The 144,179-nt window shown below is 39.8% G+C and overlaps 2 protein-coding genes across 3 annotated transcripts; one reads left to right on the top strand and one right to left on the bottom strand.

The window, feature by feature from the left end:
* Nucleotides 1–40,055: 40,055 nt before the first annotated feature.
* Nucleotides 40,056–122,141, top strand: EEPD1 (endonuclease/exonuclease/phosphatase family domain containing 1). 2 transcript variants are annotated; one of them, XM_081346498.1, is made up of 8 exons: nt 40,056–40,181; nt 41,151–42,129; nt 89,621–89,672; nt 94,141–94,251; nt 95,311–95,445; nt 95,795–95,927; nt 117,300–117,494; nt 118,064–122,141. In XM_081346498.1, the coding sequence occupies exons 2-8, from the start codon at nt 41,279–41,281 to the stop codon at nt 118,261–118,263; spliced, it is 1,677 nt and encodes a 558-aa protein (XP_081202624.1). In that variant the 5' UTR covers nt 40,056–40,181; nt 41,151–41,278; the 3' UTR covers nt 118,264–122,141. The 2 variants fall into 2 exon arrangements, with proteins under 2 accessions (XP_081202624.1, XP_081202625.1); XM_081346499.1 differs by lacking the exons at nt 40,056–40,181; nt 94,141–94,251 and having other exon boundaries at nt 40,437–42,129.
* A 2,664-nt stretch (nt 122,142–124,805) lies between these two features.
* Nucleotides 124,806–143,402, bottom strand: MATCAP2 (microtubule associated tyrosine carboxypeptidase 2). Its single transcript, XM_081343251.1, has 7 exons — nt 143,197–143,402; nt 137,967–138,640; nt 135,725–135,868; nt 134,914–135,046; nt 131,066–131,371; nt 130,166–130,263; nt 124,806–125,790 (listed from the first exon to the last, which is right to left on the bottom strand). Exons 1-7 carry the CDS (start codon nt 143,219–143,221, stop codon nt 125,629–125,631), a joined length of 1,542 nt encoding a protein of 513 aa, XP_081199377.1. The 5' UTR covers nt 143,222–143,402; the 3' UTR covers nt 124,806–125,628.
* Nucleotides 143,403–144,179: the final 777 nt, after the last annotated feature.

Below are 144,179 nucleotides of genomic sequence, written 5' to 3'. Positions count from 1 at the left end.
AACATGGGACCTGCTGCTTTTTCTCCACATCAAACAGCCTAACACTAATTGGCTGAAACAGCCTTCATAGTTAACTCAGAATGTTCCTTCAGTGCTTCATATCTACCTTCTCTGTTAGCTACAATATAAGGAAACTCAACTTTAATTTCACATCCAGGCAGTTCTTTCTCAATCTTAGCAAATGATTTTGATTAGAAGTTATTTTCAATTTAACTCTAGTGGACAGCTGCCTCAAAAAGCACAAAACAATCATGCTTACATGCTTTTCTTGGAGAAATCACAATCCTGTTTAGTGAGATCTGATAATCTGTCCAGAAAATGAGACAGCAGCAGTTAGGCCTTCCTCTCATTTATTAGTAGATATTCCAGTCTCCTGAATTCAATGAAGACAGGCAATTTGATCCCTGTACAATCAGCCATATAAGATGTTTGTGAACATAGGCATATACAATCTTAAGCACCTGCATTTTTTTTGGCAACTCAAGTTGCTTCCCTCTTTCTTTTTGCGATTTTCCTGCAAGCTTTGTGAAAAAAATATTCTGAAGTCATGTTATAATCATACTATTGTTGTATGAAAAAACTTCACTCCCTATAATACAATGTTCATCCAGAAAGGCATGTAAACTGTTTTTCTGCTTATTTACCAAAAACATTTTTAATTTGTTCTTCATGGTGGGTTTGTTGTTAGTTGCGAAGTCGTGTCCGACCCATCGCGACCCTATGGACAACGTTCCTCCAGGCCTTCCTGTCCTCTACCATCTTCTGGAGTCCATTTAAGCTCACGCCTACTGCTTCAGTGACTCCATCCAGCCACCTCATTCTCTGTCGTCCCCTTCTTCTATTGCCCTCAACCTTTCCCAGCATTAGGCTCTTCTCCAGTGAGTCCTTCCTTCTCATTAGGTGGCCAAAGTATTTGAGTTTTAGCTTCAGGATCTGGCCTTCTAAAGAGCAGTCAGGGTTGATCTCCTCTAGGACTGACCGGTTTGATCGCCTTGCAGTCCAAGGGACTCGCAGGAGTCTTCTCCAGCACCATAGTTCAAAGGCTTCAATTCTTTGGTGCTCAGCCTTTCTTATGGTCCAACTTTCACTGCCATACATTGAAACTGGGAAGACCATAGCCTTGACTATACACACTTTTGTTGACAGGGTGATGTCTCTGCTTTTTAGTGTGCTGTCTAGATTTGCCATTGCTTTCCTCCCGAGGAGCAAGCGTCTTTTAATTTCTTGGCTACAGTCCCCATCTGCAGTGATCTTGGAGCCCAGGAAAATAAAATCTGTCACTACCTCCATTTCTTCCCCATCTATTTGCCAGGAATTGAGAGGGCCAGATGCCATGATTTAATTTAATTTAATTTAATAATATTTCTATACCGCCCTTCTCCCGAAGGACTCAGGGCGGTGAACAGGGCAAGAATAAAAATGATCTTGGTTTTCTTAATGTTTAGTTTCAACCCAAGTTTTGCACTCTCCTTCTTCACTCGCAACAAGAGGCTCTTTAGTTCCTCTTCACTTTCTGCCATTAGAGTGGATTACTCTATGGTGGGCTACATATCAATAAAAACCAAACAGAGCTAGCCTTTAGGTACACAGTCCAAAAGAGAAGAAGCTAACAGAAATAGGGATGGGAAGGGAAGGGAGAAAGGAAGACAAATGTTTTCCCCAGCCCAGAGTAAACATTAGATGATGATACTGGGAAGGGTTGTTGGATATTAGTTTTAGAAAAGTACCGGTATGTTATTTTGAGATACTAAATATGGTTCTGACTTAAATGTCTTAAATGTTTACAATAATGACCAGTTATTTTAATAGCTGGGTGATATCCTGGAAAAATTTACATCCCGTGATTTCTGCCTAGCTTATATATAGTAGTTGAGTTTACAATGTTCTGCAACAGCAATATTTTGGAGTTGTTTTTATGAAAATTATAAAGGAGTATTGAGTTGCTTGGTTCCTGGAGCAGACATTATAGGTAGTCCTCCCTTACTGTCTGGCTCATTTAGCAATTGTTTGAAGTTACAGTGATGTAAAAAAATGTTTTTTAATCAATCCTAACATTTACAACTATCCTGATCACTATTTACATGCATCCCAATTGGCTTGTGATATCAGAGTTCATGAAGATATAAGTAAAACAGTAAGTTATGATCACACAATGTTTTTTTATCAACCAAATGGGAAGTGATGTTGTAAGTCTGTTGCAATCACATGATTTTCTGTTAGTGACCATGGCACTTAGTGATGGAATTGCCAATCCCAATTACCTGTATCCTACTAAGGCAGGGTTGTCAAACTGCCAACCCATGGGCCGGACATGTCATCCCAAAACTGCACGTGCCCACCCCATTGCCGGCAATGGAGAAAAAGCTCCGATATGTTGCATGATGTCACATGACATCACGAGTTTGACATGTCTGTACTAAGGGATAAGCTGATCACCGCTTTTCTCTAGCAACAGCCTGGGATGTGCAGAATCTGTATGTGTATGAGAAAGAGAAAAAGCTACTTAAATAGAAACTATAGACTCAAATTGTTCCAGTACATTATAAGTAGTCCTCAAAGTTACAAGAAGCACTGAAAAAAGTGAATTTTGATCATTTTTCACATGACTGTGACAGCATCCCTATGATCACATGATCAAAATCTGAGTACTTGGTAACTGGCAAGTATTTACGATTATTTGCAGTGTCCTGGGATCATGCAACCTTCTGACAAGCAAAGTCAATGGGGAAACACGATTCAATTAACAACCTTGTGCTAGTAACTTAACAATTACAGTGATACATTTGACAACTATGGCAAGAAAAGTCATAAAATGGGGTTAAAAACTCACTTAATAACTATCCTGCTAAGTAACAGAAATGCTGTGGTGAGAAGTCAAGGACTATTTGTACCTCCTGCTGTTGCACATTTCTGACTCTACTCTGTCCACAATGTCTTTAAAATGCAGCTTAAAATTAAATATGAAAAAAAGATTATAAAACCTCAATTCTCACTCTCTAAGAAGAAAATAAATTTGAAAGATTAGGAGAGGAAGAATTCTGTTAAGTAATAAAAATGGAGACTGTTCAGTCCCTATAATATCACATACTTTTCAGCAACCAAAATATTATTTACAGTATATGAACAAATTACACTTAAAAGAAAAGAAAATTACATTACATTTAGCGATAAAAATGTATACAAAAAAACAGGAATTAAGAGAGGAGAAATTACCAGCTAGGCTGCACATAGAGACAACAAAATAACAGTCTTAAATCATCAATTAACATGTAAAACAATCCATTCTTATTTTGGGTCTCTCTTTTTTAAAAAAAAGATTACAAAAAACAACTTGCAATTCAGTTGGCTGGAAAATCACATGGGTGGGATTGTTTACACTAATTTCAGTTAAAGCCATAATTGTACAAAACTCTTGATATTATTTTTCCGTTTCGTAAAAGCTACATATATCTGGTTGAAGTATCTGCTTCCCTTTTAGAGCCTTCAGGGAAATGCAAGGTTTGATGCCACAGTCAAGTCCAGGATCAGTGTCAAAGAAGATTGTTCTGTTAAGCTTCAGTGGGTCAGATGAATGATGAGAAAGAGACTATTCCTACCTGAATTATATAAGAACTTCCGTATGGAACTGAGTGGACAAGGCATCAACATGTTTACATTTCATTCCTCCATTCCTTTTGCAAGACAAAGTCCATTTGTTGTATCTCATACCAGAGGACAAAAAGACTTTTGTGCTTATGATCGTTCTCCTTAAACTGCATAACAGTGTGGGTCAAATTCATATTTTTGCAGTCTACCCCTGCTGCTAGTCTGATCTGACTGGAACTATACAATTCAGGCAGGACTCAAATTCCTATCCTGCCCTTCATTTGCTTCCCCTCCCCACACATTAAATGAAAAAAGGTTAGAATGCTGCACTGCCAATTGGCAGGCTCGCATTCAAGACCTGTTGCTGCCACAGAGCAGGGTGAGTTCCTATCACACACTCCAGCTCCTGCCAACCCAGCAGTTGAAACCAGACATTTGTGAGTAGATTATGGGGGTATATGCCTCCCCTGGGCAACCGTGCTGTCATTGGGAAATCCTCTCACCACCGAAAGACTTTGGTGCTTCCAACACACAACCCGCCCCCCATCCCTGCTTTAGGACTGATATAAAAAGCGCATGTCATGTGCTAAAACTCTACAATTTTCTTCACCCTGAGCATGGGAGTTGACCTTTAGTGTCATGCTGATTATTGCACTCCAAAAAGGGAAAAAATGGGACAAAAATTAAAATTAAAATTCAGTTATATGAGTGGTACAATTATTCTCCTATATTTAATATTTAGGTCTGCACTAACTGGGCACACTCCGCCTTGGTACTTTGTTGAAAGCCCTAGAAACAATCATTTCTACCACAGGGTCAAAATGAAATGCTGGATGTGACACGATGTACTTTGCAAATTCTAAAAGCCAGGGTTAATCTCTCTTGACTGGCAGCCTCACTTCAAATAGTTCTGTATATGTGTAGGAAATTACTGAAGGGGGTCAAGATAAAATGGTGTGACAGCTGCAAATTGGTAAGCATCAGTGCCAAGTCTTTGCAGATTTGTTTCACTAGGGTTATTCAGTCAAATAATATTTCCACATCTCTATTAAAAATGTTTCTTTTACACAAACTGAAATTTACAATTCAGTGGCAATTTTGAGAACTTCCTGGTATTGCATCCATGGCTTATGAAGGCTACATGTGTGGCCAAGAGATCTTAGGATGTGCTCCCTTGCCATATGGTCTTTTCTCCCTGTCCATCAATTCTTGCATGATGCGTTTTGAGAGAGCCAGAAGGCAATGATTGTTTTTTCTAGGAAAATTAAGAACAAGATATAAAGGAGTTTCTTAGCTTTGCTCCAATATAGCAAGGTAAACTTGACATTCAGGATGAAAACATGTGCCTGTCTCTTTCAGGATCTTATTTTGACAGGCAATGGTTTCTGGGATCTCAGAAATAGGCATTTTCTTGCATTTTAATAGCTCATGAATTAAAATCAGAATAATCTGCATTCATCTGCTCTATGGGGAATATAGCTCCTTCCCTATATATCAGCTTATTTGTCAATGTAATTAAGACCAGTTACGGTAGCTTTAGAAGGAACAACTCCATATCACGTGTGCCAACTAGTTCAGAAATCAAAAGGTATAGAGAAGCTTTCATATAATGTTTAGAATGATTGATTCCTCTTTTCTAATGTGGAGCAATATTTGGAATTAACCATCCTTGCTGAACTAACAATATCTTGTTTTATTTTCATACACTAATTCTCTTTTCATAACAAGTCAACTGATCTAAACTGTTATTAAAGTCATTGGCTAATATTCAGTCAAGATGGATAAGCCTTGAGCATTCTTTTCTATTCACATTCCTTTTCCTCTTACAGGAAATACTACTTTCTCAGATTTAATGTTACACAGTTCCATGAGAGGAAGTAGTGAAAATAACCTTGATTAGACTCCTCTCCCTCAAGGGATATCTCTTTACCTTCTGTAGCAAACTGCCCTGCTAATCCTATGAATATAGCTCTTTCTGCTCCAAAAATCTTAAATGATGGAAAAGTTAAAGAACAAATTTAAAGCATGGATTGGCAACCAGATTTGTGAATATTAGCCTTGAACTTCCTCCTTGTGGCTTCAGAGCCACTCTTTGATCACTGGCAGCTAAAAGCAAACCATATAACCTTTTGAAGAATGCAATCTACAGCAACAAATGTAAGCCCTTAAAAAGGACATTAAAAACCAAAGATTTTCAAATTCTTCTGCAATTCCCTTACATGTGGATGTAAACCACCCAGTCGTGATCTCCACACTTCAAATATGTTGTGTTATAAAGTGTCTCTTCTGGGAGCTTTAGTAATAGGTTCAACAAGAAGAGAAAGCAACATTAAAATCTTGAGAAGAGCACATAGGCCATTTCTCAACAAAATTGGTAAAAGCAGAACAAATAGCCTTCCTGAGCCTTTGCATTTTTGTTGTACCTTCTGACTCTGTGAGAAATAATTACAGACTTGCAATCAGAACATCAAAGTTTTGAAAACTCAATTACAGATAAACACTGTGGGAGTCTAGAAATGATGAAACTCTAGGTTTATTTATCCATTTCCTGAATTAACACTGCGTATCCATTCTGAAGGTCATTGACAAAGATTCTGAATGTATAACAACATTTTGTTCAGAACCACACCTTCATAACAATCAAGATGCATTCTCATTAAGTTAATTTAGTATTCTGGAAAAGAACATATTATGAAAGCATTGAATGCTTAGGAATTGCTGGAATTTAAAGCATTCAAGCACACTTTCCCAAAACCTTTTCCCAGATGTCTCAGTAAAAGAATTTGCCCTGAGTTAAGAAAGGCATGGTTCGCTTACATATGGGATTATTCATTCCAATGGCTTATGCTTCATGAAGGGAAAATGCTGCAGAAGAGTAATAAGAAGCATTAGACCTTTTTCCCCCAATACTTGATACTAAGCTTTTTCACATTTTTGAACAAACTCTGTGTAGCACAAAAAAACACATCATAAAGGCCACCCTAGTCCAAGATGAGGGAAATAGGAAAGTTTTTAAAGACTTCTGGAGCACCATTAGTGGGGGAGGCACATGGATCTCTGGGGGTGACCGTGACCTAGACAGAGCTCAGTTTGATGTTGTTTGCAATAGTTGTTTTTCCATCTCAATCCAGTATAATTGATATTTCCCAGCAGTTACATCACTTGCCTTAAAACCACTAATGCATACTTTCTTCTGTGTAGGTTTCTGTGCATTATTTATTAATTTTTCAGTTCTTCCATTTCTGATAGCTGGCTTAAAGGCTCTTTGCCAAATTGCTTTTTACTAATAATAGAATCCCTGTTCAGACAACATGGTCTATGATGAATTCAACATGGGAAGATCTGGGGACAGCTCACCACCCTCATTCTGTCTTTTCAGCAGAGGCATTCACATATATCAAGGAATTGCTTGAAAAACACTCCTATCTTAGCTGGATGGTAAAACAATGAAAAATTGTATTGCTGGATAGTTTAGCCAATCAAATTTATCTGAAAAGCTGATCTCTCAGAGGCCTTCTGTGACCAGACTAACCAAACAAGAAAACAGTGATTATCTAAAACAGGGCTTTTCAACCTTTTCGCCCGTTGTACCTCTTTTAGAATATGGCAACATCTGAGTACCACCAGTTGCCTAACTCCACCCATCTCTCGCTCAGGCTTGTGCAGTGCTGCCACCAGTTCAGCTGATTCCCCTCCCCCGCTACCACTTTTATAGGATGGTCGCATACTACCTGCCAGGTGCCAATGTACCACAGGTGGTACCCGTACCACTGGTTGAAAAGCCCTGATGTAAAAGTCTTAAGGATACAAAATTAATAGACCCAGATATATTTACCAATAAATACTGTAATGTATTGGGCCTTGTTTAACTGAGTGTACCATGTGGAGTTTGAATGCTGGAAGGTTGCTTAAGCAAGAAGCTGACTAACGGTCCGCAGCTACTCAGACAGCCCGTCTCCAACACTGGCGACAAGGGTGGGATCCTGCTCCTCCTGAACAGCTGAGAGTCACTAGGGAGTGAAGCGAGCCAAGTGCCTGGCAGGGAAGCGTTCCCCCCACCTCGGTCGGCCTAGCAAAGCCACGTTAGCAACCACAAACCCTGTGGACCAGTCCCTGGGCCTACGGAGGAGCAGGACAAGAAGATGACGAGCCCCAGCTGCGAAGACTTCCTGAGATGGCAAAGGTCGGAAAGCTGGAAGAATTTGATGTAACTCAACCAGAGAGATGGTCTTCATACATTTCCAGGGTTGAGAACTATCTCCGTGCCAACCAAGTCACCGAAGATGGCCTGAAGCCGCAACACTCCTGTGCATTTGTGGCCCAGCAACATTCGACATTGCGGAGAATTTGGTTGCACCAACACAGCTGGAGTCCGTAACGTTCACAGACCTGAAGAAACGGCTCAGCGACCATTTCCAGCCCAAGCTTTCGGTAATAGCTTGGAGGCACGCATTTGAACAGAGGGTTCAGCAGCCAGGTGAAACAGCTTCCGAATTCATTGTGGCTTTGGGGCAAGCTTCACACCTACGCCAGTTCACCGATTTAGAAGATAGGCTTCGAGACCGACTCATCTGTGGCCTTCGGAACAGAGAACTGCAACAGAAGCTCTTTGCCAAAGAGACTTTATCGCTCCCAGACGCGTTGAAGGAGATCATGGTGGACGAAGCTGCTGGCAGGGCTGTGAAAGCCATGTGGCCCGCCAAAAGCACGCAGCACGCGTATCCGGTCCCAGTCGTGAGCCACATCCTGGCATCACTGCAAGGGGGTACAGTTTTCGCAAAATTAGATTTGGCACAGGCCTATCAACAGCTACCTGTGGATGAAGCCACAGCCGCTGCACATACTATTGTAACACACAGGGGGACTTTTAAAGTAAAGTGCCTCCAATTCGGGGTTAGTGTAGCCCCTGACATTTTTCAAAGTGTTATGGAGCGTACACTCAAGGGCATTCCGGGGGTCTGTCCCCTACTTCGACGATGTGCTCATCACCGGTGAGTCCACTGAGGTGCTTGGAAGGAGGCTAAAGGCCATCCTTCAATGGTTCTGCGAAGCGGGCCTCAAACTTAAAAGGAATAAGTATAGCATAGGGGTCCCCTCTGAGTTCCTGGGTTTCTGTATCAATCACGATGGCATCCACCCTGCTGAGTCCAAGCTGAAGGCCATTCAGCTGGCACCTAGCCCAAGCAAAAGGAGAGCTTCAGGCATTCCTGGGCTTCCTAAATTTTTACCTTCTGTTCCTTCCTAACAAGGCCGCAGTGGCTGAGCCATTACACTGGATCTTGGATAAAAATACCCCATGGAAATGGACCAAGGTCCATGAAAGCAGTTTTAAGGCAATAAAGTCACTACTGTCCTCCAATCCAGTGCTCACTCACTTTAAAGAGTCATTGCTGGTGTGCCTTGTGTGTGACGCATCCCCTTATGGGGTTGAGGCTGTTTTAAGTCATTTGGAGAGTGATGGGACTAGTCCCAATTGCTTATTACTCTAGGACAGGCATGTCAAACTGAGCGCAATTACACGCAAATTGACAAAGAGGCCTTAGCCATTGTGGCCGGGGTGAAGAAATTCCATGATTACTTGTATGGTAGGGAATTCACGGTCTTCAGACCATAAGCCACTATTGGGGTTATTCACTACAGACAGGCAGACATCCCACACTTTATCCCCTAGAATGTTAAGATGGTCCATTTTCTTGTAAGCCTACAGCTTCAGGCTGGTTCACAAACCCGGCAGAGACATGGGCCATGCAGATGGCTTCAGCCGATTGCCATTGCCACAGATCAACCAGATCTGGCTCCAGCAGCTCACATTTTGTCCATTCAGGATTTGCCTGAGTTGCCCCTCCCTGCAGGGGCTGTGGCTGCATAAACTGCTGCAGACAAGGTTTTAAGTAGGGTGTTATTGGCTGGAAAACAGTCCTGGACCCGAGTTCCAGAGCTACTTCACACATAGACATGAGCTTTCAGCTCACAAGGGTTGTATTTTATGGAGTAGCAGGGTCATTGTCCCCACTTCATTAATAGACAGGGTACTGCAATCACTACATGAGGGACATCCGGGCATTGTCCGGATGAAGGCATTGGCACGAAGCTACCTATGGTGGCCTGGATTAGATAAGGCTATTGAGGCTCAAGTACATGGGTATTACACGTGTCAACAATCCAGGCCAGAAATGCCACACGCTCCTGTCCACAGTTGGGAGGAGACACACACTACTTGGTCGAGGATTCACATCGACTTCACTAGGCCCTTTTAGGGACAGCTATTTTTATAGTGGTCGACAGCCACTGTAAATGACTGGAAGTGACTACTGCTAGGACCATCCAGGTGCTTAGGAAGCTTTTTGCAACACACGGGCTGCCGGACGTCGTAGTGTCCGATAACAGGGTCCAGTTCACAGCGGCAGAGTTTCAAGCATGCTACATCGGCTCCCTTTCACCCTTCGAGTAATGGGCAGGCCAAACGGATGGTGTGCACTACAAAGGAGTCACTGAAGCGCATAGTGACTGGGGATTGGCACCACAGGCTGGCTGATTTTTTGCTTTGCCAGCATACTATGCCTTGCACAGCAACAGGCAAGAGCCCAACAGAGCTTCGATGGGGAAGAAGACTCATCATTAAACTGGACAGGCTGCACCCTGACCAGGTGGCAGCAGACGCCTCTCACCCAAGGCCTATGAGGGGGTTGCAAGTGGGTGATGGGGTGTGGGCCAGAAACTATGGGCATGGCAAAATCACTAAAATCTCGGGCCCTCTCTCATACGAAGTGACTCTGGATGGTGGGCAAGTCGTTCACCACATTGATCAACTGCGGAAGCGGTTCCCAGAACAGCCACAAAGCGAGAACCTCGCCACAGGTCCACTCCTAGAGCCAGAAACCGGCAGCCAAGCAGGACAATTCATATCCTCTGAGGACCTTAGCAGTCAGAGCAATGGGGAGGTGATCGTAGATGGGCAAAGCCCAGGAGTGCAACATGGGTCCCCCGACAGGGAAAGTCAACCCGACCAATACAGCTGCTGCACTAAGTCTGCTCCAACAATGGATTTTGGCTTGGGCTGACCTGGAATGGCCAGCCAGAGGGACTCGAGTCAGCCTGACTCTCATGGACTCAAGAGTCCTGGTCTACCCAGCCCAGCGAGCAAGCTGGTAGACCGGGCGTTGCCTGGGTTCCCCAGGTGATCTGCAAGGGTTCATAAGCCTACAGCTTATTTACAGGATTTCGTCCTTAAATAATTGTACTTTTGTAATGCTGTATGTTTACTGTAATTGCTGCCTGCTCAAGAAAGGTCTCTGTATTATTGAATACACTTGTAACTGCTATACATATGCATACTGCTATTTAATCCTATTGCAAATTCTGTAATTATTTTATTTTTATATTATTGTTTATTATAATGCGTGTACATTCTAGGGGGAGGGGTGTAATGTATTGGGCCTTGTTTAACTGAGTGTACCATGTGGGGTTTGAATGCTGGAAGGTTGCTTAAACAAGAAGCTGACTAATGGCCCCCAGCTACTCAGACAGCCCATCTCCAGGGATGCTATTGGTTGCCTCTAGGGCGGCAATAGGTTGCTTTAAACCTATTGGCTGCCACCTAGAGGCCAGGGTATAAATAGCTGCATTCGCAGCCCTGTTTCCTAGTTCAGTTCCTAATCTTCAATAAAAGCATGTTCTTGCCTGAACTCACTTGCCTCGTCTCTTCCTTCAAGAGAAGAATCCAGTACACAACAAATACTATAAACATGTTAAAGATTTCCTTATTTGAGAAGGGTATTTAACAGTAATTTCTTAGGGAGTGATGTCTTGGGAATCTGGTTATTAGGTTTGATAGATTTAGTAAACCTAAACTTGACGATGATAAATCAACAGTCTTAAAGGTAAAGGTTCCCCCACGCATGCGTGCTAGTCATTTCCAACTCTAGGGGCCGATGCTCATTTCTGTTTCAAAGCCGAAGAGCCAGCGTTTGTCCAAGGACGTCTCCGTGGTCATGTGGCCGGCATGACTAGACGCCAAAGGCGCACGGAACGCTGTTACCTTCCCACCGTAGTGATCCCTATTTTTCTACTTGCATTTTTACATGCTTTCGAACTGCTAGGTTGGCAGAAGCTGGGACGAGTAACAGGTGCTCACTCTGTTACGCGGCACTCGGGATTCGACCCGCCAAACTGCCGACCTTCTGATCGACAAGCTCAGCGTCCTAACCCACTGAGCCACCGTGTGCCTAATATTACAAAATAATAGCATTATTACATCTGAATTTTAAAGTATTCACAGCAATTCTTGTTCAAAAGGGTATTAACAATAAATAATTCAGCAATTGCCCATTTGGACTGGATTACTAGAAGTAGATTCAATCAGACAAGCATTTGATACTGTTAATTATTATAAATGCAATATTACCATCCTAAAGCATTTCTCTTTCTGACATGTACAAAATAAAGACAGCCTGAAATGATGTTATCATTTGAAAATATTTCAAGACAAGGGTTGAGGTGTTTATGGTACTTTGTAAGATGCAGTGGTGGGATTCAGCTGGTTCGCACCACTTTGGCAGAACCGGTAGCTAATTTTTTGTTGCCCAGGCCCAGAATGGACTTCAAGAAGTAGCATCCCCACAGAGAACCAGTAGTTCACATATTTGAATCCCACCACTGGTAAGATGGATATTTCAGTTTTGGAAGTGTCAAACATTCTAGATGGTAGTCAGTAATCTAATATTTTATAAAGAGCCACAAAGCAGGGTTGGTCTAATGTCTCTCCTCTTTGCAAAATGGCAACTGTAAGACTCTTACTGTCAGAATCCATTTATATCATATTCATAAATGGAATGTTTCAAACATTATTCCATGGATTCTGCCATCTCCCGAAGAGAAGAGCATAGATGTGTATTGAACCGGTATTAGGCATTTCAAAGGAAAGGAGAAGCCTTTAGAACTGGGGAAACAAAAGTGGGGGCTAGCATCTGGCTTTTGTCACAGAAGACAGCAATAAACATGAAGGGTCCTAAGTTCCTTTTTCCCACGAGATGGATGATATGAGAGAAAGGATGGGGGACTGACCAAATGGGGTTAAGGGGCGTTAAACTGGGAACTCTTTATAAGGGTTTACTTCGTGGGATAATATTAAGTCCTGTCTCATTTCCTACAACCAAGCATGTCATAGTAAAGATTCTTTTTGGAATAGATTTGACTCCAAGAATTTTGTCTTCCTAAGACGTGGTTTGGGGTGGGTCCTGACACTTACCAAAAACATCCAAAATCACAAAGTGTTTATTATATTAATTGCACTGAATGTAAGATTAATTTCAAACAAAATACTAAAATAAGACCTAGCCCTAATGAATAAAATTAAATGCATCATTTCCAGATTGTATAAACAAATTAAAAATTATGATTTTTCTTCACATTATTTATTATAGTCTATTATCTCCTGAAATGATACTCAAAATCCTCACACTTTCCAAGTTTTCAAATAACAGCATATTACTAAATATTCAGGAAAAATCCCATCTACGTTAACAAAGAAACTGTCACCCTTACAACATTATTCTTAAATTCTGGAAAATTTAGACAAACATTTTATGAGGTGTCCCATAAAATGCAGCAACTGCCCTCTGGAATGAGGTTCCCCATGAAACCCAACTGGTTTCCACCCAACTGGTGTCTTTTTCTTTGTTCCAATCTGGTTTTGTTATTTTGGGGGGATTTTGTTTGTTTGTGTGTGTTTGTCTGTGTCTCTGTGTGTTGTTTCCTTGTTTTCAAATAGTTTAACTATTTGTAATTTGTCCAGAGTTGCAGGGACTCAGGCAGCATACACATTTAATTTATAATAATTACAGTTATTATTATATATAAATATTTTGGCCATGTAAATTTATATTAGGGAAAAATAAACTGATTTACTTATAATTCAGCAATGTTAGATTGGGAAAATTGCCAATTTTAGATTACATATATCTGTATTTTTAAGTGCTTCAATGATCCATCAGGTAATAGGAACTCTAGCCTCATTGCGACTACAGTCTTACCATACCAGTTGTATGATTGCTAATTATAATCTAATATAGAAAAAAAGAAAAAAGAAATGTAAGACAAAGCTAGGAGACTTATAAAAGTAAAATTTGTATTCTATGAGGGAGCTAACTTTGGATTTCTTTTATTTTACTATATGAGGAACTGGACACCCCAATCCTTGTCTTTATTGAGAAGCTATGTCACACTGAAACTTGAAAGTGAGATTTATAGATTTTGGAATAGAAGAAGGCATATAAAAGTATCTTGAGTAGACATAGTAAATGGAAAACAACATAAATCACTTCCTCTCCCTAGGCCCCATCCTGGCACACCCACACTTCTATTCTCTGTATTTCCTGTTACGTGATGAGAAAACATAAAACAAAAGTCCTTACATGACTGATGAGAATGAATTTAGAAGAGGTTGATTAGATTTATGGTGAGTCCAACTTTGTGCTAATGCCCTGCACCATTACAAATAATTATGATGGATACAAAAGTAAGCGCATCCTGTTTACACAGAGAGAAAAAGTGCTTTTGAACTCATGTGCATATTTTATTTTTCTCTCTGGAGAAAACAGAGTTTTTGTGACAAGAACAGGCAAAGGTTTATTTATTTTTGAATCTTTAGGATTCCTTTTGGGGGAGATTGTGCTGAAATGCTGAATAAATTAACCATTTTATGTCCCAGGCACGATAGAATTATCCAGTGTTGCCTTCTCTTCCCATTCTTGGAAAGCCTAAAAAGGCCATTTGGGGCCATAGATTGTCAATACCTATGGTCCACAGCAGTGCTTTTTTTGTAAAAAAAAAAAAAGCGCCGGAACTCACACGTCATACAACCTGCTTTGCCTACCCTTCAATTTTTAGTGTATCTAAAAGATTAGGATTTTGCTCAAGGTAAGTTAATACTATTAACATTACCATGCACTGTGTGGCTTTAAATTACAAGAAGGCATTTTATTAATCTTTTGGGACATTTACCACTGGCATACCCATTTAGTTTAATGAGTGGAAATGTCAGCTTTCTATGTGGAATGAAATTGGCCCAATAAAACAAAATTTGGTTGCTTGTAAAAGATGGAATTATTTTTAAGAAGTTGTCAAACAAGGTGGAAAAGTTTATATTTGGAGTTTAATATGGATATTGACTTGAAACAAATTAAAGTTGAAGCATTGTGAGTGATTATTAATAATAATACCTCCAAATCACAAGACATTGACTTTATTCTTATTCTTCCCCTCTGCAGTTTAAATATAAAGTAAAAGGTAAAGGTAAAGGTTCCCCCGCACATGCGTGCTAGTCGTTTCCGACTCTAGGGGCCGGTGCTCATCTCCGTTTCATAGCCGAAGAGCCAGCGCTTGTCCGAGGACGTCTCCGTGGTCATGTGGCCGGCATGACTAGACGCCAAAGGCGCACGGAACGCTGTTACCTTCCCACCGTAGTGGTCCCTATTTTTCTACTTGCATTTTTACGTGCTTTCGAACTGCTAGGTGGGCAGAAGCTGGGACGAGTAACAGGCGCTCACTCTGCTACGCGGCACTCGGGATTCGACCCGCCAAACTGCCGACCTTCCGATCGACAAGTTCAGCGTCCTAACCCACTGAGCCACCGCGTCCCTTAAATATAAAGTATTAAAGACTAAAAAGAGATTTTTGTAGACATCCCAGCCTTTGAACTACCCAAGCGACTGAAATAGCAAAGTTTCGCTGTCGGGCAAGCTTCCATGCCAGCCACCTTTTTTTTCCTTTCACTTCACCTCTTTTTAACCTATCACACACTCCATCTTCTGTAAGGGAAGGCAAAAGGCTCAATCACCCTCACGTGAAAGATGGCCTCCATGTTTATGTGTCTCCCACTGCCATCATCGGCTTCCACATGACATGGTCCGATCCAGGCAATCAAGCCACACTCTGGCTGTGGTGCTCCGGCACCTCATGGCTCCTCCTAGAGGAGGGCTTTTCAACAGGCAGTGCGTGTACCACCTGTGGTACATTGGCACCTGGCAGGTGCTACGTGACCATCCTAGAAAAGTGGTAGCGGGGGAGGGGAATGAGCTGAACCGGCGGCAGCACCGCACAAGCCTGAGTGAGAGCTGCAGGGCTGTCAGGGCTCAGCAGATGCGCCAAGATCAGTGCCACTTTCCATATCATCGTTGCTTCTTCGGAACTGTCAGGGCTCAGTGGAAGTGCCAGGATCAGCGCCGCTTTCCAGCTGATCGGTGCGTCTTCAGGGCTGTCAGGGCTCAGTGGAAGCGCCAGGATCAGCACCAGGCTCCAGATGGAGCTTGACGCTGATCCTGGTGCTTCCACTGAGCCCCAAAGAAGCACCAATCAGCTGGAAAGCGGCATTGATCCTGGCGCTTCCGCTGAGCCCAGAAGAAACGCCGATCACCTGGAAAGCGGCACTGATTCCGGTGCATTTGCTGAGCCCAGAAGCAGCGCCGATCACCTGGAATGCTGCCAATCCTCAACAGAAATGCTCACAACAATTAAAACCTCAGACAGGAGGAAGAGTGCAGCCAGGCGGGCAGGCAGATGTCTTACTCAGCTGTGGATTGGGTGTGTGGGGGGAAGGGGGCAGCTTCACACCCCCAAATGCTGCCCTCTCACGAAAGCAAGATGAAAACTCAAAAAAACCACAAGGGAAAAAGGTTAAAACAGAAGAGTGTCTCACGATGACTTGCTTCTCCATTTCCTTCTAGCAGTTTAAATATGTAAAGACCACAAAAGAAAAAACCTGGCTTTCTTTCATTGTAATTCAGAAGGAGGAACAGAAGGATTAGGGGGGTGGGGGTTGTTTGTTTCAAAGGAAGGGAAAGAAGGGATTTGGGTCTGTGGGGGGCACAGCAAGCAAACAGTGATCACGGGCAACTTCTGGTGTTGGGGGGCGGTCTTTTTAAAAAAGAGCAAAACAAGGCAACAAATAAAAATCCCCCACTCCACCCCCAAGAGCTGGATGCGGATGTGATCTTTTTTTTTTCTTCCTTGTTCAGAAGAGACACTCTTCTGTTTTAACCTTTTTTCCTGGTCGTTTTTTGGAGTTTTCATCCTGCTTTCGTGAGACTGCAGTGTTCCCCCCCCCGAAGCCACCAGTTGAGCAAGACGCCCGCCTGCCTGCGCTCTTCCTCCTGTCCGAGGTTTTCATTGTCGTGAGCATTTCTGTTGAGAATTGGCAGTGGTGGGACTGTTTGGTTTTTATTCCCCCCCCCATCTGCTGGGTGGTTGCCACAGGTTTTGGTTACTTCATGTGACCCTGAGACACTGTGATCGTCATAAATATGAATCAGTTGCCAAGTATCTGAATGTAAATCATAGGACCCTGGAGATCCTCCAACAATCATAAGTGTGAAAAATGGTCATAAGTCACTTTTTCAGTGCCATTGTAACTTTAAACAGTCACTAAGCGAACTGTTGTAAGTCAAGGACTACCTGCACTTTATTACTTTTTTCGGTTTTTTGGTCATCAAGTTCTTGACACCTTGCTAGGTGACTGGTAGTCATATCCTAAAAGTTGTACAATGGATGAAAAGGTTGAAAAGCCCTGTCCTAGAGGATGCAGACAGTGCTGGAGGGAACTCCACTCACACCGTACCACCAGTGGGACATTTTCAAAAACAAACAAGGATAGGAAGGGAAACAGTAGGAAAAGAATGCAACTCTAGAAAATCTCTGCAGGAACTCTATGACAAAAATCTGTGCATTCTATGACAAAAAAGCCCTGGTCCACAGCTATAAACTTACACTGTAGATACTACAGTGAAGAAGAGTTATGCTGTAAGAAGCCAATTTAATATATTTTCAGGCTAAGTTGTATTACTCAGGCCGTTTTGATTCTTCAGTTCCAGGGAATATCTATTATCTTCTTAAAATCACAATCACCAGGGTTCGCTGCCTTGGACGAGTGAGGAAAATTCTCAGGGACGACTCATACCCTGGTTGCTTAATCTCCTACCATCGGGTAGGAGATACAGGAGTATAGTCAGCTGTTACCAACAGGCTGAAGAACAGCTTCTATCCATGGGCTGTCAGGCTCTTGAACAGGACATATCTTTATGTATGATTGACTTGTGAGACCGGTGTGTTGTGCAATTAGCTCACATGGTGTAACAAGATGGTGGGTTTATTGTCACTGTGAGTTGTGGTGGAGGGGGGCACAAAGGGAGGCTCAGCCAATCTCAATGTATATGTGGTTGTACTTTGACAATAAAGGTTCATTCATTCATTAAACATACTTGGCATTTCTTAACATCACTGATGTTTGTGTGAAAATTATGCTTGAAACAATGCTGCAAAGGTTTATGATCTGGATAATGCAGTTTCTTGAAAACCAAAAAATAATGTTCATTTGAATTGCAATAAAAAGACTGATTAGTTTTTAAACGTTCAGGTTGATAATATTGAGGTACATTAGTAGCATTCTCTGTATATGTATCGTTGTGACTTTGTATCTTTGTATATCTCTATCTCTCTTTCAACTGTAAATATTCCAGAAGCAGAAAAACCATGTGCAAACTGCTAAGTATGATTTCCTCCATTGTCCTGAACTAAGGAAGGAGTAATGAATAGAGATCTAAATCTACAGATCCCTAGGAATGAGTATAAGGGGTGGATAACTTTAAATCCTTAGGTACAATGTTCCACTTTCCAAGCACCTACCTGAATTTTTCATACTGAACAACAACAGCAACGTGTCAAGGTTGTTGTGAGGGGTAGGGAAAGGGAATAAACAAACATTAATAAATCATACTATTGTAACAATACTAAAAATCCAAGCTAGTGCAAAAGGATGAGTTTATTTTATTCTACATGTGCTGACCCAGAGGCAAAGTTATTCACTCCTAACACCAAACCATTGGAATCAATTTCTTGGTTCTATATCAGAGATGGAGCTCTAGAATTACTAGGATTGAATCCCAGTTCCACAAGACTACATTTTACATTTTTCTTTCATTATAGGATAAGAACTGCTTGCATAAGGTGTAGACAGATTACTTTTGGAATATTCAATTTAATTATGTACTCCATAAATGGTAAACAGATAAGGAAATAACCACATTTGTAGATCACCAATGAGATCTGACTATTACAGAAGATATGAAGTGTGTCTGAGTGTTGAAATCTGTTTCTTGAGCAGAATTGCAAGGATGTATTGTGAATTGAATTGCATTTTTGAACAATTCTATTCAAACAACTGGAATCTAACATGTAAATACTGCAAGCAGTCCATTTTTCTATCACTTGTGCTCAAAATAGTCTTCCAAGATGACACTTCTCTATCTTTGCTAAGAAAACATTTCATGGAACTAAAAATTAAGGTGATGTGGAGTTCCAAAATAGTGCTCCATGTGATGACTTCTAAGCTGCTCTGGTGTCCCTGTCCTCATTTCTATCACAAAAGCAAAATTGCTGCTTTGCTCTGAAGAAGCTTCTGTGCATATCCAATCCCTGTATAGATGTCACTTCTGGCTATTGGAATGATTAGTCAAGTCAACTAGCACTGGCCTTTGAAAATCTTCTATTCTCTCTAAGCTATGTTCATCTTCTTCCCAAATTCATAATTTAGATAATCCTCTATAAAATTAAGGGACGCGGTGGCTCAGTGGGTTAGGACGCTGAGCTTGTCGATCAGAAGGTCGGCAGTTTGGTGGGTCGAATCCCGAGTGCCGCGTAACAGAGTGAGCGCCTGTTACTTGTCTCAGCTTCTGCCAACCTAGCAGTTCGAAAGCACGTAAAATGCAAGTAGAAAAATAGGGACCTCTACGGTGGGAAGGTAACAGCGTTCTGTGCGCCTTTGGCATCTAGTCATGCCGGCCACATGACCACGGAGACCCTCGGACAAGCGCTGGCTGTTCGGCTTTGAAATGGAGATGAGCACCGGCCCCTAGAATTGGAAATGACTAGCATGCATGTGTGGGGGAACCTTTACCTTTACCTATAAAATTATAGCACCATAGGTAAATTAGATTAACAACACAACCTGGGAGGTTTACACAGGCTCCTTTTTCCTCTATATCCTTATCATGATAGGGCCAGGAGGATTCCAATTTATTAAAAAAAAAGTTTTCATAGCAAAGGTGATTGCTGTTTGGGTTTGCACTGATGCACTTAACTGAGTTGGAAAGTCTTAGAAATCTAAATTCCAAACAACTAAATATGCTTCATGGAATTCTGTTGTACTAGTTAAGATTTTCCCAGCCTGTTATTCTTCAAATGAGATGAAAGTATTTCTTTAAATATGCATTTATTTATTTACTACTTATTCATTTTTATGACTTTAGTGTTTTTATAAATAATTCAAGGTGGCAAACATACCTAATACTTCTTCCTCCTCCTATTTTCCTCACAACAACTCTCTGAGATGAGCTGGGCTGAGAGAGCGTAACAAACCCAAACTCCCCCGGCCACCTTTTGGGTCTAAGATGAGACGACAATTCAGTCTTCTGGTTTCTAAGCCAGCATCTTACCCACTAGAGCAATCTAGTCTCTAATATATAAACCAGTATTGCTGGAATTTACACACTGTGCTACACTTTAAAGCCATAGTTAATAAGTCATAAGAGTAAAGAAGAAAGAAGAGAAGAGAAGAGAAGAGAAGAGAAGAGAAGAGAAGAGAAGAGAAGAGAAGAGAAGCTAAGATGATCAAAGGCCTGGAGACTAAAACATACAAAGAACGGCTGTTGGGTTTGGCTAGTCTAAAGAAAAGAAGAAATAGGGGAGACCAGGCTGTTCATCAGAGCACCAGAGGGAAGGACGAGAAACAATGGTTGGAAACTGATCAAAGAGAGAAGCAACCTGGAATTAAGGAGAAACTTCCTGACAGTGAGGACAATCAACCAGTGGAACGGCTTACCCCCAGAAATCGTGGGCGCTCCATCACTGAAGATTTTTAAGAAGAGACTAGACATTCACCTGTCTGAGATGGTATAGGTTCTCCTGCTTAAGCAGGGGGCTGGACCTCCAAGGTCCCTTCCAGCTCTATTCTATTCTATTCTATTCTATTCTATTCTATTCTATTCTATTCTATTCTATTCTATTCTGTTCTGTTCTGTTCTGTTCTGTTCTGTTCTGTTCTGTTCTGTTCTAAATCAAACAAACATGTTATATAAAAAGGCAGCTTATAATTTAGAATTCTCATCTAGCAGCCATTCTTATGATTATTTTGTGTTCTTATACATCTGATAGAAGAAAAATATTACTTACCTTCTCATTTAGGAAACTAGTGCCCAAGGAAAATGAAGAAGTGGCAAAAAATAGTGTTTAACTCTCTTCAGGCAAAGTGGGTAATGTAATATGAACTCTATTGATACCTGTACCGAGGAATAATGTTAATTTTTTCCAAACGCCATTTTCATTATCCCTTTTTTGTGCTGCACAGTGATCATACAATAAATGAATTTTTATATACATATACTTTCCACTGTCTACTATACCTAGAAACAGGATTAATTAAAATCATCTTTTATTTTTATGCATTATAGGGATTTTTAGTTTCAAACCTATACACATATTTTGTGGAACCTCCTACAAATGCCATCTAGTCTTTTTCAAAGATGCCCAAAGACATATTATATCCATAATTTATATCAGTCATCTTCAAGAAGCACTAGTAATATGTGAACTTCCAGAGTTCATGGTCAAGTTCACATTTGGAGAACCAAGATTGGGGGAAGTATGTTGAAGTTAGGAAAAAGAAGATATAAGCCCAAGACTCATTATTGCACCTTACTCTATGTATATCTCTTTTCTGTCTGTCTGTCTGTCTATCCGTATGTCTATCTGTCCATCCATCCATCCATCCATCCATCCATCCATCCATCCCTGTCTATCTATCTATCTATCTATCTATCTATCTATCTATCTATCTATCTATCTATCTATCTATCATCTATCTATCTATCTATCTATCTATCTATCTATCTATCTATCTATCTATCTATCTATCTATCTATCATCTATCTATCTATCTATCTTTAGGAAAATTCTCCTTGGTGGAATCTTAGTAGGCTGAGTTAAGTTGCATTATATTACCAGGATTTTCATCTGCAGAATGGAACCTTATCAGTAGGAAATTTATCTGTGCATAAACAGGCAGTACAAAGGTTGACCCTTGCCCAAGTGGAGGTCCTTTGAAAGCTAATTTTAATTTTAGCAGCAGTTCAGTTGCAGATATAGTTCTGAAATTCAAGAATTTTCAGCAGTGCTAGATTCACAGCCTGTGGAATGTGCTGCCCTTAAGAGAATGATATATTGCCAGGTTCAATTGCAACAACATGTTTGTAAAAGCAGGATTAAACAGTCTATTTGTAGGGTGAATTGCCAAGTTAAAAGAGGAAACTTACTCATTGAGGATCTAATTTTACCAGTCTCCCTGTGTCAGCCTTATGAAACATTATTCCTGCTAGCTTGCTCTTTCTGTATTTTATTGCAGGTATCTATGCAAAAGTAATTTATAAACAGAATGTTCTTAGTTATTGTGACCTAATAAACATTTCTTGTTCTTACTGTTTCCCATCTTGATTTATTAATAGATGATGTCATTAACTATTTCCTCCATGCAATTCCTTTCACCCGTTCCTTAAATTCTAATCTATTTATATTCAACACAAAAGCAGAGGATAAAAGATATTTAGACACGCACATGTACCTTCATGTCACTGTGACTCCGTTTGATTTGCAGGAATTAGTGTAGGTGGCATGTAGACTATCTGGTTTGTTTGTTTTTTGATTATCAAAAAAAGAAAGAAAACAAAAGAAGACATAAATTTAACCAAGATATGTATAAATATTAATTTAAAACAATATTAACAAAAATATAGATATCTCACTTTAGTGAAACAACATGATTGTGAGCAATGTGCCTGTGCCAGTATTATTATAATACTAGTCATTGATTATAATAATAAAAATCTGGTATCAATTTATTCACTTATTAATATAATATTTCAAGGTGGCCTAATTGGAAAGAATTGTAAAGATGCCATTTAAAACATATCGTTACATCAAAATTATTCTTAAAACAGCAGCATTGAAAACAGCAAACTAGTAAACATACGAATATTTTTCACAGTCACTTGAAGGAAATCTCTACAGGTAAGGAATCCCAACAGCTTTTAAGATTTTGGGAGAATGCTTTCCAATAGTTAACAAAAACATCTTACTGCATAAGGTAAGGTAAAGGTAAAGGTTCCCCCGCACAGGCGTGCTAGTCGTTTCCGACTCTAGGGGCCGGTGCTCATCTCCGTTTCAAAGCCGAAGAGCCAGCGCTTGTCCGAGGACGACTCCGTGGTCATGTGGCCGGCATGACTAGACGCCAAAGGCGCACGGAACGCTGTTACCTTCCCACCGTAGTGGTCCCTATTTTTCTACTTGCATTTTTACGTGCTTTCGAACTGCTAGGTTGGCAGAAGCTGGGACGAGTAACAGGCGCTCACTCTGTTACGTGGCACTCGGGATTCGACCCGCCAAACTGCCGATCTTCTGATCGACAAGCTCAGCGTCCTAACCCACTGAGCCACCGCGTCCCTTATCTTACTGCATACTATTATGCAAAAACAATGTGACTGCTTAGGTCAGGGGTCGGCAACCTGAAACGGTAAAAGAGCCACTCAGAACCGGTTCCCTCACAAAAGGAAAAACTGGGAGCCAAAAAAAATGTGTGCGCGTGCGTGCACCCGCGCGTACGCACAGAACGGAGCTTAACTGAAGAGTAGAGCCTAAGGTGAGACATGCAAACGCCCTGCCCCCTCTGCTCTCATTCACTCGTCTTTGCTTGGAAAAGCTTCTCTCTTGCTCCCATTCACTCACGTTTTGTTTGCAAAAGCTCTTCTCTTGCTCTCTCACTCACACTTTGCTCAAAAAAGCTTCCCTCTCCCACTTTGTTCGAAAAGGCTTCTCTCTCACTCTCATTCAATCAAAAGGCCAGCTGCGGCGCCTCCACTGACTTCCTTACTTTTCCACTTGCTGCTTGGTTCCGATGAAACCGGAGAGCCCCTGGATGCCACTGCTGGGGGTGGAGGAGGCTGCCTGGGTTTGGCCATAGCAGAAGCTGATGACAGTAGCGGTGGAGGCGGCGGCAAGACGCTGAAGGTCTGCTGCATCTCTGCCAGCCTCTGCCTCCCCCGCAGAAACAAATTCCCATGCCAGCCCCCATGGCAGCAGTGGGCCGGGCAATCACTCCAGCGGTGGTGGCTGCTGTTTGGGAGGCCTAGCGTGCTCACTGAGAGATGCTGGAGGTGCTCCAGGTTCGGCGTGGGGCTGCCGCGCTCGCCGTCTTTGGTGACTTTGACAGCAGGAGCATGACCACCTGCCTGCAGGGCGGAAGCAACAGGAAAGCGGTGGCTTCTGTTGCAGCAGCCTAGCGCACTCACCGAGATGTTGGAGGTGCTCCAGGCCCAGTGTGGTAGTCGCTGCGCTTGCCGTCTTTGGTAACTTTGGTGGCAGGAGCAGCACTGTCTGCCTGCCGGGTGGAAGCAACAGGAAAGCGGCAGCAGCTGCTGCTCTTGCAGCAGCCTAGCACACTTGCTGAGACGCTGGAGGTGCTTCAGGCCCAGCGTAGTAGCCGCCGTGCTTGCTGTCTTTGGCGACTTTGTCGGCAGGAGCAACACCACCTGCCTACCGGGTGGAAGCAACCCTTTCCTCCCCCCCCACTACTACCCTTTTCCCCTGCGCTCGGTTGCAGCCACCGTGGGGGAATCTCTCGGAAGAGGCCCCAGAGATCCGCCACCCGCGGGATGGCTGAAAGGCGGGGGCTGAGAGGAGAAGCTTCCAAGACCCCCAACGACCCCCCCCAGGCTAGCAGAGGTGGCGGCGGAGCAGGGCGATGGGAGACCCACCGGGCAGAGAAGAGTGCCTTCTCTCAGCTGTCTGGCCCGAACGAAGAAAAGCCGAAGGCAGCAGCTCCGCAAACCTCCACCTCCTCCTTCTCTCTGCTGTCTGGCCCGAACTAAGAACAGCTGAAGGCAGCAGCTCTGCCAGCTTCTGCCACACCCTTCTCTCTGCTGCCTGGCCTGAATGAAGAAAAGCCAAAGGTAGCAGCTCCACAAACCTCTGCCACCCACTTCTCTCTGCTGCCTGGCCCGAACGAAGAGGAGCGGTGGAGGCTGCTGCCTTCGGCTTTTCTTCCTTCAGGCCAGGCAGCGGAGAGAAGGGGGAGGCAGAGGCTTGTGGAGCTGCTGCCTTTGGCTGTTCTTCATTTTGGCCAGGCAGGGGAGAGAAGGGGGTGGCAGAGGCTTGCGGATCCCCATACGGGGGTGGGGACACCTCCAGGTCCCTGCACAAAAGGCAACAGGGGAGATGTGCCAATGGCTTGGACTTGTTGCCAAGGTCAGCAGGCCTGGCAGGCACCACGGGGGAATCTCTTGGAAGATCCACCACCTGTGGGACAGCCAAAAGGCAGGGCCCGACAGGGGAAGCTTCCGAGACCCCCGGCAGACCCTCACCCTGGGCTAGCAGAGGTGGCAGTGGAACAGGGAAAGGGGAGACCTGCCAGGCAGAGAAGAGGCAGGCCCGGGGCACCCCGAGACTGGCCGTCCCCACCCGCGCAGCAGGTAGAAAAAAGGCCCACTTACCTTTCCAGTCCTCCCGTCTCTTCCTCCGCTACCATGTGCAGTCCGAAGAAGCAAAGAGGTTTGTGGGCAGTCCCACAAATGGCTTGTGGGCAGTCCCACAAACCAAAGAAGTTCAACCAATCAATTCAAACTTCACAAGGTTGGGGTGTTTTTTTGTGAGCAGTTTGAATTGACTGATTGAACTTTTTTAGTCCCACTTTTTTTTTTTTGGAACTGCACATGGCGGAGGAGGACTGGGAGTCGCAGGAGATGGCTTAAAGAGCCGCATGCGGCTCCGGAGCCGTGGGTTGCCGACCCGTGGCTTAGGTAGTTGGTACATGCTAATTATAGATGATAAAAGGTAAAGGTAAAGGTTCCCCCGCACGTGCGTGCTAGTCGTTTCCAACTCTAGGGGCCGGTGCTCATCTCCGTTTCAAAGCCGAAGAGCCAGCGCTCATCCGAGGATGTCTCCGTGGTCATGTGGCCAGCATGACTAGATGCCAAAGGCACACGGAACGCTGTTACCTTCCCACCGTAGTGGTCCCTATTTTTCTACTTGCATTTTTATGTGCTTTCGAACTGCTAGGTTGGCAGAAGCTAGGACGAGTAGCAGGCGCTCATTCTGCTACGCGGCACTCGGGATTCGACCCGCCAAACTGCCGACCTTCTGATCGACAAGCTCATTCTTGACCTCTTAGTACATCTGATTCCAACCTATATGTCTACATTCTTCTAATGATGTCTTTTTCATAGAATTGTTTGGCCACATTATTTATGTCCTGTCATTCAAAAACCGAAGTATGGTCTTACATCCTAATGTTCTATTATGCTCAAAGAGGTGCCTTGGATTGGCCTATCTGTGTAAGTTAAATAGATTACTGTAAAAGCATATTCCCATAGAGACACACATATGTGCAAAATAAGAAGAAAAATCCAAAGATCAAGATATATGTGCCTTTTTAATATATTAATATCTAGTAATTTAATATCTTACTCTTTAACAAGACTTTTAGAGTGGCTTAAAAAATCATTAACTAACAAAATAAGAAAAAGGAGGATGAGGAGTATTAAGAATGTTAGATCCCTTGAATTATTTATAAAAATAATAAAGGCAGGATATAAATAACTAAAACAAAAATGACCAGTGCAAACTGACAATAATTCAGTTAAAAATTCCATAAGCAATTAACAAATTTGAGGCACTGAAATTCAAAACAATGTATTGATTAATTGTAGAAATTAATTATCATTGATTGTTTTAAATATATGAACCCAGACAGCACATTGTTCACAAAGCACTAAAAATTGTTATTGTAAAAAATTAATAAAATATATATTTTTAAAAAATATAGATATGGCAAAGGGACAAAGCCAAGAAGCATTGCAATTTAAAGTGGAAGGGGTTAAGTTAATCTCTCCATATTTTTGGTAAAAACTAATGTTCTGATGTCCAGCTTTCCAATGACCCATGGCTAACTGTGGTGGAAAATAGTGTCACATGGGAATACAGCTCCAAGGGGCCGGTCCTTGTTTCTTCATATCATTGGGTGAAGAGTTTGCACCTCGCCATTATAGAGAAACAGCTGTGAGTATCCAGAGAGGTAGTCTAATCTTCTACAGCAAATATTGCTAGTCAACTGCAATATATGTTTCCTTTATTATTGTTGAGCCATTCCTTTAGTATCCAATCAAACTCATTCACACAGCATGCATACTTTTTACTTGATCAGATTGATCAAGGTTGGCTTTGATTGGAATATTGATCAAAAAACCAGTAGAAGACAAGTAAACCAGAGGACATGCTCCGGATAAGTAGTTTTCTACTTCAAGTCTCTTTGCTCATTATTTCAATCTTGGGGTATTCTCTATACATTCTGGATAACATTTGGAGGTGTAGTTTTCAGAGCCTTTGTACAGCAGCTCCTTTTCCTCCAACCACATTTCCCATATGATGCCCTGCCAATGCAATCCTTTAGACTACTTAAAATCTTTGAGTCCACCTCTCTGATTCTCATAGATGGCCACAGGATTCAAACCAGGTAAGCAGCTACCCTACAAGGAAAATCAAAGGAAAAAGGAGAAGTGTGGGAAAAGGTGGAAAAAGAAAAAAAGGCTTTGGCTTTTGACTCCCTTTGTTGCAGTAAAATAAGGCATTAACATCGAACCTCAACTTTTTACATTTCTATAGTAAGATGAACTAGCCATTTTTATATCACCAAATCAATCTAATCAATAAAAGTAAAAATCAAAGTATCATTTTTTTCACCTCAAGGACAAAGTCCAGAAACAGCTTCTAAATAGAAACAAAAGTACTTATATTATTTTCTTTTATCAAAACAGTCAATTTAGCCATCTCTGCTAATTCCATCAACATCCATGGTGGGAATCGAAACATCCTTCCATTTTTGTGTGGAGAGAAGACTTGCTGCCATTAACATATATAAAATCAGAGTTCCATTTTTTCCCAAGTCTTTTTCCATTAGACCCAGAAGAAAAGTTTCTGGTTTAATCTTTATATTCACTTTAAGAGTTTTCTGCATTAAAATATGAATCCACTTCCAATATGTCTTTGCTCTATCACATGTCCACCATAAAAGATAAAAAGTCCCTTCTATACTTTTTCATTTCCAACATTCATTTGAGATACCTTTATATATTCTATTCTATTATCTGGTGTACCAGCAATACATCATCTTATAAAAGTTTTAAGTAATAGTTTAGTGAGAATTTTAAGCCTTTCATCCACATATTCTCCCATTGTTCAAACATCACATTATACCCAAAATCCCTTGCCCACTGAATCATACAGTGTTTTTACATGTTCACTTTCCAAATTCAATTTCAATAATGTTTTGTAAACCTTAGCAATAATATGGTAATCATTACTACATAGTAAAATTTCCAATTCATTTTTAACAAAGTCAAACCCATAATACTTTTTATATAGTTTGAATCTTTATTTCATTTGTAAGTATATAAACCAATGGCAGACATGACCTTCTGATTCTAACTCTTCCTTAGACTTGAGGGTAAGGTCACCAAAACTGAAAGATATTATTTTACCATACATCCACCAGTCCGGCTTCACCGCCATTTTTTTTTATTAAAATAGCTTCTTGGGCGGACACCCAAAGAGGCAACTTTGTAAAAAAAACACCTTATTTTATATTTATTCCAAACTCTTAATATGGCATGTCTAATAAAATGATGGTTGAAATTTACTTTAACTTTATCATACCATAAATAACATGTCATCCAAACCTTAATCCATGAGCTTCCAAATCAAGTAACCTCTTGTTCTGGAGATTCATCCACTCTTTTAGCCAGACCAAACAACATGTATCAAAATACAATTTCAAATCTGGTAAACTAAAAAGCCCTCTTTCCTTAGCATTTTGCAGTAATGTATATCTAATTCTTGGTTTCTTTCCTTGCCATATAAACTTGGAAATATCCCTCTACTATTGTTTAAATGGAGTATCAGTTTCAAGTGTTGGTCTTGACTGAAACAGAAAAAGCATCTTTAGTAAAACATTCATCTTAATTACAGAAATTCTGCCCAGTATTGATAAATGTAATTTGTCCCACCTTTGTAAATACTTTTTAATATCATTCCAAAGAAGTACATAATTATTCCAAAACAATTTTGTATTTGTGTTTGTCAACATAACCCCCAAATATTTCACCTTTTCCTCAACCTGGACCCATACCAGTTCAGTTTCAGACCTGTTTACAGCACGGAAATGGCATTGGTCGCACTGGTAGATGATCTCTGCTGGGCCCAGGACAGGGGCTGTTCCTCTGTCCTGGTCCTACTTGACCTCTCAGCGGCTTTTGATACCATCGACCATGGTATCTTGCTGCGACGGCTCGAGGGGTTGGGAGTGGGAGGCACTGTTTTATGGTGGTTCTCCTCCTACCTCTTGGGCCATTCACAGTTTGTATTGGCAGGGGGGCAGAGATCCACCCCAAGGCCCCTTTCTTGTGGGGTGCCTCAGGGGGTCAGTTCTCTCCCCACTCCTGTTTAACATCTATATGAAGCCGCTGGGTGAGATCATTCGTGGTTTTGGGGTGAGGTATCACCAATATGCAGATGATACCCAGTTGTTCATCTCCACCCCAAACCAACCCAGTGATGCCCTTGACATGATGTCCCGGTGCCTGGAGGCCGTACGGGTCTGGATGGGAAGGAACAGGCTCAGGCTCAACCCCTCCAAGACCGAGTGGCTGTGGATACCGGCATCTCGTATTGTCCAACATGTTCCATCTCTTTTGATGGGGGGAGGTATTGCCCCCCTCAGAAAGGGCTCGCAACTTGGGTGTCCTCCTGGATTCACGGCTTAATTTGGAAGAACATTTAACTGCTGTGACCAGGGGGGCCTTTGCACGGGTTCGCCTGGTGCGCCAGTTGCACCCCTTTTTGGACCGAGATGCCCTATGCACGGTCACCCATGCCCTTGTCACTTCTCGCCTGGATTACTGTAATGCTCTCTACATGGGGCTGCCCTTGAAGTACACCCGGAGGCTTCAGCTGGTGCAAAATGCGGCCGCGCGGGTACTTATGGGAGTTCCTCAATACTCCCATGTTACTCCACTCCTGTGCGAGCTTCATTGGCTTCTGGTTGTCCTCTGGGTGTGATTCTCCGGGTGCTGGTAATTACCTTTAAAGCCCTACATGGCTTAGGCCCAGGGTATTTGAGATACCACCTGCTGCCATTGTCAACCTCCCATCGCCCGGTTTGCTCCCACAGGGTCGGCCTACTCACAGTTCCGTCGGTTAAGCAATGCCGGCTGGTGACCCCTAGGGGAAGAGCCTTCTCTGTGGGTGTGCTGGCCCTCTGGAATGAGCTGCCTCCAGAGCTGCGGATGGCCCCTGACCTTCGGTCCTTTTGCCATGACCTGAAGACATGGATGTTTCAACAATCGGGCCTGGACTGAGTATGGTTTTAAATTTGGTTTTATGGGGTTAAATTACTATGTATCAAACATATCTACTGTTTAATTCTTTTTTAAATTTTGTATTTTCATGTTCTTTTTTAGTTTTTATTGTTGTGAGCCGCCCTGAGTCCTTAGGGAGAAGGGCGGCATACAAATATAATAAATCAAATCAAATCAAATCAACCTTAAAACCAGACTTTTTAATCAATATATCACAATCCTGAGAGGACATATTCTTAATTAACATTGTTGTTTTCTGATTATTTATTTTTAAAATCGCTAAAGCATTATGGAAATTTTAGTCATAAAAAAAAGTAGGGGACTCTACAGAAAAATACTTAATTTAAATGCCTTTCAAATGTTTTGTTCTTCCTAGCTTTTTTTGCATGTTCAGCATTCTCTTTTTTCTCTCCCTTACAACAACCAATCTTGATCCATTGGTTATGACAGAAATTGAACAGGCTTGGCTGAGCCTGATGTCATGCACTGAGTGAAAGTGACTGGCCTAAAGTCACCCAGCTAGCTTTCATGCCTACAGCAGGACTAAAACTCAGTCTCTTGGTTTCTTGCCTGATGCCTTAACTACACCAAAATGGTTCTCCAATCCCTTTCAAACAATGTTCTTAACAATTAAGAGAATATTTTGCAACACATCTCAGACTTCTTTTTTTTTTAAAAAAAAACACCCATCAAATTCACACCCTTTGTTCCCTACAAAACACTTAGCTGAAGTTATTTCAGAGACATCATCCAAAGCCTATCACATCTCTAAACTTACACTTCCAAATTAGGATCTCACCCAACAAAACACTTGCAGTTTAATCATTTTTTTTAACATTTTGTAGCTTCCTATGTCATAATATTATTAAATATTTTCCCAACTTAAAGTTGATCTGAATTTATGTTGCTGTTTTCCATTCATCTAAAATAATCTATTGACCAGTATAACAAGACTTACTCACTTCATCCACTTCACGAATCTGATGAGAATAGCAGTAGCTGGTAGACAGCTTTGTCTGTAATGCATTCATCTGTAATGTAGACACATGACACTTATTTGTTTTCTGTGGCATGCTTACATAATTATTCTTGCAACTAATCACTTATGTGTTTATCTAGTAAGTATCAAGCAGTCATACTTATAATTAAATAGATACAGTACAGCCATTCTCTTTTTCAGTTCCAGTTATAAGACATGTGAAGATGTTCAGGGCTCTTGCTAGAATCTGTTCAGGGCTCTTGCTAGTCAACAAAACTCATTTGTAGGAAATTCCTTTCTATTCCCTTTCTCTAGTTTTCTGAATTTCTTTTCTTCCCTTCCTTCAAATACAGAGGGAGAATCACTGGCACTACGTTCACTGAATCATCTTGGGACTGTTTTGGTTCAATTTTTTTTTAAAATAATTGATGAGGGGAAAGAACTTCGTAGGAAAACTGTAGGTGTAGGTATGTGGTCTATTTGTGTTTGTTTTAACGCTTCTCACCCCTTTTTAAAAATAAACCACATGAGTGGGTTAGAGGAAACTCCATATGTTCCTGCTACATGGATGAGCACAGAAAAGGGAAGCTGGCTGAAACAGTGGCTTTTATCCCTACTAAGTTAATGGCACAAATCTAGGCAAGGCAGATCCCAATGACTGATTTCACCCAAAACTTATGTATGTCTGCCCAAAACTCGGTGGCTTTTCAGCCCTGAGCTATCTGTGCTCAGGGCTGCAGCAAGAGTCATTCCCTGAGTTGTTTCATCAGTTATTTCTTAAGGGAATACAAGGATTACTCTGAAGAAAGAATGGGATTGGAGAAAGCCATGTAAACTATCCTGGGTTCTTGGGAGACAGGATACATATGGAAAGGTAAGATATAAATGTAGGACATAAGCTCCTGAGTTTTGTCCAGTCAAAAGATATTAGGCTTGTTGTTTAAATCAGTGACAATGTTGAAATGGACTCAGGCTTGCCATTTGAAATTGGATGAGTTAAACCATCAGGGAGTTGGACTAGAAGACTTCCTCCAGGCCTATGGTTCTGTGACTTCTATCTCAAAATACCTCTCTGCCCAAATATAGCAAAGGTGGCATTTCTCTTTCTTAGCCCCCCCCCCTTTTTTTTTCTTATGAGTGGCAGTTCCCTTTTAAATCTATTGTCCAAATCTTCACAATTGAAGGAAGCAAATTGTTTACTAATGTGTCTTTTTGGCTGCAGCTGAACAGGACTCCATTCTGCACAAATAGCAGGAAAAACTAATGTTATTGCCAGATTTGTCTGCTCTGCAGTTGTTTCTAGGCAGAAATATGTTTTTGATGCTGCTTGCAAACATAATATCAGAGTTCATATTTCTATCCTATCTTGTCCTGTTGATTTTCATTACTTTATCTTGCTTTTGTAACTAGATATGTCATAAGGGATATACAAATTAAAAATGCCTTTTGAGAAGCTTGACTGACACCCACATTAGCATCACTTCAGTGCCAGATGAAGCCTATTTTTTCAGGCTTTTTAATGTATTGTTTTTAAGATTTTGAATGACTGCCTTATTGCTACTTAATTTATACAGAGTTTCATTTTGCACTTACTTGCACTGAAAGTATATGTTTTTATTCAAATTTATTTTTTAGCAGTTTTCATTATAAATTGGGCAGCGCATTGGCTCAGTGGTTAAGATGCTGAGCTTGTTGCTGGAAAGCTGGCAGCCCAGGTCTGAGACCTGAGTGTCATGCACTGAGGAGAGACCCCCCCCCCCCCCGTCCTTGTCCCAGTTCCCGCCAAATTAGCATCTCAAAAGCATGCAAATTCAGGTAGATAAATAAGTAACACTTCAGTGGGAAAGTAACAGCTCTCTGTAATGTCATGCTGGCCACATGATAATGGAAATGTCTTTGGACAGCACTGGCTCAATGGCCTTGAAATGGAGATTTACAGATACACCAAATATGGGAGATGGCTGAAAGAATAATTTGTTTTCATAGAGAAAGGGCAGATCCGGGATGTTATATCATTTAAGAATTATTGCTGAAAATGCTCTTATTGTTGAATATATGTTTAAAATAATAAATAACAAATTTCAATGTGACTTAAATGAGCTTTTCCTTTGCAAATTCTAGATTACATCACTTAAAATCACAGACATTTTGGTATATATACACTAAATTTAAAAGCAAAGCTCTTACATTAAGCATGACAGGTTAACTTGAAAATCTAAAAAACTCTGGAATACTTTTTTTCTGATTGGAACGTCATAAATCATAGTGGAACTCTTTGTGGCATAAAACATCTGCTCTATCCGATTCAACAACTCATCAAGAAATGACTACTATAAACATTATTAATACATGTAGCTTCATTCAACACTAAAATTACATATATTTTAATCTTTCTAGGCAAGAACATTGTAAACACATTGATATTATTATTATTGTTGTATTTTTATTGCATCTTTTTATATTAATTCAACCTAAGGAACATATCTAATACTCCTGCCACTTATTTACCCTATAACAGGGGTCAGCAACCTGAAACAGTGAAAGAGCCACTCGGAACCGGTTCCCTCACAAAAGGAAAAACTGGGAGCCGCAAAAAAATGTGTGCACATGCGCATACATGCGCACATGTGCAGAACAGGGTTTTACTGAAGAGTGGAGCCAAGGTGAGATATGCACCTACCCTGCATATTTGAATTGATTGGTTGAACTTTTTTAGTCCCACTTTTTTTTTGGACTGCACATGGCAGAGGACTGGGAGCCGCAGGAGACGGCTGAAAGAGCCGCATGCGGCTCTGGAGCCGTGGGTTGCAGACCTGTGCCCTATAACAACAAGGGTTGCTGAAAGAAAGTGACCAGCCAGCTTTCTAGGCCGGTACCTTAATCAGTATACACTTTGCAAAAAAAATTGTCAATGTTTTTAGAAATGAAAAATAAATTGCAAAAAATCACCCATCTCTCACTATTAATGGTAAATTATCCATAGTTCATAAATCAGATAAACTGATGTAACAGATGAAGAATGTTCAGTTCATGCTGTTAACTGCCAGGTTTGTTATTGCAAAGCATGAAAAACTAAAACACATCTTTCATTGAATCAGTTATGCATGTATGCTCACATATCCCCAGGTATACATATACCAGATTTTATTATCTTTGGGAGACGGATCTCCAGTTTAGTTTTCTTTTTCATGCTGAATTTTAAATGTGTGTCTCATTGTATTTGTTCAATAAAAAAATCATATCCAAATGAAATTCTTCCTTGCCTGTAGTTTAGACTGTGTAGTAAGGAAACAACAACAATAAACAAGTAAGTGAATTACAAGTTTCAGCTCTCATAACTGTGGTACATCATAGTGTGTACAATTAATTAAAATAGCCCAGTACTTATGTAACATATAACAGAGGTTTCTGAAATCCTGTTCACCATCTTGCAAATTACCCTTACATTTTGTGTTTACTGAAATGTCACAACCCACTTGAAATGTCACAACCTTCTTAAAGGCATCTAAGTAGGACCTGGTTTCCAGGAATGGTCCCAGAGATTTCATCAAAGTATCCAGTGAACATCCATTTTTACTGTTAATGAAACTGACTCTTCCCCACATAAACTAATGCTATCTATGTTTTCAAGATCTAGAAGCTTCCTCTTGATCCCAACACAAGCAGAACCCTGTGGAATTTTTCATAAATAATGAGCTACTTAAAGAAAATATAAAACTTTGTGCTATAGAAAATTAAACATTTTCTTTAAGTGGCTCATTATTTAGTCTTTAATTCATAGAACATAGCTCAGCCCTAGATAGATGGGACTGCAAGAGAAGGAAATAAACAGATGATAGAAAACAGATGAAAATGGGAAAGAGGGAAAAGGACAAATTTGAGATGATAAACAGTACAAACTTGTTTTCAGTTGCACATTGAGGTTAAATATGGATCTGAACTTTTACAAAAACTGATGCCATTTTCTTTGAATGTTTTCATACAAGACATTTAAGGTATCTTTGGGCTCTTCTTTCACAATGGACAGAAACTTCATAAGAAAAGGGGAGGATCATCCAAAGGATTTAATTGGTTTTAGAATATGTGGCCTCTTAATATTATCAATTTGGAATTGGGGCACCTGTCCCTAACAGGCACCACTCCTTTAACATCTGTGATGAAATGTTTTTTTACCTTTACGTAAGAGAAAAGTTGGTGTCAACAGTATGAAAGCCAGATTGATATCTCATAAAAGAATAACCGGACTTTCTACCAGTTTTGCAGTCCAGGCTTCCTGGTTGTGATCTGTCATGTGTCATTATGAATATTCTATTGATTTAAAAGGAATTAGGCCTAGATTCCAAAAAAAAAGATATTTGCCAGTAATAATTAGTTTGTTATAATTTGTTCCTTTTGTCACTAGTTTATTATGGTACTCTGTTCAGGTTTAGATAATTTTGCAGAACTTTTTTTAGGTTAAAAAACTCATGTGAGGCTTAGTTTTTCTAAGCAAATGGAAAAATACCCACTTTCTTCCTCATTAAACGCAATTACACTTTTGGCAATGTCCAATGTTCAAATGATGTATTTGCTACTTGTCTGATGTAATGGGTTCTGCTAATTCTGATTTGTTTTCCTCATGTATACTTTTTCCAAATAGTAGAGATAAGAAACAGGGTGGAGAATATCACAAACTTATCATATCAATGACTTGAACATGACTGTGAAACAGAGTCTCCTCAAAGAAAACAACAATGAACTAAATAGTTTTTCCCTATTTGGTGCTCTGTAGATATATTGGAAATCAACCTTCAAAATCCCCTGGTCCCATTCATGGCAATAGGCTGGGGGATACCTGGAGTCCAATATATCCAGACGTCACTAGCATGGGTCAGATGAAGTTATAGAAATGGCACTTAGGGACATCGTGTGTGAATAAATGATTATTGTAATTTAGGTCCTGTCTGAATAGTAAGATATCCATCAGTGTTTAGTGAGGGTCAGTGTTGTACACTTTAATTTGCACATTTTTTCCAGAATGATTTCTACAAAGTCAGCTGGTCAAATTAAACAAAACAAGTAAAGATTTAAGGAGATGCAGTGTAGTGTCTAATTATGTCAAAACAATGTAGTCTCATGTAAGTACTGTCTATCTATATGGCAATATTTTCCCAAGCTGTGGACTAATTGTATACCATACATTCAGGGGCATAGGATAGATCAAGCTGTTTCCCTATCCCAATCCACCTCAATACCCATAAAAAAATGGGTGATCAATGTTCACAGTCCAGATGTAGGCAGTTTATATCTATTTATTTATATTCCACGTTTATTATTTTTACAAATAACTCAAGATGATGAACATATTCAACACATTTTTCTATTCCTATTTCCCCCATAACAACAATCCTGTGAGGTGAGTTGGGCTGAGAAGGAATGATTGGCTCAAAGTCACTCATTTGGTCTTCATGACTAAGGTGGGTCTCCAGTTTTTTTACCCTGGTACCTTCACCAGTAGACTGAACTGGCTCATTTATTTGATTCCAGATGTTATATGACAGTCGGTTATTCCTTCTTCCCCCAACTACTGTAGACAACTAAAACATTACATAATTTACTGGTGCTTTCACAACCCTTATCTGTTGGGCAGCTTTGGGCTTTAGGGTTTAGTGACCTTGAATACAGATTTCCTGACATTTTGCCAGCAATGGTATCTTCAGAGGTAAAGCAGTCTGCTACATAGACCTGAGGTAGTTGAGGACGGACTGACTGGATTCCTGTTTTTATAGTCAGGTATCCTTACTTCTAATTTGTCTTTAGCTGAGTTAAAAACCAGCCCTCATCAACCTATACCAATTACAATCCAGCTGTTAGGACCACTGTACATCAATGAATAAAGAAAGCAGTCCAAACCCTCTTTAATTCTCAGCCTCAGTAGAAATGTATAACTGCTTTCAGATTTCACCTTTTTGTTTAAGTTGGAATAAACCAGGGGTGTCAAACTACCGGCCCATGGGCTGGATGCGTCATGCCGAACCACACCCACCCCATTGCCAGCAATGGAAAAAAAGTTGTGATACATCATGACACGTCACATGACATTGAGAGTTTAACACCCTGGAATAAACTGAGGTCCTTGCCTAAATATGGCCACTGAATGTGACTTTGCAGAAACAAATGTAGAAAGTGAACAACTTTATAACACTCTACAGAACATTTTGGAGAGTGGGAATCTTCCCCATGCCCTTTATACAACCTTCCTCTCCAAATTGATGAACAAAATTCTATAGCCTCAATATGATTGCAAAACTCCTTTTTCCAAAATAAGGCAACTATTATCACAACTGATCAACTATTTCTCCCTGAGGCTAACAGAGCACATCCTGATAGAGTTATTTATCTAACATGATTTAAGACTATATTTAATAATAGTTGGGATTCTAGTCATTCAGCTGTCTTAGATAAATACGGTAGTCACCCTCCTAATAGCACTACAAAATTTTCAGACTTGATTTTTCTGTCATCTAGAGACTTTTTTAGATTGTGTTCCTGTTTGATGTCAGAGAAGAGCATCCAGCATAATATAATGCATATGCTGAATAAAGGAATAAAGTGGGTATATAAGGAATAGAGGCATAGTTAATGAGATTTGGACTAATGTTTTGTCTACTAAATTGAAAATATGTCAAATTTAAAATACTGGTATCAACTATCTAATCAAGTATAGATGGATGCAAATTTACTGGTTAAATGTCAGAATTGTTTAAAAATGAACTGCCTTCCAATTTCTTCATACAAAAATTCAGCTAACATGGTCTTGCAAATGCAAGATGGTATGAAATAAATTTGGTCTTTTAATCCATTTTCCTGGTTAGGTTTTTTACTTGCTCCTTCTATCACAAAATTAAGTTACAGTTTATTTGTTTAATACATTTTTATTTTGTTTTGGCATAGATCTGAACAGGAGCTTTTATAATGAACTTATATTCTTCAACTTTAAGTATACTGAGAAGAAACAGAAAGCACCTCAAAATAACTAATATTTGGAACAATCTGGACATCTCACTGCCTGGCATTTCCTTCTAAGTACAAAGTCCCAGGTTGCAATTTTATCAGTGTTGCATTCCAGGGTTTAATTCAATTCACAGTTAACCCAGTATTCAAATAAATGATTAAAGGAAAAAAAATTCCTGTCCCCATTTGAATGTTTACCTGAATATGCTAGTCGTCATCCTAATCATGTCTCCTGTTAATCCACTACAGGGCTCCTGCCCTATGACACCATTCCTGAAAATCTCCCACCTCCTTCTCACAACTAATCTATGCTATGTCTTAGGTTGAAATTTAAGCTTGGTTCACACAACATGTTAATTTAAATAGCATCTTCTGACTTAGCATCTTGTGAGCTCACAACTCACAACTTTTATTCAGTAAACTATAATTAAATTATGGCTTAGCATGAAGTCAATCCTTGAGTTATATTAAGTGGGCTTCAGAACTGAACAAAAATTTGAATTCAGGAATAATGAATGGCCTCTGTTATGTATCCAGGTGCAGGCATCTGCATAGCAGCGGCCACTAGGGGGCGTTGGCCTGGACGGTTTTGGTGGGAAACCCAGTTTCGGCGGGAAACCTAGGGCCAACCCCATTGGCTAGCTGCCTACCTGGCCAGGTATATAAGGAGGCCAGGTAGTCCTTGTTCTTCAGTACGCACCCCCCCCACACAATAAAGAGCTGAACACGTACTCCGGCTGGCGTCTCTTCCTTGCGTCGGACCACTACATTACAGCCTCATTCTATGAAATTGCCTCATTTTGTTCAGTGAAATGTATTTTTTCTTTTCAGGCATTTTTAGCTCTGAAAAAGGGTGATTAAATCTACAGTATACCTGAGGAAAAACACAGCATTGATTGGCTGTTTTCTACAATATTATAAAGATAGATCTGCAATTTTAAAAAAACTTTTCCTTTAATTTCCCCCCCACCCCAACTAACAGCTCTCTTTCAATCTTCTCCATCATCTAATGAAGTAGGAGGTGGAGGCAGGGGCGTCTAATAGTATCCTGTTTCTCCATATATTATCTTACCACATCATACCACGCTGCCATTTACATTTTGTGTCATCCAAGGAAGATTTCACCATGAACCAAGCCACAATTGGTTTTAATATTAGTGTTTGGTTCCTATTAACCTTTCCTTGGGTAGCTTTATTACCACTGCAGATGTTTTTATGTAGTTGGGGTGGGAAGAGAGGGACAAAAAAAGAAACGCACTGCTGCTTCTGGGACAAAGAGATGAAGGAATGCAACAATTCACCCAGACCTTTGTGAGTGAAAATGAGTGAGAATGAGACCTCTGTTTCATGGAGTCCACCATCTTTTATCTTTGTTATTGATTTTATTATAATATCTTTGTTGGATTGTTATGAATTGTCCAATAGAATTGTTGGAAGTCGACCAGCATACAAATTTAATACAATTATTATTCCATGCTTCATGCATATTTGATACCTCTGCACTTTCCCAAGTGCCATACAATCACTAAAGAAGAGGCACTTGCTTTCAGAAGTCCCTCCTCCCGTTTTCCCCAAGGCCTGACAACCGAAAGGTGAAAACATCTGAACGCGCCCCCCCCCCCACACACACTTTTGACTAATCTCCCCGTAAAACCTCCTTCGGAAAAACCCAGGATCTTTCTCCAGTATGAGCAGCCTATTACTGAGCAGTGACGAGCCGTTTGTTTAGCCCAGGAGATAATGTTTCTAGACTCTTTTTTTACCAGTTGCACTTTTCGGAATTACCAGCATTAGCTGATTAACCACCGGAGAACTCTTTCAAGTCCAAGAAGCTTCAGTAACCTGCCAAATGCCAAAAGCTCTTGGACGCATTAGCTGGAAAAGCACGTGATAACCTCCTGTTTCTATCTGTGCCTGACCTGTCGAAGTCCCTCTCTCCTGTCGTCCCTGTAAATTGAGGTTCCGCCAGGCAAATCCTCCTCCACCCACGAGCGCAGGAAGCGTTCGCATATCTAGCATAGAGGGCCACTTAATGTGCAAGTCACGCCGTGTGCAGAGGCCCGAAGGATGAGGCACTCTTGAGGGACAGTCAGATGCAGCCTGGACTCACAAGGCCAAAGGTTTGTATGTATATGCAAGGACGGGAAGGGGCAACTGAGCTTCCAAAATTCGGCGTCTTAGCCTCTGCAGCCGGATTTAGCCGCCTGGCAGCCGGTTAGCCCACCGCCAACAGCGCAGACAATCCCAGCCCGAGAGCGGAGGCCCCGCCTCCGCTGTGCTTTGAGGCGGTCCCGGCCATTGCTGCCCTGTGCCGCCCCTAAGCTCAACAACTCGCGCGTGTAACAAGTCGGGCTGTGACAATAGCTGCTGGCCCCGGAGGCTGGTTTGTCTTGTCCGCAAGAGGAGGACGGCTTCGAGCCCTCCAAGGGCGATTGCCGGAGTGAGTGTGGAGGAAAGCAGAAACACCCGCCGACCTTGCGGGGGAAGAGCACTGAGAAAACCCAAGGAGGGCGGCGGGCAAGGTGTTGGATCTCGTCCTCTTCTCCCCGCCTTTTTGGCTTTGCAAAAGGCAGTGAGGTTGAGAAATTCACTGGCGGAGATCGGAAGGGAAAAGCCCCACGGGAGGGACGGGGGCGACGAGCTGCTAGAAAAGGAACTGCGTTGTTTCCTGGAGCTCGGATGCTCCCCGGCGAGATGCCCCTTTAGGACCGCAGCGCTGCAGAGGCTCTGGAGAGACTTGGTCGACTGGAAGGTGCGGTTCCTTCAAATGTGGGACGCTTCGCCTGCCCGGCGGAAACAAGGGGGACGAGAAAGGCTCTCTTCCATTCAAGGGGGAAGGGGTGAAAAAGGAGGCAGGCTTATTGACCCGCAGCTTTTGTTGTTGAACTTTAATCGCGCGAGGGTGGCTGTGTGCGTGTGCTTAGAGTATTTTTAGCTTTCTCCACGGCTTGGCAGCTGAAGTACCTTCGGAAGCCAGCGATTACTCCAGCCTCGCAATTCTGATTTTAAGCATTGCTTACTTTCTCACCCTCCCGTGATGTTACCAGGGTTTTCTGAAAGGCGCTTTGCCGTTTGTCCTTTTTCTTCAGAACTTCTCTGCAGAACTGTCATTTCAACCTGAAGGTCTTGCAAGCCGTCTCTGCCTGGAGGTTGCTTGTCCTGTTTAAGCTGGAAAACAAGCCACTTTGATTTGGGATCATTGCAAGATAAAATAACGATGGGGGGTAACCTTGGCTGCCACCGTTCCATTCCCCGAGACCCTTCGGATCTTTGCCATAGCCGTAAATTCAGTGCAGCATGCAATTTCAGCAACATCCTAGTGAACCAGGAGAGGCTGAATATTAACACAGCCACAGAGGAGGAGCTCATGACACTTCCTGGGGTTACCAGGATGGTAGCCCAAAACATTGTGGAATATCGTGAGTATATTGGTGGCTTCAAGAAAGTTGAAGACTTGGCCTTGGTGAGTGGAGTTGGAGCTGCCAAGCTGGAGCAGGTGAAGTTTGAGATCTGTGTGAACAGCAAAGGTAATTCTGCACAGCACTCGCCCAGCTCTTTAAGAAAAGACCAGAATCTGGATCACCTTTCAGCTTCTAAAATCAACATTAACACAGCCACCCCTGCTCAACTCATGAGCATCCGTGGTATCACAGAAAAGATTGCCAACAATATTGTAGAATACCGCAAAGAGCATGGGCCCTTTAAAAGTATTGAGGACTTGGTCAAGATGGACTGTATCAACTCTTCATTCTTGGACAAAATCCGACATCAAATCTTTGCGGAACGGTCAAGACCCCCTTCCACAAATACTAATGGTGGCCTTAATTTCATTGTCAAGCCTCACCCAAGCCCCACATCCCTGAGCCTCCAGAGTGAGGATTTGGATTTTCCTCCTGGAGGGCCAACACAGATGATCTCTACACGGCCCTCAGTGGAAATGTTTGGTGGGGTGCGGGATGGGCGACCTGTGCTGAGGGTGGCTACCTGGAATCTGCAAAACTGTTCTGTTGAAAAAGCCAACAATCCTGGTGTGCGAGAAGTTGTTTGCATGACTCTGTTGGAGAACAGGTATGACACGAGGTCCAGAAATATTGATTTTTGTTTGTTTGTTTGTTTCTCTTCTGCTGCTTCCTTAGATCCTACATGTTCATCCTAATATGCCCAGCATACCGGTCACTTTCTCTCAGCCCTAGGAAGGGGGCAATGGCAAACCACTTCTAAAAAACTTTGTCAAGAAACTTCAGTGATCTGTCAGGTATACACCATGAATCGAACATGCTTGAATGGCAAAAAAATAAAAAATCAGTGTAATGATTCATGGCTTACTTATGAATTTACCAAGTCATTATATTTCTTAGGGTGATGATTTTATGGCTGGCACTATAGTTTTATTGTTTTTTTAACAAACTGATAGGAAATCATACCATCAATTTTCAACAACTGTGATCTGACATGGTTCTGGAGTTCAGGGCACACATGTAGCCCTGGAGCTCAGATGACCTACTCTTGGATTAAGCAAACAAAATGTAAGTGAGGAGATGAATTCAGTCCCTTTTAATCTGTAAACCACATATAAAAGTTTGAAGTTTAATGTGTAATGTACAACTCGCTAAGCTGTTGCTTCAGGACATTTTATCTACTTAATAATTTGTTCTAAACAATAAATTTATTTGTTTTGGCTTACTATCTAAAGCCAGACATTAACTCTGTCAATTTATCATGCAGCCTAGATTTTCATCCTGTTGGTATAATGTAAACAATTGTGAAAATATGCAAGATTTTATTTAATGAATTGCTTATTGGACCTATATCCCACTAATGCAATAGATATGTAAACAGGACCATTTCTTTGTGCATTTTACAGGAGTAGCTTTTGATAGTTTTAATTGCTCCTGGCATAAGTTCCAGAGTAATTGTTGGTAGTTTAAGGTGATATTCAGACTATTGTAGTTCATATTTCTATATTTTCCTGCGTTCGCTTTGTATTTTAAATGGCTCTTTTCCAGATGATCTTTCTTAAAGTTTTAGCTTGTATTTATTTTTCATCTATAGATTGCCGTTTGAAACAGTGCCACAAACTTAAAGCTGGTTTATTTTTCTATATATTGATTTTAATTGGTAATCAAAAACTCTCATATTCTGACTACTTCATAGACAATGCTATTGTTCTTGGCAACAATATCGAAGTGGGATTCTTTTCCTTTTCCTTTCCTTTTCCTCTTTCGTTTCCTTTCCTTTCCTTTCCTTTCCTTTCCTTTCCTTTCCTTTCCTTTCCTTTCCTTTCCTTTCCTTTCCTGTCCTGTCCTGTCCTGTCCTGTCCTGTCCTGTCCTGTCCTGTCCTATTTATATTTATTTATTTATTTTATTTTAATTCCATTTATATCCCGCCCTTCTCCGAAGACTCAGGGCGGCTTACAAGCTTAGCAGTAGCCTTCATTCTATGTATATGCCTGCTTATTAGGGCTTTCACACAACCCCCAAGCGGCATTATTACAAAGTCAGCTTAATTGCCCCCAACAATCTGGGTCCTCATTTTACCTGCCTCGGAAGGATGGAAGGCTGAGTCAACCTTGAGCCTGGTGGGACTCGAACCTGCACTAATTGCAGGTAGCTGGTGTTACTTAAGGAGGCATTAGCCCACTGCTCCACCATGCCTGGTATTTCCTGATAGCTTCCATCAAATATTTGCCAAATCTGAGTTAGTTTAACTTTTTGAGATTAACCAAGTTAACTCAGCATAACTTTGTCCTAGTAATAGCATATAATAATGAAATGTGGCAATGCCAGTTTAAAGAGTACTGTAGTGTCCCTGGAAGTTCAATTCCCTGTATTATTTTTATTTCATCTTTTATTATTGCAAGGAGGTATGGTTGGATCAATAGCATTTGAGGAGATGAGAGGAGGTTGAAATACTACCACACCTTAGCACTTAAAATGGATTATGACTTTTAGTGTGACTGGAACACTATTTTACAGTCAGCTTGAATATGAGTTATTAGAGGTTGTGACATAACAGATGTATTGTGGAGTGCAAAGTTTATAGGCTTCTTTATCTTGATAAATTTAAGGATGGACTTAATATGATAACCACCTTGAGAAACCTCTACAAAAAATTCACTCTTAGGTATTTTTGATCTAGATAAAAAACCTTATGCAATAGCATTTTTGTTTGCATTTTAGCACTCCATAGTCAGGTGATGTTGCTGGTGTAAAAGAATATAGAATAACAGAGTTGGAACTGACCTTGGAGGTCTTCTAGTCCAACCCCCTGCTCAGGCAGGAAATCCTATACCATTTCAGAGAAATCGTTGTCCAATAGCTTCTTAAAAACTTCCAGTGTTATAGCATTCACAACTTCTGGAGACAAGTTGTTCCACTGGTTAATGGTTCTAACTGTCAGGAAATTTCTCCTTAGTTATAGGTTATTTCTCTCTTTGGTTAGTTTCCATCTATTGCTTCTTGTCTTGCCTTCTGGTGCTTTGGAGCAGGGCTTTTCAACCTTTTCATCCATTGTATCACTTTTAGGATATGGAAACATCCAAGTACCACCAGTCGCCTTGCAAGGTGTCAAAAACTTGATGAGCAAAAAAATAAATAAAAAAGTGATGAAGTACAGGTAGTCCTCGACTTACAACAGTTCGCTTAGTGACTGTTCGAAGTTACAATGGCACTGAAAAAAGTGCCTCCAAGCCACAGCCGAGCAAGACACTTGCCTGCCCACCCGGCGGTGCTCTTCCTCCTGTCCGAGGTTTTCATTGTTGTGAGCATTTCTGTTGAGGATTGGCAGCGGGGGTGGGGTGGGGTTTGGTTTTTATTTCCCCCATCTGCTGGGTGGTTTCAGCAGATTTTGGTCACTTCACATGACCCTGGGACTCTGTGACCATCATAAATATGAATGAGTTGCCAAGCATCTGAATGTAAATCACAAGACCCTGGAAATGCTGCAACATTCTAGCTGATTGGTGCTTCTTCTGGGCACAGAAGCGCCAGGATCAGCACCGAGCTCCATCTGGAGCCTGGCACTGATCCTGGCGCTTCCATTGAGCCCTGACAACCCAGAAGAAGTGCTAATCCTTGCGCTTCCGCTGAGTTCTGACAGCCCTGCAGCTCCAGCCATCTCTCGCTTAGGCGTGTGTTTAAGTCAGTCTTAAGGGTGCATCTACACAAATAGAATTTAAATCTACTTAGCCACATTCTAGTTCACCTATTTTAGGACAAAAAAATCAGAGTTGGAATGATCAATATTGCTAAATAAAGTATGATTCTCAGGAAGGGAAACAAGTCTGACAGGCATTGCTTTGATTATTAACAATGCTAAAATAATTTGTCTTAAGTCTTTAAAAATGTTTATCAGATTCAATGCTGCAAAAATGCAAGGTTGTTGTAACTTATTGCTGTTCCAGTTTCCATTAGGAAAAAATATGAACAAAGAGTTTTATGGAATATTATGAATAGCAATATTCTTTAATGGACCAATAGTTTGAATATATTTATATATATAAAGTATTATTTTATTTATTTTTATTTTTATTCCATTTATATCCCGCCCTTCTCCGAAGACTCAGGGCGGCTTACAAGCTTAGCAGTAGCCTTCATTCTATGTATATGCCTGCTTATTAGGGCTTTCACACACACCCCAAGCGGCATTATTACAAAGTCAGCTTATTGCCCCCAACAATCTGGGTCCTCATTTTACCTACCTCGGAAGGATGGAAGGCTGAGTTAACCTTGAGCCTGGTGGGATGCGAACCTGCACTAATTGCAGGCAGCTGGTGTTACTTAAGGAGGCATTAGCCCACTGCTCCACCAAGGCACCAAGTATGCTTGCTGTGGTTATACTTGCTCGGTAATATGAACCTGACAAATACAGTAGTTCTTATTCATGTGTCAGCAGTACAGAGATTGAACTGCCTTTTTTATTTTTTACAAATTCTAAGTATGATGGAACAGTGACAAGTGCCTCTGGGTTGAGCAATTTGTGCTTTTGAAGCGGAAGACTTTGCTGCAATTCTCTTTCACAACATCATTTAACATGTAATCAAAAACTGTGCATTTTGCAGGATGCATGCATAGCTTTGTGAATTTTTATAGAAGCAAAAGAAACCATTTATTTATTTATTTAGAAAATTTATTTGCCGTCCATCTCATATCCAATGATGGCTGCCCTACTGTTGCTAATCTAGCTTAATAGCGCGTTCATTTGTTTATCATTTATATATTTCATATTTCATTCTGTTCTAAAGATGCTGAACAACTAAAATCAAATTTTAAAACCTGTAACATTAATAACAATGGCAATAATAATAGCAACAACATTCAAGAATTTTGTAATAATGATGCTTGTGCATTACCTTTAATCAGTGCTTTTTTTGTAAGAAAAAAGGTGCCAGAACTCACATTTTGTTAATCTTTTATTTACCTTTTGCACGCAGTCAATCATTGTACACACACCCACACAGTTGTGTAACGAAACATAATGGTCATCGCCCGCAGTAAGTACACAGCTTACTGACCAATCACAAGCTGAGCAGTGGCCCAAGCCAAACAGACAGACAAAGTACGCATGCATCAGTCTTGACACACAAGCAGCCCGCATGCACCATTTTAATGATTTTGCCGCCGACCTGCTACGCTAAACAGGGTGATTCAAGTCCATGTGGACCAAACATCAAATTTTCAAAAGTTACTTTTAAAACTTGGAAAATCTGTCAAAAAAGGTGCTGGAACTCTGTTCCGGTGCATTCTATGACAAAAAAAGCACTGCCTTTAATCGTCAATTACTGTTATAACAACAAAAATAGAGCAGAACAGAAATTTATTTGGCCAAGTATGATTAGATACAAGGGATTTGTCTCTGGTCCAGAAGCTCTCAGTGTACATGCAACACAACAGAATCATCATCATCATCATCGTCATTTCAATGAGGGCGGGAGGAGTAAAAAGCATAATAAGATTTAGTTGATCTATGAAGTGATAGAAGAGTTAGTTTGCAGCAGTTAAAGTTTCTGAGTAGTTTTTGTGATCAGCTCTAAGTGGAATGTGTTGCAGTAGTGGTCCCATTTTGTAGTAATGGGTGGGGGTGATTTTTGCTAGACTTACTACTCCACAGATGGCTTACTTACCTATAATAGGTAAGAACTTCCTGGCCATGGACTCCACTTACTTTTTAGCAAGAGCTATAAGTCTAGGAAGACCCTCAAATTGCAGGTTTATTTCTTCTGTGGAATGCAGCCTATTCCACAGCAGATGCAGACGAAGATATGGTACAAAGGAAATGTTTGATTATGAAATATGACAACATTCAGGATCCTTAATCATGTAAAAAGTCCTGCTTCTATTCAGGCATAGTTGAATCTTCCTTTGGACATTGTTTCTCAGCATGTTTTTCAAAATGGTCTCATCTGAATAAGTTCAGTAATTAAATGTAAAAGGCCACAGTGTCTGTTATATAACCCTGACTATGTGCTATCAAATCAATGTTGATCTTAGTGACCACATAGGTAGATTTTTCTCCATGATGATTTATCCCTAGCCTGGTATTTCATGTCTTCAATGCTATATCCATAGCAACTTTAACCATGTCTGTCCATCTTGTTATTGGCCAACCTCATCTTTCCTTTCCTTTTACCTTTATTAGCATTAGATCCTTCTCCAGAGAGCTACATCTTCACATAATAAAGTGGTTTAACATTGTTTTAAAAAGACTAAAATAAAAATTCCATTATTTGCATTATCCTTTAGGGAAATGTTTTTAGAAAAGCCAGAGCCAACTGTATATGAAAATCGGAGGAAACCTAATAGTTTACTCTTGCATTCCACTTTCCTTTGCAAATATATTTATTTATTTACCGTATTTATTTATTATTGGGACTTATATGCTGCCCTATCTCCCGAAGGACTCAGGGCGGCTAACAACAATAAAATACAATGATACAAAAGTTAAAAAGAATTAAATTAACAGCCCCAATAGAATAAATTAAAATTGTAGTTAAAAATTAAAAAACATTTTAAAATCCCTGTCGTCAGTCCAGGTCACCCTGATGGAAAAGAAGTGTTTTAAGGCCGCGGTGAAAGGACCGGAGATCCGGGGCCATCCGGAGCTCAAGGGGAAGTTGGTTCCTTAGGGCTGGTGCTCCCACAGAGAAGGCCCTCCCCCTGGAGCTCACCAGCCGACATTGTCTAGCCGACGGCACCCTGAGGAGGCCCTCTCTGTGTGAGCGTACTGGGCGATGGGAGATCGTTCCCAGCAGCAGACGGTCCTGTAAATATCCTGGGCCTAAGCCATGTAGGGCTTTAAAGGTAAGTACCAGCACCTTAAATCTCACCCGGAGGACAACCGGTAACCAATGCAGCTCACGCAGGAGGGGTGTAATATGGGAGTATCGGGATGCTCCCATCACTACCCGCGCGCTTGCATTCTGCACCAGCTGAAGCTTCTGGGTGGTCTTCAAGGGCAGCCCCATGTAGAGAGCATTGCAGTAATCTATACGGGAGGTAACGAGTGCATGAGTGACCAAATATATCTGGAAATATGGATTTTTTTCCTGTGGTAAATGTTAGAAAGCTAATATTCTAAGCTCATAGAAAGAAGCATAGAGAATTCCTTTTCTCACCATTTTTTCTGCATTGCTGGACAGCCATAGGTCTGTTGTAACCTTGCTGCTATACCAGAATTATTTCAGCAAACATTTAGTCCTTTATTTTTACATGCTTAAACTCTTCTTGCTTTGGCAGAGCAACAAGGTGTGTCTGTTTTGTCTTTATCTTTTCCTTTATCTCTGTGTGTATTTTCTTGTAGCTGTTCTAATAATACACTGGCGTATATCCAAGACAAACTGTAATAAAAGAGCAGGAAAAACACAGGCTTAATAACATGGGTTATTAACACAAAGATGGTGAGCACAAAAAGTATGCAATAAACAATCCTTATTTTCACCCTCATCTAATATTAAAACTCTTAGTCCTGGTTTTCTTCCTTAATTTGAGTCAGATCTTCTCATGGCATATCTCGAGAACCTATTTCAAAGCTAGTGCTTAGTCTTGGGAAATACATAATAGTGGCCAGGATAAATGGGCCAGTAAGAAGATGAAGATACTGATACCAAGGAAGTGTCTGATTATGAAATATGGCAACATTCAGGATCCCTGATCATGTAGAAAGTCCTGCTTATATTCAGGCAAACATGGTTGAATCTTCCTTTGGACATTGTTTCTCAGCACGTTTTTCAAAATGGTCTCATCTGAATAAGTTCAGTAATTCAATGTAAAAGGCCCCAGTGTCTGTTATATAATCTTAGATAACATATTCACGTTTAATGCCTGAATCAGTCTCAAAGTCATATTAAAGATATTGAGCTTTAATTGCAATGTATCAGTAATTATTGCTAGAACTGAGGTGGATGCAAGAGTCAGTGAGAAATCAATTTCAGCTTAAAAAGTATTATTAGTAAATGTAATTATTGAAAATTGTTTTTTGTTCTCTGCTGCATATGAATCATATGGTAGCAAGGGATAGACTGGGACTATGATCTTTGCAATTTCAGAGATAGCTTCCTCAAGAATAGGGCTAATCAAATACCAACAACACTTAACAGAGACTGCACTATCTCATGAATTTCATCTTGGAGCTGATTTTAATCTTCATGAGTTAAAACATCTAATCTGTTTTGGAGATTGTCTTGCTTCTGTCTTATCCCCTCTAACTATTTGCTTGTTGAAAAGTTCTGAAGAACTTGTAAGCTTCCACATCTTAGTCTGAATTTACATTAATAATGAGAAAACTCTGGAATAGATTATTAAACCATTGATTTGGGAGCATTTAAAAATAATGCAGTCCTTGACAACAGCCTGTAAATATTTATCTAGAATAATTTTGCCAAACCAATCTGGTCTCTATTTTTGATGCTGTGATCAATTTAATTGACCATTAGAAAGTAGAGGACACTGAGTACAGTACCTCGACTTCAACAAAGAACACAACAAAGTCTTCCATAATATTTTAATACAGAAAATGGCAAAATGTCAGCTGGATTGGATAACATTACATGGATACAGAGTTGCTTGAACAACTATACTGCGTAAGCATACATCAGTAATAAATGGTATCAAGCTGGAATAAAATCTTGAATAACCTCAATTCCAGACCTTATGCTCTTTAGCATATTTATAAATGACTTGAGTAATTTCCATTTTGACAGATGTCATAAAATTGCTAGGACCACAGTGACCTTAGAGGACAAGTTGGTCAGGATTCAAGGATGAGGTCAATAAGCAAACAAGATGAAATTCAAGATGCATGGATACAAAGTCCTATGTTTCCATGGGGAAAAAAATCAATAGAATGTTGGTACAAGGAATAAGGGAGGACCATACAGTATCTGTAGAAAGGATCAGGATATTTTAGTGGATCATAAATTGAGCATGAGTGAACAGTGAGAGGCAGCTACAAAAGGACAAATGCATTCAATTGAAGTATAGCATCCCAATGATAAGTCATCGTTTCTATTTTATCTTGGTCAGAGCATATATAGAATATTGCATACTAAAATACTGCAAATGCTGCAGTATTTTGGAAAGACACTGACAGACTGGAGTAAATCTAGAGGAGACCAACTTAAAAAGTAAAAAAAAATAGAGGGGCTGTGTATCTTTAACCTAAAGAAGAGAAGACAGTGAGAGATAAGAAGGACTGTCATAAAGAAGTTGGAGCAGAATTGTTCTGAGTTGTTCCAGAATAAAGTCATGAAAAATGGATTTAAAATATAAGAAATAAGTTTGTATTAGACATCAGGAAAATGGGAAAAACTGTTCAATAATGGAACACTGTAGACTGTCTCAGGGTAGGATGGACTTTAGGTGTTTCAACAGAGGTTGGATGGCTATTATAAGATTCTTGCAATGAATGTGTTTGTATATGTTGAATTAGACAATCTACAGTATCCCTTCTATGCCTTCTGTACTTTGATTATTAGTTTTCATATACCTATGAATTTAGAATGGATTTCCATGGACCAATATGACAATTATTTTAATGATGTTTTTTAAGAAAGTCGTGGGTTGGGGGGAGGGCAGAAAAGGACCAGTCCAGAAAAGACCTGATCCTGCAGTCCTAGCCCTATATCACCTATATGCATATATGCCAGTATCTTCCTACATACTAAGTGTTTACACAAAATCATCCACAATGCTTAATATAGTATCACAAAAAGATTGCTGCCCTAAGAATCCCGCAATGAGAAAATCATTGATAAAAGAGAACATAAAAGTAAAGGAGGAATGGTAGCAGGATTGGCATTCTTTTTTGCCTCAATTAGAAATGAAAATTGGATATTAATTAGCATGCAGAGGAAAGAGACAGATGCTTTTATCCTGATATTCCAGACATAAAGCTAATAACAACAGGGAGTGGATAGAATAATTTGAGAAAGGCAGATATTCGGGGCAAGTGAATGAGAGGAAAATGTAGTCCTAAAATGGTGGCCAGACCTGTGGAAAACACATAAAAGGCAGTGAGGCTTTAATGGTGTAGTTGCAGCCATCATCTTGACTTTGTAAAATCAGTCTACAGACATCTTCAAGGAGGTCTGAGATACGCAGTGAAAGAAATGCTAGCTAAAATATGTCAACAATATGCAAGTAATAGTATTTCATCCTTTCTTCCTGCATATCTTATGTTCTTCACTTTTTCCACTTGATCTGCTTGGCATTGAACAATCAGAACAGCATTGAAAAATTCCAGAGAAGGATTTGACAAAAAATTTGAAGGAGAATTTTCAATAACAGGATTACTATTGTATGGAAATTAAACATAATTGCTATGAAAACTGTGTTTCCTAAACCTTAAGTTTCTGCAATGATTTGTTTCTCTTTTTAAAATACAGCATGTTGTTTTTTGTTTAAAGCAGCATTTGTTATTCAGCCTCTAACCATCTCATCCTCTGCCATCTCCTTCTCCTTTTACCTTCAGTCTTTCCCAACATCAGGATCTTTTTCAATGAGTCCTCTCTTGTCATTAGGTGACCAAAGTATTTGAGCTTCAGCTTCAGTACCTGTCTTTCCAAAGAACAATAAGGGTTGATTTCCTTTAGAAGTGATTGATTTGATCTCCTTGCAGTCCAAGGAACTCTCAAGAATCTTCTCCAGTACCACAATTTGAAAGCATCAGTTCTTCAGTGCTCAGTCTGCTTTATGGTCAAATTCTCACAGCCATACAAAAACATACCTTTGACTACATGGACCTTTGTTGGCCAGGTGAGGTTTGCTGTTTAGGTTTCCCATAGCTTTCCTTCCAAAGAGCAAGAATCTTTTAATTTCATGACTGCAGTCACCGTCTGCAATGAACTTGGAGCCTAAGAAAATAAAATCTGTCACTGCTTCCATTTGTTCGCCTTCTATTTGCCAGGAAATGACCAGACCAAATGCTATGATCTTAGGTTTTTTTAATGTTGAGTTTCAACCCAACATTTGCACTCTCCTCTTTCAGCCTCATCAAGAGGCTCTCTAGTTTTTCTTCACTTTCTGCTGAGAGGTATCATCTGCATGCCTGAGATTGCTGATATTTCTCTTGGTAATTTTAAATTCTAGTTTGTGATTATTCCAGCCTGGCATTTTGCATGATGTTTGCTACATATAAGTTATGTAGGAAGGCGGCAATATACACCTTTGTCATACCCCTTTCCCCATTTTGAACCAATCAGTTGTCCCATCTCTGGTTTTCACTGTTGCTTTTTGACCCTCATACAGGTTTCCTAGGAGACAAGTAATGTGGTCTGGTACTCCCCCATCTCTTTAAGAACTTGACACGCTTTGTTATGATCTACATAATCAAAGGCTTTAGCATAGTTAATGAAGGAGAAGTACAATAGATGTTTTTCTGAAACTCTCTTGCTTTCTCCATATTCCAGCTAATGTTGGCAGTTTTATCTCTAGTTTGTTTGCCTCTTCAAAATCCAGCTTGTACTTCTGTTAGTTCTTGGTTCACATACTGCTGAAACCTAATTTGTAGGATTTTGAGCATAACCCTGCTAGTGTGTGAAATGAGCGCAATTGTACAGTAGTTTGAACATTCTTTGGCATTGCCCTTCTTTGGGATTGGAATGTAAATCTAATCCTATGGCCACTGTTGAGTTTTCCAAATTTGCTGTCATGTTGAATGCAGTTCTTTAACAGCATCTTCTGTTAGGATTTTTAATAGATCAACTGGAATACTATCACCTCCATTAGTTTTGCTGTTGGTAATGCTTCCTAACGCCCACTTGACTTCACACTCCACGATGTCTGATTTGAATCAGCAACCACACCATCATGGTTATCAAGGTTATTATTAAGATCCTTCATGTATAGTTCTTATATATAAACTTGCCACCTCTTCTTAATCTCTTCTGTTTATGATAGGTCCCTACCATTTTTGTCCTTTATCATGCCCATCTTTCCCTTGATATATTTAATATCTTAAAGAGATCTCTAATCTTTCCCATTCTATTGTTTTCCTCTGTTTCTTTGCATTGTTCAGTTAAGAAGGTCTTACCTTTCCTTCCTATTCTCTGGAAATCTGCATTCAGTTAGGAATATTTTTCCCTTTTTCCCTTGCCTTTTGTTTTCTTTCTTTCCTCAACTATTTGTAAAGCCTTATCAGATCTGCCATTTTAATGCAATTGCTCTTCCACATTTTGCAATTTTTAGAATTATCTGAATCTTTTGGTTTTGTGAATGTTTACCTGTCTTGGCCATCATGTGAACTTGATACTTTCCAGGACTCACCTGCGCTTAGAAAATGTGATTTAAGGCATCCAACAGAAGTTGCATTGTTTTCAGGGCTAGAACTGTTAATGCATGTATATATTGCTCTGTTTGGTGGGATTCATTTGTAAGTCTTAGCTAGAATTAACAGTTCTTATAAAATCCAATGACATTTGTTGTTAGTTTATAAATGTAATAATAATATTAATGAGAAAGACAAAGAAGTCTGGATAGTGGGCCTGGCAATAACAGGAGACAGCAGAAAAGAAGAAAAAGGACTGGAGAAGATCACAAAATACAAAAACCTGCAAATAGAAGTAGAATGATTGTGGCAAAACCCCCAAAAGTAGTATCAATAGTAATACCACAAGGTACCACAAGGCTCCGTCTTAGGCCCAGTACTCTTCAATATCTTCATAAATGACTTAAATGAGGGAATTGAAGGGGAACTCATCAAATTTGCAGATGACACCAAACTGACAGGAGTAGCCAACACCACAGAAGACAAACTCAGGATTCAAAAAGATCTTGACAAACTTGAACAATGGGCCCTATCAACAAAATTAGTTTCAATGTGGAGAAAAGCAAAGTCTTACATCTAGGCAGGAAAAATCAAAGGTACAAATATAAATTGGGCAAGACATGGCTTAAAAACAGCAGCTGTGAGAGGAACCTTGGAGTCCTAGTGGACAATCACTTGACTATGAGCCAACAGTGTGTAGCAGCAACCAAAACAGCTAATACAGTCCTGGGTTGTATAAACAGAGGGATAAAATCAAGATCATGTGAAGTATTATTACCGCTTTATAAAACCCTAGTAAGACCACACCTGGAATACTGCAGCCAATTTTGGTCATCATATCACAAAAAAGATGTTGAGAGTTTGGAAAAAATTCAGAGAAAAGCAACTAAGGTGATCGAAAGCCTGGAGACTAAAACATACGAACAACAGCTATGGGACTTGGGTTTGGCTAGTCCAGGGGTAGGTAACCTCGGCTCTTTTATGACTCATGGACTTCAACTCCCAGAATTCCTGAGCCAGCATAGCTGACTTAGGAATTCTGGGAGTTGAAGTCCCATGAGTCATAAAAGAACCAAGGTTGCTTACCCCTGGACTAGTCTAAAGAAAAGAAGAAATAGGGGAGACATGATAGCAGTGTTCCAGTATCTGAGGGGCTGCCACAAGGCAGAAGGGGCCAGGTTGTTCACCAAAGCACCAGAGGGAAGGACATGAAACAATGGTTAGAAACTGATCAAAGAGAGAAGCAATCTGGAATTAAGGAGAATTCCAGACAGTGAGGACAATCAAGCAGTGGAACAGCTTACCCCCAGAAATTGTGGGCACTCCATCACTGGAGATTTTTAAGAAGAGACTAGATATTCACCTATCTGAGATGGTATAGGTTCTCCTGCTTGAGCAGGGGGCTGGACAAGAAGACCTCCAAGGTCCCTTCCAGCACTCTTCTCTTCTCTTCTCTTCTCTTCTCTTCTCTTCTCTTCTCTTCTCTTCTCTTCTCTTCTCTTCTCTTTTTCTCTATTCTATTCCTATTCCTATTCTATTCTATTCTATTCTATTCTATTCTATTCTATTCTATTCTATTCTATTCTATTCTATTCTATTCTATTCTATTCTATTCTATTCTATTCTGTTCTGCACCTTGAATGCAATCCTAAAACAGTTGAATCACCACTTGTACAGCTTTACTTGCGATAGTTTACATCCTGCAACAATACCTTTAATACCATCAAAGAATTTTTTTTGCTTATCCAGGTCCTTAGGAAAAATGTGATAGCTGGATGAAAATGTTAAATAGAGTCCAAATCCATTGACTATGCAACAAACTGTAATATTAATGCCACATTGCTTGGATCTGCATATATACTACGCTAATGTGACCTTCTAGGTTTTTGAGAAAAAATGACATGTATGAAGGCCAGTAGCAATGGCAGAAGTGACTTCACATCATGTTGTTGTGGATAGATAATAATACGTTTTCAACTATAGTTGAAAAGAATGAAATGTGCATAAATGATGTGGCAAAACCAGGGGGTAACAGAATAGAAGACAAATACAAAATACCACATTGCTTAGACCCACACATATATTACACTGATGATACATTAAAACTTCATTAGTAATTGGGAAGAACTCAATGCACATGAAGGCCAAGGTTAGCTAAAGAACTGACATTGTGATTTCACATCACATACAATAATAATAAACATTGCATTATAAAAATAGAAGATCAGGTTGGAAAATAAGGTCAGCATAACTAAGATCAGATGCAAACTAGTTAGAACAGATGAAAGAAAAAAAGCTGAAGAACAAGAATACCTAGTCAAGAAATACCACATAGAAACAAGGAAGATCAAGGAAGCACTGGAAATAATAAAGCAGCAAATAACAGCTCTAGTCAAGAAGATCACTAGATATGAAGCTCAAATTGCACACTATAAGCAGAATTTCCAATTTCAGTTGAATTAGAAGCATTTCAACCAATAAATAGAGAGATTGCAGTGAACCAGGCAACACCTAACAAGCAAGATACTGCAGTTCTGGGCACAGTTCTGGGGTAACCTAAAGAAATTTAACAAGAATGCAGCTTAGAATAGAGGAGGTGGATAAGAATAAAATGAAAGAACCAGTTAAAACAGCAGAAATGCTGGAGAAAAGGGCAAGGAAGATCAAGAATTTATTAGCACCAGATGAAGATGAACTACATGGCTTTTGGTTGAAACCTCTGAAGGATCTACACACACTCATTGCCAAGCAGTTTAACAACATACTGCAAAGAGGAGAAATTGAAGATGGTTTAGCATTAGGTAAAATTATGAGATAATGAAAAAATCCAACAAAAGGGGCAATACTAGGCAACTACAGGCCACTTATGTAATGGATTCCCCAGATGCCAGCTTGGACAAAGAGGAAGGGCCAACACTCGGGACATTGGAGGGGGGTGAAGAGGAGCATCAACAAGATGCTGAGGCCTCCAAGCCAGGAGTGGAGGGCCTGGAGGAAGATGGTGATGCCTTCTTCAATCATGTGAGATGGTTGAAGAAGAAAAAAGGGCACTGAAATTTTTTTCTGAAGGAAAGTGAAAAAGATGCAATGAAACTAGTATGCAATGAAAGCTTACTGTCTTGGAGAGACCAAATTGGCCTACAAGAAAGACCAAATGAAGAATAAAAAAGAGATATTGGCAGAGCAAAGTATTACATGACCAGTACATAAAAAAGCAGACAGAACAGATAACAACAGGGCTTGACAATGGTTAAGAGCAGAAAAGTTGAAGAAAGAGATAGAGGGACTAATTCTGGCTGCCAAAACCAAGCCTTAAGAACAAATGCATACAATGCCAGAATTGAGAAGAAGCAATAGACCGTAATGCTGCCTCTGCAAGGAATTGAAGAATTGGTGGACCACTTGGTTAGCTGCTGCAAGAAGATTGCACAGACTGTTTACAAACAATGGCATGACAACAATGACAAAGTATCAACAATAACGTACCAGAATCTTTGCAAGAAATACCATTTGCCTGCAAGCAAGAACAGACAGGAGCACAAAATAAAATAATACAAAATGAAGAAGCTAAAATGTTTTGGGATTTTAGAATTCAAACAGACAAACACTTGCCACTTAAAACCCAGGACTTAACAACTAGCGATAAGAAAGTTAAAAAAAATCTGGATAGTGGATGTGACAGATCCTGGAGACAGCAGAACAGAAGAGAAAGGAGAAAATCACAAGATACAAAGACCTGTAAATGGAAGTAGAAGTAGACCAATTGTGGCAAAAGAAAGCAACAGTAGTATCAATAGTTTTTGGACCTTGGGTGTAATCCCACAAAATGTGGAGCATGTGTGGAATACCATTGGCATTGACAATCTCCATTAGTCAGTTTCATAAGGCAGCTTTACCTTTATAATCATCAAACCACAATATCTGCCTATCACAGGCCCTTGGGGGAAGGACTTGATAGGTGGATAAAAATGCAAAATCCAGCCTAAATATCTGGCTGACAATGCAACCAACCGTAATAATAGTAAATGTGTTTGTTTAACTATACAGACACATTTACTATTATGGTTGGTTGCATATTTTATAAAATGAGCTGCCTTTGGGATCCTTGGGGTCTGTTATTAAACAATATTATACTGGTATTAAATCAATTTACTCAAAAGTGCTCCCTGGTGTTTATTCCCAGTATTGTGTTATAGAAGAATTCTTTTCAGGTTTATTCAAAAATATGTCTAAATCAGGGGTGTCAAACTCGCAATGTCACGTGACATGTGACGTATCACGACTTTTTTTCCATTCCCGGCAATGGGGTGGGTGCAGTTTTGGCATGACGCATCCGGCCCACAGGCCAGCAGTTTGACACCCCTGGTCTAAATGAAATAAAAGAGCCTAACTTCCAAGTAAATCCCTAAGATGGAGATATACTGTATATAGCATTAGAATCTCATATATTCAAAAATTGATCTTATTTCATTTGATGAGATTCCAAGCAGGCAGTTTTCAGAGTTTTTCTAATGTCTTCCAAAACTCCAAAAAGGACTTACTGTCTTGGTGTTATTACTCCAAAGATGGGGAATTGATGAATTAATGAGTAGCCCTTGGATAAAAAAAATAATCTTATCAGTCCTGCCACAGAAGTTATTTAATACTGTACATGTTTCTGTCAGTTGTACTATTAATGTAAATAAATTGAAAGTTTTTCTTGAAGAAAAAACATTTCTATTAAACCTGCAACTAGTCACTTTAAAATATTGCTATTGTAAGGTCTTCAGATTCTCCTTCCTCACATATCTGTGGTTTCAGAATACATATATTGTTTTGCTCTCTCCATGCCTCTGTTTGGTCTTTTCAAGACAGTTCCCACAGTAATTCCTAATTAATAAATGTGTTAAAGTCAGGCTGGTATATGTGCAAGCTTAGTATGTTTGCTTAGTTGTTTATCATCATGCATATAGAAATTGCCTATCATTGAATGCTAGCTATTTTTTTAAGAAAGATAAATCAGGCCATGCTTTCATGTAAAGGCTTGATCACCTGGTGCTTCTCAGATATGTTGGGATGACAAGCAATCAGATTTTCTAGTTTGTATGTTACCCATACACTGGCTAGGAATTCTAGCAGTTCTAGTGCTGAAGGGTTTGGAAAGAATCAAAGTGGGGAAGACTGCTCAAGATAAAGGATCACCTACTTTGAACTCTGAAAAAAAGGCCAGTTATCTTTGTAAAATATATCCTATACCTTTGTTTTATCATATATATATTTACAGAGATGGACTATAAACTACCAGGGTTGTAAACAGGAAAGCTGAAACAATTGCATATAGCCTGCCAATTGCGATATCATAAAGCATGAACATGTATGCTGGAGACTTACAGAAGGGTATTGCTGACCCTGCACTAGGAGATGACATGTCAGTTGCTATGAGATCATCCAGACACCTTTGCCAGATTGGTGAAGGTAATTGAGAAAAGCTTTATTTAACAAACATGGATTCTTGCTATTCAGATGAGTCCAAGGCATCCAGCCTGTTTTGCTAGCTGGCTTCACATGCCGCTGCTATGATCAAACTACATCAGCAAGCTTTGTCAGCAACAATGTAGAAAATCTATGTCAGCTCCCACCCCCTTTCACGGGCTTTCCTTCTTTTTCTCTGTGTCCAGGGCTACTATGGTCATATGGCATATTCTCAGAACAGGCACTTGCTGTTTTAACATTCCACAATATAATCTGTCTCATACTGGTACTATATTTTTTTTAAAAAATAGTTTTATTAGATTAGTCAAAAGAACTGTCATTGTTGGCTAAGTATTAGAAGAATGGCTCAATGCTGCCTAATTCTCTGAAATTGCTCTTCCCTAGGTTACTTAACCTTATTTAGCTATTTTTATAGAGGAGAGATAATTATCATTGTTAATTTGCCTTGACATCATTGTGTATATTCTCAACAAACAATGTTTTCATGTTAAGGATGAATCTAAAGTACTCTAGTATAGTACCCACGGAAATCCAGAGGAAAAGAATTGATGGCATTATAGCATCACATAAATAATGCAAATTATAAAGGAGAATATTTGTAGCTCAGAGTCAGCCCAACCAAAGAATCTCCAAGACCACCTCATCAACACTGACAGGCTAGCTGCTAGAATATAAACTGACAGTACACTGTACTCCTTATTAGCACTGATGATGTTACCTAGTTTGGGTACTGAAACATCTGCAAGAAAACAAGCAAGCTCAGAGAGCACCAATTTGCTGATGCAAATTATATTTTGCAAATTATGATGCTGATGTCATTGCTTCTATGACAGTTATGCTTCTCATACATAAGATTCAATAAGTTCCTAAGCAAGTTTGGCAAAGATCTGTATTTGAAAATTATGAGAACTAGTGAATAGATTTATAATACCGTAATTTAAGTAGACTAATGGTTTCAGTTTAAGACATTCATTTGTTCAGAAAAATAGCAAACAATTACTGTAATTTATTAGATTCTAAATTCATTACACTGATGCTTATCTCAACGCATATTTCAGAAGTACACATTGATCCAATTTTAGCATTTACAAATCAGTTTTATTTTTAAAAGTTATTTGCTACAAAAATGCATTCTTGGCTTGCCGATAGCGTAGAATATCTTGGTATGGGTGCAAAGTGAAAATCTCATGTAGCATTTGAACACTAGAGTAGTAAGAAACTAAAATAATGTGCTAAGAGTATGGTTCAACGTTTGGATGTACTCAGTTATAATTTTGTTTGCTTGGTTTTTTATAACAACATAAATCTTAAGGCAATATTTATATCTGAATATTGCAACAATAAAATATTGTCTTTAAAACAAATATTAGAAAGAATCTGTTTCTTAAGATTTTCTCTGTTGGCAGATTGATGCTTTTTCCAAATTTCATAAAAATATTTTCTGCTGAAAATGAAACTAATTTTGTGATAAGTCTCAGGTATACTAAATATACAGATATCTGAATATAACTAAAGAAATTACTGGGAAATTGAAAATTCTGTAATAAAATAGTTCTAAGATATATTTATGTGATGTGTTGGATGGTTTGATACTATTTCCACAACAAAGAGACTTTTAGTAGAAATGGTTTTTGATTTTATCTCCATTCTGTGTTGTGCATGGTGTCCATCTACTGTCTTTTGAAAAGGGATTGTTTTTAGGAGTTGTTAGCAGTTCCTTGACAGTGTAGGGCTAACAGTTTTTTTTCTTCCATGTCATTGCTGTTAATTACAGACAATGCCATCAAATAAAGAGTAAATAAGAATAAGAGTAAATAAGAATTGACTGGGTTCCCACATCACACTTGGCCAAGAACTTTTAATCATAGTTTGTTGAGTGAGCTATAGAAAGGAGGTTTATTTCATTAAGCCAAAACCAGACCAAACTGTATTCTGACTTTACCATTTTCTGAATTTTATCTCATCAAATCAATGGTGACTTTTAGCGATGACAGAGATTTTTTAAAAACTATTTTATTGGTTTTCCAGTTTTACATTTGAGTATTTAGAAGGCAATGTGATGACTGGGCTAAACAATAGTTCAATAACAAAATCTTTAGTAGGTATCTCAGGTTACATCATCAAATATTTCTTCTCTGCTTCCCTTAACATTTGCTGTTTCGTATTTAAACTAGTAAATTTATAACTGTATCAAACACAGTAAAAACTCCATTATTGCATTTATAAATACATTTTTTTTGCTTATACATATCTTAATAAATCTCAATAGTCAATTATTATTAAGATGGTGATGTATTAGGGTGAGAAATAGAAAATGTTTACGAAATAGAATAAGAATATATTTAAATAACTAATATGTGTATTTTAGACATTACAATTTTTATGGAGTGAGATAAAGGAAATTTGGGTTACCTGAAAGCTAAATACTATGGATATTAAAGGTCAAATTGGAATACTGTAATTTAAAATTTAAAATTAAGTAAAACGTAATAGCGATAACAGAGATTTTTCCCCCATATGAATCTCTTCCTAACTTGGTCCTTCTGGTCTTCCAGTGATGCAAATACAGGTTTGACTCTTGCCTAATTTCTTCAATGCCACAGAGACTTAATTCACACAGAATCTTGATTTGCCTTTGTTAAGAGAAAGGGCTTATCCTCTAATTTTGCATCAGCTCTTTCAATTTCCCCTTCTCTCCTCTAGCTCTAATTGTGCAGCTACCATAATATTCCTCATGTTCTGACTCTCCGCCCCCCCCCCCCAAAAAAAATCAAAGGAAAGGACCAGGAAGTAGATAGCCCAGTAAAGTAATAATGTAATGTCTCCAGGGGAAACAATGTATCTGTAGGAGCTGCTTTATGGAAGGGTGATCTAAATCTAGGTGAACTGGGATTGTTCTCAACCCATTTTTTCTGCCTTAGCCTTGCTTCTTCTTGGCCAATTTACCTAAAATGGCTTGATACATATAATAAAGTGGTCTCAGTGGAACTCCTGTAGTAATTGTATGGTTTCTGACTATGTATAAATATTAGATGGACTTTTAATAGCTTCTTTGTCTCCAGGCATTCAGTGGAGCCTTTACTCTTTTCATCCATCTTTATGTAGTGGTGCAATGCACGCTAATAAAATTTGGATGAATGTGCGCCTCGTAGATAATTTGGAAAACATTTTCTTGTAATGACAGTGGCTAGTTATTAAATTTGTCCTCAAACACTTAGACTACAATATAACAGAAGTCATAAATATCAGAATTCAGGCCTACTAACCTTTCTACGGTACTTTCCATTACTTTGGGCACTGCAGGGACTATAATAATTAGAGACAGATAAAGCTGTTTATTTTGAATAGTTACCTCTAGTAAAAAAAAATATAAATGCCATAAGGAACCAGAGAAAGAAAGAGAACTGGTTGTTTGTTCTTAACTGTATTTGTCACATACCTCGCCCTTGATGGAGAAACTAGAAAGTTATATCAGCTTTGGCATAAATCCAAAGTTAATAACAAATAGAACCTGCCTGTTGAAATATATACATTTTGCTAACTTTATATATGAGTATCTTCTAATTTCTAGCTTGCAAAATCTTCTTGATCTGATAACCCAGAAGGCTTATAGAGCGTGATGTAACTGCTATATTTACAGTATAATCCAAACAATACTAATACATAACTCACATGTCATGCTGTTATGTTATTTTCCTTTCTTAGCATGCTTTTCCAAGCTTAGAAATCCTGATCTAACTGCTAAAGAAATTTCTAATTAACCAGGAGAACACTTTCCCTTTTGTTTGTCTTTTCTTTTTTTTAAAAAAAATATATCCCTGCCACTTTAAATCTAATACTAGTTCTTCCTGTTTGAGAGTTTGACACCAACAGAGTGCAACTTTATCCACTATTATCAAGCCCACATCACATGTCTCTTAAATTACAGCAAGGAAATTAGTACTAAGCATTATTTTTCCCAGTGATTTAACTTTATACAGAATAATAGAGTTGGAAGGGACTTTGTAATCTAGTCGACGCCCTGCTCAAGCAGGAGACCCTATACCATTTCTGACAAATGGCTGTCCAGTCTCTTCTTGAAAGCCTCCAGTGATGAAGAACCCACAACTTCTGAAGACAAGGTGTTGCATTGGTTGATTGTTCTCACTGAGAAACTTTTTTCTTATTTCTACAGTAGGTTGAATCTCTCCTTGATCAGTTTCCATACATTGTTCCTTCTCTGGCCTTCAGGTGCTTTGGAAAATAGATTGTCCCCCTCTTCTCTGAGACAGCCCCTCAAATATGGGAACATTACTATCATGTCTCGCCCAGTCCTTCTCTTCATTAGATTAGCCACAGCCAGTTCCTGTAACCATTCTTCATATGTTTTAGCCTCCTGTCCCCAAATCATCTTTGCTGTTCTTCTCTGCACTCTTTCTAGAGTTTCAACATATTTTAATTGCATTAACAGAGGGATTGAATCAAGATAACATGAGGTACTAATATCACTCTATAAAGCCTTAGTAAGACCACACCTAGAATACTGGTCTGCACACTATAAAAAAGATGTTGAGACTCTAGAACAGGCACGCTGGCTGAGAAATTCTGGGAGTTGAAGTCCACAAGTCATAAAAGGGCCAAGGTTCAAGACTCCTGCTCTAGAAGAATGGTTATAGGAACTACAATGCAATCCAAAATAGCATTGACTTTTTTGGCTGCTGCCACAAACTGCTGGCTCATATTTAATTGATTGTCCAATAGGACTGCTGCTATTAAGCCAGGTTTCACATAAACTGTACAAGTACTTTTGGCTTTTCTTGCCTAAATGTAAGATTTTACACTCTACGTTGAATTTCATTTTGTTAGATTGGGCACAGTGTTCCAAGTCTGTCGAGATCCATCTGGATCTTGAGCCTATCATAGGGTGTTGGCTATTCCTGCCAGCTTAGTATCATCTGCAAATTTGATAAGTTCCCGTTTTATTCCCTCATCTAAGTCATTTATGAAGATATTGAAGAATACTGAGCCTAAGATGGTTACTTACCCTCCATGTAGATTAGTACCATTAAGGACTACTCGTTGAGTATGGTTTGTCAGCCAGTTTCAAATCCATCTAGTGGTAATGTTGTCTATCCCACTTTTTTCTAGCTTACCAAAAAGTAGGTTGTGGTCTACTTTGTTGAATGCCTTACTGAAATCTAAGTATACTACGTCTACAACATTCGCTGGTCTACTAATTTAGTCACCTTGTCAAAGAACGAAATAAGATTGGTTTGGCATGATATGTTTTTAACAAACCTGTGCTGACTTTTAGTTATAACTTAGTTTCTAGATGTTCGCAGATCTGTTTTTTAATTATCTTTTCCATTATCTTCCCATGTTAGACTGAGTGGTCTGTAGTTTCCTGGCTCTGTTTCCCTCCCCCCCCCTTTTTTTTTTTGAAGATGGGAACAGATTTTTTCCAATCCTCAGGTAATTCTCTGGTGTTCCAGGATTTTTTAAAGATATGATACAATGGTTCTGAGATAACATCTGCCAGTTCCTTCAGAACTCTGGGATGTAAACCATCAGGTCCCAGTGATTTATATTTATCAAGATCAGACAGTTGTTCTCTAACCATTTTCTTACTTATTTTAATTTTTATATCCAGTCTGTTTTTTACAGCTAGGTTTTTGGTAGGTTGTTCTATAGTTTCTTTTTGCATGAAGACTGATGCAAAGAATGAGTTAAGCAGCTCTGCTTTCTCTGTGCTGCCTGTTACCTCCTTGCCATCTTCTCTCTTTAGTGGACCAACTGTTTCCTTGACTTTTTTCTTATTATTTGTATGTTGGAAAAAAACTTTTTTATTATTTTCTTTGACTTTTGTTGTAAGTCTTTGTTCATTCTGAGCTTTTGCTTTCCTGATTTCATTTTTGCAGATTCAGGCTATATGCTGGTATTCTGCCTAAGTTATGTATCCCTCTTTCCATTTTTTGTACTATCCTTTTTGTCTTTCAGTTTATCAGAGAGATCTTTGTGCAACCATGCTGGTTTCTTCTTGAATTTCTTGTTTTTCTTTTTCAGTGGTATTGTGCTGGGCTGGCCTTTTATGATAATCTTTTCATATTTTTCAGTATAAAAATATTTTACATTTTATATAAAAATATTTTACATTTTATGGCACCTTTGAATCAGTCCTGATATTTGCTGCAATTTTCTTAGCAATATTTTCAGAAGTAGTTTGCTGTAGCCTTCTTCTCCTAGAGCCATCTTAGTTGGTTCAAAATGAGTTTTATGCTGAATTAAATAGGTTGCAAGGCATAGCTTACTGTCAAAGGTATTTTAATGTTAAATGTTGCTAAAAACCAATTCAGTTAATAACTGAAGATACTTTTCTACTGAAGAATTTTAATCTCAGCAATTTGTATTTTTTTTCAAATTTCGAACAAAACAAACAAGTTCCTATTCTTATTCACTGAATGCTAGTAACCTCTGAGATGTCTGCTTGGCTTTTTGCCCATGGCTGAGTTACTTGAGTTCAAAAGGCTCACTCTCATTAAAGTTCATTCTGGTTATAAGACATTCTTTAAAAAGTCTATTACAAAATATGAGCAGGGCAGCATAAAAAGGAATAAAGAGACTCATTTGTTGCAATGAGCACTATTATTTGTTTGTTTTCAAGTCTGTAGTGTTTCTCTGGCTTGTTAATCAAAGTTTAGATTAGTGGGAAATTTCAATTTAGATTTAGGCATTGTGCCTTTATAATAAATTATTTCTGCTAAGAAGGTAGATTTATCTACAAATAAGATTTTACCCTTGAAATTGAGAGGTTCTATAGCATCAAATGATGGGAAACAAGGTTTTCATAGAAGAACCCATCATTTTGTTTCACAAAGATGTAAGATCTACATAAATGAGGTAAAGAAAGTGAGATTAAAGTCCATAAATAACTCTTTATAGCAGTTATATCAGTGGTAGGATTCAGCCAATTCGCACCACTTCAGCAGAACCGGTAGCTATTTTTTTGTTGCCCAGGCCCAAAACGGACTTCCGGAAGCAGCATCCACACAGAGAACCGGTTGTTCACATATTTGAATCCCACCACTGAGTTATACAATGTATGAAAAACAGTCTGAACGTACATATGATTTGTGTGTAAGCATGCACTTAGTCATTGTTCTCACATGTTAGCCCATAATTTTCATGGGAAGCTGATAAATTGTGCATGTGAAGAAGGAACTCAGTCATATTAGCATGTGACAAGCTGGTATTAAGAATATTTTGCTATCTTACTGGGTGCTCCATGGATGCATCATTTTCCCAACCTGCTATTTAATTACATATCATGTGTCAATAACATATTATTACATTAACAGCTTTAGAAATAAAGGTTTCACAGATTTTAATACTTCCAGAAAGATGAGTTATATATTTGAATGTTGCTCACCTTACCTTTTACAGAATACCCCCTGTCCAGTAAGCATGTTGACATTCCATTTGTTTTTTACATGCTGACTGGTCTTGGAACAAAATGTTCATTTAATCCTCTGTCTGGATCCCATGTCAAGTGATCCAATAAGTGTGGCTATTGTTTTATTTTTACTAGTAAGTTGCATTTCCCAGAATTTTTTTTAAAAAAGTTTGATTTTGATCATTTAAAATTTTGGATCCTAATTTGGATAGGGGTCCACAGTCCACAGTGGACCCTAATTTGGATAGTGGACCCTAATTTGGATCCACAGTGGTGCAGAGGGGGGGCCAGCCGCACCGGGCGCAACATCTGGGGGGGCGCGCTCGCACTTGCAGCTCTCTGCCCCTGCCTGGCTCACTCATTCTCTCTCACTGCAGTGCTGGCTGTGCGAATCCGATCCGAGCCGCCGGGTCGCCGCCCACTGTGGAGGGGGGGTGCCAGGCGTGTGGTGCAGAGAGAGAGCGAGGGGGTGCAAATTACTTGCCTTGCCCCGGGTGCTGACAACCCACGCTACGCCACTGGGGGTCCAACATGCTATGTTCAGGGAACAATTGCATTCCCACAAAGTTTTGGATAATATGTGTATTATTTTTCTATATTTTGAATGGTTTTTATTTTACATTGTATTTGGTTGGCAAAGAATATCAGAACTTCAATCTCCCACCTCTTTGCAATGAAACAGGAAAAATCATAATGAAATAGGAAAATAGGAAAAGTTGATTGCCAAGGTATTTATATTCACCCAGTAAAGTAGCACCTGGTTAAGTGAAACTGAGATGGACTTTAGAAGTAGATGGGATGCTGTCTTGTCTTAAGACTACTATGAGACACTCCCTTTACATCTCAGATTAGATAGCTATTGTTTTTAGTGGCTAGGTTGTTCTTTTCTGTTGCTTGGTTCTGACTCCTTTAAGGCAGGCATGTCAAACACAAGGCCCAGGGGCCACATGCGGCCCGCGAAGTGGTTTCATGTGGCCCGCAAAGCCATCCTGGAAACAGTGAGGGAACGGCCCTCACTGCCTTGGCCCTGGCCCAGAGACCCTCAGATCTGTCCCACTCCTGCCCAGGCCCCCATAGGCACCCTTGATGCGAACCATGTAGAGCTGGCCAGGCCCACCCAGTAGGCCATACGCACTCTAGCCACGCCCACCCAGTAGGCCACGCCCACCCTGGCCATACCCACCCGGCCCCCTGAGGGCAACCGCAATGCTGATGCGGCCCTCAATGAAATTGAGTTTGACACCCCTGCTTTAAGGGAATAGAAACTTGATGAATTGCCAGTGTTATCAAGTGTTAAACAATTCAGTTTGATTTCAGTCTCCTGTTTTACTTCAGCCCTTACATAATAGATTTTATTGGTCCAGAAAACACCTAACAGTCCAAGGTCATGTATTAATTTATCCTACAATTCTCATTCTGATCATTTATCTAATCAGGATAGTTGGAAACCGTCACAAGAATGTTTTTCTTTTCTTTTCTTTTTTACAGAGATAAATACTATAGTTAAAGGGAGAATTGAATGAATCATAAACAGTATCATTGAGAGTAGTAATGTTATATCAGACTTTTATACATGTTATAATGTGTTCTCTAACTTTCAGGAGATTTGAGATAGATTTGATATGGTGGCAAAGCTAAGTAATCTTTGCCAGAGATTTCTTTGCTACAGAGAAATGTATGAAAAAGGAAATGACTTGTTTTTAATCTGTAATTTTTTTTAAATAAGTTGTTAGATTTTTGTTACACTAACAAGATAAAAAACTACTATAAATTAATAACTAATATAAAAAAGAGAAAAGCAAAAAAAAGAGAATAATGCCAAAATGCAGAAAGAAAGCATAAGCAATATAAAGAAATGATTAATGCATTCCAAGTGTGTGACTGAAATTTAAAATCTCAATACAATAGCAAGCTGAGATTTGGCCTGGTATCCATCTAGTTTTGATCTGTTATCATTAATATAGAAGTGGCTCCTTAAAGTTGAGTGTTCCAGTCTAATCTTAAAAGAAAGGAGAACACAGCTTACAGAAAACATTCTCCCCTGCCTTGTAGACTTTGAGAGAGAGTCATTGTGGTGTAGTCCTGGTTAGACATGAAAGCCAGATGGATGACTGGGTCATTCATTCTCAACTCTAGATTTGGAAGTTAAAAAAAAAATCCTAGAGAAAGAAAATATTACTTGACCATGCAATCACCAGGAGAAGAACTGACCTAAAGGCACACACACAAAAAAAGACTTTGGGGAAAGTTTAATTATTTTTCTGAATTAGAATTAAAGCTGTTTCTTACTTCTTCAGCTCAAAAGCACTTGAACTTTTAGTCTTTAGTTTGATAGGAAGACTGGCATACTGTATACCAGGGCTTTTCAACCTTTTCACCCATTGTATCACTTTTAGGATAAGGCAATATTCGAGTACCACCAGTCACCCAGCAAGGTGTCAAAAACGTGACCCCCCCAAAAAAGGAAAAAAAATGATAAAGTACAGGTAGTCCTTGACTTACAACAATTTGCTTAGTGACTGTTCAAAGTTACAACGACACTGGAAAAAATGACTTATGACCATTTTTCACACTTATGACTGTTGCAGTATCCCCAGGGTCATGTGATTTACATTTGGATGCTTGGCAACTGATTCATACTTATGACAGTCACAGTGTCCCAGGGTCATGTGATCACCTTTTGCAACTTTTTGACAAGCGAAGTCAATCGCTGGAGGGGGCAGCTCATCACTCAGGTTGCAGGGTGCCTATGTGGGAGGAATCCATGGGTCTCTGGTGGAGAGGGGTGGGCCTGGGTTGGGTGCCCTCCTTCCCTCCCTCTCTCCTATTGTCTCTTCCTTCCTTCTTTCCTTCCCTCCCTTTTTGTCCCTTCCTCCTTCTCTCCCTCCCTTCCATTGTCCTTCCCTCCCTCCTTCAGGTTGCAGGGTGCCTGTGTGGGTGGGGGAAATCCATGGGTCTCTGGTGGAGAGGGGTGGGACTGGAGTGGGTGCCCTCCTTCCCTCCCTCTCTCCCATTGTCCCTTCCTTCCTTCTTCCTTTCTTCCCTCCTTTTTGGCCCTTCCTTCCTTCTCTCCCTCCCATTGTCCAGCGCTACCCCGCCCAGACCCCAGCCTGGAGAAAATCACAGCCCTCCCTGTGCACGCGCAGAGGAGAGTGCCACCTTTAGGACATGACAATATTCAAGTACCACCAGTGGCTTAGCAAGGTGTCAAAAACTTAATGATCAAAAAAACCAGGAAAAAAGTGAACCAATTTACCTCACTTTTAATGGGAAACCTGTGCCTCCTTCTCTGCCATTAATCTTTGCAGTCGTGGCTGGAGAGTGCTTACTGACAGAATTAAGTCAGATTCCAGATGAAGGCAATTCCTTTCCTTAGTCTTTATACATGCTGAGGAAGAAAATGCCTTTTCACACAAGTATGTGGAACCAAATGGCAGTAAGGCTGCAATAGCTTTTCTCCCCAATTTTGGGTATAGTTTTGCACCTTGGCTCCAGAACTCAGTCAATGTTTTTTCATTGAAAAGTTCCTTCAAACTGCGGTTTGATGTCAATTCCAGATGTGCCTCTTGCTCTGGAGAGGAAAGTTCAGAGTTCTGAACATTGTCCATGATGAAGGGTGATGCAACCCAGCAAATTCTAGTATCACATCCTGTTGACATGAATGGCAAATACAACGCAAACTCTGTGTGCAATTTTTCCAAATGATTTTTGATGGCTGTTTCAATGCCCTCAGTGTCAACAATGGAATTTAGTTCAATAAACTCTGACACATTGGAAATGAGGCAATATTCCTTTTTTCTACTTGTCCTATCCACAGGGAGATTTTTTTTGTGGAAGGCATAAACTTTGTCTTCCATAACAAACACATTATGACCGTGGCCCTGCAGTGACCGATTAAGTTCATTTAGCTTTTTAAATATGTCAGCCAAATAGGCAAGGCAGGATACCCAAATGACATTTTCAAACTTTTCTGCTAGGGGTGATGAAACATTTGTCAGGAACAGGTGCATTTCATCTCGTAGCTCGAATAATCTCGATAATGTTTCACCTCTTGAAAACCAACGTACGTCTGTATGAAAGAGAAGAGTGCTGTGCTCAGAATCCAAACTCTTGCATAATTGCTGGAATAAATGTCCATTCAGTGGCCGGCTTTTGATGAAATTTATTATTTTTGCAGCATCCGCCAAAGTCTCATGTAACACTGGGCTCATCCATTTAGCAGCAAGTCCATGTCTATGCAAGATACAATGATTTGAAACAATGGAACTGTTTCTTGCCTTAGCTCATCCTATCACCCCCGAAGCTCTTCCTGTAAGAGCTGCTGCACCATTAAAACAAATTCCTACACACCAAGTCCATAATATTTCATGTTGTTGTTGTTGTTGTTGTTACTTGCGAAGTCGTGTCCAACCCATCACAACCCCATGGACAACGTTCCTCCAGGCCTTCCTGTCTACCATCTTCTGGAGTCAATTTAGGCTCACACCTACTGCTTCAGTGACTCCATCCAGCCACCTCATTCTCTGTCGTCCCCTTCTTCTCTTGCTCTCAACCTTTCCCAGCATGAGGCTCTTCTCCAGTGAGTCCTTCCTTCTCATTAGGTGGCCAAAGTATTTGAGTTTCAACTTCAGGATTTGGCCTTCTAAAGAGCAGTCAGGGTTGATCTCCTCTAGGACTTATCGGTTTGATCGCCTTGCAATCCAAAGGACTCGCAGGAGTCTTCTCCAGCACCATAGTTCAAAGGCTTCAATTCTTTGGCGCTCAGCCTTTCTTATGGTCCAACTTTCACTGCCATACATTGCAACTGGAAAGACCATAGCCTTAACTATATGCACTTTTGTTGGCAGGGTGTTGTCTCTGCTTTTTAGTGTGCTGTCTAGATTTGCCATGGTTTTCCTCCCCAGGAGCAAGCGTCTTTTAATTTCTTGGCTGCAGTCCCTGTCTGCGGTGATCTTGGAGCCTAGGAAAATAAAATCTGTCACTACCTCCATTTCTTCCCCATCTATTTGCCAGGAATTGAGAGGGCCAGATGCCATGATCTTGGTTTTCTTAATGTTTAATTTCAACCCAACTTTTGCGCTCTCCTTCTTCACTCGCAAGAAGAGGCTCTTTAGTTCCTCTTCAATTTCTGCCATTAGAGTGGTATCATCTGCATATCTTAGGTTGTTGATATTTCTCCCAGCAATCTTAATTCCAACTTTTGATTCATCTAGCCCTGCCTTTCTCATGATGTGCTCTGCATATAGGTTAAACAGGCAGGGCAACAGATACAGCCTTGCCGGACTCCTTTCCCAATTTTGAACCAATCAGTGGTTCCGTGTCCAGTTCTCACTGCTGCTTCTTGAAATGAGTGCAATGGTGCGATAGTTTCAACATTCTTTGTCAATGTCTTTCTTTGGAATTGGAATGTAAACTGATCTTTTCCAATCCTGTGGCCACTGTTGAGTTTTCCAAATTTGCTGGCAAATTGAGTGTAGCACTTTTACTGCATCGTCTTTTAAGATTTTGAATAGCTCAGCTGGAATACTGTCACCTCCACTAGCTTTGTTGTTGCTCAGCTTTCCTAAGGCCCATTTCACTTCACATTCTAGGATGTCTGGCTCGAGATCAGTGACCACCTCATCATGGTTATCAGGGATGTTAAGCTGGTTCTTGTATAGTTCTTCTGTGTAATTTTGCCACCTCTTCTTAATCTCTTCTGCCTCTTTTAGGTCCCTGCCATTTTGGTCCTTTATCATGCCCATTTTTGCATGAAACGTTCCTTTCATCTCTCCAATTTTCTTGAAGAGATCTCTAGTCCTCCCTATTCTATTGTTTTCTTCTATTTCTTTGCACTGTTCATTTAAGAAGGCATTCTTATCTCTTCTAGCTATTCTCTGGAATTCTGCGTTCAATTGGGCATATCTTTCTTTTTCTCCCTTGCCTTTCACTTCCCTCCTGTCCTCAGCTATTTGCAAAGCTTTCTCATACAGCCATTTTGCTTTCTTGCATTTCTTTTTCTTTGGGATGGTTTTAGTTGCTACTTCTTGTACAATGTTGTGAACCTCCGTCCATAGTTCTTCAGGCACTCTGTCTATCAGATCTAATTCCTTAAATCTATTTGTCACCTCTACTGTATATTCAACAGGGATATGATTTAGTTCATACCTGAGAGGCCTAGTGCTTTTCCCTACTTTCTTCAGTTTAAGCCTAAATTTTGCAACGAGAAGCTCGTGGTCTGAGTCACAGTCAGCTCCTGGTCTTGTTTTTACTGACTGTATAGAGCTTCCCCATCTTTGACTGCAGAGCACATAGTCCATCTGATTTCTGTGTTGACTGTCTGGTGATGTCCATGTGTAGAGCCATCTCTTGGGCTGTTGGCAAAGAGTGTTTGCTATGACCATTGTATTCTCTTGACAAAATTTTATCAGCCTGTGCCCTGCTTCATTTTGTACTCCAAAGCCAAACTTGCTTGTTATTCCGGTTATCTTTTGGCTTCCTACTTTAGCATTCCAATCCCCCATGATGATAAGGACATCATTTTTTGGTGTTAGTTCTATAAGGTGCTGTAGGGCTTCATAGAACCGGTCAATTTCATCCTCTTCAGCACCAGTGGTTGGGGCATAGACCTGGATTACTGTGATACTGAATGGTGTGCCTTGGATTCGAACTGAGATCATTCTGTCATTTTGGGGATTGTATCCCAGTATTGCTTTTCCTACTCTTTTATTGACTATGAAGGCTACTCCATTTCTTTTGAGGGATTCTTGCCCTCAGTAGTATATCTGATGGTCATCTGAATTAAATTCACCCATTCCTGTCCATTTTAATTCGCTGATTCCTAAGATGTTGATGTTCAGTGTTGTCATCTCTTGTTTGACCACGTCCAGCTTTCCTTGATTCCTGGATCTTACATTCCAGGTTCCTATGGAGAAAAAATATTTTCAGCATCGGATTTTCCTTTCACCATATTCATTCCATATTCACTGAAAAAATGGTCAATTATTGTGAATATTTCTTCCCCAGTCATTCTGCCAGGTAGTGGGCGGCAAAACAGTACGTGTTCCAGTATATCGTCTGAATCAGGAACATGCACAAAGACAATTAATTATGCCTCACCAGTGATGTCAGTGCTTTCATCCAATTGAAATGCAAATTTTTCTGCTGCTGTGATTTTTTCCACCACTTGTTGAATAAAATCTGTGGCCATATCTTCTATTCGTCTTTGGACGGTGTTATCAGATCATGGAATATTACGAATAGCAGCAGTCATTTTCCCATCAAAGAGAATTGAGGAAATTGCAATGGTAGAGGGAATCACGACTTCTTCCATGATTGTGTGAGGCTTATTTCGTTTAGCTGCTATCAAGGACAGTTGGCAAGATGCTTCCAGACATTTTTTGGGGATGGTAGTGGACTTCATGAAAGCAGCACAGCGTTTTATAAATTCATCTCTCTTCTTCCCAAAAAATGCTACTGGCATTTCAGTGTACTTTTTATGTTGTAAAATGTCTCTGGAGCAAAGAAGGCTTCATGGAATGCTTGGATAAGACTTCATTGCAGATAACACAAATGGGAAGCTGCTGATCGTTCTCTTCCAGGAAATGAAATGCAAACTTCAAATAATCTTCACTGTATTTTCGATTTGGTGCCAGTTTTGATTTCTTCGGTGGTGGTTCCTTTGCTGAATCACTTTCCTTTTTCACTGATGAATGTATGAGGAATTTCTCCATATTAATATGCACCACTGCCTTGACCAGGTGGCTGGTCGGCTGTTCTTCCTCTCTCTTCCTCTCTCTCTCTCTGTCTCTCTCTCTCTCTCTCTCCGCTACTGTAATAATTAAGATGAGCAGTGTTAAGTCCAATATAAAGGAATGACTAAATCTCTTGATACAGGAACAGTTGCAAAAACTGCATGCCAAGATTCTGGTGCAAGAAATCTCAGCCTTTGTTTAAGAACTACAACCCACCATAAAAGACACCCCAAAAATTGTCCCTACCTTTCTTCTTTCCTTCCTTTTTTCCTTCCTTCCCTCCCTCTTTGTCCTTTCCTTTTGCAAGCAGGAAATCTTGCACAGGAGTTGCAGCTGGGGATTTCTCTGCCCCACACATACACACACACTTTCCCTGGCTTGCCCCGCATCTGGGATTTCCTCATTTCTTCTTTCCTTCCTTCCGTCTCTCTTTGTCCCTTCCTTACTTCTTTCCTTCCTCCCTCCCTTTCCTTCCTTCCTTCCTTCCCTCTTTGTCCCTTCCTTACTTCTTTCCTTCCTCCCTCCTTTTCCTTCCCTCCTTCCCTCTTTGTCCCTTCCCTCCTTCCCTCCCATTGTCCCTACCTTTCTTCTTCCCTTCCTTCCTTCCTTCTCTCCCTCTTTGTCCCTTCCTTTTGCAAGCAGGAAATCTTGCACAGGAGTTGCAGCCGGGGATTTCTCCCCCCCACACACACACACACTCTTTCCATGGCTTGCCCCGCATCTGGGGTTTCCTCATTTCTTCTTTCCTTCCTTTCTTCCTTCCTTCCTTCCCTCCCTCTTTGTCCCTTCCTTCATTCCCTCCCATTGTCCCTACCTTTCCTCTTTCCTTCCTTTCTTCCTTCCTGATTAGAACCCCTTGGCGGAGGTCGGGGCCAGCTGTAAGAAGTCACCAGCTAATCAGTGGCCCTGGATCCGGCCTCCTGGGCACACGGCGGGTCGACGCAACTCATGCGCCCGGGAGGCCGCATCTGGGGCTGCTGATCAGCTGGTGACTCCCTATGGCCGGCCCTGACCTCCGCCGAGGAGCTCCAGTCAGCGGAGGTCAGGGCCGGCCATACGGAGTCGCCAGCTGATCAGTGGCCCCAGATGCAGCCTCCCGGGCGCACAGTGTTGCGCCCATGCACCGGCCTTCCTGCATCAACCCACTGGGAGCTCTTTGTGGACTGGAGCCCCTCAGTGGAGGTCGGGGCCAGCTGTACGGTGTTGCCAACAGTGGGGGAGAAGGAGTCAGGTGGGTGCGTTTTTCCTTCCACACCTGCATTCTGATGGCTTTGCCTGGCATTAGCAAAACAAATGTGGGCCTCAATTCCTACCTGCTGCTGCAGGATGAGTCCTCGGGGAGGGTGTGCGCCATCTGGCCACTTTGCTTTCCCCTTCGTAAAGCTGGGCACCTCAGGAAGAGGAGAGGGGGAAATGTCTTGAGCCCCAGGAGGTAATGTGAGGGCCGTGAGGGGTATCACAAGCTTGTGGGGGGAGAGGAAAAGAAGATGGAAGAGAGTGAGGCCGCAACACAGAGAGAGAGAGAGAAAGGGGAAAAGAAGGAGGGGGAGTTTGTGAGGTGGGCACTCAGGGCCGTGACGTGAGCAGTCTCAAACACCTACCTGCCAAGAGAGTGTATGGCTCTGTCCCCTTCAGGCTCGCGCTTGCTTCTGAAGTAAGAAGAGGTGGGGGTAAGGACGACATGGATCCCGCATGAGAAGAGTTCAATCTGGTTGCTGCACGACGAGTCCCTGGGGAGGGCGGGGCCTCGCTCTGCGCCTGCGCTGTTCGTGCACCCTTGGTAGGTGCTTTATCTAGGAAGCAGGCGAGACAGCGAGTTAACAGTTTAACTCTTTATTCTGAACCAGGCAACAAACATAAGAACATGACATCTATTTATACTGGCAGCTGTCGGCGGTTTGACCAATCAGGGGTGAGTCCGTTCCCGCGCCGTTTGTTTCCGCCAATCGGGGCCGTCAGGTTTTGACAGCTCGGAGCTGTCATCGGTAGCGCGTGTTGAGCTGTCAGTCGGTTGGCGCCTGCGCAGTTCGGCCCGGCAGCTTTTGACAGCTGTCAAAAGCTGCCGCGGTTTTTACCTCAGTCCAATTACTTCTATTATAACACACTGTGTAAATATATAACAATAAGTAAATACACAACACCCCTTACCCCTCCCTCTGATCGAGTTGATGTTTCCCCGACTGTTTCTTTTTCGGGTTTCCCCATTCAAAGTCTTTTAGGTAGGTGGGAGGTCTTTTTATTCTTCCGGAGCGTCGGGGGTTTGTCTCGGTTGGTTGTTCCCTTTCCCCAGGGGCTTCTGGCTGAGGGGGCAGGGGGCATGGCTCCGGAGGTTCCGCGTCACTTGGAGCGGGGTGTTGAAATGGTATATTCCGATCGGGGGAATTTTGGCGTGCAGGACTTTGCGGTGGTGCTTCTGTCAGCATTTCGTCGTTACCCCTTTCCCCCATGTTTTGAGGACTGCGACGCCGAAGTTGGTCGATGTGTCTGCGGATATGGATATTATGCCCAATGTCTATGATGTATGATAGGGGGCCCGTTTGTTCAATGATCACCCCCTGTGTCCATTTGTCGCCCCCCCGTAATTCCTCGCCCAGACAGCTTGTCCTGTGGTGAGAGTTCTATGTTGGAGGGGTGGTTCTGGGTCTGGAGGGGATCTGTCAGGATGTAGACGGTCTAGTCTGGTAGTTAATCTTTTGCCCCAGCGGAGCTCCGCTGGGGACTTTCCAGTAGTTGTGCATGGGGTGGTATGTTGTGATAAAAGGAATTGAGCCAGTCTTCGGTGCCAATTGCCGGAGATAATTTTCCGCAGTGCCTCTTTGGTTGATTTCACCATCACCTCTGCCAAGCCGTTCGCCGATGGGTGAAAAGGAGCCGTGGTGGTGTGTCTAATAGAGTTTGCCGTTGTGAAACTCTGGAATTCGTAGGAGGTAAATTGGGGGCCGTTATCGGAAACTATAACATCTGGAAGCCCATGTGTTGCGAATAACCCTCTTAAAACTTGTATTGTGGCAGTTGAAGTTGTGCTAGTTACTGGTGCCACCTCTAGCCATTTCGAATAGCTATCCACGACTATTAAGAATGATTGTCCCTGGAATGGACCTGCATAATCTATATGGATACGAGACCAGGGTGTCTTTGTAGTTTCCCATCTGTGTATGGGAGCATGTGGCTGGGCAGCTCTAACTAGTTGGCAGGAATAGCAGCCGGCTACATGTGTTTCAATTTGCTTATCTAATCCTGGCCACCAGACATAGCTCCTGGCCAGAGCCTTCATTTTGACGGTCCCAGGGTGCCCTTCGTGGAGGCTCTCTAACACCTTGAGTCTGTGTTTGTCGGGTATGATTACCCTGCTGCCCCATAAAAGACATCCCTGATGGGTGGATAATTCCTTTTGCTTTAAAATATAAGGTTGGAATTCTGGGTCTGGGGGTGTGTATTGCCAACCAGACGTGACATAGCCTAGGACTCTGCCTAATATCCTGTCTGCAGCAGTGGCTGCGGAGATGTCTTTAACAGATAATGGGCATTCTGGCAGGTCTGAGATAGCCAGTATCCTTCCAGCTGGTGCTGAGTCTGGGTCGACTATCGGTTGGGGGAGTCTGCTAAGGCCATCAGCATGGCCCATGGCTTTCCCTGGCTTGTATTCTAAGTTATATGAATAGGCTGACAGGAAGGTAGACCATCTCAGGATGCGGGGAGATAATATTTGTGGTGTTAGTTTGTTTACTGTAAAAAGTCCTAACAGGGGCTTATGGTCAGTAAAAATGGTAAAGGATCGGCCGTATAGGTAATCATGAAATTTTTTTACGCTGGCTACAATAGCTAAAGCCTCCTTGTCAATCTGAGCGTAATTACGCTCAGGTTTTGACAGCGTTCTGGAATAGAACGCTACAGGTGTCTGTTTTCCATCTTTAGTTAAGTGGCTTAGTACTGCTCTGATGCCGTAGGGGGAGGCATCGCAAGCCAGACATAAGGGCAGCTGTTCGTTATATAGGGCTACTGTTGTGTTGCTGGAGAGTAAGTTTTTTAATAGATTAAAACTTTTATCATGCTCCGATGACCAAGTCCAGGGTTTGCCTTTGTCTAATAGCCTATGTAAAGGTTCAGCAATGGAGGCTTTATGAGGCAGGAAGGTATGATAAAAGTTAACTAACCCTAGGAAGGCTTGAAGTTCTTGTTTATTTTTAGGGGTTGGTGCTGCTTTGATAGCTTTAATTTTTGTTTCAGTGGGGTGAATTCCTTTAGCGTCTATTTTAAAACCTAAGAACTCTGTTGAGGGCACCCCGATGGAGCATTTGTCTCGTTTTAGTTTGAGACCAGCCTCCCTGAACCTAAGGAGCACTTTTGTTAATTTGTCAGCTAGGTCTTTTTCAGATTCCCCTGCAATTAGGACATCGTCGAAATAAGGACAGACCCCGGGGATCCCTTTAAGTGTTTTTTCCATGATTTCCTGGAAGATCCCCGGGGCTGCAGAGATGCCGAATTGAAGGCGGTTGATTTTAAAAGCTCCCTTGTGGGTGACGATTGTCTGAACTAAAGCGGTGTCAGGGGTGACAGGCAGCTGTAAATACGCCTGCGCCAAGTCCAACTTGGCAAATATGGCGCCTGACTTAATGGCCGCGAGGATGTCTTTGACAGCCGGGACCGGGTAGGCATGTGCATTTAGTGCGAGGTTGAGGGTCGCTTTATAATCGGCACATAATCTTATTTGGCCATTTGACTTAACTGGGGTCACTATGGGTGTCTCCCACTCCGCCCCTTCTACCGGTTCTAGGACTCCTAAGGTAGTTAATCGGTCTAACTCAGCTTCTATTTTTTCCCTCAAGGCGAAGGGAACTCTTCTAGCCTTGATTCTGACAGGCATTACATTCGGGTTTAGTTTAAGTGATACGGGCGGTCCAGTGTACTTCCCTAGCGAGCTGTCAAAGACGTCCGCGAATTGAAGGCAGACGGATTCTAAATTTGACAGCTGAATGGCGTTGACACCTGTCAATGCTATCCCTAGTGCCTCAAACCAGTCTAGACCTAGCAGGCTGATTCTGTTTTCTTGGGTTACAAGAATAGGGAGGGATCCTTTAAATTGTTTGAACTCCACGGGGACGGAAGCTTTTCCCCGGAGTTTAATGGGCGTTTTCTGGAAGTCAGCTAGGCGGAGTTTGGTGGGTCGAAGGGCGGGCCGTTTTCTACTTCGGTTACAAATGTCCCTGTAAGTTTGCCACGAAATGAGTGAGACGGAGGACCCAGAGTCCACTTCCATCTCACAGGGAATTCCCTGAATCAGAATGTCCACCTTGACTTTGGGCTTAAGAGTGCTGTGGACTGTATATTTTTCCGCCCTTCCCCTTACGTTAAGCACTAGGTTTCTGGGACTGTGCCTGGCTCTGGGTGTGTGTAGGGTCATACCTGCGGTTGTCACCTCCAGTTCGTGCAGATTTTCTTGGCTCCGGCTGCGGCACACGGCTTTGAGGTGACCTGTCTTTCCGCACCCGTGGCATTTGGCACTGCGGAACCGGCACGTTGCTCTCGGGTGGCTTCCGCCGCAGCTGGCACACTTAGCCCTGTTTGGTTGGAAGTTAGCGCCCCTCTGATTGTTGGCAAGCCCCCCCCTGTAGTTGCGATGCAGCTTGAGCTTTTCGAACCGCCGCTGTACCGCATCGATGTCCATGGAGGCGTCGTCATCTTCGGGACCGCTGAAACCGCCGTCCTCCTGGTGCATGGACCCACTGGGCCCGCTGTCAGGTAGACGTCGGTTGTCACCGTGGCTGTCCTCGTATGCAATGACTTCCCTCGCCACATCGGTCATTGTCATTTCTGGCTTGGCGATTAGCTTCTTCCTCAGCCGTTCGTCTTTGAGCCCTATGACGATCTGGTCCCGGATTCGGTCTTCTAAGTCCGGGAACCGACACTGTCGTGCGGCGTGTCTGACCCGGGTTATGAAGTCATTTGCTGGCTGGTCAGGAAGCTGTAGTTTCCGGGCGAAATTTACTCTCCAGAAGAGTTCTGACTTGAGGGGCATGAAGTATTTGCTCAGCCCCTCGGTCAGGTCGGCGTAGGAGATAGTGGCGATCGGCTCAGGGGTGAAGATTCCTACAGCGGCATCATATACGGCGGGCCCGCTGAGCCAGAGAAGGGCGGCTGCCTTGGTCCGGTCGTCCGTAATCTTCTTAACCACCAGGTATCCTTCTACCTGGCCCAGATGAGACTCCCAGCCTTCTGGGTGGCGGGTATTGAATTCTCGAATGTGGCCATGGTTCGTCATGCTGCCTATAACTGTGGGTGCCGCTGCTTGCTTTGAAGGGAAGTTCGGCTTCCCAGTGACTTCGGCAAGTGACCAGCTCGGCTAAGGGAAAAAATCTCTTCTCCCCTAGGGTAGTGACTTCAGCTTAGGCAAGCAGGCATCCCACCTTCGTCGCCAGTGCTTTATCTAGGAAGCAGGCGAGACAGCGAGTTAACAGTTTAACTCTTTATTCTGAACCAGGCAACAAACATAAGAACATGACATCTATTTATACTGGCAGCTGTCGGCGGTTTGACCAATCAGGGGTGAGTCCGTTCCCGCGCTGTTTGTTTCCGCCAATCGGGGCCGTCAGGTTTTGACAGCTCGGAGCTGTCATCGGTAGCGCGTGTTGAGCTGTCAGTCGGTTGGCGCCTGCGCAGTTCGGCCCGGCAGCTTTTGACAGCTGTCAAAAGCTGCCGCGGTTTTTACCTCAGTCCAATTACTTCTATTATAACACACTGTGTAAATATATAACAATAAGTAAATACACAACAGTAGGTTCCTGCAGGCCGCCGCCAAGCAGCATGTTTTCTGGCAGCAAGTGAGCTGGGATGGAGCGGAGTGGGGGGGAAGGCAAAAAGTCATCTGATTGAACAGCTGGCATTTTCTTTTGAACTTTGCCTTTCCTCATTATGTGACTAATGTGATTCAAATGATTTAAGAAATTCTCTTACTTGGGGAAATGACTTAGAGGAAATGACTTTCAGCCTCTTCAACCACAAAGTAAGTTGCATAGTATAAAGTAGTTACTGCCAGTCTAGTTTGCTGTAAACTTTGGGAGAATGATAATCTCCTGTTCCTACCATGACAACATGAAACAAGCAGACCCACTCTACACAGTTTTCTGTTTGTTGGATGAGCTTGTGCAGGGTTCAAGACTTTGGAGAAGTAAAGGGAATTTAATATATGGAGGAAGTGTTTTATTTTTCATCATATTCTCTGTTTATATACACCTCTATTTATTCCCTAAAGAACCATTTGTAAACAGCAGTCAGCTGAAACTATAAGATGTGTTGTACCCTAATGCCCTGCCAGCAAATCTGTTATTGTACCATTGTATTATTGTGTCCTATAGCGGAACAATTTCACTGAAGAAATGTGAAGCAATTCTGATATGTGCTGCCTTTAGCTTTCATACAAAGGAGGATCCAGCTGGTAGTGACCTAGAAAAATCATGGCTGAATGTCTCATTTACAAGTGCGTCAGAGTTGGTCTGGGAGCATTTAACTATAAAGAATTAACAAGCAATGTAAATTTTCTAACTGAAAAAGCTAAGTAGATTTAGCTGAGATGCTTTGCAGAAGCAGAGATTCAGGCAACTTTAAATAATACTGGATTATTTCTAGGATTTAATCTGTTTGATAAGCAGATAAAGCTAAACTGTACAGATGATAATAGCTCATAACCAATCCTTGCTTATCCCTGCATTTCTATCACAATCCCTTGATTTTATCTTTAGCTATATATTATGTGATGGGAAATTGCCAGCCATTGCTTTAAAGAAATGCATGACTCTACCCCATCCCCCTTAAACCATGCCTTTTAATTCAGGACTGCCTTAGTCTTCCATTGGAGCCATGGGTATTTCAGAAACATCTTTCATGACCAATGAAAGAAAAAGTAAATCAAAGAAAAAAAGCTAAGCAAAATATCTTACTTATTTGCAAAGCAATAATGTTCTATTTTTGGAAATTATAAGCAAAGAATCATTTTTATGATTTTTAGACCAGTAGTTTAAATGTCTACCCCCCAGTAGATAAGGATTTAAAATAAATTAAATACAAATATTTCACCCAAAGCAAAATTTTCTTACTAGGAAAAAAAAATCAGTTCAGAGAAGCTGCAAATGATTATACATATTAACTAGATTGATGTGTTCTACAATGCCATATTATTATTACTTTGTTTGAGGCTTGGTAATTTGTGTGAATTTAGCCACTAAGGTTTATAAATAATGGCTTATTGTTTAGAATATTGTATAAACCCAACCAATACTGATTGTCATAACAAACTCCAAGTAAAACACACCAAGCTGAACATGAGGGGTAAACCCAACCATCTACTAATCTTTGTAGCAAATTAAGACTAGGCACATTAGCTCATTCTACGGCAGGGGTGACAAATTGCCGGCCCACGAGCCAGACGCATCATCCAGAAGCCACACCCACCCCATTGCTGGCAATGGCAAAACTGTCCCGATACGTTGCGTGACATCACATGATGTTGCAAGTTTGACATGTCTGTTCTAGGGGGAGGAAATTCTTAGTTCCATTATTTTTTCCAGTTACTGTTAACTGCTTGAGTCAATAATAAGTGCTTCTTTCTTCTAAATATTGTGAAGAATTAATCAGTACAAAGTGGAAAAGTAGTATTTTATTAGTTTGATAATTCAAACTACAGAAAAAGAAAAAAACTAAACATTTTTAAAAATGTATTTACCTGGAGGGTGGGAGACGATAAAAAATTGGACAGTCATAGTTTGAATCAATTATCTAGCACTATATGAAATAAAAAAACCTCTTCTGAAGTTGTAAAAAAACATGAGCAGTTTTTTTTATTGCTAAACTAAAATATGACTGACACTTTCTGATAAGGATGTGATAACAGAATTTCCTTCTCAGGGAAAGTAATCAAAAGGGCCAGATGTTGTATTTCTTATTATATATTCAAACAAAGCCTTGACTTTCTTAAACCTTACAACATTTTCATTTCTCCATCAACTGTTGGTGCAAAATTCAAAGGCAGGCTGATTCTCTTTGCTATAAATCATTCTTAATTTTTCTTCATTACTTGATGGACCAATATGATAATCTAAATAATGCTTCTAATCCAGATGAAGATATGTGGTATGCTGGAACCAGCTTGGATGAGTTTATGAGAGCCAATTGTTAAATTTTGTGGAATTTTGTGAGCTGGTTGGCAGCATAGGTCAGGGCTTTTCAACCTTTTCACTCATTGTACCACTTTTAGGATATGGCAGCATCCGAGTACCAGCAGTCACCTAGCAAGGTGTCAAAAACTTGATGACCAAAAAAAAGAAAAAAAAAGTGATGAAGTACAGGTAGTCCTCGACTTACAACAGTTCGCTTAGTGACTGTTCGAAGTTACAATGGCACTGAAAAAAGTGCCACCCAAGCCACAGCCCGGCAGCGCTCTTCCTCCTGTCCGAGGTTTTCATTGTTGTGAGCATTTCTGTTGAGGATTGGCAGTGGGGATGGGGTGCGGTGGGGTGTTTGGTTTTTATTTTGTCCCCCTCTCTGTTGGGTGGTTGCAGCAGGTTTTGGTCACTTCACATGACCCTGGGACACTGTGACCATCATAAATATGAATCAGTTGCTGATCCTGGCGCTTTCGCTGAGCCCTGACAGCCCTACAGATCCAGCTATCTCTTGCTCAGGCTTGTGCGGTGCTGCTACCGGTTCAGCTCATTCCCTTCCCCTGCTACCACTTTTCTAGGATGGTCGTGTACCACGTGCCAGGTGCCAATGTACCACAGGTGGTACTCGTACCACTGGTTGAAAAGCCCTGGCATAGGTTAGCCTCAATGCCTAATGCACCAATCAGTTGTTCTATGCAAGGCAGCAGAAGCAGTGAAGCCAGCAGATCTGATTCTTAAATGTTTAGCAGCACACCAATGGATATGTTGTTGGTGTCATCAAAACCAACATTGTCCTAAACCTTTCATTTTTATAACAGATTCAAATTATCCATCAAACTGTCCCTCTTTATTCCTTAGATGTTATATTTAACATTTTCCATTTTTGAATGTCCTGAGTATGGATTCATATTATATTTATGTGATTGGTACAGATCCCCAAGGCATATTGGCTCCCTAGCTAGCATTTAACACTGGATTCCACCAATTCTTCTGAAATGAGAGTCCTAACAGGCTTTTGAGTGTTATACTATAAGCTACATTCCCTGTTACATGTAATTCTCATGTAATTTATACATAATAGTTAGCTATGTCAGTATCCAATTATGTAACTTTTTTCTTTCTATTGTATTAAAAATTAGAATTTCACGCAACTTTTTTGCTTTTCTCTGAAAGTTGCTTTCAAAGCTCCTTATATAAGATTCCCAAAGTCTTATATCTTTCAGCTAAACCATGAGTTTGTTTAACTATGATTGATGGGATCCTAATGGGAAGGCCTGGGAAAAAACTGGAAAAATGGGGGGGGGGAGAAACGTTTGGGGGGGGAAATGGGGAAAAAACTGGCTTTTTTTCATTTTTTTCTTTTTTTCACCAGGCCTTCCCATCTCTTAACCCACAATGCCTAACCCCAACCCTAACCCCAACTCCCCCCCAGGGCAACCACAATGCCTACCCCAACCCTAACCCTCAATGAAATCAAATTCCCCCCCCCCCCCCAGTTTAATGGTGATTTAATGGCAGATTCAAAGGGAATATTTGGACCCTTGACAAGATGAGTTCAAAAAAAAGAGCTATTCCATCGAGTTCAAGAAAGTAATCATGGACGACTCTCAGGGCAAGAATCTTACAACTTTCTGCAAAGAGAACAAGCTGGATCTTTGTATGGTCCGAAAATGGAGAGCAGAGTATAATAACCTCAGCCAACAGATGGATGAGGAAAACACCAAGAAGCGAAAGTGTGGATCAGGTAGGCAGCCATTATTTTCTAAACAACATCTGTGACTGGATTGCTGACAGGAGAGCAAAGGTTTTGGGTGTGCTCAGGGCTGATATTCAAGCATTTGCCATTGTACTGGCATCACAGTTAGAAATATCCACCAAAGAATTCAAAGCATCACAGCACTGGCTAGATGGCTTCCTTCAGCATTTAAGTCCTTTGTTGATGGCATCAACTTTTCAAAATACCAACTGTCAAACATGATTGGTATGGGTGAAACTACAGTGTTTATGGGCCAAGTATCTCAAATAAAAATTGATCAGAGGGTGCCTGGTCAATCTACATTCCCTCCACTGGTTACAAAAGTGCATGTGTTACCTGTATTTTGGCAATTTGTCTGAATGGAACGAAAGTCCCACCTCTAATCATCACTAAGGGCAAGAAAGATAAAATTGAACATCTTTCAGACATTTATGTTCTTGAAAATGAAAAAGCCTGGTGCACACAAGCCATTATAAGGAAGTAGGTTGATTTAATGCTGCCACTTGTTTTGAGAGGTGGCCAAAGAGGTCTGCTAGGCTGTGATTCAGCCAGCACTCACCACGCAAAAGACATGAAGAAGTTCCTTGGAGAGAGAGGAATAGATCAAATAATGATTCCTACAGGAATGACTACCTATCTCCAGACTCTTGATATTGTAGTAAACAAACCATTCAAGGATCATTTGTGTTATGTCGTGAGTTCTGGTGAGCAGGAATAAAGGCACAAGGTTGGCTACAGAGAAACTCATTATTTCTTGATGGAACTGTACTCAGGCTTGGGCTGCTCCCAGCCCCAATATATAGCCAAGCCCTATGGTAGCAGCCAATAAGATTGAACCCGCGCTTGCCGCCTTAGGCTGACCAATTGCAGGCCCGGAGACGGCCTGTCTGGGTTGCTGGTTAGGTCTCCAGCAACGCATGTGGTGAGTGTTCTGTACCAGCCTGCTACCGGCCCTGCAGAAAAGGCAGGGACAACCCCTTTTTCAAGAAGGCAAGAGGCTGGAATTACGCCTGCCAAATTTATTACCACAAAAACAAACGGAACAAGACAAACCAAGAAACAGGAGCTTTAAGAAACATGAACTATCCGAGCGGTTGCCTTCAGCAAACCAGTCCTCCCAGACATTCCCCTTATATAGAGTTCAGGGCGTGGCTTCTCTCTGCCTCCTTCCGAGAAGCCCCATTGCCTTCCTCTGTTTACTCCTAATTGACTGCCTCCTGCGTCGGGCGTCCTTGAACAGGGCCAGCTGTGGGTCATCTTCATCCACGCTGTCAGGCTCACACAGCTGGGTCTCCGTGGTGACCAAGTGGGAGGGGCCTGGCTGAGGGCTCTCATCAGCAAGATCTTCAACCCCCTCAGCAAGGTCTTCAACACCCCCCTCCTCCTCCTCTGAGTCGTCCGACCCAACTGCCGAACCCACAGGCTGACCCTGAATCACAATAGTGAGGTACCCAAAAGCCCAGTACATAACAATTTGCACAGGGAAATCAGTGACTACACTGAACACAGAATGGAGAGAAATCAACATGTAAACTTGTGAAGCCTAGCCTGCCAGAGATTGTGACTTGGGTGAAGAATTAATGGGATAAAATCACTGACAGCTGTGTTGCCAGTGCACTATGAGCAGGTTACATGGACAAGAAGTGCTCATTTAAGGAGACCAAAATTGCTGGACAAGAGATTGGGGCCAATGGTTCTATAGAAACTGGATCACAAGAGATTAAGGCCAGAATTTGGGGTTTGGTAGAGTTACCATATGAAGATGTTATGGAAGAAGATGACATAACTGTTTTTGAATAAATGTTGAATGCCCCACCACCACCCAGAGGCCCTTGCTTCCCCCCAGGCATTTGTCAGCTTACTCACTTCAGCCCCATGACATTTCTCCATCATGTTCCTCTGCCACTGTGTGTAGGGAAACAAAATACGTTTGTGGGAATAAAAAAAAGTTCAGTCAATCAATTCCAACTTCTCGTGAAAAAAAGATCTCGCAAAGTTGGAATTGATTGATTAACCTTTTTTTTTACTCCCACTAACTTCTTTTGTTTGCCTGCACATGGCAATGGAGGAACGTGACAGAAAAACATGACAGAAACGTGACAGGGCTGGAAATTAGGTAAGCAAAGTAGTACTTGGAGGAAACGAGGGCATCAGGGCGGTGGTGGGGCAAGCTCCCCAGCTTTGTGGTGGCAGAGAAATGCAATGGAACTGGAAAGCAGGTGCCAAGGCAAACCCCCTAGGGGTGCCAGACTCTGAAACTGGCCAGTCTCTTTCCATAAGGTGCTTAGGCCTGCTGGAGGGAAGGCCAGCATGTACTGTACCGGTACTCAAATGTGGCGGCATTCAGGCAGGGAAGGGGCATCTGGCATGGGTGGTGCAGGCAGGACGCCCGCTCATTTCAGCACCCTTCCTCCTTGACCCTCTGGGGCTCTGCCATTGCTTTGGCCCTGGGCTGCCACCTCCCAGCTCACCTCTCAAATGGGCCAGGCCAAGAACCCCTCAATATCCCTGGGGTAAAGGCCCCCCTGCTTCCCTGGAGGAGCATTGGCCTGGTTGCCCATGCCTCGGTGCCCTTCCCACCGCCACCCAGCACAGAAGCCCCTGGGAAGGGCACATGTGCCCCTCCCCTACCTGAACTCTGTCACATGGTATATTTACCATAGTTGGTCTGCCAGCACGCTCTGAGGTTGGCCCCTCACCGCCGTGCTGCATCTACAGCCCATGCGCAGGCTATGCCATGCCCCCACTGCCTGCTGGTAAGTAAGACATCTCCTGAAAATAAGCCCTAGTGCTTATTTTGGTGCCCAAAAGAAAATAAGACCAGGTCTTATTTTTGGGGAAACATGGTATAACGTGTATGGTTTAGTGGGAGGTTCAAGTTTGTGTACTATGAAATGCGCAAACTACTGGGATACATTTACTTTCCTGGATTTGATTGATTCCCCCCCCCCCCAGAAGTGTTCCCACTTCCAAACCAAGGCCTATCAATCTGCTTTTAACTGAGAAATTTTGGGGAGGAGTTGGAGGAAAAGGTCATTGTTAGATAATCTGACTAAATGGATGATGTAGGAGATTTTTATTGAATACAAAGTTCTGCAGGATGGAACAAAGAAGGAAAATGTGCTGGGAATATTCAGCATCTCATCTACATATTGTCTCATTGATAAAATGTAGCATGAGTAATTGTACTCATCTTTTTGTGACTTATTTTCAAACTTAGTTCATATTGAGTGAAGTGGCAGTAATCTGCACCAGCAATTTAGTCCCAGGGGCCATGCGGTTACTTGGGTTTGCTTTGATTCATTGGAATAAAGATTAGGCTTATTTCCTGCTCTCTCTGCTTGATCAGTTTTTGAATAATATGGTGACATATTTTTTTTTGCTTTCTGTGACCTTTCTTAGGAAGATGCTTTGCCTTATTAATGGATAATCGTGGCCTGTGCATATCTATATCACTGCACAAAACATTTTTTGAAAGACAACCTTTAAAGTTCTTGAAGAGGTCTAATATATTGAATAGCCAGCAATAACTACTGCCTATTTTTAGAGCAGTGCACCATAAATTGTGTAAAAAGCATTAAGGATATCCAGGCAATTCTTCTGTCTGCACCAAATATTGGTGCTAGGTTGCCATCCTCTATTGAGCAAAATTACCGGTAATCTCTTTTTCATTTTGCAGTCTTATAAATATTTTCCTAGTGATCATACTACTTTATGATTCTTATTTTTCTGTTGATTAGCACAAGAATCTTGCTAAAGATAGAGCAGCTAGCTATCAATATCAACATCAGATAGATATTATTTCCTTTCCTTTCATCTCTTTCTGCTACATTTTTCAGTAGTTCTCAGTATATGTTATGATTAAATTCTGATAAAATTAACAATTTTTTATTGGACACCACACTAAGCTACATTAATTTTTCAGAACAGTTAGATGAAATTTTACTTTCTATTGGTTTCTTTGGATTTAGAATATCCATAATGATGTTTTTGTGAGTTATTTATTTCTGAATTATTAAAATATGTGGAAATAAACAATAGATTATATTTCAGTTTAACGATGTACCCAACAAATAATGGGTTATATTTTGTAACTATCATTTCCTGCTTCTAAACCTCTCAAAAGCATGTGATTGATCATTATCAACAACTGAATGGCCACTTGGCGAGTTCGGTGTGGAATTCTTCTAATTTTATGCTTTCATAACCATGTTGGTGTGACTTGATTTTTTTTCTTTTTTTTCTCTTTTATAGCATCAAACTTTTGGCTGTGCAGGAGTTGATTGATAGAGATGCACTTGAGAAGGTACCTTTACTCTTTCTGTAGAGCAGCACAAATCTATAAACCCTCTTTCTTCTGTTAGTAGTATTTCTATTTACTGCTACCCATGTCTTATAATCATGTACTTATACTTCAGATTACAAAATGTGAATGTGTATGGTCATGTACCCAAAGATTATTCTCTTTGTTGCATTCACAATCTAATTAGATGATTTGAAGCAACAACTACACTTTGCCATTCAATGGCATGTTTGCCAGAAAATTGAGTTGAACCATAATAAAAACAAAATTGGATTTCATTTTAATTGCATATTCATTTTAATAACATTAAACATAATGTAATTTCTTTCCATTCTTCATTTTATAATTTGCTTTTAATAGCACATTAAAAATAACAATTTGGTAATAACTTGGAGGTTTTTGAAGGGCATCAGTTGCATTAAATATTGTCCATCATACATAGGTAGCCCTCAATTTATGATGATTTATTTAGCGATTGTTCAAAGTTATGATGCTGTTGAAAAAAGTGACTTACCACTAGTCCTTCACAGCATACTGAGATCATGTGATCAAAATTCAGGCACTTGGGAAACAGCATGTATTTATAATGGTTGCAGCGTTCTGCAGCCACATAATCACCATTTAAGATTTTCCTAGGGAGGTTCTGCTAAGCAGAATCAATGAGGAAGGCTAGTGTTGCTTAATGACCATGGCAGAAAAGATTTTAAAATCAGGCCAAGATAACTTGATAACCACATTACTTTAGTGATGGAGGTTCTGATCCCAATTGTGGTCATAGATTGAGAACTACTTGCATGTAATAAACCCACATCCAAAGAATCCTGAGATGAACTTCAAAGCAATTTGAAGTATGACCCAGGCAATGGTGCAGAGAAAACGCTTCAGATGGTGATTAAGAATGCATGGAAATTTGTTTGGTTTTTTTTTTAACTCTTTGGTTCCCCCCTAATTTCCATCCTTCAGCTGGCACTGTACAAAAATAGATTTTCTCATAGCTCCTTGGTTTTTCCTCCCTTCTGAAAAACAAGCACATTAAATCAAACCAGTGGGTTCTGCAAGCAAATCTTGCCAGGCCTTCTTATGGGAGAGTAAAAGAGTTTACAAAGTGTAATGCTTTCATTTTGTTGCTTTGCTTTCCCAGTATAGTTTTTCTTCCATATCTGGCACTGAATGGATAGGCTGAGTTGAATGTTTAAAGTCTTGAGATAAAATGCATTGGCAGTGATTCCTTCTCAGTCCAGTCAGCTTCACAATACACATCAGCCAGATCAGCATTACCTCATGATTAAACTTATTTTTTATTTTTGTTAATTCAGCATTAGTCTCTCCCCAGTAGCCTGCTCATGAGATGACTGTTAAGCAGAAGAGAGTGCTCCTGAATTACAAATAGAATTCCTGCTTTGGTTTGGCTTGAACTGCTAAGGTGGCAGTAATTCTGTGAATATTTTTTTTAAATCAGATACTTTCTACATATGTACCATGCAGTGTGCATGACAGGTATTATTAACATCCATAATATGGGCACAACTTATGCATGCACAAATAAAGAGGGGGGAAAAAAGGGAGCCGATACATAACCCCTGAGGGAACTGATTCATAATCCCTGGCTTTATTGTCATAGTAGTTAGGACTCTGGATTTTTCAGAGTCCTAACTTTTCAGCATTTTTCCATAAAGGAAGGAGGTTTCGTGACAGCCTTGGAAATTTAACTCCACCTCCACCTGTATTTGTTTTAAAAGAGTAATAATTTGCTTTATTAGAATTAAATCTGTATGATATTCAAATGAGACTGAGTGTGTTTGCCTATGCAATATATGGACTTAGGTAATACGTCTTTACCACTTATGAGATTTAGTGGTTGTTGTTTTTTTCTATTCATTCCTCAAAATCTCTTCTATTCACAGCTGCTGACAACTAAATAGCATTGTTCCTGCTCTTTTAAGATGGGAAAATGCATCAGTAGTGGTATAAACCTACTTAAATAATGCACTCATTATTGTTTTTAAAATAGATGCATACACACAAACATAAAACACCTTCCTCTGAAATCTCAGGAAAAGAAGTCTTTTGGCCTTGCATGCTTACACAACTACTATACTGTCAGCCTCCCAAGAACATGGCTTCCAGATACCAAAAAATAGATACCCCTTTTACTTTAAATAACTACTGTCATCAACCACAGAGTTGTTCTCATCATCAGTCATGAAGACAGTTTTTTTTACAGTATTGTTCCGTTCTGAATTTTTTCTTAAATTTCATGCTTTTGATTGCTTGGTCAGATGTTGGTTGGAGTTTAAGCAGTTGTGGTTAGGGTTCACAAATCCTAACCAAAACAGACTAAACTGGAATGCACTGTACTTTTGAAATAGTGGCAATGGCAGATTGCACAGCTCTATCTGATGTGCTTGCTAGACTGTTCCCAAACTAAGTACTTCTGGCAACAAGTGTAAATGTTGCAGTTATGTAGAGATTTCTGCAGTTGCTCTAAATAATACCCAGAGTGTTCAGGAGCATCTGTTACTGCAAAATATAACATTAAATATTAATCTACTAAACCTGTCATGACCATCCTCTTGAAGGAACATAGTGTGTAGTATTTTTATAATCATTAATTGTTGATTATAATTTAAGATCTTAATTCTAACCTCTAAAGCCCGAAGTGAGTTTGATTATCTAAAGATAAATATGTATAGAACTGCAAATTTAGTTTGGTGGTCTTTGCCATTCTCTTGAATACTGAAGTCATTATTTAATCCTCATATCAGGAATATTGTAACTCATATTAATCAACCCTTCCATTTTACAAGGAAGAGACAATTGATGCTAAATTTACATTGCCTTACTGAATCATAAATTAACAATTCTGTTGTTTAACATTCAAATGAAATCCCAATTTGGATATTTTGGAATAACTCCAGAATCATTCCTAATTTGTGTTAGAGAGAAGAAAGTATTTGTTCTGTTTCTTTCCTTGTTTCATAAGAAATCCTAAAACCCATAGGGCATAATGAAACTTCAGGTTTTGCAAACACTGGAGCTGCTTACATCAGGTTCATTCTTGTGTAATTCATTTGGCTTGCTTATTTTCTCTAGTTAAGATTAATTGTTAAACAATCCAGCCAAAACATACTGTATTAGTACACATTGTCTTCAGTTTGTGCAATTTGCTAGCTTAGTTGAATCAAATTGAATTAATTAAACCAAGCTGACCTGATCAAACTATCCTTACACAACCTTTCAGCTGCCCATTTTTAATTTAGTGCTTAAATTTAAACACTGTGACAACAAGTGCCTATCAAACTGTTCCTGCAACATACATTACAAACGTGTGACTGTTGTTTGGGGGAATGCTTAACAATTTGCTGGAGGTTTTAGTTAATGTTTCTTCTGTTTAAGCTCTTAATAATATTGTAGGCAAAAAACACTACCTATGGCACAAGAAGATGTAAAGGTGTAAAGAAGCATGGCCTTTACTAGCCTTGTAAAGCAGGCTACATGGATTTCTTGAAATCTACAGGTAGTTCTTGGGTTACAACCATTAGTTCAGTGACCATTTATTTATTTATTTATTTATTTATTTATTTATTTATTTATTTATTTAAATTTATATGCCGCCCTTCTCCCTGAGGACTCGGCGGCTCACAACAATAAAAAATAAAAAACATAGAGTAAAAAATTTAAAAGAGAATTAAACAATAAATGCAAAATTACAAGCAACTTAACCCAGTAAAAAGCCTAATTAAAAAACGTAGTCAGTCCAGGCCCGCTTGTTGGAACAACCAGGTCTTCAGGTCATGGCAGAAAGACCGAAGGTCAGGGGCTGTCTGCAGCTCCGGGGGCAGTTCATTCCAGAGGGTTGGCGCGCCCACAGAGAAGGCTCTCCCCCTAGGGGACGCCAGCCGGCATTGCCTGGCCGACGGCACCCTAAGGAGGCCGACTCTGTTACACAAATTATTGATCCTTGGCTTACAACACTGAAGCAAGCCAAAGTCATGCAAGATCCTTGCTTAACACTGCAAGGTCCTTGCTTAATGAAGGCAACCGGGACTACAGGAACTTTATAGTTATAGATAGCAGCAAACTCCAGCAGCAATCTCTCAAATCTCTGTATTTGTTATGGTTCTCCTGAATAGAAGGGAAATTACCCAAAGCCTTAATTAACTAATTTATTGCTCGTTTTGGCTCATGGATGCTGATATTTATGTGTATGAATTTGAAAATGATGAGCCTGCTTAGTCATCAAAGTATCTGGCCCTAAATCGGCTATAAATTTAACTATTTCATAATTTGCTTTCTTTGGGTATGCAAATAATAACATTTGAGTAACAACATTAACAGAATGCAATTCTTTAAAAATATTTCACTAAAAGAAAAAATGATTGTTCCTTTACTTTTCCCTATGGGATTTAAAAGTGACCTAGAAATGCTCCAGTTTAATGAACTTCCTCTCTTCCCATCCAACTTTTTACAGTTTTGCATGGAGTTAAATCAGCCAACTCTGCCAAACATCCGCAAATGGAAGGGCCCTCGAGGATGTTGGAAGGGAAGCATTTCACAGAAGCTCTCAGGGCAACCCGAGAAGGTAGTCTGGTGCAAGTCAAAAATTGTGGAGTTTTTATTTTGCTTTTATCTAGCCAAGGAAATTATTATTACAGAGTTTTGAACTCTTGGAAAAGAATTTTTTTTATTTGAGCTTCTGAAATTTATTTGAACAAAGGATAGCATTTCTCCTGATCCTTTGAAGTGACTTTTCATAACTTTCTTTCCAATGCACCATAATTGATTTCAGAAAGTTCTATGGTCAGGCTATAGAGATTTTTAAAATTCCATTTTATTTATTTATTTTATTTATTTATTTTAATTCCATTTATATCCCGCCCTTCTCCGAAGACTCAGGGCGGCTTACAAACTTAGCAGTAGCCTTCATTCTATGTATATGCCTGCTTATTAGGGCTTTCACACACATACCCCCAAGCGGCATTATTACAAAGTCAGCTTAATTGCCCCCAACAATCTGGGTCCTCATTTTACCTACCTCGGAAGGATGGAAGGCTGAGTCAACCTTGAGCCTGGTGGGATGCGAACCTGCACTAATTGCAGGCAGCTGGTGTTACTTAAGGAGGCATTTTAGTGATCTATATCTATATCTATCTATCTATCTATCTATCTATCTATCTATCTATCTACACACACACACACTTGTCTATGTGCAAGTATTTCATTATAGATCTTGCCTTGTGGTAATCTATACTGAATTCAGAAAAAGCTTATAAAAATAAGAATCACAAAAATTCCATTTTGTAATTAAAAATTAATCATTTTTTTATAATTAAGAAATACAAACTCAATCCCAACAAAATTCACATCTTCAGCTCTTTGTTCAGTAACCCTCAGCAAGTGCATGTTTGTATATATATTATTATTTGCTTTATAGTATATATATTCCATGCCAGTCAACAGATTTTAAGTAGCATACAAACAAAAGAAGACCCTAACTACCCAGGCAGTCTATATAAAACATCATCTTTGATTGGATTCAAATTTAATGCTTAGACTGGCTGATTGGAATTAATAGGACCTTAATTTGGCCATTTTTGATGATGAATTATTTTGCTTAGCTATTTTCTTTTTTGGCTTTCAGCATGAAGAATATTCTGGCTTCCTATGGGACACAACCGCAGGGATAGAAATGAAAGAAGCTACATTCTCTGAAGGCCCACACACAAATGGCAATGGGAAACAGATCTATCTTCACCCTTACATTGCACATTTCAAGGTAAGACTTGACTTTCCCAACTGAGAGAATTCAAGAAAGGGTTGGAAATTACATGGCACTGGCATGATTTTTAAAGTTTCATTGAGCAATTAAAGGTGGTAGCATTGTCTTCTGGGTTTATAGTCTTGCCTTAGATAGATTGTAATAAAAATTGACAGTAATATATTTTCCAAAAGATACAAAACTAAAGCAGAGGTCTGTGATTGTTAATAATTTGTGTTTCCTTGCAAATCAGAAATGATTGTATTGATGGGCACAGTGGTGAACAAGCAGGAGAGATCTTTCATTTGTGATGTATTTGTGAACAGACCCTTGAAAATCTCTTAATGCTGCCTATGTTTGTTCCTAGATTGGAATGAATGATTTAATACTGGTTAACTTGCATTTAGTGCCATTGCTGCCTACTGGAGAAAATTCTGTGAAGAATCAAAATAATCATAAATTAGCAGTCTTTGCACATACTGTACAGGAAACACTGAAAGGTAAGACCAGCTGATAAAAATGTTAAATAATGCAGAAGAGGATCCATCACTCATTTGGCGTTTATTAGCCTTCCCTTGCCTGGCACCTTACAGATGTGTTGGATTTCAATTAGAAAGTATGGATAAAATCCTCCTTTTTAAAAGTCAACTTTTCTTTAGCTAATGCCAAATAATGTCAAAAATAATTTTATTTATTTATTTATTTATTTTAATCCCATTTATATTCCGCCCTTCTCCGAAGACTCAGAGCGGCTTACAATCTAAGCACAAATCAAATGTGCTTAGCCATAGCCTTCATTCTATGTATATGCCTGCTTATTAGGGCTTTTGCCCCCCCCAAGCAGCATTATTACAAAGTCAGCTTATTGCCCCCAACAATCTGGGTCCTCAATTTACCTACCTCGGAAGGATGGAAGGCTGAGTCAACCTTGAGCCTGGTGGGATGCGAACCTGCAATAATTGCAGGCAGCTGGTGTTACTTAAGGAGGCACTAGCCCACTACTCCACCAAGGCTCTGAGTGGTTAAACTGGCATATTTGATGTTTAGTCAAAAATTAATGTATATTGTCAGTCATTGCACTGCTTAGATATTAGAAGAATAAGGGATTAAATTTACCCACAGAGAGCTTGTTTAAGGATCACTTTTAGATGTCCATATAACAAATTAGTGATTGTTCCAAAACCAGTATGTCAGGTTGTGGCTTTTAGAAGAAATTTCCTTCTACTAAATGTGCTTACCAGAACAGAGTCTGGTAGTGCATGGTTAGAATCATAATGCAGACAATGATAATGCAAAATAAGAAAACCTAACATTTTGTTTACAACTAAACAAAGGCAAAAAAATATAGCATGACTTTGTTCAATTGATATCAAGGTTGGTTCCTGAAAGCATTCTTTAGTTCAGAAGAGGGCATGTAATATGTAGCATTAGGCAACCAGGTGCTTTAAGCTTAGGTGCTTAAAAATGGATTACCAACATTGATCATGAATGTAAAAAATGTTATGCCAGATTGTGCATAAGTGACAAAAACAGCACATGGTTAGATGCTGTTTTCAAAAGCCATCATCAAGGGTATTTTCAAGGTTGTGTATCACTTTTTAGTAAGCATTGGTTTGCTTCTGCAGCCATGTTAGGTATTGCCATCCTTCATAAATTAATTCTGTGCCTCTCTGGCACAGTTCAGTGATTTGACTCCTTCATAAGGTTCATACACAGTCATTACATTCTGTAAGTCATCCAGACAACATTTGCTTGTAATTCATTCATGTTAGTTAAAAATGGTACCAAAATCCAAAGCCATTGTGGAGCCGATTCCCCTTTGGTTTTTGAACCTTATCCTTCATCTATTAAAGTTTGTTGCTATATGTTTTATAACATTCCTTCTTACTGTCATTTTGTTGCATACATTCCTTACCCAATTCAAGTGCTATGTTTGCATGGGATTATGGGAACTGAAACTGAAAAAATCTTGAGAAACCATAAGACAGAGAGGTGCATGTGCATGTAGACATGTGGAGTTAGCTGGATACAGCTTCAGAATCAACCATGCAAGCCAGTTGAAAGAAATGGATATTAGAGGCAGAACAGATAAAAGTTTGCATCCTAAAATGGATGCAAAACTTTAAAAACCTCACAATACTACAATGGGAGGAGTTATGGAATAAATCTATAAAATATACTCCAGTTGTTATTTAAAAGAAAACTTTTAAGTTTCTTAGATAATTTACAGATGGTATAAAACTTGTCAGTAATTGCCAAGACAGACAATTAGTTTAATTTAATACTCCATAGAATATTAAATACTGGAAATGCCATGAGATAGAAAGAAAATTTTACCACATGTGGTAAATGTAAAAAACTCAAAAGTAGTAGAAAGAAATATTCATAATTACTCAGAAACAGAAATCAAATTGGAAATAAAATCACTTCTTTTTACCAGACAAAATTGTAAAAATAAATCAACAAAGAAAAATCACAATATATTTTATACATTTTTATGGCAATAAGATACTGTATTTTCCGGCGTATAAGACGACTTTTTAACCCATGAAAATCATCTCAAAAGTTGGGGGGTTGTCTTATACGCCCAGTCGTCTTATACGCCGGAAAATCAGCAAGCCCGGGAAGGCACGCCCTCCCCTCTCACCGTGGAGCCGGCAGGGCAGTCCTGCGCACGTGCGCACTCCCCGGCTGTTAAGGAGTGCTCCTTAACAGCCGGGGAGCGCGTGCGTGCGCAGGACTGCCCTGCTGGCTCCCGCCAGACGCCAGCCTGCCCTGCTTCCTCCATGGTGAGAGGGGAGGGTGTGCCTTCCCGGGCTCGCTGATTTTCCGGTGTATAAGACGAAAAATCTTGAAAATCATCTCAAAAGTTGGGGGGGTCATCTTATACGCCGGAAAATACGGTAAATGTTTGCTTGTTTGCTTGCTTATGTAGTGAACATACTGTACCTAATAGTCCTTCTTATTTTCCCTACAACAAGAATCTTGTGAGGTGAATTGGGCTGAGAATGGGTGACTCAGCTGGCTTTCATGTCTATGACAGGACTGGAACTTACAGTCTTCTGGTTTCTAGCATGGGCCTTCACCACTAAACCAGATTGGCTCTATTTGTATAGAAATTATGAAAAGAAATAAATTACTAAAGTTATCTAAGAACTTAAACATGGGGAAATCTGCAGTAATAGGAAAATTAATAGCATATATTCACAACAAAAGTCTAAATTTAAATAAAAAGGTTTTGTGTTTATGTGTGTGGTGGGTGCGCACACACGCATATACACATATACATATACAGAAGGCAAATATAAGTAAACTACCCACTGACTAAAGAATTCAGATCTGAGATAGCCACAAATTTTCAAATATGTATACAGGTAGTCCTTGCTTAATGACTGCCACGTTTAGCCACCATTCAAATTTGCTACAGTGTTGAAAAAAATAACTTTGTAACTGATCCTTGCAGTTAAACCACTATTGCTGTGTCATCTGGTCACATGATCAAGATCCAGCTGCTTCACCTCCAGGAGGATTATTGTAGCATTGATGTGGCAGCAGAATAGCCTTTTGTATGTTTCACAACTGAATTCTGCCAAGCAGAGTCAATGAAGAAGTCAGCAGTGAAATTGGAAGTTGCAGGTGTGTGAGGTCTCGCTTCAGGATTATAGATGATTTGATTGACAGCTGTAGCTAAAGTTAGGTCATAAATCCGTTATAACCAAATTGGATGTCTCACTTAATATAAAGGGAGCCATTTATGCCTGTTATCTGCAGGGTTTGATATAATTGAACTGGATTACAAATCTGTTATTATGATGGGGGACTGGAATGGGGTTTTGGTGCCATCTGAAGATAAGAAGGGATCTTCTAAAAACTTTTTTAATTCAAAATTGCCTAAAGCTTTTTTTGATTTGAAGGAAGATCTGGAATTAAGAGATGTATGGCGGGAAAGGAATATGAGAGACAGAGATTTTACTTTTTTTTCGGATAGACATAAATCTTTCTCCAGGATTGACTTCTTTTTGATTACTACTGATCTTTCCTCTTCGGTTAAGAACGTTAAGATTTTTCCCAGGACAATGTCTGACCATAGTCCTGTTTGGTTGGAGTTCTTTGCTGAAGACGCTAGTAGGAGATCCTGGAGGCTGAATGAGAATTTATTTACAAATGACTTGTTCTTGCAGAAATGTAGAGAACATATGAAAGAATTTTTTGTTACAAATATGCATAAAGGTACCTCGATGGAAATGGTTTGGGATGCTAGTAAAGCCTATATGAGAGGGGTTTTGATTTATATGAATAATGCTTATAGGCGTAAGCAAGTGCAAAAACGTTTAGATATTGAGGAAGAGATTAAAATTAAGGAGAAAAAGCTCATCTTGAATCCATTGGATAATAATTTAAAGATCTCAATACATTTATTGAAAGAACAATTTAATATGCTATTGGCTGATCAAGTAGCAACTAATTTGCGTTATGCTAAACACAATACTTTTTGTAATGCCAATAAGCCTGGTAGATGGTTGGCTTATCAATTAAGGAAAAAACAGAAATCACGTACTATAGACAAAATAGAATATAAAGGAAAAGAAGTCTACCAACAAAATTTGATTAAGAGGAGTTTTTTAGATTTTTACTCGAAATTATATTCTAAAGAAAATATACAAGCTTTAGATATAGACAAGTATTTACAGGGAGCTCATTTTCCAAGACTTTCACAAGAACAACAACTTGAGATGAACTGCCCAATTACATCAGAAGAAATTTCTTTAGTTATTAAACAGTTGAAATTGGGCAAGGCTCCGGGAACAGATGGATTAACAGCAGTTTACTATAAAAAGTTGTTGCCTGAAATGATTGAACCCCTAAAGACTTTGTTTAATGAAATTCAGACTGGAGGTGTAGTTCCTCCATCATGGAGGACAGCTTTTGTATCGTTGATTCCAAAGGAGGATCAAGACCTTACTCAACCTAAAAATTATAGACCTATATCGCTTTTAAATACAGATTACAAGATTTTTGCTAAAGTATTGGCTAATAGATTAATGCAAGTTTTGAAACAAATGATTCATAGTGATCAATCGGGATTTATATCTGGGAGGTATATGAAATATAATGTAAGACAAATTGTTAACTTGCTTGAATATTTGGATAAGAACAACCAAGTCTCTGCAGCATTGATATTTTTGGATGCAGAGAAAGCCTTTGACCAATTGAATTAGCAATTTTTATTAAGAGTTGTTGAGGAGATGAATTTTGGAGAAGGTTTTCTACATGCTATTAAAGCTATATATCAACAACAAACTGCACAAATTATAGTTAATGGGGGATTAACAGAGACTTTAAAAATTGAAAAAGGTACAAGACAGGGTTGCCCCCTATCACCATTATTGTTTGTTCTAACACTAGAGATTTTATTAATTAAAATTCGAGAGTCCTCTATGATAAAGGGAATCAAAATAAAACAGAATGATTATAGACTGAGAGCTTTTGCTGATGACTTGGTTGTGACAGTATCCCAACCGTTACAGTCGGTTATAGACTTGATGGAAATTATAACTCAGTATGGTAAGGTTCCCCTTCATGGATTACTGCCTTGTCGTGGCGAAGGGGCTTGCGTAATTCAATGAAGCTATGAGCTATGCCGTGCAGGGCCACCCAAGACAGGTCATAGCAGAGAGTTCTGACAAAACGTGATCCACTGGAGAAGGAAATGGCAAACCACTCCAGTATCTTTGCCATGAAAACCCTATGGACAGTACCAAAAGGCAAAACGATATGACGCTGGAAGATGAGCCCCTCAGGTCGGAAGGTGTCCAATATGCTACTGGGGAAGAGCAGAGGGCTAGTACTAGTAGCGCCAGAAAGAATGAAGCGACTGGGCCAAAGCCGAAAGGACGCTCAGCTGTGGATATGTCTGGTGGTGAAAGGAAAGTCCGATGCTGTAAAGATTTTTTCTCCATAGGAACCTGGAATGTAAGATCCATGAATCAAGGAAAACTGGACGTGGTCAAACAAGAGATGACAAGACTGAACATTGACATCTTAGGTATCAGCGAACTAAAATGGACAGGAATGGGTGAATTTAATTCAGATGACCATCAGGTATACTACTGTGGGCAAGAATCCTTCAGAAGAAATGGAGTAGCCTTCATAGTCAATAAAAGAGTAGGAAAAGCAATACTGGGATACAATCCTCAAAATGACAGAATGATCTCAGTTCGAATCCAAGGCAAACCAATCAATATCACAGTAGTCCAGGTCTATGCCCCAACCACCAGTGCTGAAGAGGATGAAATTGACCAGTTCTATGAAGCACTACAGCACCTTATAGAACTAACACCAAAAAATGATGTTCTTATCATCATGGGGGATTGGAATGCTAAAGTAGGAAGCCAAAAGATAACTGGAATAACAGGCAAGTTTGGCCTTGGAGTGCAAAACGAAGCAGGGCACAGGCTGATAGAATTCTGTCAAGAGAATACAATGGTCATAGCAAACACTCTTTTCCAACAACCCAAGAGACGGCTCTACACATGGACATCACCAGATGGTCAACACAGAAATCAGATTGACTATATGCTCTGCAGCCAAAGATGGAGAAGCTCTATACAGTCAGTAAAAACAAGACCAGGAGCTGACTGTGGCTCAGACCATGAGCTTCTCCTTGCAAAGTTTAGGCTTAAACTGAAGAAAGTAGGGAAAAGCACTAGGCCACTCAGGTATGAATTAAATCATATCCCTGTTGAATATACAGTAGAGGTGACAAATAGATTTAAGGAATTAGATCTGATAGACAGAGTGCCTGAAGAACTATGGACAGAGGTTCGCGACATTGTACAACAGGTAGCAACCAAAACCATCCCAAAGAAAAAGAAATGCAAGAAAGCAAAATGGCTGTCTGAGGAAGCTTTGCAAATAGCTGAGGAAAGGAGGGAAGCGAAAGGCAAGGGAGAAAAAGAAAGATACACCCAATTGAATGCAGAATTCCAGAGAATAGCTAGAAGAGATAAGAATGCCTTCTTAAATGAACAGTGCAAAGAAATAGAAGAAAATAATAGAATAGGGAGGACCAGAGATCTTTTCAAGAAAATTGGAGAAATGAAGGGAACGTTTAATGCAAAAATGGGCATGATAAAGGACCAAAATGGCAGGGACCTAACAGAGGCAGAAGAGATTAAGAAGAGGTGGCAAAATTACACAGAAGAACTATACAAGAATGAGCTTAACGTCCCTGATAATCACAATGAGGTGGTCACTGACCTCGAGCCAGACATCCTAGAATGTGAAGTGAAGTGGGCCTTAGAAAAGCTGAGCAACAACAAAGCTAGTGGAAGTGACAGTATTCCAGCTGAGCTATTCAAAATCTTAAAAGACAATGCAGTAAAAGTGCTACACTCAATTTGCCAGCAAATTTGGAAAACTCAACAATGGCCACAGGATTGGAAAAGATCAGTTTACATTCCAATTCCAAAGAAAGGCAGTGCCAAAGAATGTTCAAACTATCGCACCATTGCACTCATTTCTCATGCTAGTAAAGTCATGCTTAAAATCCTACAAGCTAGACTTCAGCAGTATGTGGATCGAGAACTACCAGAAGTGCAGGCAGGATTTCGAAGAGGCAGAGGAACTAGAGATCAAATTGCCAACATACGCTGGATCATAGAGAAAGCTAGGGAGTTCCAGAAAAACATCTACTTCTGCTTCATTGACTATGCTAAAGCCTTTGATTGTGTGGATCATAACAAACTGTGGCAAGTTCTTAAAGAGATGGGAGTACCAGACCATCTTATTTGTCTCTTGAGAAACCTATATGCGGGTCAAGAAGCAACAGTGAGAACGGGACACGGAACCACTGATTGGTTCAAAATTGGGAAAGGAGTCCGGCAAGGCTGTATACTGTCGCCCTGCCTATTTAACTTATATGCAGAGCACATCATGAGAAAGGCAGGGCTAGATGAATCAAAAGTTGGAATTAAGATTGCCGGAAGAAATATCAACAACCTAAGATACGCAGATGATACCACTCTAATGGCAGAAAGTGAAGAAGAACTAAAGAGCCTCTTGTTGCAGGTGAAGAAGGAGAGTGCAAAACTTGGGTTGAAACTTAACATTAAGAAAACCAAGATCATGGCATCTGGCCCTCTCAATTCCTGGCAAATAGATGGGGAAGAAATGGAGGTAGTGACAGATTTTATTTTCCTGGGCTCCAAGATCACTGCAGATGGGGACTGTAGCCAAGAAATTAAAAGACGCTTGCTCCTGGGGAGGAAAGCCATGGCAAATCTAGACAGCACACTAAAAAGCAGAGACATCACCCTGTCAACAAAAGTGCGTATAGTCAAGGCTATGGTCTTCCCAGTTGCAACGTATGGCAGTGAAAGTTGGACCATAAGAAAGGCTGAGCGCCAAAGAATTGAGGCCTTTGAACTGCGGTGCTGGAGAAGACTCCTGCGAGTCCCTTGGACCGCAAGGCGATCAAACCGGTCAGTCCTAGAGGAGATCAATCCTGACTGCTCTTTAGAAGGCCAGATCCTGAAGCTAAAACTCAAGTACTTTGGCCACCTAATGAGAAGGAAGGACTCACTGGAGAAGAGCCTAATGCTGGGAAAGATCGAGGGCAATAGAAGAAAGGGACGACAGAGAATGAGGTGGCTGGATGGAGTCACTGAAGCAGTAGGCGTGAGCTTAAATGGACTCCAGAAGATGGTAGAGGACAGGAAGGCCTGGAGGAATGTTGTCCATAGGGTCGCGATGGGTCGGACACGACTTCGCAGCTAACAACAACAACATGGTAAGGTTTCTGGGTTTAAGGTGAATAGTAATAAGACTAAGATATTATCCAAAAACGTATCTATGAGTGAAAGGGATATGTTATCTAAATTAACAGGTTTTGAAATAGTGAAGAAGGTTAAATATTTAGGAGTATATATTGCGGCCTCAAATGTAAAATTGTATAAGAATAATTATGAAACACTATGGTTGAAGGTACAAAGGGACTTAAATAATTGGAAAAAATTACAATTATCATTACTGGGAAGAATTGCAGTTGTTAAAATGAATGTTCTACCAAAGTTTCTCTTTTTGTTTCAAATGATACCTATATTGAAAAAGGATGCCAACCTTGATCAATGGCAGAAGGGTATTAACAAATTTATCTGGGCGGGGAAAAACCAAGAGTTAAATTTAAGATTTTACAAGATGCCAGGGAAAGAGGGGGACTCAAGGCGCCGAATTTGAAATTGTACTATGATGCGGTTGCCTTGACCTGGATTAGTGATTGGCTTAATTTAACCAACAAGAGAATACTTCATCTTGAGGGATGGGATCTGGTATATGGATGGCATGCATATTTGCTTTACGATAAGAAGGTGGACAGGGCTTTTAAATCCCACATTCTTAGAAGTGCTTTATTGCGTGTCTGGAAAAAGTATTATTATAAGTTAAATTATAAAATACTGATTTGGGGAATTCCTGGACACGCGATAGAGGGCGTATGTATGGGAGTGAGTATGGATATGGTTTCCTACAAGGAATTACTTAGATTGCAAGGGAATGATTGGCAACTTAAATCATTAGAGGAGTTAAGACAAGAAAATATAAGTTACTCTTGGTTTCAATATACCCAATTGAAAGCTAGGTGGAAGTTAGATCAAAAGGTTGGCATGACAATTACAGATCAAAATTTAGTAAAACAAATTAGAGATTTAAATTGTGCACATATAAAGAGGATATATAATGCTTTAATTGAATTGGATTCGGAAACGGAATTGGTTAAAGACTTTATGATAAAGTGGGCACAAAATATTCAGGAACCAATCTCGTTGGACACCTGGGAGATAATTTGGGTCAGAAATGTTAAATTTACTCAGGCTCAAAACTTAAGAGAAAATTTTTATAAAATGTTTTATAGATGGCATCTGGATCCCAAGAAGTTGTCCAACATGTATCCTAATTCACAGTCTAAATGTTGGAGATGTGGTAGTTCAGAAGCTACCTATTTTCACATGTGGTGGACTTGTAGAAACATAAAAGCTTTTTGGATCAAAATTTGGTGGAACATTCAAAAGATTTGTAAGAGAAAGATAAAGTTTTTTCCGCAATTATTTTTATTGGGTATTGTTGTAGATTGTGATGTTAAAGAAACTAATTTGATGTTGAATATGATAACAGCAGCATGGTTACTGGTGGGACAATATTGGAAGAAGGATAGTTTGCCCACTATAGAAGAATGGGTGTTTAAAGTTTCGAATCTTGCAGAAATGTCTAAGATTTCTGCTTATTTGAAAGATCATTCACAGGAAAGATATATTTCAGTTTGGAGGAGATGGATAAATTATATTCAGAACAAATATGGGACTAAAAAGTTCCATTTAGCTTATGAGTAGATTTTAGTGGGATATTGTTATTGGTACTTTGTTTGTAGTTATGTTAAAGGGGAGTTAAAGCACATTATGAATTTGGTTAATTGTATATTATGCATAATTTTTATTTAGAATATGATTATTGTAACTATAATCCTGTATTTAGCTCTGGGAAGTGGGGGGGTTTGGGGTGGGAGGGATTTGGGGATATATTGTAAAATTTTGTTTTTGTAAAACTCTTTAATAATAAAAAAAAGATATAATATTGTGGAATGCAGTATTCATCCTGTAGCTGAACTCAAGGCCTAAGAAAATTGATCTTTAGCCAGGATTCTATTCCCCCAGTTGTAGGAAAACTTGAAGAGCACTAAGACTCTGATGCTACCTTAGTTTTAAAGTTATGGATACAGTTGTATGATAAGTAGGACAAAGCATGACCCTGAAAAAGGTTTTGTATTGCTTGCTCAAATTTGTGCACATCTTTCTTAGCTGTAGCTGTTGCAAAGAACCTTCCCTCCAAATAATAATGAATACATCTGGATTGTAGAGGTACAATATGCATTTAATGTTTTTCTATTACTTCTTTAAACATCTGCTGTAATATATGTGTGTATATATGTAAATACTTATGACTATTGTTAAACACGTTAAACACTTATGACTATTGTTAAACACGTTAAACTATGAGGTAAACCCAAACTGACAGGAAAACACACGGGGATTTTGACAGCTGTCAAAATTCCCCGCCAGAGCGCAGGCGCAGCCGACTCACAGCTCGCGGCTGTCAAAACAACGGAGAGCCGCCGGCCACGAGGAAGAAAGAGCTGTCAGAGAGCGGGCCCAACGATTGGACGAGAGAGGCGTGGCGCGAAAAGACTAAACCCTGATTGGTCCAGCCAGCCGGCAGCCGGCTATAAAAGCCGAACGAGTTTGTACCCCTTTTGCCTTGCTCCCAAATAAACCTTGTTAGCCAGCCTGCTGTCCCAGCGTGGTCCTTCAGCTACTTCACTGGCGGCGAGGATGGGATCGCTCCACTGAGCTGAAGTCACGGCCGAGGAAGAGAGTTCCCGGCCAAAGAGCAGTCACTGGAAGTTCTAACTTCCCGAACGGAGCAGACCCCAGGATCCGGACAGCATGGCCAATTTCGGGCGCGTCAGGGAGTTCGACACCCGCCATCCGGAGCGATGGGAATCGCATCTGGGGCAGGTCGAGGGCTTCCTCCTAGTCAGCAAAATTACCGACAACCGAGCAAAGGCCGCCGCACTCCTCTATATCAGCGGTCCCCCGGTCTACGATGCCGCAGTGGGGCTGTTCAGCCCCGTGCCGGTAGCCGAAGTATCCTACGCTGACCTCGTTGACTGGCTTAACAAACACTACATGCCGGCCCGCTCCAAACTGTACTGGCGGGTACAATTCGCCCAAAGGAAGCAGCGGCCGGACGAAGCTGCAAACGATTTCATCGCAGGGGTCTGGCACGCCGCCCGGAGCTGCAGCTTCCCGGATTTGGAAGACCGATTCCGGGACCAAGTGGTCATACGCTTGCGGGACGAACGCCTCCAGAAGAAACTCATATCGAAGCCAGATATGAGCCTAGCCGAGCTCGCCAGAGAAATAATGGCCTACGAGGATAACCATCGGAAGAAAGCGGCCACGACCACACCTGAAAGCCACGCAACAGTGTACCAAGACGAAGCGACCTTCAGCGATGACAATGAGTCCGTAGACCTCACCGATGGGGACGCACTACAACGCCGGATGGAGAGATGACAACCCCGAAGGAACGACACTACAGACCGCCAAAAAGCAAGAAACCTCCTGCCACCACAAAGAGACCAACGCCCCAACTGTGCCAGCTGCGGGGGCAACCATGCCCGGGGCAGCTGCTGGTTCCGCAACGCAAAGTGCCACAATTGCGGTAAAACCGGCCACATCAAGCCTGTCTGCCGAAGCCGCCCCCGCGACAACTTACACGAACTGGAGTCCAACCCCCCAGGTAGGAACACCCCTCAAAACAGCAGGGAAAAAATTCAGGGGGGTTTAGTGGAAACGGAAGATGAGGTGAATAGCTTAAGTCCCAAAGTAAAAATTAAGGCCAAAATTCAGGGAGTCACCTGCGACATGGAGGTCGACTCCGGGTCAGCAGTGTCCCTAATCTCGTTTAAAACATACCAGGAAATCTGCCGCCAGCGCAAGAGGAAAATTCCCTTAGGAAAACCCCACATTCAGCTGGCAGATTATCAGAAAACCCCCATCCAAAGGTTTAAGGGACCCCTAGAAGTCTTAGTAACTCCAGGGAACCGCACCAATTTAATAGGGCTGAACTGGTTCAGCCCCTTGGGCATTGCCATCACAGGGGTAAACTGTACAGGCCGCCAGCCTCGAAGCCGTCTGCAACAAGTATGCAGACGTCTTCGACGGCTCGCTAGGGAAATACACAGGCCCCCCCATCTCCTTAAAACTAAACCCGACCGTCCAACCCATTAGAATAAGAGCCAGGAGGGTTCCATTCGCCCTCAAGAAAAAAATTGAGGACGAACTGGAACGCCTCATGAAACTAGGGGTACTCGAACCTACCGACGGGGGAAGCTGGGAAACCCCAATAGTAACCCCCGTCAAGCCTAACGGGGAGATAAGACTATGTGCTGACTATAAAGCAACCCTAAACTTAGCTCTAAGTCCCCACGCTTACCCGGTTCCAGCGGTGAGAGACGTCCTCGCCTCCATCCGCTCCGGCGCCATCTTCGTGAAACTTGACCTCACGCAGGCGTACTTGCAATTGCCTGTAACCAATGAGACCACGGATACACAAACAATCGTGACGCACCGCGGGGCTTTCAAAGTAAAAAGGCTACAGTTCGGCATTTCGGCAGCCCCGGGGATCTTCCAAGGCATAATGGAGAAAACCTTAAAAGGAATACCCGGGGTCTGCCCATACTTCGACGATGTACTCATCGCCGGAGAAACTGAAGCCAACTTAGCAGATAGGCTGTCAGCTGTCTTGGACCGGCTCAGAAAAGCCGGTCTCAAATTAAAAAGAGAGAAATGCTCCATTGGAGTCACTTCTACAGAATTTCTGGGCTATAAAATTGATGCCAAAGGCATCCATCCTACCAGTGAAAAATTAGAAGCTATTCAAACAGCCCCCAGTCCCAAAAATAAACAAGAACTCCAAGCCTTTTTAGGATTACTAAACTTCTATCACGCATTCCTACCTCACAAGGCTACAATAGCGGAGCCTCTCCACAGACTATTAGACAAGGGCACTGCCTGGTCTTGGACTAGAACACATGAAAACAGTTTCCAATCACTAAAAAGTATTATCTGTAACAGCTCTACGGTCACTCTTTAGGGAGGAGGTCCCAGTGTGCATCGCTTGCGACGCCTCCCCCTACAGAATTGGGGCAGTATTAAGCTACCTATATAAGGATGGCACACAAAGACCAATCGCCTTCTATTCCCGCACACTATCAAAAGCACAAAGGAACTATGCGCAGATAGACAGGGAGGCTCTAGCCATAGTAGCAGGCGTAAAAAAGTTCCATGATTATCTATACGGAAGACCCTTCACCATCTTCACCAATCACAAGCCACTTTTGGGGATTTTCACGGGACAAAACAACCCCCCAAATTTTATCCCCGAGAATTCTGCGCTGGTCCACCTTCCTGTCAGCGTATTCATACAGACTAATACACAAGCCAGGAAGGGAACTAGGACACGCTGATTGTCTTAGCAGACTGCCCATCCAATCAAAAGATACAGACCCAGCTCCTGCAGGAAACATATTAGCAATATCCGAACTACCGGAGTGCCCCCTCTCCGCTAAAATCATAGCCAAAAACACAGCCAAGGATAAAATCCTAAGCAGGGTCCTACGATGGGTGACCACAGGATGGCCAGCCAAATGCCCGGAACCACACTTCCAACCATTCTTTAACAGACAACACGAATTGTCGTCCCACTTAGGATGCCTCTTGTGGGGGAACAGGGTAGTAATACCCAACAAAAACATACCACAAACCCTAGACACACTTCACGAAGGACATCCTGGGACAGTTAAAATGAAATCCCTAGCGAGGAGCTATGTATGGTGGCCCGGAATTGATAAGGAAATAGTAACCCACGTGGGGGGATGTTACCCTTGCCAATCAACAAGAGGTGAACCACCCCACGCCCCAGTGCATAAATGGGAGACTACTAGGAACCCATGGTCCCGCATCCATTTAGATTTTGCGGGACCAATCCGGGGACAAAGTTTCTTAGTAATTGTAGATAGCTATTCAAAATAGCTCAAAGTAATGCCCCTTAAGAAAACCACTTCAGGATCCACCATACAAGCACTCAGGAGGGTCTTTGCCACCCACGGCCTCCCAGACGTCATAGTTTCAGATAACGGACCACAATTCACTTCTCGTGAATTTCAGATGTTCGCTATGAGGAACTCTATTAGGCTGGTCACATCAGCGCCGTTCCACCCATCGACGAACGGGATGGCAGAAATCATGGTTCGCTCAACCAAAGAAGCCTTAAAAAAGTTCGTAAAGGGAGACTGGCACCGCCGGCTCAGCCAATTCCTCATGGCCCAACATACCACACCATGTACCACAACCGGCAAAACACCAGCAGAACTCAGGTGGGGCAGGAGGCTAATAACACGGCTGGACAGACTGCACCCCGATAACAACATCCCAGAACCAGAACAACCCCCCCACCACGCACATTTTCACTGGGACAACTAGTTTGGGCCAGGTCATATACCACCAACAACAAATGGGTCCAAGGGGTCGTCATACAGCAGACAGGACCTATCTCCTACCTAATACACACTACATCCGAAGGCAATCAACGGCGACACGTAGACCAGCTCCGACCCAGACAACCAGAAAACACATCACACCACCAAGACCTCCCCGCAACCAATGACCCAACTCCACCCCCCGACGACATACTGCCAGCACCACCGCAGGAGGAAGGGGAACGAGAGAACGAAACACCCCTGCGTCGATCCGGCCGAACCAGGAGAGCACCAGCCTATCTACAAGATTACGAATGGGCAGGCAGCAACGACCAACAACAGGGGGGAGGAAGCAATCCTGGGGAAGGGTAAGGGGTGTAATATATGTGTGTATATATGTAAATACTTATGACTATTGTTGTTTTTTATTGAAAAGTTTTAACATACAGTTTATCTTTAACAATCCCCCCTCCCCTCTCCCTCCCTCCCTACCCCTCCCCCCCTCCCCCCCCCCGACTTCCCAGAGCTAAATACAAGGTATAGAAAAAAAACAATCATAAACAACCATACACTAACAACCATAAACTCTAAAATCTATCACTCTCTAGCTTATATAGGACAATACAAACCTTAATAATATTAAATATATATAGAGAAGAAAAAAAAAGAAAAAAAGAAAGAAAAAGAGAAGGAAGACTTATTCAAATGCTACATGAAACTTCTTAACCCTATATTTGTTCTGGATATACTCAATCCATTTTCTCCATTCCATAATATAACGTTCTTGCGAGTGATCTTTCAAATAAGCCGAAATCTTTGCCATCTCTGCCAGGTCGGAAACCTTTAAAGTCCATTCTTCTATGGTCGGCAGTTCCTCTTTCTTCCAATATTGACCTATTAAAAGTCTTGCTGCCGTAATTAAATTCAACATCAACTTAGTGTCCACAACCGTAGCATCTGTGATTATTCCCAACAAGAAAAGTTGCGGACAAAACTTTATCCTTTGCTTGAAAATCTTCTGCATATTCCACCAAATTTTTATCCAGAAGGCCTTAACCTTTTTACAAGTCCACCATACATGAAAATATGTTGCATCTTCATCACCACACCTCCAACATTTTGGTTGATAATTCGGATACATACTTGCAAGCTTTTTAGGATCTAAATGCCATCTATAAAACATTTTATAAAAGTTCTCTCTTAAATTTTGAGCTTGTGTAAATTTTACGTTCCTCACCCAGATCTTCTCCCACGTGTCCATTGTAATAACTTCTTGAATATTTTGGGCCCATTTTATCATACAATCCTTAACAAGTTCTGTTTCTGAGTCAATCTCTATCAATGCAAGATATATCCGTTTAATATGTGCTGGTCCCTGATTTCTAATTTGCTTTATCAGATTTTCATCAGTCATTGTAAAACCAATTTTCTGGTCTTCTTTCCACCTGGCCCGTAACTGAATATATTGAAACCAAGTTTGAACAATCTCCTCATCTCGCAAGAAGCTATATGGTTTCAAACTCCAGACATTTCTTTCCAAGCTTAAAATCTCTTTATACGTAGTCACATCATGTTTAAAACCCACATTTATATTTTTTGGAATTGCCCACAATGGTATCTTACAGTCTAACTTATGTCTGTACTTCTTCCAAACTCTCAGCAATGCCTGTCTTAAAATATGCACTCTAAACACATTATCTACCTTCTTATCATACAACAAATATGCATGCCAACCAAACAACAAGTCGTGGCCCTCAAGATTTAATAATCTCTCTTGTGTCAAGTTAATCCAATCACTTATACCTACTAACGCAACAGCTTCATAATATAATTTAAGATTAGGCATTTTAAGACCACCTCTTTCACGAGTATCCTGCATAATCTTAAGTTTAACTCGTGGCCTTTTCCCTGCCCAAACAAATTTATTGATACCTCTCTGCCATTCCTCCAAATTAGAATCTTTCTTAAGAACCGGTATCATTTGAAATAAAAATAAGAATTTAGGCAGGACATTCATTTTTACTGCTGCGATTCGCCCCAACAAAGACAATTGCAATTTTTCCCAAGTCTCCATTTCTTTTTGGATTTTTCCCCACAATTTTTCATAATTATTTTTATATAATTTTGTATTAGAGGGCGACAAAAGCACCCCCAAATATTTGACCCTTTTGACAATCTCAAATCCAGTTAACCCTTCTAAAAGGGCCTTTTGCGATGCTGTCATGTTTTTGGCCAAAATTTTAGTTTTTTGTACATTAACTTTAAATCCAGAAACCTTCCCATATTGCATTATTATCTCCATCAGGTCCACAACAGAGCTCTCCGGCTGGGTCACTGTAACAACCAGATCGTCTGCGAACGCTCTCAATCTATAATCCTGATCTCTAATCTGTATACCCTTAATTCTTTCCGAACTTCGTATTTTTACCAATAATATCTCCAATGTTAACACAAATAACAAAGGCGATAACGGGCACCCTTGCCTTGTACCCTTCTCAATATTACATACTTCTGACAAACTATTGTTAACTATTATTCGAGCTGTTTGTTTTTGATATAATGCCCTAATTGGTTGCAAAAATTTATCCCCAAAATTCATTTTATCTAAAACTTTCATCAAAAATTGCCAATTCAATTGATCAAAAGCTTTTTCAGCATCTAAAAAAATTAGCGCCGCAGGGATCTGGTTGTTCCTTTCCAAAAATTCCAACACATCAACTATATGCCTCACGTTATTTTTCATTTGCCTACCACTAATAAACCCAGTTTGATCCCCATGAATCACCCGTTGCAGAACCCTCATCAATCTATTAGCCAACACCTTAGCAAATATCTTGTAGTCTGTATTTAATAGTGATATCGGTCTGTAGTTTTTTACTTGAGTAGCATCTTGGTCTTCCTTCGGAATCAGAGAGATAAAGGCAGTTCTCCAAGATGGAGGCACCTTTCCCCCTCTCTGGATTGTCTGGAACAATTCCTTTAACGGTTTAACCATCTCTAATTGTAAATTTTTGTAGTAGGCCGCAGTCAGACCATCTGTACCTGGCGCTTTATCCACCTTCAACTCCTTAATTGCTGTGAGTATTTCTTCTTCTGTAATCAATTGATTAATCTCCTCTTTTTGTACTTGCGTAAGAACCGGGATGCTAGCATTCTCCAAATATTCATCAATGTCTTTTTCGTTAATCTTCTCCTTAGCGTATAGTTTAGAATAAAAATCCACAAAGGCTTCCTTAATAAAATCCTGTTGAAACACTACCTTCCCCTTATGTTCAATTTTGTCTATGTTAGAAGCCCTCTGCTTTTTCCTTAGTCTATAAGCTAGCCATCTACCTGGCTTATTAGCATTGCAAAAAGTATTATGCCTGGCAAACCGCAAGTTGGTTGCCACTTGATCAGCCATTAATTTATCAAATTGTCCTCTTAATAGCTTGATAGCCTCCTTGGTCTTCACATCCAATGGATTCAAAATCAAAGCATTCTCTTTTTCCTTAATTTCATTCTCCAATTCCTTCCTTCTAGCTTCCAAAGTACGTCTATGTTTATTATTCATATATATCAACACTCCTCTCATATAGGCCTTGCTAGCATCCCAAACCATATCCATAGAAGTATCCTTATTCATATTAATTTCAAAAAAATCCTTCATTCGCTGTTTACACTCTTCCACATTTTTCTGGTTTCTAAACAAGTTCTCATTTACGCGCCACGAGCGCCTATCTCTGTTGTCCTTATTGATCTCTAACCATACTGGGCTATGGTCAGAAATAGCTCTTGCACAAATCTTTACCTTCTTAGTCCTAGAAAAAAAATCATTAGTCAGCAAAATAAAGTCAATCCTAGAAAAAGATTGATGTCTATCAGAAAAAAAAGTATAATCCTTTTCATGCGGGTGTGTGTCACGCCAAATATCTCGCAATTCCAAATCATCCTTCATTTCGAAAAAAGACTTAGGCAATCTGGCATGACACGGAACACGCTTAAAAAAGCCAGCCTTATCCATCTGTACGTCCAAAACGCCATTCCAATCCCCCATAAAAATAAACGATTTGTAATCCAACTGAGTAAGCTTTTTTCTATTACTTCTTTAAACATCTGCTGTAATATATATGTGTATATATGTAAATACTTATGACTATTGTTAAACACGTTAAACACTTATGACTATTGTTAAACACGTTAAACTATGAGGTAAACCCAAACTGACAGGAGAACACACGGGGATTTTGACAGCTGTCAAAATTCCCCGCCAGAGCGCAGGCGCAGCCGACTGACAGCTCGCGGCTGTCAAAACAACGGAGAGCCGCCGGCCACGAGGAAGAAAGAGCTGTCAGAGAGCGGGCCCAACGATTGGATGAGAGAGGCGCGGCGCGAAAAGACTAAACCCTGATTGGTCCAGCCAGCCGGCAGCCGGCTATAAAAGCCGAACGAGTTTGTACCCCTTTTGTCTTGCTCCCAAATAAACCTTGTTAGCCAGCCTGCTGTCCCAGCGTGGTCCTTCAGCTACTTCACCTGCGTGGCTACATATTTATGTCCTCATCTTTATGGTGTTGCAGAGTTTTAAATGGTTTGGCTTTCTCAGCTACTGCCACAAGTTTTGCTAGCCAGTTACCCCGATGTTAATTTCTACTTGTCTCATTCCAGGTGGTCATGCACAGAACAGCTATTGGATCAGTTTTGAAGCTGGAAAAGAGATGGGCCTAAAAGCCTATTAGTTCTTTAAAATCAAATTATTTCTGTGAAAGAAATCACAATTTCCATGTCATGGTCACACATACACAAGTATAGTTAGGATGAGTTTCTACACAGAAGCAATGTGTTTGGTGGTGGAGATTTATAATGATTGAGGTTATCAGATGTTAGATATCAAGTCTTTTTCATGCAGTTAGTATTTCATCCACTACAAATTTACTGTTAAATGTGACTCCCTCATCTAGTTACTTTGTAGTCTGTAGCATGTAATTGCAGTAGAACGTGTACTTGCTGCCTCAATAGATACTATTAAAAATAATTAATAAATTCTTAATTTATAAAAAATACTGTAATAAGTTAAAAGTTAAGTTAAAGGTTTACCTTGTTAATAAATTCTAAGTTAAAATAAAAATAATAATAAATGTATATTAAAATAGTTAATAACTTGTAAAATATTGCTAGCTTAGTGACTACTTTTATGCTTTTCATAAACCCAAATAATTATAATTTTCACATTAATCATGGATACTCATTAACTTCAAATCTTTTTTTGCTCAGTAAACTAGTCACTATATAAATCAATGAATCAGTCTATCAATAGATTATACTTATTTAAATAGAAAAAGGACCTAGTCTGACAAGACCAGATTATTTCTTATAAAACATGTGGCTACTACTGTCAGTTCTGAGACCAAGTAAAAGTACTTGATTAAAATAAATCTGTAGGATAGAGACTATTTTTAAATTCAAACAATTGAAGAGTTGTGGCAGAATAAATCCATGGGAGGAATGGAGCTGTATACAAAAATTAGGAAAGAACAATAAGAACAATTATTGGGTATCTTAAAAGGAAATGGGAGAAATCAATTACTAGTATTTGCAAACTTTTACCTACTTACCTAGACATAAAGCTCTTTTGGGGAGGATTTTCAAGCTGCAAAATTTATATTTAATGTATAAATATTTATATTTTAATGTATAAATAAGAACAGGAGGATTTAGGATAAAACTGTCTGCAGTTTTATTCCTGCACAACGTTTTCTCATACCCTTTGAACAGACAGATTAGCATATTAGCAACTCAACTTGTATTATAGCACATTTATTATTGTATATTAATGTTATATTAATAATTTATATTAATAATAACATACATGTTATCAATATAACTTAATTGGAAAAAAAGTTGTCAATATCTCTGAGCTATCATTTAGTGGTCCTCTGATTTTCACAGCCAAATACTATATGGTAGTCCTTTTACATTCAATTTAATGTACTTTTTAAAAAAACGATACACATATCTATATTTTTCTAAATGTTGTCTCTTTAATCTTGCTAAACTCATGATTTTCTTTCCTGCAATCCAAATGAAAAAGAAACAAATAATTAAGTAGATAATATTAAATTAAGAATAATGGAAAGAACAGAATAAATAAACCTATTCATTTGGGTAAGAGAGTTATCCTCAATAATTTCATTTTAGGTGAACAAAAAGACCTGTGTGATGCACTGTCAGTCACATCACTATGTTTGCCTAATTATTTGTTTAGCATTATTGTATACTAGTGCCGCATAACAGAGTGAGCGCCTGTTACTCGTCCCATCTTCTGCCAACCTAGCAGTTCGAAAGCACGTAAAAAAATGCAAGTAGAAAAATAGGGACCACTACGGTAGGAAGGTAACAGCATTCCATGCGCCTTTGGCGTCCAGTCATGCTGGCCACATGACCATGGAGACGTCCTTGGACAATCGCTGGCTCTTCGGCTTTGAAACGGAGATGAGCACCAGCCCCTAGAGTCGGAAACGACTAGCACGCATGTGCGGGGGAACCTTTACCTTTATACTAGTACCATATTCCATTTTATTAGCAAATAAAATGGGGATAGGTTGTAGTACTAACAATTTGAAATGACAAAGGGTTTTGGATAGATTAGAACCAAGATTTGAGAATAAGGTCAATGGAAGAGACTGTGGTATTATAGCAAAGACATTCTCACAGAAGCGATCTCCTTAGTGATATAGCATCTGGATATCAGTTCTGACATTCTTCCACTAACCTTTTATGACTGTACTGTTCCCAATCTTAGGTGAAAAAGATGTGATTATTTTGGGTGACTTTAGTCAGCCCCCTGATAGTAGTGACCATGATTTGTTACGAAAGGAAAAGTTCCACCATCTTGTTCCTGCAAGTACATTCACAAACATCAGCACAAAGAATCCTCAAGGTTCCAAGTCTCTGGACAATATCTGGATCAGTCGTGGCTTGAAAAAGATTTTCACTGGTAAGATTCTATTTTGGGGGGAGATGAATATTGAGAACATTGAGTTTCAATTATTGTATATATCATTGTTAGTTCAGCGACTACTTCAAATATAGCAAGTGTTATTTTGAAGTGTGCCTTTCAGTGTTATGCCAGCTTTATGAAGGCTTTTATCTTGGCATATCTATTTATATTCATAATATAGCCAGATATTTTGCTTCTTGGGGAGGTTGGGAGTTGTTTCTAACATATTTAAAACCTACCAATTTGTTAAAGGTTGCTACATGTGGATGTTTTACATTAGAATGGCCAATGTTTTATTGACCAAGGCTTGTATGTAACATTTATGGGAAAATCAAGGGCTATAGTATTGTCAGCCTTGGAACTTAACCTTCATGTTTCTGAGCACTAAATAGGTTTGTACTCACTTAGTTCCTTGATGCTATAATGTTTGATGTACTGTCTTTAATAAAAAAAACCCACATATTAATATTTAAAAGTAAGAAGCTTTCGTGTCATTGTAAGTATTTCTTTTGTCTTTCCAAATACTGACATTCATCTTTTTCTCCTGCATCTTTTTGTTTCCACAGGTCATTGGGCAGTTGTAAGAGAAGGTCTTACAAACCCCTGGATCCCTGATAACTGGTCATGGGGTGGAGTAGCATCAAGTCACTGTCCAGTTTTAGCTGAATTTTACCTTGACAGGGACTGGAATAGAAAGGATCTAACTCGAAATGGAGGTGGAGTGATAGTGGAATGCACTGATGAGAATTCTAAACATGAGCGGTGATGAAAAAGATGAAAGCTACTTTTTTCTTTCCCCAAAAGATGGTTAGAAGATAGCTTCGCTCAAGGCCTGACATTGAACAAGAACTGCTGTGTATTTTGTTTTCATTTAAAAATGAATAAGCTTCTGCTTTTAACAATTCTCTTTCCTATTCCCACTTCTGACCCCTTTGTGGGCGTTTTAGGATATCCCATTGCCACTGTGTGGATTGTGACTTATGGAGACATGGAGGCTTCTGTGGCTGGATATACTTGGATAACTGCAAATAAAATTCACTTTTTAATAGTGTTTGTTCACAATCTTCTTTCTTCTACTTCTAATAAAATACTATAATTGAACCTAATAGCTCATGGAAGAGGAGACATGGCCAACCAGTTTTTAATATTCTGTTATCTACTTGAGATACTTCAGAATAGAAAAAAATCTTTAGTGCTATTGGCATATAATACCTAACTTGTACTTTACTGCAGCCAATAGTCTTGACCTAGAGATGTCATGAGCTACATCATTTGAAGTAAAAAAAAACCCACCAAAATTCATTGAAAAGCAGATCACTCTACAATTAAGATTATGTTTGCTTTATCTGGTGCCTTCTAGATCAGGGCTTTTCAACTGGTGGTACGTGTACCACTGGTGGTACTTTGGCACCTGGAAGGTGGTATGTGACCTGCTAGACAAGTGTAGCGGGGCAGAGGAATGAGCTGAAGCAGCGAACCGCACAAGCCTGAGGGAGAGTCAGCTGGTGCCGCAAGCCTGTCGGCTCGGCAGAAGCCCCAGGATCGGTGCGCACAACTACCTGCTGATTGGCACTTCTGCAAGCTGCAGAGGTGAGACAGAGGCCCCAGAATCGGTGCACACAGATACATGCTGATCGTTGCACCTGGAAGAGAAAAGGAGGAGGAGGGTGGAGAGAGGAGAGGATACAAAAGGAGGTGGTTTTGGTGGGAATGGGAGAGAAAGAACAGGGAAAGAAGGGGGTGGAGAAAGAGAGATGGAGGAGAGTTCTTTGAGACAAGCAGAGGGAGAGAAAGGGATAGAACAGCACAAAGATTAATGTTAGAGAAACAGGCACAGGTTTGCCAGTAAAAGTATGGTATGTGGGTGTACGGATAGTCCTCAACCTACGACCACATGTGAGCCCAAAATTTATGTTGCTAGGTGAGAAATTTGTTAAATGAGTTTTGTCCCATTTTACAAACTTTTCTTGCCACATTTGTTAATTACTGCAGTTGTTAAATTAGTAACATGGTTGTTAGGTGAATCTGGTTTCTCCATTGACTTTGCTTGTCAAAAGGTTGCAAAAGGGGATCACATGACCCTGAAACATCATAAATATGATTCAGCTGCCAAGCATCTGAATGTAAATCACATGACCCTGGGGATGCTGCAAGTCATAAATGTGAACAATGGTCATAAGTCACTTTTTTCAGTGCCATTGTAACTTTGATCAGTCACTAAGTGAACTGTTGTAAGTTGAGGACTACCTGTACTTTATCACTTTTTCCTTTTTTTTTTTGGTCATTGAGTTTTTGACACCTTGCTAGGCAACTGGTGGTACCTGAATATTGCAATATCCTAAAAATGGTACAATCTGTAAAAATGTTGAAAAGCCCTGTTCTAGATTGCTTAATTAAAAATATAATTAAAAAATTTAATTAATAATTAAAACTCCCTAAGTCCCAACTAGCATGATCATTAGAACCTATTTATTCCTAGAACTTATCAAATGAAATCTAAACAGCCCTTAGCCAGTTCTGTCCATAAGGGCATGCCTGATTTATATTTCATTCATTTAAATAGTATATGTTTATTAACTATCATAGTTTGAAAGTATATGCAAAAGTTCTTATAAGGTATCAAAAGGTGGTACATAAAGAGGAATCAATTATATATAATACAATGGTTTCCCCCAACTTTCAGATACAGTAGGCATATAGTTCTCAGGGACGGCTCCCGTCTTCCGCGTCCAGATTCGCATCGCTGGGGGGTCCAAAAAGGACCGAAGAGTCACCCTGGATGGGTGTCCAGACAGGAGGAGCTTTTGCAGAAATGCGGGGGGACAGCAACCCCCTCGTTAGTGCCTGCATTCCCTTTGTACCGGCAGACGAAAGACTGACCATAGGAATATGGCCAGCTCCTAGGCTGTAGACAGTCAAAGTCAAAACTACCATCAGGCAACATTAAAGCAGCGTGGAAGAGATGAGGGTAAGATTCCTCTCTTGTACCTTAATCATCTTCTTTTCACCTAATTAAGCTGCTAAGTACTTTCCCCCCTGTGGAGAGGGAGGGGGAATTTAACCCTCCCTTCGGAAGGCGGCAAACAAACTCGGGTGTTTTTTGGAAACAAAAGAACGTTTAAGAAAGAAATAACAAAAGAACTCTTAAAGTACTTGGGGGACACCCAGTGGCTAAATTAGAAGTTGCAATTCTGATTTTCTCTTTAAAAAAAACAACCAAGAAAATATTTAAGAAAGCAAGATAAAGAGTAACCTTGAACATCAGATGTGAAAGCTTACAATGGAAGAGTTTCAAAAACAAATTCATGCTCTGTGGGAAATATCTTACCAAACTTATCAGCTCCTTTCTACAGGTGGCGATGAAATAAGAGCTTTTGGGAAAGAATTAGAAAGTATCTCGATGAAACAAACTCAAATTCAAACTGTGACTACAAGTAATATTTTACTGGGACAGAACTTAACAGAAGAAATTGAACAATTAAATACACCGGTAGAAGAATTAAATAGTCAACAAACACAGGTTTTTGAAGATGGTGATGGAGAAAATTTGGAAGGAAGTTTATTTGGACCAGGACAATTGTATCAAGAGGTGAAAATAATAAGATTTGGTGCTGTTGGCAGATTGTTTAATTCTTCAAAGGTGGAGACTGGGGTCCACTTCAATATGATATAGTAATACAAGAATGCTTTGATGATACTGAGGCAAAGAAGCGTAAAATGACATGGCAAAGGAAGAAAGCAAGAATAAGATTGAAGAAATATGAACATTTTTAGGAGGCCAAATAGATAATATTAAAATAGACAGGTTGGTACTGGGATTACGAGAATGTTTTGATGAGTAGATAAAAATATTAATTAAAAATAATAATAAAAATAAAAAACAAAATACGAATGTATGAATATTAACATTGAAATATTGAGTTTTTCTAAATGATATGGGTTAAGATATATATATGTTAAGAATGATAGAATGTAACTAATATATTTGCATGCAGAGACATGAAGGATGTATTGAATGTTAAAATGGAACAAATATTGGTTAATTTTTAATATGTGGAAACTAAATGAGAAACAAGAATATTTTATTGTCCTTTTTTTCTTTTTTTTTCCTCCTTGTGATTTGTATCTTAATGACTACTATTTTAAATATTGTATAATTGATATAGATATGGAAATGAGATAAATGAGAATTGGACTACATTACTAGGTATTGAAGAGAATTGTATAAAGGAAAAAGAGGATTTTTAGTAATATGAAATTGAGAAATCTTAAATGTTTTAATTTTATTATCAATGTAGAATTAAAGCTAGAAAAAATAGATAAGGTGTTTGATGTTTTAAAGATGGAATGTTAAAATATGAAATATACTAAAATATTGATGGATATATATTCAAAAAATAAAATAAAATAAACTATTAAATGATTGATGGATAGCAATAAGAAATATGTTAATTTAGATAAGAGAGTATATATCGAAGAAAAAAAAGTAGTAGTATTGGTTATAAATAACGTGGAGATTTGTAATATGTATTTGTCTGAAATGGAGCTATTGTAACTTGGATACCACGTTGCTTTTTAAAGATATTATTGTAAATATTGGAAAACTAATAAAATATTATAAAAAAGGAATATAGTTCTCAGAACAAACAGTAAGCATGGAAAAAAATTATGTTAACAAAACAAAGGATGCTGAAATCAGTTAGATTGAAATGACCCTACTGCAATTTCCATTCTTAAATTATTATCCTCTATAAAGAAAAATAATCTGTTGCTCCATTCATTACATTGTGAAGCTTTAGCCGGGGGGGGGGGGAGGAATTCCATGTCTAACAACAAGGGAAATTGTGGGGAAGTGATAAACAATCTTTTGTGTTTCATGTTTACTCTACTTTTATCAAATGCATTATCTAGCAAGGATAATGTTGGAGAATATTTCAATGCAGTTTCTTGCTATTCCTTTTATTGAACTTGGGTTCAGGATGGCATAATTGGATTTGTACTCTGAATTCTGTTGGTTCAACCTTTGCCTTTTTGGATGTATCTCCAGGTTCTATACAAGTGAAACCACTATTCTGAATCTTTTTTTAAAAAAAAAATCTGTAATATCGAATCTAAAATAACTGAGGAAATCAGATTGGGAAAGTTGCTTTGTATTGCAGCCAAATAGTTGGTTGACTTGGTATAACTTCTTAAAGCATGCTTAAAGCCAAGCATATAGAAATAATGTTTCATAATCACTCATCTGATAATATAAGGGTACTTTTTAAATTGTGATAATTTGATAAAAGAATTGCACTTGTTAGTTCAAATACATTTATCTAGCAATAACTTATTTCAGATTATGTATATAACCATAATGAGACTATCTGGGGAGAGACATACTTTATTTTATTACTTCTTTTACTACTTCATTACAACTGCTTAAGAACAGGTTTGTCACAATCTTAAAAATCCAGACAAACTTTATAAAACCACCATTACAAATTCAAAATGTTTTATAAAAAGAGAAAAAACACACTATTAAAATGAATTGATAGGGTGGTCCTTCTGGAGAAATGATTTTATCAAATTACCAACATTTTCTAAGGTAGAACAACAGGTAAATTGCACCAGATTTTTAAAAAAACATTCTTTATGGATGGAAGATGACTTTTCAATATTATCCATATATACAATTTTTCCATATTCCTGTGAAAATGACATTTGGCAGGGCAGAATGACAAATGCCTTACTAGCCATAATTTGAACATGGTAACATAGCATGTAAAATTAGAACATTCAGTATGTGAAGTTTATAATCTGCATGTTTGAATCCACTCTTCAAGAATATAAGAAAATACTGCTTTCAGTATGTAAAACCTAGTTACAGACTTGATATGGGAATGATCATGCTGGCCAATAAAAATACTATTGCTGCTAAATACTTTTGCTTGAGAAAACGGAATATAGATAAAAGTAAGTTATTTTTGTTAAAACACCAAATTATGTGAAAGTTATTTTGAAATTCAACAGCTACATTCTAAGATTGGATTTAGGTTTTAAATAAAGAGATAAATAGAACATCATGCCTGTATTGTCTTTCTCCCGTTTCATGACAAGACTTGTTGGTCAATTCAACCAAGAATGATTCCTTTCATTCGTGGGCTGTCAAGATTCTTTATAAAGATTTGTTAATTTATTGTCCCTATTATCCTGGAATATGTTTTCCCCTAGACCTATTTTTATGCACTACAGTTGCAATGGATTTAACGGGATAGATTTAGGACAGGTAAGAAATAAATGCAGGAACACAATTACCCTTAACTGTATTGACAGGCTCATTACGACAATCTGAATGATAGCATGCACTTACAATAGCTCTGTTCTGAAATAATATAAGGCAAAGTCACAGTGCATTGCCTATGCTACCAAAACAATGAATACTGAAGCAATACATACAATGAACATTTATACTTTATTCAAAATAAGCTATTGTTTAACGGATAATAAAGTATGATGAACTATCAATTTAATTGCATTTTGATTTAAACTAGGGGTAGGCAACCTTGGCTCTTTTATGACTCATGGACTTCAACTCCCAGAATTTCTGAGACAGCCAGCTCAGGAATTCTGGGAGTTGAAGTCCACATGTCATAAAAGAGCCATGGTTGCCTACCCCTGATCTAAACAGCAATACCAGAGATCTCTAAAATCAACAGGAGTCTCTTTATTGAATTCACAGTTCAGAAATCAGTGTTGATGGATCCAACATAAATAAGAGTGTAATAACAGGATATATTAATTTGCATCAAATTCAGTGCATATTCTTGCTCTTTGTCCCATCTGTCTTAGATTGTCATTACACTGAAGAATATTATTTTTACAATTGTACGATGAATTATTTTTCCAATCTTCTTGTATATAAGGTTTTTATTCAAAATATGTAATTTTGCATCAATAGGCTGTCATTTAATTAAATAATATGAAGATATGTGGAAGGATTTGGAAAACCTACTCTAAAATGAGTATAAAGCTATATATACATCCCATCATTTTGTGCTAAATGTATATGTGCCAAAAACAAAAGTATCAATGTCTTAAAGAGAAAAACAAAACCTGGTGGCCAGCCTAAACTTTTCAAATAGGCTTCTGTGCTTTTGCAGTCATGCATAAACAAATTGGAGATTTTTGTTTAGGTATACAAATGCATTTGCACTGTATCTCACAAGCATTACACTAACTATTTTTATAACTGTATCAGTAACAAACAGAAAGAATTTTTTACATATCAATATATTTCGGTGTAGATCTGAATAAAGGGTAAAAAAATAGAATTCCAAGTTTTATTTCTTTCCAATTTCCTCTTGTAAATTTATTTATACATAATCAAAAATAAAGAGGAAAATAATGTCGTTTCCTTAAATTAAATTTCATGAAATATGAAAACATAAAGACAAGTCAGTGGAATGTTCTTAGTAAACTAATAAATATGAAAGGAGATCATTTTCCTTCCCTACCCTTTCACGTAATTTCCATTAGTGAATTATAATGAGACAAACTGACATCAAATGGATTACACTGTACATGCAAAATCCACAAGACTAGAGCATACATCCATAGTCATGAAATATAGCTGTTTCCAGTGTTTTTCAAGCATTCAGTGGTATCCTTGCAATTCTAATGGTTAAAGCACAGATTGTGAGTGTAGTGAAAGCAAACCCCACAGTAAGGCATTGATCCTTTTGATATAGCAGAAGACAATTGTCTAAATAAGTTGAAAGAAGCTAAGCCCCCAAATATTAAATAGTATAGAGAGAGAGACAATCCAAAAGCCAGTAAAATCTGAAAAGGCTCTATTGACAAATCTATACAATAATTTCTTAAAAGATATGCCTGTGTTATAGCTACAATTTAATCTGCTTGGTTTACATATAGCTTAATACTTAAAACGGCCAAACTAGATTTTTCTTTCTTATCCTGAAAGACAATTGAGTTTCAGATTTGTAGCTAGAGTTTTTCAGTCTTAAAAAACAAGCAGGTCCAAAAAATATGAGTTTGGCCAGGGATCAAAAATAAGTTCAGTTAATCCACTCGAGTTATATCAGAGCTGAAACATAAGAGTGACTCATGTGAAACAGAGAGACAGGCTGGTTTAGGGTACAAGAGCTTGGAGTTCAGTGTCAGATAGCTCATTGACTTCCATGATCTTTTCTAGATGTTCCATGTACCGAGAATAGTCTTGCAAAAAATGTGGCACCCTCATGTTTTCAGTCAATCCTAAATCCTTCAGACGATCCAAATCCTCATATGAAACCTAGGCATTAGGGGAAAAATAATTTCAGGCTTTCTTTGTTTCAAAGCATCTAATTTCTCTAAACATGCTTTCACCTTTAGCTGTACCCCACCTGGTACTTCAGCATGAAACCAAAATTGGAAGCTAATCCCTGTAACAAAAATAAAATGCAATGAAGGAAAAACCAGCAGATGGCAGCACCTGGTTGACCAGGTCTGGTCTTTGAAGCTAAGTGGTACTAAATCTTATTAGTACTTAAAACTGAGGCTACTTGTATAATTCTGTCAAAAAAGTGTGCATATGTATACATGTATGTCCAGAAAGAAGCTCAACTCAAAGGAGATTGTACTTTAATCCCATTTAACATAGTCACAATAGAATTTTTTAGGGGGAAAACCATCTATCATTTTTTCAGTAGACATAAACCCATTTGTGGAGGTTACAAAACATTACTATACCAGTATTTTGAAAGCAAATTATCTATGTCACAGCTATTTCTGGAGTAAGTAAAATTGGGACTCCAGAATCAGGCACTTACAAAGACAACTTCCTCTTCCAACAATCAAAGTCCTTAGATCAGCAGACCTCTTTTGGACTTAGAGGTTGGAGGAAGAGGATATTTCTTCTGTTTTAGTAGCTTTTACAAGTTGTCTCTTCTAGCTCCTCAAACAGTTCTAAGGAAGGGGAAATAGAAGCTATCCCATTCTGTATTCTCCTGAAATGAAGAGGATGGTTTCATGTAAAGTAATTTTATATTTTCAATTATTTTAAGCACTACAACCATAAATTAATTCAGGGATATCACAAACAGCTGGACAAGATTCAGATCAACTGTCAGCATTAATATAAACATCACTAAAAAGTAACCATGAAGTCACTTTTCAGAAGAACAGTAAAAATAAAGGTAGTCCTCGACTTACGGCCACAACTGAGTCTAAAATTTCCATTGCTAAGCAAGACAGTTGTTAACTGAGCTTTGCCCCATTTTATGACCTTTCTTGGCACAATTGTTTGGTGAATCACTGCAGTTGTTAAGTTAGTAAGAGGGTGGCTTCACCATCAATTTGCTTGTCACATGACACCTTGTGGCAAGGTGATCACATGACCCTGGAACACTGCAACTATCATAAATACATGCCCGTTGCCAAGTAACTGAATTTTGATCATGTGACCACAGATGCCACAATGGTCTTAAGTGTGAAAAATGGTCATAAGTCATTTTTTTCAGTCCCACTGTAATTTTGAAAGGTCACTAAATGAATGGTTGTAAGCTGAGGACTACCTGTAAGTATTATCTGTAAAAGCTTTACTAAAAAGCCTGGGAGTTGTGTAAAAGAATGTTGTTGCCCTAGTCTCTGATTGTGAAACCATGTTTCTGAGATTGGGCTCATGGAATCAGCTGGGATTGTTGCTCTCGTACTGACCTCCTGGCTGCATAGCAATGTCCCTGTCTGAATTGCCAGAATTGTCTCAGAATTGTCAGTGGAGTTCCACAAACCTATAATTCTGAATGTCCTCAGTGTGCCTTCCTTGGAGTTTGGCTTGAGAAGTGGTTCAGGATTTCATTGGCTTTAGTTCATGGACTCAGAACAGTGAATATCTTATATTCTTATTGCAACAATGTCAACATGTGACATAACACTATTCTGCCATCATAGTCAGATCATGCCGATATCCCTGAGACTCTCTTATGCTACTTCTCTCTGCAGGGCGACTGAGTGGTCCGCCCCTGGAGACCAAAGGTGTGCTAGAAGGAACTGGGGGATATCCCTTAAAGATTTGCTGCATGGCCCTGCCAAACCCTTAGTAACAGTCTAGAACCAAAAGGCAGCTGAGACTTTGGACAGGATTGTGCCTATGTGATCTCTCATGACCTTTTGCACCCATCACAGCCCATGGTTCATAGAGGGACTAGGGGTTCTGAAATGGTTAAGAAACATCCAAAGCAGGCATGTCAAACTGCTGGCCTGCAGGCCGGATGCGTCACGGTGAAACCGCGCCCACCCCATTTCCCGCAATGGGGAAAAAATCGCGGTATGTCGCATGACGTCACGTGACGTTGCGAGTTTGACATGCTTGATCTAGAGCAAAAATGGAGGAAAACAAAGGATAACTCTGACTGGACATATCTTAGAGCTGCTATTATTAGGCCTATCTTGTGGCAATAAAAAGAGGGAAACAAAAGTATTTCTCCTCTCTTATTGAATCTGCAGTGTTGCCCATCAACCTTGTTCCAGATTACTCAATTCCTCCTAGGCAGGAGTGTTCAGGCAATCATCTTCAGGACTGTGCAGAACAATTTGTTGAACACCTGTTGGATAAAATCGCTCAGATACACTCCCAGTTAGAAACTTTTTGTGGTGCTATTCCTTATGAGAAGCCTACGGAGACATATTGCCCAGTAATTTGGGAACAGTTTGACCCTGTTGGAACTAAGAAAGTGGACAGGATCTTCTGTGCTGTCAATGTAACCATTTGTCAATTAGATTCTTGCCCCTCCTGGAAGTTGAAAGCCTCCAGAACAGTGATCATCAGGTGGGTTCTTGCAGTGATAAAGGATCTTTTAAGGAGGCCCTGGTTTATCCACTCCTTAAAAACCATCACTTGACCCCACCTGCCTGGGCAACTTTCGTGCTGTCTCCCATCTTCCCTTTAGAAAAGGTGGTGGAAAAGGTAGCTGCTTGGCAGCTCCAGGGGCTCCTGGATGAAACAGATTTCCTGGACTCTTTTTACTCAGGATTCAGATCCAGCTATGAGACAGAGATAGCCTTCGTCACACTCATAGACAATCTCAGGCAGGAGCAGAATGGGGGTAGTACAACCATTCTCGCTCTCCTTAACCTCTCAGTGACCATGGTATCCTTTAGACTGATTACACAAATTGAGGCTGGGTGGCACAGTTTTGTGCTGGTTCAGCTCTTTCCTCCAAGATAGGCCTCAATCAGTGTTAACAGGGAATGAAAGATCCAGCTCCTGACTGCTCACTTGTGGTGTCCTGCAGAGTTCAGTACTCTCCTCCATTCTTTTTTACATCTACATGAAGCCACTAGATGAGATCGTCCATCATCATGGGTTGAGATATCTCAATATGCTGATGATACACAGTTCTACATTTCTACACATGGTGACCCAAGGGATACTGTCTCTGCTCTCTCATGATTCCTGGAGGCTGTAGGGACCTGGATGGGGAACCAACAGACTTGACTGAACCCTGGCAAGATTGAGTAGCTTTGGGTGCATGGAGACTCAGGATCCAGGTTTTTGTCATTGTTAGTCCTGGATAAAATAAGGAGAGGTTTTGCATATCTCTGGTTTATGCAACCAGCTATGACTTTTCCTGGATCATGACTCCTTTCACTCAGTTACTCAAGTCACAGTCATCTCTCATCTGGATTATTGCTATGTGCTCTACGTGGGGCTACCCTTGAAATCCATTCAGAAGCTTCAAATGATACAAAGTGCAACATCAAAAGTAGTCTTTGCTGCCCTTAGTATGGCCTATATTAAACCTGTGCAGTTCAGGGTATTGGTTATGACCTTCAAAGCTCTTAATCATATAGGTCCAGGGACAAGCCCACACTATTCATCAGCAGAGAAGGCTTACTATGGATCCTATAGATCAAAGAACTCCACTATCCGGATCCAAAAGAGCAGCCTTTTTCCTGCAATGCCCACCCTTTGAAACATCCGAGCCTCTAATAAAATTTGTCCCCATCTTTCCATTCTTCCACAGTAGCCTGATGACCTGGTTCTCCTGTTTGGCCTGGGGACCAAATAAGGGAGTTCCTTGCTGGAGATGGCTGCTGATCGATGGCAGACTCCCCTCCCCCTCTTTGCTCTCTCCACCCATATTTTTGTTATCGTAGTGATATATTTCTACTGTTTACTTTTTATTGTTTATTTTAATATTCTATTATTTTATTTCTGTTTTGTTTACATTTCTTTCATTTCTGTTTATTTTTTACACTCTTTTTTATTGTTGTCAGCTGCCTAGAATACCCCTCAATGAGATGGGTGACAAATGAATTTAACAATGAATAAATGAATGAACAAATAAATAAATAAATAAATAAATAAAAGCAAGAAGAGTGGGAGAATATGGAATCAGTAAATGGAATATTTGCCATTTATTTACAAGGGTATTAAGACCCCAGACTTCTTCACTTGAATGACAAAACAAGTCATTAAAATTCTTCAGATGAGCCTTGAACAAATTCAGCATCTCCCAATTAATGAAATCAAAATATCAACTATCATATTTTCAACATGTTCACTAATCTTCTATTTGATACTTGTTGCTGCTGTTTACATGTCAACTTTTAGTCTTAAATAGTATATTTGTAATAGAAACAAACCATATTTAGATTGACATTTTCTTATCCAGCCATTTACTCACCTTTCCTAGAGCTGTCAATAAGTAGAAATCAATAGAATGTCGGTATCTCAGAAGTCGTAGGATGCCATCCAAGTAGACCTGATCTTTACTAAAGCACCCTAAAAGAATCAGAAATCATTGTGGAGACTTTACTTTTAAAACTTTTAAAAATGTAAAATATTTACTAAAGCAGCATTAAATGATAATTTGAATAGGTAATTTTTAAAAGAAAAATAAAATGAAAATGTCATACTTACTTGGAAATAAAATTTCTTTGAAGTAGTTGGATTTATAACTTTAATACAAATAATTATGTTAGAAGACTGCAAGATACTCAATGTTCAGTCCCATTGAACTTAGTGACTAAACACATATAGAATCCAGATGCATATTAAAAGATTAATACTTTAATCCATACCCTACCCAAGAGATTTAGTTATAACCCAAGTACATCATAAAAAAGGAACTAAGATTAAAGTTTAATTCCTAAAATCTGCTTCTATAAGACAAAGAACTATTACGGCAAGTAGTAACAGTTTGCAATAGGATATCTTGTGATTATTCACTTCCATAGAGATTTACAATCAGGATGCTAATACTTTTAAATCCATGCATTTAATCATAAACAAGATTTAACAATGAGAGGAGAATTCCCTGGGATAACACTACAATCATGAAGTTGAAGAAAGTCATTTATGATTGTGAAGATCAATAATCTCCATAGAATTTTCTTCACATAGTCGTTATTAAACTTTATTCTTAATAACGGCAACTACTTATTGTAGTGCCTTGTTCCCCAGAAAGATCCCTTTTACTGGTAAAGGATATTTTCAGGACTAAGAGGTAGACTTCTCTCTTGCTGGAATCCCCCATAAGTCCCAATTTCAAACAAAATCTGCAAGTGGTAGATAAAAAGCTTACCTGGTTGTGAAGTATCAGTCCAACCCCTCTTGGCTCGAACGCAATAATCCCACCTAGTATTGGGATCAGTGACAAACTTCCCAATGTCCTGAAAGAGGTCTCTGAAAGACATTTGGCTGGCTTGGTAGACAGTGTAATACAGGAGGGCGGCCCGCCACAGGAAAGGATCTTTTCGAAACAGAACACTGTGAATGCTGGCCAGGCCTTCCTCAGTGGGGTTGATGGGTTTTAACCCATGCTTCCGGCGCCCGCTCCAGTTGTTCCATAATTGGCTATTGTTGTTAATGCCCCTAAGATAATGAGTTCCTGTAAGAATGCACCAACATATATATAGGTAATATCAAAATGATTACTGAAAAGCAAGGCAGACATTGAATCAATCCAAACTTAAAACTGTAATGGGTGAAATCTGGTTCATACTCTGTACCTTTCTCTTGGACGTCCATCACTCTTACTCTATTTGTTTGGCCACAACTTACTACTTTCTAGCACAGCCCTTCTTTGAAAGGAGGCTATCATTGTCCTTTTTGAGAGGGGAGCTTGTCTCTTCCCTAAGCAAAACAGGAAATCCTTTAAGGCTTTTACTTCAGATTTTGATTACAGTAAAGAACTGGATGGTCAAAGGTACCCTAATATTGACTTAATGACAATGATCCTTCTACCAAACCAGCAGGATTTGGCCTGCCTCGCTTTGTCTAGTCGAAACTGAACAGAATTAGGCGTGATACTGGAAGAAGTGCCTTTGCCCTGTATCAGTGGAGATGGAATGTTTGTTGCAATTGTGGTGCTCATATGCAAAATATTGTGCATAGTTGCCTATGCAAGGTTGCCTATGGAGTGCATTCTGCGGTTCCCTAGATCTGCATGAAGCAGTGCCAGAGGCAATTGCCTGCACAGTTGAATTGGACATCCAGTTATGAGGTCACTGCCATACCCTCATAGAGGTTTTATATATACAGGTAGTCCTTGACTTACAACAGTTCATTTAGTGACAGTTCAAAGTTACAATGGCATTGAAAAAAGTGACTTGTAACTTATAATGTACAACTATTGCAGCATCCATCCCCATGATCAAAATTTTGGTGCTTATACTTATGACAGTCTTATATTTATGACAGTTGCAGTGTCCTGGGGTCATGTGGTCACCCTTTAAGACCTTCTGTCCAGCAAGGTCAATTGGGAAGCCAGATTCACTTAACAGCCATGTTCCTAACTTAACAGCTGCAGTGATTCATTTAACAACTGTGGCAAGAAAAATCATAAAATGGAGGAAATTCAATTAGCCACAGAATTTTTGGGCTCAATTGTGGTCATAAGTCAAAGACCATCTGTAATTATGTGGACTGGGTATATATGTTAACTTCTCTTCTGTCATGTTCTCATCATACGCTAAATAATAACTGACTTAATAGATTAAAAAGATAACAAATACATTATTTTATGGAACAAAGCAAATAGACTTAACAAATTTTTTAAAAAATATCTTTATTTTTATATGTACTCACTAAAAATATTACAGGTTAATAACCAATCATTCAGCGACTCTTCAACCTTGCAATAGTGCTGAACAGATGGTACATACAATTGATCCTCGCAATATCCCCAGGGTCACATGATCAAAATCTGGATGTTCAGAGCCCAGCTCACAATTATGAAGTCATAGCATCTTGTGATAATGTGGTCTTCATTTGCCATCTTTGCCAACTTCTGACAAGGAAATTCAGTGAGAAAGCTGGCAGATGACCACATGATATCCCCACATAATGACCTTTAATGATTTATTTAACAAAACAACCAGGACTACCAGAACTGTCATCACTAAGCAGAATGACCAATTGCCATTGTAAATTGAGGACTACCTGTGCTATGCTTCATTGGTGGATTAAAAAGCTCTCTCTATACACATGTCAAGAAACTGAAAACTGCTAAATTCACACAAGCACAAAATCTAAGGGAGAATTTTTACAAAATGTTTTATAGATGGCATTTAGATCCCAAAAAATTAGCATGTATGTATCCAAATTGTCAGCCAAAATGTTGGAGATGTGGTTGTGATGATGCAACGTATTATCATGTATGGTGGACTTGTAAAAAAGTTAAATCTTTTTGGATTAAAATTTGGTGGAACATCCAGAAGATTTTTAAGAAAAAGATAAGGTTTTTACCACAATTGTTTTTGTTGGGTATTATCACTGATTGTATTGCTATAGAAACTAAATTGATGTTGAATTTAATAACAGCTGCAAGACTTTTGCTAACGCAATACTGGAAGAAGGAAGACCTGCCTACAATTGAAGATTGGACTTTGAAGGTTTCGAACTTGGCAGAAATGGCTAAAATTTCGGCATATGTGAAAGATCACTCGCAACTGAGATATATAGTGGAATGGAGAAGATGGATAGATTTTATTCAGAACAAATATGGGACTACAAAGTATCATTTAGCATTTGAATAGTTGTTAGTTATTGTAATTAGAGGCTATATTATTTTTCTTTTCTATGGTTAAGGAGAGTTAAAGCGCGATAGGGTTTAAAGTAATTATAGTAATTAGAATATTTTAGAGTAAGATTGTATGATGTAATACTCTGTATTCGGCTCTGGGAAGTCGGGGGGGTGTTGGGATGGGAGGGATGGGGAGAGGAGTGGGGTAGATGGGGTATATGTTTCAAAAATGTATTTTAAAACTTTTCAATTGGAAAAAAAGAAACTGAAAACTGCTATATACATGCTATGCACATGTCCATGTGACCCTGAAAACTTTTTTCTACTACTGTTACTTAAGGAATCCTCCCATTAAAGTTTAGGCAACTCTTAAGGCAGTGCTTGTAGGAGGTGACCAGGCTGAGCCTGAAGGTGGGATCAAATGCATCATCCATCTGAAGGCCCTACACCCCTGAAAGAGACCTAAGTCATCCCCTTGAAGTCCATTGACTCTTATCTGTTGCCAATTTGCTTTGATCGTTAATAGAGTAGATTCTTGTGTACAGGTTGTATGGAATAAACTTGCAGTGTTTTTGAACTCTATCCTAGCTCCTGGTTTCTTGCACCTGACAGTGCTATTTTTTTTTAAGGGGGAGGCAGAAATCTGAAAAAAACTCAAGCTATTTCAACGATGAACAGAAAGGTGCTGCACTCACATGAGGTCCAAAATAATTTTTCTGAATCCTTTTTACATGAATTCTAATTTTCTTCCTGTTCCATAAACAATGGACTATTGCACCCACAAAGCTGCTTTTTTTTCTGCCAGAGAGACAGAATTCTTCAATGGCCACCAGCCACTAAAGGGACTTCTCAGAATAATAAGAAACTATTTGACTCTGAATCAAATGCATCAAGCAGTTTGCTCCTGAAATTCCAATTTATATTAGCACAAATAGTGTTTTGTTACATATAATGGGTTACAAACATTTTTTAAAAGTATTCCAATATTTTTGCAAAAGCCTGTTGCCAGCCCAAATATTGTATACATGAAGTAGCATACAGGATTTGTATTTGCATATGAACAGACAGAGGACATGTCCCTAATTTTCCCGTTGCCTGCTAATTTTATTTATTGCTATCCTGCTATTATTTGTATAAATAATTCAAGGTGATAAGCATACATGATATTACTTCCTCTTCCTATTTTCCCCACAATAGCCCCTGTGAGGTATGCTGGGCTGAGAGAGAGTAATGGACCAAACTCCGCAGCCAACCTGCTTTTATACCTAAGGTGGGACTGGAACTCAGTCTCTGTTTCTAACCTGTTATCTTAAACACTAGACTAAGCTGCTATTCCCCTTAGCCATTTTCTCAAAGCTGGAGTACTTTGGGCTGGGGAACACTCAACCAGAATAATTATTACATACCTATTTCATGCCTGAGCATCCCTTCTAACCAATGTTCTCTTGCAGTGGAAATATTGATGGTAAGAGTTGGACGGCCATTCACCACAGTCATTGAGGCCCGAGAAAGCAGGTCTTCAGAAAGGTGAACCACAATCTTGAGGAAGAAAAACAAGTCATAGAAGATAAAGCCATATTGGTACTCATATTTTTCATTCAACAATGTACTACTTTTCCATAAAACATTATTTTATTACTTTCACTTTCAGTGGTGGATAACAGTTCAATTTTCTTTTTGTTTTGTAGAGTTATACCGCATGCTTGCCCAGGTGGCACAGTGGTTAAAATACAGTATTGCAGGCAAAATCTGCCCAAAGCCTGGAGTTTGATCCTGATGGGGCTCAGGGTTGACTCATCCCTCCCTTCCTTCTGAGATCAGTAAAATGAATACCCAGAAATAATGTTTCTATATTAGAAACTGCCCAGAGAGTGCTGTAAAGCATTATGGATTAGTATATCAGTCTAAGTGCTATTGCTATACGTCTTTCAAAAATCAAGGCAGCATTCATAGCATTTTGTCCTCCATTTCTTTTATTTATTTCTGTGTCTAAACTAAAATATGACTTAAACAACAATGGATGCATTCATACAGGAATTAATAGCTTATTCTACAAAATAACTGATAGTTCTTGCATCATACGGCTATCACTCTTTAGACAATTGGTTACCATTATGTATGTCACCTGTAGGAATGATGGCTACCATAAAACTACAATTAGGAATGCTGGATAAACTGTAACTCTCTATTTCAAAGAAATGCTGCAAACAAATTAACCTCGCCCAGGCAGCCTTCTTTTGCCATGTATTTTCGGACATGATTCCAGATGCGACTCCTAGGCAACAGGCTTCCTCCAGTGGACTGTTCAAAATTTTCATAACTTCCGTATTTTTGCAAAGTGAGTTCCATAATTCTGATAGCCTGTGACAAAAATATAGCAGACATAAATGTTAAATATGCTAAATGTTCTAATGGATGACTGTGTTTGCTCTTGGGAATTATGTGTATCACAAAAGCAGACTGTCTATGTAGAGATTTCTTCTCTGATGAACATGAACAGAACCGATGCTTTTAAGTTCCACATCAAGATTAAATATATGATTTTTTCCTTGTATTTCCAATTTAGGGCTAGTGTTGGAGGAACATTGATACTCAGTCTAGTTTAAAGAGCCAAAAAGCAGTTTCATGATTCTTATTGACCCTTAATATTACCCTGTCTTTGCAATGTCTCTCTAGCCATTTGTGGTGGTAACCAGAAGCACTATTCCTTGGGTAGTTACAATAGTGACATGGAAAGCAAGGCACCTGAGTTATCTTTTCAAAATCTCTTTTCAAAAATTTCTATGCTGATATGACAGCTACATGTCTTAATATACAATTAATATTGTTCAAAAACTGTTCCAATGATTTTAACAATGATTCTCCATTCTCCTTGCACCACCTATAAATAGTAAGACAAATATATGTATCCCTGCATATATGACTGTCCCATTTATTTCAAAAAAAGTGGGCAAGTCCATTGTAAAGAGACATGAAGAATAGCCCTCTCTTACTAAAGGGAATGCAGCTGCTATTGTGGCATGACAGATGACATACTATATATCAAAAGTTCCATATCCACGTTATGTCCCATGACTATGAGGAGTTCCTCTCACATCTACAAATTTTGGCATGTAAGGCCATGAAATGTTTGATGCTAAAAGGAAAATGTTTCCTGCTATGAAGGAAGTGCCATTGTATTTTGTAGCAAGTGGCATAAATAATTCAGAATGATATGCTCCAGTTTCCAAAGTAAATTTCTAGAATACTGATAGCTATTTATAATGCTCATTACTTATTCCACATGCATATATACGATTTCTGTTGAACAATCATTTCATTTAAGCAGATTGTTCCCTTTAATATTTTATCTTCTGATCCAATTGTTCACTGTGCTTTGATTTTTTCAGAGGGAAAAAAGGACAAGAAGATACCATGAGATAAAAAACAAAAGATCAGTATCAGCAATCTAATATCTTTTGATTTCTAATGATATTAAATTTTAACAAGCACTGGTGATGTTACCTAGTTTGGGTAATGAAGCATCCTCAAAAGCAAGAAAAATTGTTTAAACCTGTCCTATTCCGATGTATCCCATGAACTCATGAATCTAGAGTTAGAAGGCTTGATTATAAAAGTGGTATATGCGCAGGAGGGGCTGAACTTCTTCCCTCTTTAACATACTACTAAGCTCCTCAGTTTGCCTTTCCTACATTTGAACTATTATTCTTTCAAAGCCGGGTGGGGGGTGGGGGCTGGAAAGGCTGTGTAATCTATTCAGTGCATTAAATCTAGATCTATATCATCCTCAAGAGATGGTGGATTAGCCCTGCTTGTAAAAACACAATAAGTAGGAGGTAGGTTTTTTTCCCCATTTTACAATGGATTAAAAATGGATAAACATTTTTAATCCATTGCAAAAATGGATTAATAATATTAATAATATTAATATTAATAATTATTTTTAATAATATGCAAAAAGTCAAGATGGTGGTCTTGATGGTGTGACTCTATAATGCACGTGTGCATCGTACTGCTGACTGCAACTCACTCCTGTCCTTGAGTGAGAGAAATCTTTCCTTCTCCCATGGAAGCCTAAGCAAAAGGTATGGGTATCTGCAAGGTTACATTAAACATCCTGTCATAAATTATGTAATCATCCATTTGCATGATGATCCATGCTGATCCATGTGTTATTGCTTTGATGATGATCCACGTGTTATTGCTTTGAGGTCACGAATGCTTGTTTCAGAGCCCATTGTCAACAGAGGTTCTGCATCAGACTTTTACTTCTTAAAATGGAAAGTCGCACGGGTGCTCTGTGTTCTGGCATCCTGCTTTTCAAAAACTCTTTTCTAATCAGACTATCCCCTTTCTAATCTAATAGATCTAAAGAAAAAATAAGAAGTATGGTGAAAGTAGAAAAACTGAATCAAAAAGAATGATGCATGAGAAATAGGTATAGCAAAAGTATCTTTACCTGTTTAAGAAATAAGCTGGATGCTTGGCTGTACTTTTCAAGTACACTGGGCAGGGCAGAACTTGCATATTCAAACTGTGGGTTAGAAGTAAAATCTGATTTGAAGAACTTGATCTTCTCCCTTTCTACATTGGAAGGCTTGATTGCAGTGAGGATACAAAACTTTCGACCAGTGGCTTCTCCATTTTTTAAGCAGCTTTTAGATGTCTGCAACTGTTTGGGCTTTCCTAGGCTAAAGGTGAAATGTCTTTTGCACTTGTTCTTGGGTGGACTTGACAATCCTATGCTGTTCCCTGTTACTGAAATAGTTTGTGCTAATTTAATCCCATTGCGGAGTGATCTGGGAATAAAATAGGAGTGCCTTTTGAAACAGCACCACCCATTTGGGGGTATGAACAGTGGTGTCTTAACTTTGTGGTGTTCATTACTACGTGAGGCATGAGTGGATTTGGTGGGCTTCCGGAGTCTTTTGTGGTGGTTTGATGAATGTTTCTGATGTTTTTTTTCTTCTTTGCTCTGCAGCAAAACATTGTAGTTGCTTGTCCCTGTGGTGAAGTTGTCCTTCAGGATGCAGGACTTAACACTTCTGGTTTCATTCATGCAAAGGAATTTCTGTTCTTCAGGCTTCAGGATGGACTTCTTGGAGAGTTCTTGCTCTGGCCAGTGAAGCTTTTCTGAATAAAAAATAAAAAACCTAGTTCATTCAAAAAGATTTTTCTAGATTTTAATATGTATTGTGAATGCAGGCATAGAAATATATAAAAGAGGTTTTAATACTAAAATATATACATCTCTGAGAAATTTGGATTATAGCAATTCCACATACAATTATCAATGTTAGTGCAGCAAAAATAAGTACATAGGCTGAACTTGTCCTTTCTAAAATTTCCCTATCTTTTAAAAATATAGATCTGGAAACTTTTTGGATTTTCCTCAAATTAACACACTGAATTTGTCATAAAGTTTCCTGTTTAAGTGCATGAACTGTAAAACAGGAAAACCGACCTGCCTACTGCACTAAACAATTATTTAAAAACATTCATTTGCTCCATCATTTAAAATATGGAAAATAAAGACACCTGGGGGGGGACAGCAAAATCAAATGTGTGCTACATCTTGATGTCACATGAACATATGAAAGTGACATATTGTAATGGCATGATGGACATTTTATCATTTTGACAAAACTGTCAAGTTTCTGCAGATTTCTCTAGCAACAGAGTTTCTCAATCTTAACCATTTTAAGATTCTAGGAATTTCAGTCCATGCAACTTAAAATTAGTTGATCTTGAGAAACACTGCTCTAGCAGTGCTTCTCAAAAGTGCTATTGACAAGATAAAGCTTTCCCATTCTTCCAAAATTCAACTAGAATGGCCATTAAGTCTCCTTTAAATGGATACCTATTTCTTTTCCCATATTTGAATGGAAAAGAAAAAATGCTGACAAACAATTACTTTTAGAGCAGATTTTCAATTATAAAAGTTCTAAAAACAATGCCAATTTTTCTGCACTGCACTGCAAGTTCAAACTCTGCCTGTAATAGGGAGATGGAGAGAAGAGGGTTTTCCACACGTAAGATCATTTCAGCATGTGTCACCTGATCAAAATTCACATGCTTGGCAACTAGCATGTATTTATGATGACTGAAGTACTGGGGTCCTGTGATTGCTTCTTGTGACCTTCTGATGGACAAAGTCAATGGGAAAGCCAGATTCACTTAACAACGGTGTTACTAACTTAACAACTGCATCAATTCACCTAGCAACTATGGCAAGAAAGGTCATAAAATGGTGTAAAACTCACTCGAATGTCTTGCTTAGAAAGAAAGATGTTGGTTGTAAGTCAAGGACTACTTGTATGAGTCTACTTAGTGGTATTCCAGCTCTATTGTTCTTCCTCTGAATCATCCTTGTTTTGTTCATTGTTAAAATTCAACATAATTCAAATTCATAATATCTCAGCACAAGAATCAATGTTGTTTAGTAAAATATATTCATGATTATAACATAGGGTATCACAAGACATTTTTCATTCAATAACAAAAGAATGGCTGAAGTCATACATAAGCCAAGTAGTAACATGGTGATCTACTCATGTAAATGCCATACTTTACTCAATATTAAAAACAAGCAATAATTTATCATATTATACAAATGTAATCAATTATTTAATTTCTTGGTTTTAGCTATTGAATTGATTTATTACTATAACCAGAAATTATAACACACAAATCAAAATGTAAAAAAACCACACCAATAGATTAAATTATTACAACTCTGAACATCGCGACGTAAAAACTTTCCTGTTCCAGCAGTCCGGCCTGGCATGATAGCTTTAATTGGGGTCACAGTTTTGTTTTTACTATTGTTTTTTATTGTTTTTTATTGTTCAATCTGTATACCTTCCTTCCTCTGTACACCGCCCCGAGTCCCTCGGGAGAAGGGCGGTTTATAAAAACAAACAAATAAATAAATAAATAAATAAATCTATCAAGAGTTTCAGCACTAATATGACTACAAAATTGTATAAAAGAAACATAAAACTACCATCTAATCAAAGGTATTGGATTTTAATTCTAATTAAAAAAACCATGTTGAAAAAGGCCTTGATAATTAATATAAGGGAACACATGCCCTTGAAAGAGAACAGAAGGGAAAATCATCTGACCTGTATCTTAAGAGTGTCATAGCTGGAGTTCAGAAATAGGAGCATGAGAAAGGGCTGATACAGATGCATTGCCAAATCAGAATTTATGGTATAAAAATAATCACAATCAGCCAACATAGAGCTCAGAACAGCAAACAAAACATATTTACTGTGAAAATACATCCCAATAAATCCACTGCTGCTTATTACTGAATAATGATCTTAAAATTACAAATATATACTTATCAGAAACATTCATAAAATATAATAGAACTTCACAAAATTGTAAGATTAGATGAAGTATTAATCCAATCAATCATTAACTTACCCAATCTCTTGAACCTCTCTTGTTGGGGAGTCTACACTGATATTTTTCAATCTCTATGCTACACAATCTTGCTCTTCCATATTTGTTAATATAAAGACATAACACTTCTGCTAACTCTTCTCCTTTTATGTTATCTGTACCTTATTCTTTCCTATTTGATAGCCCATCAATTGCCCATCATGCCTCTTTTTCTGTGGAGTGGATTCATGAACAAATTCTCTTTGCAAATATTTGTTTTCTTTTATTACAGACATGTCAAACTCGCGATGTCACGTGATGTCATGCAACGTATCAGGACAATTTTGCCATTGCCGGCAATGGGGTGGGCGCTAGTCGCCTCTACAGGACTTTCAATCCTTTCCAGGACCTCCCCGGCGATGCAAAATCGGACGTGGAAGACAGAGCTTGCCTTCCAAATGTCTGTGGCGGCCGTGGTGGCAACCTGGAAGTCCCTGTATTTACTTTCTGTATAACCTGTGTGGTGCCTGAGTTCCCCTATTTCCTTAGCACCTGTTTGATTACTGCACTTGGTGTGGCACTCACTATTAAAAACTATAAAAATGTTATGTCCTTTTTAGTGTCATTACAATTCCATTCCCTTTTATAGTCTCATGCCCTAAATAATATAATATAAATAATATAACTTAACCACTTCAGTTTAGGTACATCTAGTAATTTTCTTAAAAAATCAAATTCATACCTCATTTCAACTCTGAAATTTTATGTTTGGTTTGTGATTGCTACAAACCAATGAGGTAGAAAAACTGAGTAGATTCATTGATGGTAATAATAAATTTTGGTGGGATGCTGATGAAACCAAAATGGGAAGAATGAAATTTAAGAGTAATTCAAAGGGAATCTGCAGGCCACTCCATCTAAAACAGCAAAAAAAATAATAATCTGAAAGAAGGCATTGTACAGGTTTGTGCTTTATAGCCAATAAATATGTTTGGATAGTTAGATGCCAGCTGATGAAATTTGTCTCCTCAACATGGCTTCTTTGAAGTATCTGAGGGACAATGTGGCCAGTTGTTCACTGATAGTGCTAGCATTCCTTGTTTTACAAGAACAGCTGCAACTAGAATGTTTGCAATATTACTGAATTTAAATATATAGATTCCATAATAGGAGAGGGAGAGTTCTTGCAACTCATGTGACCTGCTCAAAGAGGCTTCCTCAAGTAAGTAATTTAATACAGGAATGAGTTGAGAACTCCCCAAAATTTCATCTCTTGAAATCCTATCCTACTCAGAGCAAGTTATTCTTTCTTCCCTCTATACACAAGAGAAAATAAAACAATCTGGCACCAAAGGAAATGTCTTTCTCAGGACAAAAAGGAAGGGAATTGATTTGACTTAAGAGTTACCACAGCAGCATTGTAAACATCCAGGCAGGCATTAGATGACAGCAAACAGATATATAATACTCCAATTCTTTGATGGCATCTTGTAGCCTGATGTGTGCAGGCCAGAACTGGCAGTCCTAACATGTTTGCAAACAACAACTATCATAATTATAGAGCATGGCTATTAATTTACCTGTTTGTATATAAGGAAAAAAAGAAATAATCTTTCGCCATAGTAGATCCCAGAGTTTTTCTGTCTATGCAGAGAAAAGGATCCCCTTTTTTCTGTACAGACAGATCAATGTTTGCTTATAATTACATTTCTCTGTGTGTTTGTGTGTGTGTTTGTGTGTGTGTGTGTGTGTGTGTGTGTGTGTGTGAGAGAGAGAGAGAGAGAGAGACAGAGACAGAGAGACAGAGAGAGAAAGAGAGACCAAACTGTGCCTGATTATGGTAATACTCTCTCTCTAATTATGTTCTATATGCAAAAAACCACCATACTAATGTTGAAAATAATAAAGTAATTTACTTAAAACACATTACTCCATTAGGTAATTATGTGAGGAAACAATTCCCAGTTGAGAACTGTGTGCTTTTTTTAATCATTACTTTGCAGACTTGATATTACTCTCTCAACAGAGTTTATGGGACTGACCTAATTGCTCTCTGATGGAATTAAATTCTACTCAGAAATGACACATTGCTAAAACTGAATTTAAAACGATCCATTTGAAACGGATCTATTTGAAATCAATGGAACAAGTGGTAAGGATTAATTTACGCCCTATTTCAGTAGGTTTTCTCGGATTACAGTAATTGATGCTGGATCCAACCCTTTCTTCCCGTCGTTTTATTACTATAATGATCTGACCGGATGAGGAAACAAAGACCTTGCGGCATTATTACTCACCAGTGACTCGAATGGACTCAAGCATCCTTCAGCACGTGAGATTGCAAAGGGATCTCGCCTCCTCACTTTTTACCAGTGTACTATTCTAAAATTTCGGGGGCAGCTCCAAGGGGACAGTTGTATAGAACGAACAAGGGGAACTAGGGACAGAAGTTCCTGGGCTTCTCTCAAAATTGTAGCCCTGGAACAAGGCGCTGAACAGCAGCGACAGCAATTCGAAAGGCGGCTTCCCTTCCTTTCCCAAGCTCAAACCAGCGGCTGAACCGACTGTCTTTCGCTTCTCGCCGGCCGTTTATTTATACGGGGTCATTGGAATCGTCAGTAGCTGGTGGCTGGCCTAGTTGCTAGGACACCCCCATTTCCCGCAAATCACAAAACAACTCCCGTAAGGAAACGGTACCACGATAGCTTGCAGATGCGCAGTGCGACTAGTAGTTCAGGATCTCATCGGAAACCACATTTCCCAGTATACAATGCGCCGAGAGACACACGTGAGTATGCTGGGAATTGCGGTCACCGTAAATCGAGCGTGATTGGATCCGCAGAGCACGTAGGCCCTGTATTATGAGTATGGTCGCCTAAACGTGTTTATTGACGTTGGTTAAATTTCCAGATAGTTTGATTTATTTTCCCATAAATTAGAGATTATGGGATTGGAGTTAGTCTATTGCAAAGGAAATGTAGCCCGCTGGGAAGACCTGTCAGTGGATGGGAAGGCTACTGTCCTGCTGAGAAAGCCAAAGCACAGGGCCGTAGGCTCTTTAGGAGCTGATTGGTTATCCCAAGGATGCTTTTTCATGAGACAACTGGACTTTCTTGTTTTTCTTTAAAGATGTTTTGCCAAGAAGCTTCTTCAGCTCTGACTGGATGGTGGGGAATGGAAGGATTTATATTCCTTACAGACAGCAATTCATTTGCATTCTTTTGGGGACAAACCCATCAGGACAAGAGTCATCAGGACAAGTCAGCAGTCCATCTGCATT

Source organism: Vipera berus (assembly GCF_964194415.1).
Source record: "Vipera berus genome assembly, chromosome: Z".
In the NCBI taxonomy this organism is placed as follows: domain Eukaryota; kingdom Metazoa; phylum Chordata; class Lepidosauria; order Squamata; family Viperidae; genus Vipera; species Vipera berus.
Note: the sequence above shows the minus strand (reverse complement) of the source record. Positions and strands in the feature narration are given on the sequence as shown.

Excerpts from the sequence above, each read along its gene's own strand:
- MATCAP2 (XM_081343251.1), bottom strand. The coding sequence starts at position 143,221 with ATGCTTGAGTCCATTCGAGTCACTG. Across the intron at positions 131,372-134,913 it reads GATGCTCAGGCATGAAATAG|GAACTCATTATCTTAGGGGC; the intron begins GTATGTAATAAT and ends GCATTCTTACAG. Across the intron at positions 130,264-131,065 it reads GACTGATACTTCACAACCAG|GGTGCTTTAGTAAAGATCAG; the intron begins GTAAGCTTTTTA and ends TGATTCTTTTAG.
- EEPD1 (XM_081346498.1), top strand. The coding sequence starts at position 41,279 with ATGGGGGGTAACCTTGGCTGCCACCGTTCCATTCCCCGAGACCCTTCG. Across the intron at positions 95,446-95,794 it reads CTTACATTGCACATTTCAAG|ATTGGAATGAATGATTTAAT; the intron begins GTAAGACTTGAC and ends GTTTGTTCCTAG. Across the intron at positions 117,495-118,063 it reads CTTGAAAAAGATTTTCACTG|GTCATTGGGCAGTTGTAAGA; the intron begins GTAAGATTCTAT and ends TTGTTTCCACAG.